The 144,179-nt window shown below is 37.0% G+C and overlaps 1 long non-coding RNA gene across 1 annotated transcript; it reads left to right on the forward strand.

The window, feature by feature from the left end:
* The first annotated feature begins 6,161 nt into the window (after positions 1 to 6,161).
* Positions 6,162 to 119,515, forward strand: LOC145528564 (uncharacterized). The gene is made up of 3 exons (XR_014070511.1): positions 6,162 to 7,569; positions 10,208 to 10,272; positions 118,522 to 119,515. It is a non-coding gene; the product is annotated as an uncharacterized LOC145528564 (long non-coding RNA).
* Positions 119,516 to 144,179: the final 24,664 nt, after the last annotated feature.

Raw genomic sequence — 144,179 nt, forward strand, 5'->3', positions numbered from 1 at the left:
TAATTACCTCCTTATTGCCCCCAGACCAGAAATGTTTCCAAAATAATGCCTCTAAATTCTGAATCCATGCCTTCAACAAACTGGCCATACCCAAGTATCAGTTCTAAATTCTAGCAACCACGTATCTTCCACTGGCTGAAAGAAAAGTATTTTCTCCCACAGAGAATATTTTCCATATTTTAATACTACGTGCAAATGTTCACACTGACCTCTCAACTCAGACTCTTTTCTTTACCCCTGCTGATGTGAAACTTTGAAGTCGGGGCTCAGCTGTCACTTATTCATATAAACTATCAATGATAAGTTCAATAGGGATAACTGCTACTGTGATTCTGTTTTATTTCATTATAAAATTTATTTTTACTAAATTTATTAAAGCATGACTAAACTCTGCCTTGAACTAAAATGATTTGCCCATAAGCCTCAAGTGAGTATAGAACATAAATAACACTGCATTCCTATTTCCCAAAGTCCTTACCATCAAGTGAGTTTATATTTGTTGAAGATTATTTTCCTTCATAATATTTTTATCTTTGTCATATACTTTCATTTTAAGCCCTTTAAAAAAGTCCTCTCCAGTCTTCTTATTCTAGAAAGATTCATTTTCAGGACTGCAAACATGAATGTGAGGATGCATCAAACACTTTCCAATGAAGCCCAGAAAACAAATTATGATGTGACTTTGAGAAATAACACCAGTCAAACATAATTCTAGAATTGGGCAAACAAGACAATTCTTGTTTCTTTGGGGAGATTCTCATTGCCAAGACTGAAAATGATGAAGTGTTGATTTCTGTGAAAAGAGGCTCATGCATCTTGAGTTTTTTAGGTGAAAACTGGCCATATGCATGCATCAACTTTGTCATAATTTTCTACTTACTACAGCACACAAAACTTACTGTGCCTTTTCCCTTTGATATTTTTTAATCTCAGAGAACAATATTTTCTTAACTATAACCACAGTCTAAGTCATAAATCAAAGCACACGTGCTATGTTATAAAAATTCAGTGGCATTACTAAAACTGAGATAATATTTACAAGAAAATGTAAAATTTTTGTCAAAGTAATAAACAGTGATTTCACTTTTGGTTGGTTTAATGTTAATTTAATAATAATAATATTAGTAATTAGATTTCTGCTAGAATTTTTTCTTAAGGTACTTGAATGTGATTTAACTTTATGAACAAATTAGCAATTTAGGCTGAAGAAACCTAGCCACTTGGTTCTGAATTGTACTAGAAACATGTCATATATAGAGTATAATACATTGTCAAAAGGAAATTGGTTTTTAAGTTAGGGTTATTTTGAAAATATATTTGAATTACCATATCTCTAAACTAAATTCATAAGAAAATGAAATTGAAATAGGCAAGTTAACATATAAGAGCAGAAAGAATATCACCCAATAATGCAATTATTTCACATATTTTTTAGAGTATGCATATATGTGCATCTGATTATTTATAGTACCTCTTTGGATAATCACTCAAATCATTAACATGGGTTAAAGTCTACTTGCTAAAATAAAAAATCAACATCATGGCATGCTGCTATAATTTTCTAGTGGTTTGTGGCTGATTCTATTTTTGTTTCCTGTTTACTTGTGAAAACTGTAGAATCAGCATCTCTAATTCATCCTAGTAGGTCTCCAATTTGTACAGTAGCAGAATGTACAAAATTTGCTGCAGTTTTTTTTTAAATTAGTTTATTTTCTATTTTTTAACTTTACAATATTGTATTTGTTTTGCCATACATTGACATGCATCCACCATGGGTGTACATGTTTTCCCATTCCCGAACCCCCCCTTCCAGCTCCCTCCCCATCCCATCCCTCCAGGTAAACCCGGTGCACCAGTCCCAAGCACCCTGTATCATGCATTGAAACTGGACTGGCGATTCGTTTCACATATGATAATTTACATGCTTCCATGCCATTCTCCCATATCATCCTGCCCTCGCCCTCTCCCATAGAGTCCATAATACTGTTCTATTTATCTGTGTCTCAGATTTATAGTATCATAATGATTTCTTTTTCCCTTTAACATGAAATTTTACTCTTAATGTAAACAAAACTTTTAAAATGAAAAAAAAAAAAAGCTCTCTTTCCCTTTCTGTCAGTGCTTAGAGTCTTAATGGGACATCAAGATGTTCTATTTGAAGTCACAGAGAAAGCAAACTTTCAACACCTCTGCTGCCTTAGACTACTAACATTTTAAACCAAATTTACTTAGACTTTATTTGGGAAAGGGATAACAACACTTTTGTAACGTCATGGACAGAGAATTCTTCAAGTATTTAATAAATCTCTATTCAAGTAAATCACAGTTAATTGGTATAGCATATAACAAAAAAAGTGTTTCTTGCACTCCAACCAAGAATATTTTTGCATATATACCTATTATATTTGTGGAAGATTTTAAAATATTTAATAGAAATACCTGAACAATTCAGATGAATTTCTATTTAAGATTTCATTCAAATGTTAACATAAGCATGCCCCAAAATATTTAATGCAAAAATCAGATTGCTACAGCATACATGATGCTACTCAGACTTTCTGAACTAAAAGCATTTGAGATGGCAATGCTTAGTCATTTGAACTTACATAAAATCAATTTTCAAAAATTAGAAAAACAGGCATTTCTACTTTCAGTTTAAAAATATAAAGATTTTGGAAGTAGTCACTCTGATTCTTCCAAGAAGAAAAAACCTGGACAAACCAAAAATTGGTGACCTTTCTTGGATCCATTAGCAATCTGAGATCTCAGCGCAAACTACCACTGTTAAATCTGGAGAGAAAGGTGAATCTAGAAAATCAGAGCCAAGGTCTGCTTACTGGGAGCAGAAGCTGCTAGTCATAAAAGTTACAGTGTTAGTAGCTGAGTTGTGTCTGACTCTTTGTAACCCCATGGACTATAGCCCACCAGGCTCCTCTGTCCATAGAATTCTCCAGGAAAGAATACTGGAGTGGGTTGTCATTCTATTATCCAGGGGATCTTCCCAAACCATGGATCAAAGCCAGATCACCTGCACTGCAGGCAGATTCTTAACTATCTGAGCCACCAGGGATATACAGAGCCATAAACTAGTTCAGTTCAGTTACTCATTTGTGTCCAACTCTTTGTGACCCCATAGACTGAAGCACGCTAGGCTTCCCTGTTCATCACCAACTCCCGGAGTTTACCCAAACTCATCTCCATCGCGTCGGTGATGCCATCCAACCATCTCAACCTCTGTCGTCCCCTTCTCCTCCTGCCCTCAATCTTTCCCAGCATCAGGCTCTCTTCAAAGGAGTCATTTCTTCGCATCAGGTAGCCAAAGTATTGGAGTTTCAGCTTCAGCATCAGTCCTTCGAATGAATATTCAGAACTGATTCCCTTTAGGATGGACTGGTTGGATCTCCTTGCAGTCCAAGGGGCTCTCAAGAGTCTTCTCCAACACCACAGTTCAACTCTTCAGCGCTGAGCTTTCTTTATAGTCCAACCCTCACATCCATACATGACCACTGGAAAAACCATAGCTTTGACTAGACAGACCTTTGTTGGTAAAGCAATGTCTCTGCTTTTTAATATGCTGTCTAGGTTGGTCATAATTTTCCTTCCAAGGAGTAAGCATCTTTTAATTTCATGGCCACAGCCACCAACTTCAGTGATTTTAGAGCCCCCCAAAATAAAGTCTGTCACTGTTTCCATTGTTTTCCCATCTATTTGCCATGAAGTGATGGGACTGGATGCCATGATCTTAGTTTTCTGAATATTGAGTTTTAAGCCACTTTTTCACTCTCCTCTTTCACTTTCATCAAGAGGCTTTTTAGTTCTTCTTCACCTTCTGCCATAAGTATGGTGTCATCTGCATATCTAAGGTTACTGATATTTCTCCCAGCAATATTGATTCCAGCTTGTGCTTCATCCAGCCCAGCGTTTCTCATGATGTACTCTGCATATAAGTTACATAAGCAGGGTGACAGTACACAGCCTTGACGTACTCCTTTCCCGATTTGAAACCAGTCTGTTGCTTCCAGACCTGTATAGAGATTTCTCAAGAGGCAGGTCAGGTGGTCTGGTGTTCCCATCTCTTTAAGAATTTTCCACAGTTTGTTGTGATCCACACAGTCAAAGGCTCTGGTGTAGTCAATAAAGCAAAGCTAGTTGTTCTTTTGGAACTGTCTTGCTCTTTTGATGATTCAGTAGATGTTGGCAATTTGGTCTCTGGTTCCTCGACTTTTTTAAATCCAGCTTGAACATAAAGTTCATGGTTCATGTACTGTTGAAGCCTGGCTTGGCAAGAATAGTGGAATGGGTTGCCATTTCCTTCTCCAGGGATCTTCCCCACCCAGAGATCAAACCCAGGTCTTCTGCACTGCAGGCAGACTCTTTACCATCGAGCCACCAGGTAAGCCCTTAAGGCACACAGTCTGTGGTATTTCGTTATAGTGGCCCAGGCAGACTAATGCAAAAATATAAGAAGCAACAAGATAAATTGGGAATGTTCTGACTACCTATGCTACATTTAAAGTGGTACGGTGTTTTTTTGAAAGTGAATTTAGATTAGTTAAAAACATATATCTTATAAAATCCAGGAACACCACTAAATAATAGTTTAAAAAATACAACTGATATTCTAAGCGAGGAAATGAAATCACATAACAGCTCAGTTAAAACACTAGCTAATAATCCAACTATAATAATGATCACTTTTCAAGTGGTCTGAAAAACATCAACTGAAAAAATGAAATTATCAGATTGATTTAAACAGGAAAAAGAAAACAAAATGTAGAAATATGTTGACTACAAGAAACCTACTTTATATATATAAACTACATTTAGGTATAAAGTAAAGGAAAGGAGAAAGATATACTAACAACCATCCAAAGAAACCTGGAGTAACTACATTAACTTCACATAAAGCTTATTCAGAAGAAGAAAGATTATCTGGGGAAGGGCATTGTATAATGACAAAAGGGTCAGTCTTCAAAAGACATAAAACTCCTAAAAGCAGATGTACCTAACAGAACATCAAAATATAGGTGGGGAAAAAAAAATTGCAAAACTGAAAAGAGAAACAGAAATATTCACTATTACAGTCAGAGATATCAATATCCCCTCTCAGTTGATGGATCAATTCAGCACAACTTTGCACAACCTGTACTGCAGTACACCTGATCTAACTTACATCTGTAGAATAATCAAGAGCAGCAGAATGCATGTATTTCTCAAGCTCATGTTGATTTCACCAAGATGAACCACGTTCTAGGCCATAAAACATACCTTAATTTTAAAAGAACAGGAATTATACAAAGTATATTCTCAATCAGCAATGGAATTAATTCAGAAAACAGTTATCAGAAAGACAGATGAAAATTCCTAATGATTTAAAACTCAAGCAGTGCCATTTCTAAATAAGGTGCAGGTCCTCGTGAGATAGGCTGGGGCCTGAGACCTTCTACCAGAGTGCTTGCACCTGGACAAATGTCTCCTTGTCCAACAGACTACAAAGAAACTATTAGGGACTGAAATTAACTGCACACTTAGGCAGTTACAAACAAAACGACGCAAAAATGCCACAAACCAACTTTGTCTTTCTTCGATGCCACAAGGAAAAGCAGGCTACTACTTTGTGATGCCTGCACCCAGGACCACCAAGGTGATGGGCAGACCACTCAAAGGATACCTCCTGCCCAAGCCAAAGACCCACCCCCACCTTGTTACCTCATTTAAGGAACCAACTGGCCAAGAACACCTGTTTCTTGTTTTTGCTCCCTCCAGCTGCACCACGAAACCTATTAAAGCTTTGTGGAAAATTTCCCTGCACCTGTTAATCAGTTTCTGTTGATTAAACAGTCCAAGGGCCCAGGAGGGTATCAAAAGAGAAACCAAAAAATATTTTAACTGAATAAAACTTAAAATACAACTTATTAAATTTACAAAATGCAACTAAAGTGTGGCTTAGAGGGAAAAGTTTAGGAATTTTGAAAATTCCTAGATCCTTTGAACTCTCCCCGAACACCAGAAGTCTTGAAAACCAAGTGGCATCTTCAGCACGAGTATCGGGCAGCCCCGAGCAAGCCGTGGAGGAAAACGTTAGTTTGTATCCCTTAGATAAGAACTTCCAATCCTGGACGGCTCTCTGGGGATGTCTTCCCAAGACAGAAGAGAGGACCACACAGAGCGGAAGGAGAAAGCTGGCGCAGTCTCTGCGCCTCCACCTCTTGGCCCCCGGCATGCCACAGCCACTGCAGAGTATGCGCCTCGTCCGGAAACACTGACCCGCCTGCCCTCTGAAGGCCGGAGGGGCCGTGTCCCCACGTCCTCAGAAGGAAGAGCCAATGCCCAAGTAGCTGACTCTTCCAGGAGTGGACTCCTAAGGCTAGAATTTGACGTCTCTGAGGACGCTGCCAACAAAGCCCCCCACGCCACGCCCCCCCCAACTTCCCTCACCAAGAAAACTGGGAAAAGGGGCCCAGTCTCAACCCTCCCTCCGGGAGACCCAGGCAGAAAAAGGCCCCAGAGCAGGCAGAGTGAGTGCCCCATTCCCCCTCTTCTGCTTACAGCGTGGACTGGGACGGCTGGGTGACCCAAACTTTAACCTGTTCCGAGGATGCATAGAGACCCAGCTCCCCACAAAGACCCTCAAACAGGCTGGCGGAGCCTGAGGCTGGACGGCTCAGAGAAGGGCCTTTGACGACCAAACTCACCTCGGTGGAGCAAGGTGCTTTCCGCCTCCGTTGGATGACACCCCTCCGCTGTAGGCCAGGGCAGGGACCGCCAGGAGCAGAAGGCAAGCCCGGGATTCTCTGGGTGTGCGGGCTCCCGTCAGCAGCGCGGTCGGTGAGCCCGGGGCTCACCCGCTCCTCATTGTGGCCAGAGCTGCCTTGGATGTGAATGAGGAGCACCTGCGAGCCCCAACTGAGCTTCCAGGTACCAGGCGGGGTGGGTGGACTCTCGAGCAGTTTGGGGCGTCCCTGGTTAAGGAATCAGCCTGGAGGAAACAGTCTTTATACCTCAAGTTCCACCGGCTCCTTTAAGAAAGGTCCGCTGAGACTGGGCCCGTGAGACTAGGCTGCACGCACCCCCACGCACGCCTCTGTCAGGAAGTCCGCCCGAGGCCAAGCTCACAGAACCTGGTTTTCTGCGAGCTCCGGATGTTCTCCTGCCTGGCTGGCTCCTCTGTGTCCTCCTTGGCGTGGGGATCTGCTGCTGCCTGTGGGGCGCATCACGGACATGCTGCCACCGCACAACAAGGATGCGTGTTGAGAATTGCAGAGTAAGAAAGGAAGGCCAGAGATACCTGGCACGGAAGGCCATGCAGGAGAGAAACTAAAGCTGGCAAAAGAGGAGCTTGCCCAGGTCCCAAATCAGGCCCAAGCAGAGGGCCTTCAGATAAGTGTGAGGAAAGAGGAGTTAGTGCGTCCACTCCCTGGAGAAGACCATGAACAGACGACAGAAGATAGCAATGACCAGAATCTGTGATGACCTCATTCTCCAAGATGGAGATCTGACATGGAAGTCCGGAAACGGGGAAAGCCGAGCTGAAGTCAATTTCATGCTATTATCTCTGCGTTTAGAAAGGTAAAATGTATAACTGTGTTCCTATTTATTGGTTCTTGACAGTTTATGACCTTTAAGATCAGATACATGCTCTCAGATCTAGATCCCATGGGCTTTGTTTTAGATTACTATGAAAACGTGTAAGGCAGAATTTTAGTAAGGATAAAAACATAAAATAATACACAAGCTTGCCGCTTAGGAATGATAGACCAAGATCTTACAATTTTCACAATATTCCCTGTACCAACTTTAAGATGAAAGAGTAAAAAAGCAGGATGATGCAAGCAAACATAGATATAATTAAAAACTTAAATTTCTCTAATAAAAGGAATACATTTGGAACTGAGAAAACAAGTTTGTTTTAGTATAAAATTTAAATTTGTTAAATGTGGAAATATATCTTTTGATTTTTAGAGGTCTTGGGGAATACAGCCTATTTATACTAATAACAATTAACAATTCAAAATGATCCCAGGTGAGGGGCTTACTCATTTGTCCATAAACATTTAAAAGAGAACCCCTCCTTTTTTATAAAATGAACCTGGAGAAAGTCAAGCTATCTGCCAAGATCCAAGTGTAATTAAAAAGATGATGAAATAAATGTACCTTTAGGTCGGGAGCTGCACTTTGACCTTCATAGTGGGCCATTGAGTAAAAAGGAATATTTTATGGCAGCAAAATCTGTACTTGAAACTTTTAGTCAGGATAAATTTAACATACTAAAATAGACACCATGATGAGATCAACCCCCATGTACCCATCCTAGTTTTAATAATTGTCAGTTCATGAGACTCATGAATTCATCCATTTCCCAACTCCATATCATTATGAAGCAAATCTGTCATCATGTCATGTCATCCATACATATTTCACTATCACTCAATGATAGTTTTAAAAGCCATAACCGTACTATTATAATAAGAAAAAGTTGGTTATTATCTTTAAATAAGTGAGTAAAATTTCTAATTCCTTCGTAAGTGTCTTTTCTTCTTGACAGTTTATTTAATCAGAATCCAAATAAAGCCCACACTTTGTGATTGGTTGACAAGCCTAATATTTCTTTAATCTTTTCTTCCTTGCCACTTTCTTTTGAGAAAACCAACTACTATAGAATCATTCTCCGTCTGAATTTTGCTGATTGCATCCTCAAAGTATAAACATCTTCCTCTATCTTTTAGATTTCCCATAAAATGTACATTCAATTTACATCAAACTCCAGTATGATTTGGACAAATGGACTGCTTCCTACGTGTTAGCTGATGATCAAGTACTTAGATTCAATAAATTGATTAGGCATTACAAAATGTTATTCTAGTCATTCTTATATTATTATCTGGAAACTTCCCATAAAGTTAGTCCCCCTCTCCTCTGTTTTGCTTGCTTAATTCTTTCACATTATTTTCCAAATATTTTCCTTATTTTCAAAATAAGGAATGGATTTACTTGTATCCTACAACATTGAAAATTAGTATTTTTATGTATTAGTATTTTCATTAAATGTTATCTCATTTCAGTATATGTGACATATATTAGGATTTTAAGTATCTGTTATTTTCAATCAAGGGTAGTTATTGTTATTGGTCAAATTGTTCTATATTTGGGCAACAGAATCCCCTTCATGTTCGCTCTTGAGTTCTTTTGACACAACTATTACGAACGTGGGTCCTTGGACTTTGTAATCAATAGAAACTTATTACAGGTCTGAAGATTTCAGCAAAGCTTTATTGATGCTCATGCTGCAGTGTGAGGGAGCACAAACAAGAAACAGGTGCCCTTGCTTGTTCCCTGAGTGGGAGAGTGAGCTAGTTTCTTAAATGGAGTAACAGCTGGAGTGGGTCACCAGGTTGGCCAGGAGGCATAGCTTCTGTGGTCTGCCCACTCCTTTGCTGGTACTGTGTGCAGGGATCATGCTCAGTAGTCTGCCTTTGCTACTCGCATCTGAGAAAGGCACAGCTAAGGCTAACAGAGATCAAGAGGGTGGCAACCATCCTCTATTTAGATCATTAATCACCACTGGAATTAACAGATTCAGGGGGACTGCAAGCAGGGACAGTACCTAACTGAGGTTGCTGATGGCTTATCGCTTATCCAGCATTCTCTTAAATGTCCCCCTTCAGATGTGATTCTGGAAATGTTGATGAATGAGTTTTGCACCATTGTCACCTGGTTACAGGGACCAGTGAAGTGATCAGAATCAATGGGTGGGGCATGCTTGTGGAGTATTTCCCTTAGACCCAGTGAGGATGAAGGGGCTGGTGGGGGTCGCTGCTGCTACTGCTAAGTCACTTCAGTCGTGTCCGACTCTGTGCGACCCCATAGACGGCAGCCCACCAGGCTCCGCCGTCCCTAGGATTCTCCAGGCAAGAATACTGGAGTGGGTTGCCGTTTCCTTCTCCAGTGCATGAAAGGGAAAAGTTAAAGTGAAGTCGCTCAGTCGTGTCCGACTCTTAGCGACCGCATGGACTGTAGCCTACCAGGCTCCTCTGTCCATGGGATTTTCCAGGCAAGAGTACTGGAGTGGGGTGCCATTGCCTTCTCAGGGGGGTCGCTGAGTAGACCAACAAAATGCAAACAGAAATACGCTAATGAGTGGCAAATAGGAATCCAACCCACCACATCAGTTGTTACTTATCTGTTGATTGTCTTGTCTTTTGCATAGGTATCTCCGATCTTCCACCGGCTCACAGGTGTATTCCTTTGTCGTGGCCTGCAGAGTTTTTGGAGGTAAGAGCTTTATTGTGGACAAATGTACCCAACTAGGTATCGTTTGCATTTTGATGGCCGTAGGAGGTGCTCAGATTACCCTTTCATTTTGGCAATTGTCGATATCAGGGGGATCCTTCCTTCCAAGTTTTAAGAAGAACCTGGTCTCCAGGGTTAATTTGTGAAGGGACTACCCCTTCCATTTTTTTTTTTTTTTTGCAGGACCTTGCAGTGGTTTGTTGGCATAGTCCAAGACTGCTGTTTGAATTTGTCTGAGATTAATAATAAACTGCTCAGTTTGGCTCATTTCCTCTTCAGATAGAATGTCAATAATAAGAAAATATTATAGGTCATTTCAAATGGGCTGAGATGCTGATTACTCCTGGGGGCTATACAGACCCTGAGGAGTACAATAGCAAACCGATTGGTCTAAGGTTCAAGAGTCTCTTGGCAAAACTTTGCTAAAGTTTTCTTTAAAGTGTGGTTCATTTTCTCTACCTTTCCTGAAGGTTGGGGCTAGCAGGAGGTGTGTAGGTTATAACCTGTTTCTAGAGCCTTTGAGAGCCCCTGTGTGATTTGGGCTGTAAGAGAGAGCTTGTTATCGCTCTGGAGTGATTTTGAAATTATTTCCTTTAAGAGGGACTTACAGACTTCAGTAGCCTTTTTGGTTGGAGTAGGGAAGGCTTCAGCCCATCACGTGACGGTGTCAGCAAATTCGAGAAGATATTTATATCTTAACTGCAGGGTCATTTGGGTGAAATAAACTCGTCTATTTTCCCTTGAGTGTTTCTGTTGGTGATGAACTAGCTTGAGAAATGAGCGGGGGATTGTATGGGGCTGTGGGTTATTATGAACACACAGATCACAGGTCAGTGTTACTTATTTTGCTGTTCTTTTAAGTGCCTTCCCTAAAAAGGTCTTTTGCATTAAATTGCATCATGTATCCCTCCCCTAGTTGGTGGCATCAGGTAAACTTGAAACATATTTCCACTGTTTAAGTCTCAGAGATAAATAAGCACCTTGTCATCCTTCATATACCAACCAGTGCTTCTTTTCTCATAACACTGTTTTTTCAGTTTTTCTTATTCCTGTTGGAAATACTGAGGAAGGCCAGGGAGTCCCAAGGGGGAGGGGGTCAATCACTAAGATCACAACCTGTTCAACCTCTTGCACTCAAGCTGCCTATTTTGTAGCTGGATCAGCTTTTCTGTACTCTTGGTTCACAAAAGATCCACCCTTCTACAGTAGATTATGGCCATCTGGGTCAGGAGCTGCTCCACCTCTAAAAGAGCCAGGATTGAATGTCCATGTTTTAGGGGAGAGTTTCCAGCAGTTAACATACCTCTGTCTTTCCAAATGGTGGCATGAGCTTGCAGCACATGGAACCCATACTTAGAGTCAGTATCAATAATTAGTCTCTTATCCTTCCCTAACTGCAGAGCTCTAACTAATACATTTATTTCAGCCTACTGGGCCGAAGTCTGGGGTGACAGAGGCTCAGCTTCTATGACTTCTGGACTATCGCATACTCTGCCTTTCAGGTTCCAATTTCTATAAAACAACTCCCATCAGCAAACCATTGGAACTCTGAGCTGTCAAGAGGTTCATCTAGAAGATCAGACCTGCTGGAATAATTTTGTTCTGAAGTTTTTGTACATTGATGCAGTAAGTCTCTCAACAGCTAGAAGCAGAGTTACTAGGTTCAAAGTTTGGCACATCTTTAAGGTAATGTTGAGGGTGTCCATTAGGAGAGGCTGGTATCTTTTTAACCTTCCCAGGCAACAAGTGATGCTCTTCTAGCATGGATTGTAACTGACGAGAAGTTAATATGTGTAAATATTGCTTTAGTTAACCAACAGGGTGGCTGCTCCACCCACAGGCAGCTTGACCATCCCAGGGCTACTGAGTCCAGTTGTTTTAAAAAGTAAGCTACTAGTCTTTGACCCCAGCCTTTGGGTCAGGACACCTAGAACTATTCTCATGAACATACAGGATAAAGGGTTTGTCTAAATTTTGAAGCCCTAGTGCTGGTTTTCTGCTCAATTCAGACTTTAGAGTCTTGAAGTCTTGCTGGTGGTCCTTGTTCGATTGAAGTGGTTCCCTTTCTTCCCCCATCAAGGTCTCATATAGAGTTTTGGCTATAAGTCTATAATTCATAATCCAGGTAAAACAGAACCCAGCCATCCCAGTTATGCCTTAGAGTTGTCTCTTTGTGGCTGAAGATAGTAATGCACTAATTGCTGTCTTCTGATCTATGGTCAGGGCTCTCACCTCTGTGTCAAAACAAATCCTAAATGTTGAATCTGCTATCTGAGCCTTGAGATCTAAGATATGAGACTTCATATCCCTTTTCTGCCAGAAAACTTAAAACCTTAACAGTATTCTCATCTGAATCTCATTTTGTCTCACAACTGATCAGTAAGTCATCAAGATTTTTTAACTGACTTCCATTCTCTTTCAACTACTCTGTTAAAGCATTTTCAAAGAGAGGAGGGCTGTCTCAAAAATCTTGTGGAGGCACTGTCCAAGTGCATCAAGTAGCTTCCAGGGTGTCAGGGTCCCACCATTCAAAGGCAAAAAGGTAATGAGTCCAGAGGCAAGGGGATACAGAAAAATGTACCCTGTAAGTCCAACACAGAACACTGAGCATTCCCTGGCATTTGGGTGAGGAGGCTGCATGGGTTTGACAACATTGGGTGAATAAGGATGACGCATTTACAGCTCTTATGTCTTGCACAAACCAGTAATCCCCACTAGGCTTTGGAACAGGGAGAATCAGGGTGTTGCAAGGGAATTGGCAGAGCCTAATGAGTTCGTGTTTTCAGAATTTGGTAAGCAATGGTTGGATCCACTTTAGGATCTAGGGCTTTAAAGGATACTGTTTCTTCCAGGGGTATTTTTTCTTAGATTTTAATCTTATTTTTTTTAATTTTTATTTAATAGCAGAGTATACTTGATTAACAATTTGGAACCAGTCCATTGTTCCATATCCAGTTCTAACTGTTGCTTCTTGACCTGCATACAGATCTCTCAAGAAGCAGATAAGGTGGTCTGGTATTTCCTCCTCTTGAAGAATTTTCCACAGTTTGTTGTAATCCACGCAGTCAAAGGCTTTCGTGTAGTCAATAAAGCAGAAGTACATGTTCTTCTGGAACTCTCTTGCTTTTTCAATGATCCAGTGGATGTTGGCAATTTGATCTCTGGTTCCTCTGCCTTTTCTAAATATGGAACATATGGAAGTTCTTCGTTCACATACTGTTGAAAGCTGGCTTGGAAAATTTTGAGCATTACTTTGCTAGCATGTGAAATGAGTACAATTGTGCGGTAGTTTGAACATTCTTTGGCATTGCCCTTCTTTGGGATTGAAATGAAAACATCTTTTCCAGTCCTGTGGCCACTTCTGTGTTATCCAAATTTGCTGGCATATTGAATGCATTACTTTAAGCATCATCTTTTAGGTTTTGAAATAATAGCTCAATTGGAATTCTATCACCTCTGCTAGCTTTGTTCATAGTGATGCTTCCTAAGGCCCACTTGATTTCACATTCCAGAATGTCTGGCTCTAGGTGAGTGACCACACCATTGTTTATTCCTTGGTATCTTATTCTTTTTATATTGGAAATTTTTTTAATTATATATGCTCCAAAGTATTCTACTTGGAAATTTTCACTAGAAATAAGAAAACAAAAAAATTAAGGAACAGTAGCACAAATACATAGATATATTTGTGATACTTTAATTATAGATATATTAAATATATATTAATGTAATACTTTCATAACATGATAGCTCATATTGCGTTAAAAAATAATACAAAGAGATGATACTAGAGAACTACATAATCCTGTACTCTGTAGCAGAAGGGATATCCTCATGGCAGACAAAAAAGGGCACCCTGGAAAGTGGAGAGAGAGAAGTTACATGTGATCTACAACTTGCGTATCAGCCAGCTGTGGGTTTTTAAAAAATGGTGTTAAAATGAATCTTAGAATGCCTTTAGAGATAATTCTCCCTTTAGAGAACATCAGAGAATTCCCCGTGGGACTGTAAAGGCAAGAATGGAAATTGTATTGTGGGGTTTTAGCCATGACTTGCACCTCACTATGCTGTATGTGAAGAAATAAGGGAAAGTGTTCAGTCATGATGTGCACCTTAATCAGCATCAAACAATTCATGTTAGCCAGAAACACTGTAAATGCCTCAAAGCAGACAAGCCTTTAACTACATCTCAAAGCCTAGTTAACATAGGAAAATTCGTACTGGAAAAGAACCATGCAATTTAAGGATTATGAAAAATGCTGTAACAGTTTAAATTTTAGTAACCATCAAAGAGCTCAAAATGGAGAGAAACTCCAAGTGTAATAAATTCTACAAGACTTTTAGGTTATTACTTACCCATTAGTAAACCCCACACTGGGGAGAAATCCTTTAAATGAGATCAAAATGAGAAGTTCCTAGGTAGTGATTCATTCATTTCAGCATCAAAACTTCCATAAGAAAGAGAAACTTTATGAATATACTGAATGTGTGTTGGAACATTTGATCATATTTAACAGAGGAGCAGCACAAATGCTGAAGTAGATAGGTGCTTTGAGGTGCCTCCCCAACCACCTTAAATAAAATACCATCCTTCTCGAGAGTCACACTAGCCCCATGCCTTGCTTTATTCTTGATGGCACTAACCACCCACCACACTACACATTTATTTATAAAAATGCATTAACTTACTCCATTGGAATGCAAACTCCAGTGTTTTACAAAGCTGTATTCTTAATACCTAGTATGAACCTAGCATGTAGCAAATACATAATAATTGTTGACGAGTGAATTATAGTACTTTCCTTAGGTGGAGTATTTTGTATCTTGAAGTTAATCCATTCTAAATGAAACAGAATTTACTTTAGCAGGCTTTTGTTCATTGTTTTGTAATACATCAGAGTAGAAAGCATTGTAACTCCCATGATCTACAAATTATTCTTCAATTGTGTGGGGGACGAAAACATTGTACAAAAAGCACCAGCACCCTCATTCGTGTACCGACCAGTGAGAGACCCGAGTGAAGTGCTTCACAAGGATCACGAAGACAGCATGGAGTTCCCAGCTTCTGAAGACAAAGTTCTCTTTTTTTTCTCTGATTCTAAATCTAAATAATACCTTACTCCTCTTAATTCTCTTGGCCTTGTCAACCACTGGTACAGAGGGCATGGCAGTTTGGTATCCGAGAGCAGTAACCCTTTTCTGGCAAAGTTCGGCACTTAGAAATCACATCTCGTATAATTCAAAAAGCAATACCAAGGGCCTACCATTCATTAAACACTATGTATAAGGGTAAATTTTTACAACATAGAGTTTGCCAACTCATAAGAATAATGACTGTAAAACAGTGTGATCAGTGTGAGAGATTCAGGGAGCAAAGGAACATGTAACTTTGACTGAAAAGGGCTGGCAGAAGCCTTCTGAATACAGTATCACTGGAGCTGAGGTCTAAAAGGTCAATAGGTATTCACTTGGCCACAAAGAAGGGCAGAGCATTCCAGTCAGAAGTCACAAGGATATCGGGGAAAAAACACACAGCACCCAAGGGAAGGAACTGGTACACTTGTGACTGATCATGATGCTCCAGAAAGGGTGGGATGAAGGTGGGCAATCTGTGATTTAAATATTCAGAAAGCACAAGGGTATTTTCATAGCAAAACCTGTTACAAGTTAAGGTAAATAAACATTTTCTTAGCTGTGTAATGGTAAGGAGACTAAACATCTTTTTAGCTGTATAATGATAAGCAAGGAGACAGAGATAGGGAGAGATTCTCCTTGTCCCAAGAGGGACTATCAGAATGTTTATCTAAAAGGGGCCTAAGGAGCACTGACCTAGAATATGATCACACAGAGAGATCTGCAGAGGTGAGGCTGGCAGTTCAGTTCAGTTCAGTCGCTCAGTCGTGTCTGACTCTTTGCGACCCAATGAACCACAGCATGCCAGGCCTCCCTGTCCATCACCAACTGCCAGAATCTACCCAAACCCATGTCCATTGAGTTGGTCGATGCCATCCAACCATCTCATTCTCTGTCGTCCCCTTCTCCTCTTGCCCTCAATCTTTCCCAGCATCAGAGTCTTTTCCAATGAGTCAGCTCTTCACATCAGGTGGCCAAAGTATTGGAGTTTCACCTTCAACATCAGTCCTTCCAATGAACACCCAGGACTGATCTCCTTTAGGATGGACTGGTTGGACCTCCTTGCAGTCCAAGGGACTCTCAAGTCCAAGGACTTCTCCAACACCACAGTTCAAAAGCATCAATTCTTTTGTGCTCAGCTTTCTTTATAGTCCAACTCTCACATCCATACATAACTACTGGAAAAACCATAGCCTTGACTAGACAGACGTTTGTTGACAAAGTAATGTCTCTGCTTTTTAATGGGATAAGTTTCACTTGGTCATGGTACATGATCCTTTAAGTGTATTGTTAAACTTGGTTTGCTAGTATTTTGTTGAGGATTTTTGTGTCTGTGTTCATGAGTGATAATATTGACCTGGTATTTTCTTTTTCTGTGGTATCTTTGTCAGATTTTGGTAAAAGTGATTGTGGCCTCATAGAATGAGTTTGGGAGTGTCCCTTCCTCTGCAATTTTTGGAATAGTTTCAGAAGGATAGGTACTAATTCTTCTCTAAATATTTGATAGAATTTGCCTGTGAAGCCATCTGGTCCTGGATGTTTGCAGTGTTATACCTGGTTCCTCTGCCTTTTCTAAATCCAGCTTAAACATCTGGAAATTCTTGGTTAACGTACTGCTGAGGCCTAGCTTGAAGGATTTTGAGAATTACCTCACTAGCATGTGAAATGAGCACAATTGTGAGAGGTCATTTGAACATTCTTTAGCATTGCCCTTCTTTAGGATTGGAATGAAAACTGACCTTTTCCAGTCCTGTGGCCACTGCTGAGTTTTCCAGATATGCTAGCATATCGAATGTAGCACTTTAACAGCATCATCCTTTAGGATTTGAAATAGCTCAAATGGAATTCCATCACCTCCCCTAGCTTTGTTTGTAGTAATGCTTCCTTAGGTCCACTTGACTTCACACTCCAGGAATACTGGCTTTAGGTGAGTGATCACACCATTGTGGTTATCTGGGTCATGAAGACCTTTTTTGTACAGTTCTTCTGTGTATTCTTGCCACCTCTTCTTAATATCTTCTACTTCTGTTAGGTCCATACCATTTCTGTCCTTTATTGTGCCTATCTTTGCATGAAATATTCCCTTGGTATCTCTAACTTTCTTGAAGAGATCTCTAGTCTTTCCCATTCTATTGGTTTCTTCTATTTCTTTTCATTGTTCACTTAAGGCTTTTTTATCTGTCCTTACTATTCTTTGGAACTCTGCATTCAGATGGGTATATCTTTCCTTTTCTCCTTTGCCTTTCACTTCTCCTCTTTTCTCAACTATTTGTAAGGCCTCCTTAGACAACCATTTTTCCTTGTTGTGTTTCTTTTTCTTGGGGAAGGACTTGGTCACTGCCTTACAAACCTCCATCCACAGTTCTTCAGGCTCTTATCTATCAGATCTAATCCCTTGAATCTATTTGTCACTTCCACTGCATGATCATAGGGGATTTGATTAGGTCATACCTGAATGGCCTAGTGGTTTTTCCTACTTCCAGTTTGTGGCTAAAGGGTTTGATATATTAAGACTTGTCTTTGGGTATAGGATTTTTTTTTTTTTTTATAGGCTTAACATTTTTTGCCAATGGTTTTTTAGCAGTTAGTTGTGGTTTTGTGTCTTTGTAAGAAGAGGTGAGCTTATGTCTTTCTACTTCACCATCTTCTCTCTGTCCCTCTAATCTTCTACCAGGAAAACACATTTCACCCTTCCTGGCACAGAAATATCTCAATCCCCCAAGTCTAATGACTGTTTAAGTCCTTGGGAAACACCTTAGGGATCAGCAGGGATCAGCTGTCTGAGGTCACCAATAGGTGTATTTCCTGCTCTGGTTTGTCATCTGTTGAATCTCACCTTGTTCTAAGAAAATACTGGCTCTCATTTTATTTAGTAAGTCTCTTCCTTTTGAGGAGGGGGACAGTCATTCTGACATATACAAAAATGAATAAGCAATAATTATAAGTAAAAGGAAATATTAATCACCTTAGCTTTGTCTGTCCATTAACTCTCATCACAGTACAACCATAGTTGGAGACGTGGCCAGCCAGCCAAGTCAGAACAGAACAGGCAGTTCCAGTGTCCATAAGGAATTCCATTCTCCTTCCTGCCACATCAAGAGTGACCCGAGGCTCTGCGGGAGTGATGGGGATGGATTGAGTAGGGTTAGGCAGGCACCTCAGGCCCATGCATCCATGTGTAGGAATCTGACAAATTTGGGAGGAACTGGACCCAGTTAGGACTGTCCTTCTGGCATCTCACAGGAGGGCACTTGGGACATTCCCTCTTCCTAGTGCTCCCCCGTTCGATAGAAGGTACACTGATTTTGGCCCAGGAGGCTTCTCCACTGTTTCGTTTTTTGTTTTTTTTTTGGTCTTCTTGGCCTCTAGGGTCCTCTCAAGGTGATGGGTGAATCAGAGCAACCAAAAGCTTCATTTTACAAATGTCCTATCCTGTTCTTATTGGCTTCCTCCGTTAAATCTCAGTTATCATAGACCTTGAGGATCTCTTTTACCAAGGTTGACATGCAGTTTGCGGCCCAGCTTCAAGCTTTTTAAATTTTCTCCTGATGTCAGGAGCAGACTGGGTGATAAGATGCATGGCAAGTGTCAGCCTCCCTTCTGCAGAATCAGGGTCTGTATCCGGGTACTTCCTGAATGCCCCTGTCACCTGGCTCATGTAGACTACCTGGTTTTCATCTCTTTCCTGTGTAACTTATCAGACCTTATCATAGTTTACAGGATTCACCATACAAGTTTCATTCTTTCTGATACACAAGTAATATAATGTCTCATACTAGCATTGTGCATGTGGTCTTCATAGTCCTATTGTGGATCATGATCTGGGATTGCGCCACCCCTGTTTGATAAATCTGGTGCTGCAGATTTGTTGCCAGTAGGCTATCTGCATGTTCTCTGCCCTTACTTGTATCCGTTCTTATCACCTGAAGTGCAACAGTGGGCCAGAGTAATTGTGATGTCCTGCCAGGTCAGGAAGAACCTTAATCCCAATCTGATAAACCCATCCCTAAATTTGCTGGGGTTCTCCCAAGAACCTGCCAAACCTATCCTTATAGATTACTTCTTCTCCCATTGAGAAGGGCATATGCTCTCTAGTACTTGCCCCATTTCTGTCAGCTATTTCTCAAGCAGATAAAGGCTCTGTGAAGCAAAAGTGGGAACTAATTTTAAATCTGATTGGGGACAGCACTGGGAGCTCTGACTTGGGAATTTCTGACTTGAAAGGGTAAGGAAGGGGTAGGTCTAAAGGCTAGAAGCCGTGTTAAAGGGGAGTAAACAGGCTTCTGAGGAGGAGACTTGCTGAGCTGATGGCTAGTTAGCCATTGGAAGCGGACATCTGTGAGAAGTTCTGCCTCCCAGTCTTTTGGAGAAATGGAAAGAGAGGCTACACAAACACACAGTAGGAGTTTCTTAGACTAGGGCTCTTGTTCTTGTTTCATAGCTTAAAGTCGTGTCTGACTCTTTTGCGACCCCATGGACTGTAACCTGCCAGGCTCCTCTTTGCAAGGGATTTCTCAGGCAAGATTACTGGCGTGGATTGCTTAGGCATTTTCCATGTTTACATATAAATCTGAGGGCTGACAGCTAGAGATCCTGGGGGGGATGGAGGGAGCCCTCGAGACTAGAGTAACAAAACCAAAGGGGGAGATGGCAAAGGAGATCACAGGATTCCCTTCCTCAGAGTTGGTGACAAAACAGAAAGATGTTAGGGGTCATGATGAGGGTGACCCAGTATGGAGTGTCCAAGATGCAAGGGACAGGAGTGTAGGTTTGAAGACCAAGGGAGAGTAAGAGGGAGAGTCAGAGAGAGAAAGAATGAGATTACCTTTAAACCGCCCCTCTGTGGGTACCTATGCAGGCACTTCCAATTTCCTGAAAGGCCAGGAACCAGTCATTTCACACAGAAAAGTCTAACTGCTTCAGCCTGTTTCTGATAGAACTACTCTTGGTGACAGAGGGGTGGAAAATGAGAATTTTGTGATGATTGGACTTCTAGCCACTACTTGATGTGAGCACTGAACCTCTATCACTCTTAAATCTCCCATCAGGGAGAAGCCGCTAGGCCAAGATCTGCACAGCATGAGCCGAGCCTCTCTCACCTCTGCTTGTCACCTGTCAGCGTGAGCTGTTGTCCGTCAAGGAAGTCTAGTGTCATAAGCTGAGAGGAATTAGGCTGTAGCTGCCCCACAGCCACTTTCTCGGAAGAAGACAGGAAAGGAAATGGAGATGAAGAGAAGGAAAAGGACCAAGGGGAAGGGACAAGTTGTGCCTGAATGAGAGTTCTGGGGCCTGACGGCAGGCTCACCAAATGCAGTGAAACTGAGGCCAAAGGTTTAGGTGGCCACTTGTCAGCGGAGAAAAAGCTGCATTTAGCAGTCCTCAAATGCCTAGGTCCTCCCAACGAGGAGCAAGATAAACAGAAGCTCTATGGGCATCCCTTAGTGGTCACTAAACATGTTACTGACCTAGGTCCTTGAACTTTTTAATAAATAGACATTGGTAAGAGGCCAGCAAGGATTTCAGGCAGGGCATTATTAGACCCGTGCTGCAGCATGGGAAAACAAACAAGAAGCTTTGTTCTTGCTCACTCCCCAAGAGGAGGCTAGCTAGTTCCTTAAAGAGAGTAATGCCAGGAGTGGATCAGTGGATTGGGTGGGAGGTATAGCTTGGGTGGTCTGTCCACCCCTTTGGTGGTTCTGTGTTCAGGGATCAGGCACAGAAGCCTGCTTTTGCTCCACACATCAAAAAATGATGGTTAGCATGTGGCCTTTTTGTTCAGAATTGCCCCAGCTGCACTTGTGTGCAGTTAATTTTAGTCCTTTATAGTTCATTTGTATTCCATTGCTCGAGGAGAGGTTTATCCAGTTTGACCCTCCTGTAGAGAGTCCAGGTCCCAGACCATCTCACAGTCTTGATAATTTTGTATAGTTTCCTATATTTCTTGCAGATAAAATACTTTAGCATCATCTTGTACATTTTCTATTCCAGATTTGACTCAGACAATTCTCAAAGAAATAGTGGTGCTGAGTTTGTTCTTTTTCTTCGTGTTTAAAGATCATAATCTGGGTTCAAGTGCCTACTTTTTCTTAGGTCTTTTACTGACAGAGCTACAGTGTTTTATTTTTAAGAGATGTAATGAGTTCATAAAAGCTTTAAATCTGTTAATACAAACTAGTAAACAATTACAATATGAAAATTGGAGCTAACATCCCCCAGAGTGGACCCAGTCTTGATTTTCCATCATGATAAGAAATTGAGACTCTTGAAAATTGACTCTTGATATTCTATAGGAAATTCTGACTTCATTTTTCTAACCCCTTACAATTTCACTAATTTGACTTAAAAGAGTGAAATATGGGGGGAAAATAAATATATATTGAACACATACACAAAGTATGCAACTTCACTAAAATATCCTGCATTTTTCAAACTCAGAAATGTTTTTCTAATTCCAGAAAATCTCTGCCAGTAGGAAATAAATTTATTTAACATCCATTGACTCAAGAAAAAAAATTATTTTCATACTAGAAGAGAGCATCTTACTGTGTGAATTTTATAGATAAGGAAACTTGCAAAAATGGATTAATTGATTTTTCTCAGTGAAAGTGATAGAGCTCACAGTTAAAGAGTGTGTCATATTACTTGTTCCTTTTGTTTCTTTATACCACACAGACTCATTTCTTTTACTTCTGTTCATGTGTAGTTGACTTACAATATCATGTTAGCTACACTTATAAAGCAAATTGATTCAGCTATACACACACACACACACACACGATACACATATATACACACTTTCTCAGATTCTTTTCTATTATAGGTTATTACAAGATATTGAGTATAGTTCAATGTGCCATGCAGTAAATTCCTTTTGTTTACCTGTTTTATATGTATAGTGGTCTGTATTTCCTAATCCCATGCCCCGAATTTATCCCAGCATTCCTTTCCTCTTTAGAAACCATGTTTATTTTCTATCTCTGAGTCTGTTTTGGATATAGATTCATTGTATTGCTTTTTAGATTCCACATATAACTGATATCATATAATATTTGCATGGTAATCTCTGCATCCATCCATGTTGCTGCAAATGGCAGTATTTCATACTTTTCTCAGGCTGATTAAAACTCCATTGTACACATATGTCACTTCTTTATGCATTCATCTGTCAATGGACACTTGCGTTGCTTCCATGTCTTGGCTGTTGTAAATAGCGCTGCAGTGAACATTGGGGTGTATGTATCTTTTCAAGTTAGAATTTTCACCTTTTCCAGATATATCCCAGGAGTGGGGATGCTGTATCATATATTAGCTTTATTTTTAGTTTTTTTTAAAGAAACCTCCACACTGTTCTCCATAGTGTCTATACCAGTTTACATTCCCACCCACAGTTTAGGAGGGTTCCCTTTTCTCCACACCATCTCCAGCGTTTATTATTTATAGACTTTTGATGATAGCCATTATAACCAGTATCAGGTGATACCTCATCATAGTTTTAAATTTGCATGTCTCTAATTAGTAGCAATGTTGAGCATCTTTTCATGTGTCTCTTGACCATTTGTATTTCTTCTTTGAAAAAGGGTCTGTCCAGGTCTTTGGCCCCCCCCCTTTTTTTTTTGATTGGGTTGTTTGTTTGCTTGTTTAATATTGAGCTATATGAGCTATGTGTATAATTTGGAAATTAACCCCTTGTAGTCATATTGTCTGCAAATATTTTCTCCCCGTCTGTAGATTGTCTTTTTGTTTAGGTTTCCTTTGCTGTGCAAAAGCTTATAAGTTTGATTTAAAGGCAGAGACATTACTTTGCCAACAAACGTCCGTCTAGTCAAGGCTATGGTTTTTCCAGTGGTCATGTATGGATGTGAGAGTTGGATGGTGAAGAAAGCTGAGCACCGCAGAATTGATGCTTTTGAACTGTGGTGTTGGAGAAGACTCTTGAGAGTCCCTTGGACTGCAAGAAGATCCAACCAGTCCATCCTAAAGGAGATCAGTCCTGGGTGTTCATTGGAAGGACTGATGTTGAAGCTGAAACTCCAATACTTTGGCCACCTGATGCGAAGAGTTGACTCATTGGAAAAGACCCTAATTCTGGGGAGGATTGGGGGTGAGAGGAGAAGGGGATGACAGAGAATGAGATGGTTGGATGGCATCCCCGACTTGATGGACATGAGTTTGAGTAAAGTCCGGGAGTTGGTGATGGACAGGGAGGCCTGGCGTTCTGCGATTCATGGGTTCACAAAGAGTTGGACACAACTGAGCAACTGAACTGAACTCCCACTTTCGTGTCATTTCTATTTGCAAGAAATATCTTTTTCCATCATCTCACTTTCAATTTCTGTGTGTCTTTCACCAGAAATCGAGTCTACTGTAGGCAGTGTGTTATAGGTACTTGCTTTGCTATTCAGTCTTCCACTCTCTGTCTTTTGATTGGAGCATTTTGTCCATTATATGCTTAACTTCCTTTCTTTTTGATATTTTTGATTCTATTTTATGCTTCTGATTTGTGGTGGTTGTTGTTCAGTCGCCCAGTCATGTCAGCTCTTTTCAACACTGTGAACTGCAGTACTCCAGGCCTCCCTGTCCCTCACCGTCTCCTGGAGTTTGCCCAAGTTTGTGTCCATTGTATTGGTGATGCCATCTAGCCATCTCATCCTCTGATGCCCTCTTCTCCTCCTGCCCTCAATCTTTCCCAGCATCAGGGACTTTTCTAATGAGTTGGCTCTTCACATCAGGTGACCAAAATACTGGAGCTTCAATTTCAGCATCAGTCCTTCCAATGAGTATTCAGGGTTGGTTTCCTTAAAGATTGACTATTTTGATCTCCTTGCTGTCCAAGGGGATCTTAAGAGTCTTCTCCAGCACCACAATTCAAAGGCATCAATTCTTGTATTCAGTCTTCTTAATGGTCCAGCTCTCAAAACTGTATATGACCACTTGGAACACCACAACCTTGACTATACAGACCATTGTTGGCAAAGTGATGTCTCTGCTTTTCAACACCATGTCTTGGCTTGCCATAGCTTTCCTACTAAGAAGCAATCATCTTCTGATTTCATGGCTGCAGTCACCATCCACAGTGATTTTAGGGCCCCAAAAGAGAAATCTGTCACTGCATCCACCTTTTCCCCTTCTATTTGCCATGAAGTAATGAGGCCTGATGCCATGATCTTAGTTTTTTTTCAATATTTAGTTTTAAGCTGGCTCTTTCTCTCTCCTCCTTCACTCTCATCAAGAGGTTCTTTAGTTCCTCTTCGCTTTCTGCCTTTAGAGTGGTATCATTCACATATCTGAGGTTGTCGCTGTTTCTCCCATCTATCTTGATTCCAGCTTGTAACTCATTCAGCCCTGCATTTCTCATGATATGCTTAGCATATAGGTTAAACAAACAGGGTGACAGCAGATGGCCCTGTCATACTCCTTTCTCAGTCTTGAGCCAATCAGTTGTTCCGTACCGAGTTCTAACTGTTGGATTTGTGGTTACCCATAGCTTTATCTACCAGCTTTAGATTGATAGTCATATAAGTTCAAATACATTCTATAAGATCTACAGTTTTTACTTTTCTCTCCCAATTTTTTAATTTTGATCTCCTGTTTTACATCTTTTTGCCATTAATTGTACTTGTCTCTTTTACACAATTCTGACTGTTTTATTAATCTGTACTGATTTAAGTGATCTTCAGTCCTTTATATATTTGCCTTTCACATTATGTTTTTCTTTTTCATGTAGATTCTTGCTTCTCTATTTAGAGAAGATCTTCAGGTTTTTGTTTTTTTTGTTTTTTTAGATTGGATTAAGTATGGTGTTCTTTTAGTTTATTCTTGTCTGAGAAATTCTTAGTTTCTGCTTCTATTCTGAATGATAATCTTACTGAGTACAGTATCCTAGATTTCAGATTTTTCCACTTTCAAGACTTTGAATATATCTTTCTTTTCTGTGAAGTTTCTAGAAAGAAGTCAACTGATAGCCTTATGGAGATTTTCTTGTAATTGACTCTTTATTTCTCTTTCTGCCTTTAGAATCCTCTGATTATCTTTAACTTTGCCATTTTAATTATGATATGTCTTGGTGTGAGTCTTTTTCATCTTTGGGACCCTCTGAGCTTCCTGTTCCTGGATATATGTTTCCTTCTTTAGGTTTGGGAAATTTTCAGTCATAAGTTCTTGAAATACATTTATGATCCCCTTTTCTTTTTCTTTTCCTTCTGGAATACCTATTTGGGTACATTACCATGCATTAAATTATTAAATATCTCATAGAATCTCATGTGTTGCTTTCATTTTTTATCTAACTGGATGATTTCCATTATTCAGTTTTCCAGATGATTATTCATTCTTCTTCATTATTTAGTGTACCATTTGTTGCCTTTAGCTTGTTTTTTATTTTGGCAGTTGAATTGTCTAATTTTAATTGGCTCCTCGTTATAGTTTCTAGGTCCTTGTTATAGATCATTCTTAATTACTTTAGCATCTTTATTACCTCCTGTTTGAACTCAGGCTCTGGTAGACTGGTGTGGTCTGTTTTCATTGTTTGTTCTTTCAGGGGATTTCTCTTGTTCTTTAAGCTGGTAGTAGTTTCTCTGCTTTTTCATTTTATTTAAATTTCTCTGACTCTGAATTTAGGAGAAACAGTTATCTACTGTGGTCTTTAAGGGCTGTGTTTATGTGGGAGCTTCCCTATGTAGACTGTGTGGAGTCCAATATGTTTGGTGCAGGGGCCCTTTTTGTTGTAGGTGCCTGCCATGTCTCTCATCAGAATGTCCTGGCCATTATCCCCTTGATATGGCATGTGTTTGGTACTGTGGTGATGAGAGCCTACATTGGATGTTGGTGGTGTCTCCACTTTGCTCTCTGGCTGTTCACAGCCCTGTTGATGTAGGGTCTGCTCCCTCTGAGGTAGGTAGAACTGAATCAGTACTTCTGTAAAAATAGCCACTGCCTTTTCCTTCTCAGGAGCTGTCACCAAGATGCTGCCTGCCACCCACTGTGTGCACCCACAAATTCCATTGCTGCCAGCTCCAAACCTCTCCCTGCTGTAGCATTGCTGACAATTGGCTGGGCCATCAGTCCCACTCCTGGCAAGTCTAGGATCTCCATTTCTGCAGCCACTGGAGCTGTATCTCATTGTGAGGCTGTTGCCAGAAGGGCTCCTATGGCAGATGCATCCCCCACCCTCTGGATGATAATAATGGGACTCCTGTGGTGGGTCCTCACTCCATCCCATGCAAGTCAACGATAGCTGCCTGTACACTCTAGGCCCTTCAGGCTGTCTGCATGTAGCCATAGCAAGTCCTCTCCCCAGTTCTGTGCACTGAAGCCTGAGTTTAAACACTCAGCTACCACACGCACCAGCAGGCATGCAGGTGAAGGAGTTTCCCAGAACAAGGGAACCTTCCCTCTTTCACAGCTCACTCCCAAGGGTGCAGGTCCCATTTGATTCCACTTTTTCCCTTTTGTTCTACCCAGTTACATGGGGATCTTTCCTGTAGCTTTGGTTATATAAGAAATCTTCTGTAGCTTTCAATTGGCTTTCTGTGAAAATTGTTCCACATGTAGATGTATTTTTGATATGTTTCTCAGGGGCAGTGAGCACCATGTCCATCCATTCTGCCACTTTGATCTTCTCCACTGTTTTTTTTTCCTTGCTTTTAAATTTTGAATCTCATGATATCCTTTATGCTATATGGATATAAAACAAAACACGAAAACATTTTTTTTTCAGGGAGTATAATTAATAATAGAGGGAAAATGTAATTGGCAGTTATTGGTGGATTAAGTGTTTGAAATAGGTGTGTTTGAGTCAGTTAATTTCCAAATGTTTAACCTTCAGATTTTTCAAATAAAACTTTAAATGATCCCTCAGACTTTAAAAGCAACTCTGAAAGACATTTTTGTCACTATTAACCTTTGGATATTAACTGGACAGAATTTTCTTCTCCAGTCATGTTAAAACCACTATAAAATTTTCCAGTATTATGACAACTCTTAAATGGAGAAACTCAACACTTGCTATGTTTTGTTTCTGAAACTTTAATTATAGTTAGTCTCCTATCCAGACAGAAGGAATACTTTTTGTCCATTAGTTTTAACTTTTTCAATGGCAGAAAATTGCTTCAAGACATGTTAATTCATATTGATGTGCCTACTCATTTTCTCCTGTCACCAGAAGATACCACTTGATCCCCTGTCAGCACTGTTAGCCTCTTTTGCATTCAACATGTAATTAGCTAGGAGATGGGTCAGAGAGATATAGATGCATGAAATTCTACAACACATGCATTTGAACTGATTTTTGAGAGAATGGATTTTTTTGCCCAGTAAATCAAACCTATAAAGCAATCTCTGTTCCATAATTAACATAATACTCTGGTTCCACTGTGTATCAGAAAATAAAAGGGCAAGTATTTGCTGTCAATAATTAGACCGTTTTCCAAGTTTACTTAAGTGCTTAACAACAGTACCTATGTAAGAGCAAGGTGCTGAGCCTCTGGAGAAGAGTACCATTATAGATAATGTTAAGTACTGAAAAGAACACGTTAGAACAGAAGTAATTTATTACATTTTGAAATTCAGCCCTTTTTCTACATTTGTAGTTTTTTGCATTTTAAAAAGAGAGTCTTTTTACATATTTATAATATGTATCTTTTCTCTAATTTCTAACATGTGCAGGATATAATTACAGGTTATCATAAAAAAATGCTATCAGTGTTTGAAATGGATTAATTAGATGCCACTGCTATAATTGTATTTTTAAAATATTTTTATGTACAGCAATTGAAATTGTGAATGTTTGATTTATTCTGTACTACTTTTTATCATTTTTGAAATATATTGTTATACAGTATCAGAACATGTAATCTTTTTTATGTTAAAGCATATTTTGTATTTTCCTGTTTTTATTGCAGATGTGAGTTAATGGCACTCACTAATAGGATAAAGTAGGTTTGAATGGTCAAAATTACAAAATATATTTTTTCTATATCCTGATTAATTTATAGTTTTTGAACAGATTTTCACTGAAAGAACATTTTTTTTCAAGATATCTACACAAAAATTGATATAATATGGACAATTTAAGTGTCTGCATCATTTTGAAGTTGACTCTACAAGGCAATGAAATAATTAACTCAAAAAACAAGGCAACTTTAAATAAGTAAATAATTAATAGGCTGGAAAACATTCCTGAAAAAATATACTATTTGTGAAAAATAATTTACAAAAACAATCTGTCAGCTTGCCCAATACGAGACACAGCTTGAAGTGGATCTGTACTGACACATAAAAGTATAAAAAAAACAATGATTTTGGTGGTCAGTTTCCAAAGTCTGTTCTTTGTAGTCAGTAAAACTCATCTAGGAAAAATATCTTCTTTTGACTATTTTTACTACATCAGCAATCTTGGACAAAACACTTTCAGCAAAGGTATTTGTATGTTCTTCCTTTGGAGAAATAATATTGTTCTATGTGTTTTACTCAGAGTCTATCCACTAATCTAAATATTAGTTTTACTGCATTAAACATTTTACTGGAGTATGCAGGGTAGCTGTGACAGTCCCTGTATTTTCCTTTACTCTTTCTGGAAGACACGTGCTCTTTCTGATCTTTCAGTAAATTTTATACAAATTTTAATATGCCTTCTAAATTTTATCAAACTCTAAAATCAAAGTTAATGTTTATCCTTCTGCTGAGCAGTTTAACTTCTATAATCCTCTTCCTCATTTAAATGCTGTTTTTTTGTGTGTATTTGAGTTCTATCGTAACCCACAGAAAAATTATCACTACTTTTTAGTCAATATTTGTGTAGATTTATAACTATATTTGACACTTTCTTTGTTCATTCATATCTCTTTATATATCTCGGGCCTTCCAGGAGGATCACTTTTCCTCTGGCTAAACAGTGAGATTCTCTTGGTAGTAAACTCTGTTCTGTTTTTCTTTTGTTTGGAAAAATGAAACTGCTTATTCAGTTCTAAGTGGATAGTTATCTTTTCTTAGATCATTTTAGTTCTTGCTGCCTGCTTTCCATTGTCACTTTTGAAAAGTTCAATTCAGTTCAGTCACTCAGTCATGTCCGACTCTTTGAGACCCCATGAACTGCAGCACGCCAGGCCTCCCTGTCCATCATCAACTCTCGGAGTCTACTCAAACTCATGTTCATTGAGTCCGTGATGCCATCCAACCATCTCATCCTCTGTCGTCCCCTTCTCCTCCTACTTTCAATCTTTCCCAGCATCAGGGTCTTTTCACATGAGTCAGCTCTTCGCATCAAGTGGCCAAAATATTGGAGTTTCAGCTTCAACATCAGTCCTTCCAATGAATATTCAGGACTAAATGTTGAAAAATTTGAAAAGTTAGCTACTGACTACTGCCATTCTTTGGAAGTAAACTGTCTTTTAGGCTGCTTCTGAGATTCCTCTTTGCCTTTGGTGTTTTGTAGTTTAATTTTCATACACACACACACACGCATATGAGAAGTTCATTAAATTCTTCCATCTTGAAAGTTAGTGGACTTTCTGGGAAGTAATGACTTTGTTGGTAAGCAGTTCTACACGGGTCTCCTACATTCCTGTACATCTCATGCAGAGATATTGGGAGCTTTGTTCCAGTTTATCTTTTTAAGGGTGTCTGCATAGAAAACAGCCTCAGAATATACAATTTCCCTCCAGATCAAAGAAGAAATTTGTTTCCTGATCAGAATAATAAAAACAATGTGTCCTTCTAGGTAAATCGGGCAGCACTGCTAAAATCACTTTTTGTTTGTTTGTTTTGTTTTGCCATATCGCACCACATGTGGGATCCTGGTTCTCCAACTAAGGATCAAATCTGTGCCCCCTTCATTGGAAGCAGAGTCTTAGCCACTGGACCACCACTTTAAAATTTTGTGTTCCCTAAACTCAGAATTCCCCAGCTGTCACACAATCTACTATGAATATTTCCTCCTAGACTTCCCTCTAGATCTCCCTTATCAGATTTGGAGATCAGGAACTACCTAAACAAACATGAAGTACAATATCCCTACTGGTCCATGAGTAATAAAATCCTTCCTCTGACCAAGGCATCTTGTGTCTTCTGCCAACTTCTATAAAACTGGCCAGATAACTTGAAAGTAGTATAAAATCTCAAACTCTTCAAAACTCTAGAGAGACGTTTGTTAGTTTTGCATAATTCTTGAAGCCATTATTTATTTGTATGTTCCCCTTGTCACATTCTTTTTCTCCTCTCTTTCTGGTACCCTACTGAAGTATTGTTAGTACCTTTTACTCTATTCCTCTTCTGTGATATTTCTCTCATGTATTTCATCTTTTTCTTTGCCACATTCCAATTAATGTCTTCAGATATACCTTTCAGTTCACTAAAAGTATAATCTACTGTATTGATCTGCTGCTGCTGCTGCTGCTAAGTCGCTTCAGTCATGTCCGACTCTGTGCGACCCCATAGACGGCAGCCCACCAGGCTCTGCCGTCCCTGGGATTCTCCAGGCAAGAATACTGGAGTGGGTTGCCATTTCCTTCTCCAGTGCATGAAAGGGAAAAGTGAAAGTGAAGTCGCTCAGTCGTGTCCGACTCTTAGCGAGCCTACCAGGCTTCTCCGTCCGTGGGATTTTCCAGGCAAGAGTACTGGAGTGGGGTGCCATTGCCTTCTCCGATTGATCTGCTAGGGCTGCCTTAGATAGAATACCACAAACTGGGTAGCTTAAACAACAGAAATTTATTATTCTCACCGTTCTGAAGTTGAAGATCAAACATCAGGGTTGGTTTCTGGTGAGACCTCTCTCCTTGGCTTACCGATTGTCACTTTCTCACTGTGTCTTCAAGTGACCTTTTCTCTGTGCACACGCATCCCTGATGTCTCTTCCTCTTCTTACAAGGACAACAGTCCTATTGGATTGGGACTTTACCTGGTAACCCCACTCAACCTTAATTACTATCTCCTTAAAGACACTATCTCCAAATGCAATTATATTAGAACTTCAGCATATGAATTTGGGGGTAGAAGTGACATAGTTTGGAGAAGGCAATGGCACCCCACTCCAATACTCTTTTGCCTGGAAAATCCCATGGACGGAGGAGCCTGGCAGGCTTCAGTCCATGGGGTCGCTAAGAGTCAGACACGACTGAGCGACTTCACTTTCACTTTCCACTTTCTTTTTGTTTTTTTCACTTTCCACTTTCATGCATTGGAGAAGGAAATGGCAACCCGCTCCAGTGTTCTTGCCTGGAGAATCCCAGGGACTTGGGAGCCTGATGGGCTGCCGTCTATGGGGTCACACAGAGTCGGACACGACTGAAGTGACTTAGCAGCAGCAGTGACATAGTTTAGTTTGTAGCATCTACTAATGGCCATTTTTCATTTGGGAGGATATAAGAGAAAGTATTTTATTTTCCAGAAGAATGCAAAAGAAACTCTTACATATAGCAGACACTATTGGAGAGAACAAGAGATTAGGAGAGAAGGAGGGAAACTTTTACTTTTCACTTTATTTTATGCATTTCATGTTATATATTTCTATGTGGCTTTAATTTTTACCATATGGCAGACTGACTCTAAGGTAAGGTAAATTAAGGCCTGTATCCTGGTACTTATGCCCTGTGCTTATATCATTCCTTCCCCTTGAGTGCTGATGAGGCCTGCGAGTTGCTTCTAACCAATCGAATAGGACAAAGGTGATGAAATGTCATTTCCATGACTCTAGACTGCGTCTCTCTCTCTCTTGACTGGCTTGATAAAGTGACTATGCTGGGAGGCCATGTGCCATGGAGTTGAGGTCAGCACATAGACAACAGCCAGCAAGAAGCCAGGGCCTTTAGTATTATACCTTTGAGGAAGTCATTCCTGCAACAACCTGAGTGAACTTGAAAGCAAATTTATTCCACATCAACCTACTCAATAAGAACCCAGTCCTAGCCACCACAATGATTGCAGCCTTGCAGTATCTGTGGCCAGGCTCCTGACCCACAGCAACTTTCAGAAAAGAAATGTGGGTTGTTTTTACACTGTTATGTTTGCAATAATTTGTTATGCAGCATGGACAACTAATACATATCATGCATATATAACTTTAAACTATGAATTATTTTTAATTAAAAATTACATCTTCATGTTTTGACAGACTCACAATAAAACATTTTAAGGTTTTCTTTTTTAAATTAAATATGCTTTTCATTTCTGGAATTTGTATTTTATTTTATTTATTTCATAAGCATTTCACCATGCTTAGTCATTTTCCTAATCTGTTTCTTTTTGCTCATATTTGTAATCCCTTCTTTCATTACTTTGAGAAGTTCTTATTTTAAACTATGTCTGACGTTGTGTTTCTGAATCTGCTTTGCATTGCTTCTGCTAAATCTTGCTCATGATACTTTTGTTTTTACAGGCATTTTCTGATTTCCTATGAGAAGCTCACATTTTCTGGAACATTAAGTATGCGAATTATTCAAGGTCTGGGTGGAAATGGGTTTCTCCGGAGAGTGTCTGCTTTTGCTTCTCCACTATCAACTCAGTCTCGTCAAACTGACCTCAGAGCTTGTGGGTTTTGGGACCGTCGGGTGGTAACATCTCATGTTATGGACGGCTTGAGGTTGTTGTCCCCCTTCCATTTTTTCACTCAAGTTTAAAGGCCACTCTGACCACCTACATTTTCAGTTTTCTGAACTGTTTCCTTTGCTTCAGCTCACCTTTACTCCCCAATTTATCGCAGTCAGTGTCTTTCTTTCCCCCAGATTCTCCTCAAACTACACTTCAGGGATACCAGTACATTTCATACTGAAAACCATTAGCTTCCTTGAATGTCTTCAGTTTACTGCTTATAACGCTGTACATCACTCTCCATGATTTTTTGTACTGTAATTTTTCTTGCTCCTTTTACAACCATCTGTTTCTCTCCACCCCAGTATCCTTCACATTCCTTATTCCTTTCCTTTCCTGACAAAATGTTTTCAATGCCCAATGTTTGGTCCTAACACTCTCCTTAATTTTTCATGTTTTTCCTCAAATTTCTCTTTAATTTCTTAACTTCAAATAGTAACTGCAACTTGATGTTACCCAAAACTATTCAGCCCAATAATTCTGACATACTCATAAGTCCAGATCCATGGTCATAATAGCCCTTAATACTTTAATATTTATTAGATTCTATGTAATAGTCAAAGTGACCAAATATAAATTCACTGTTTTTCAAAGTCTGTCTCTTCTGCTTATTTTCAATAATAATAAGTAGAAAAGCAACAACTAATACTTAATATAGAGGGTATTATATGTCAGATATTGCTCTCAGTGCTTTACATAAATTAAACTAATATAAAAAGAATCCTGTAACATAAAGATTATCATTATTTCCTTTTTACAGATGGTAGAACTGAGACACAGAGAGGTTAAATTGTTTTCTAAGGTGACACAGACACTTAGTGATTGATCTAGCACCCACTAGGGCTCCAGGGTCCTTTCTTGGTAGATACTCTCATATACAGCTAGTTAATACAGTAGGTCACCAGTTCCTTCTTCCCAGATATTTACATATGTATGTGAATTCTGTGTCTAAACTCTCCCAATAACCAAATTGTCACATATTATAATAATCAATAGAAATAAATTTTGTTGTAAATCCTAAGTCCTTCATTCTTACCACTAGACTAATTAATGTGCTAGATGTAATTAAATCAGCATAAATATCATAGTTGAATTTCATGAAAAAAGATCAGAAAATGTTATGCCCATTAATAGCTTCTGTAGCTATTCAAGCAAATATAATGCAGCAAGGATAATTAAATCTTGTGCTTCGGGGAGCAAGTAGGTTTGCTTAAAAGAACAGAAAGGAAAATATGCCTTTATTCTCTGCCCTAGGGAGAACAGTGGAATAACTGACTAGGTATATTAATGGAGTAGTAGAAAGGGTAACATCTGTTCTCTGAAATATCAGAGCTTTGGCTGAGGTAGAATTAACTGACTCATATTTGGTATGGAATTATAATAACTTTAATTTACCACATGGTGGAAACAGGCTCTATTTTAATTTCATTTTAGTTTTAATTTACTAACTACAAAAAACATGCTATCTCATAAATACAACAATACTACATTTTAGAAGGGCCTGGCAGGATATGCTTTTAATGATTTTCTGTTTCTGTTTTCAAAGTTGATTTCAATGGTATTGAGTTCTCAGAGCAAGAGTTTACTTTTTCTTTCTATGGTTCAGACACTGGCCTGAATCTGAATTATCAATAGGCTATTACAGGCAGCAGAAGTAAACAGGTAGGTATTAGCATGATGAGCCTGAAATGCCAAACCAGCTATAGAGCAAAAATTCTCAATTATAATTCATAGAATGATGTCTTATTTTTAATACTTTAAATATGTTCTAGTATTGGTAGCAATTATCTGAGTAGACTGTATAGAAGATTCAAATTTAATGCCCCCCAAAATGATAATTTCTAATTTTAAATGTATACCTGCTTGCACCATTACCAATCTACCTCCCTTAGTGGCCTCATATACTAATAGCAGTGAGCTTTAATAGGCTGAATAACTCTAATTCCAGTTCTCAATTTCAGATTGTGAGTGTACTTTTATTTTAATACCTTTCTAAAATTTAATTTTATTTCTATCTGCCCTCATTTTTTTTTTTTTCTTTTAAATGCCTGGGCCTCTGGGCTGTGCCAATTTGCATATTTGAATTAATGCACCAAATAATGTTTGAAAGTCTAATCTTATTAAATGCCTTTAAATCCAACAGTTCCCCTGACTGGTTAGACTTTATTAAATTAACCCATATGTTATCAAAACCTTACACTGGCTGTCTACTTGGTTGTCTCTGAGGGTCAAATGGACCAAATGGTTTCCTTTAAAAAAAAAAAAGAAAAACAGTATTGAGGCTGGAAAATTTACGTGAGGTTAGATTTCCAAAGTAGCTCACTTTTCCACTAACACAAAATGCCATGAATTATAGAATTTACAGTTGACTAATTGCTTAAGAGTTGACAGTTGTTGAGCTAAGGATTTTTCATCTCATTTTCCCACCCCTTAGTAAAGCTTTGTCACAAGTAATTTTAAAGAGGAGAGTGAAATGATTTATATGTTCCATACGCTACAACTGTACTAATGGTGAAAGAAATACTTCACTGGGTAGTAATAGATCTAAGGAAAGAAGTAAGAAAATAGCTGATAGTTAACTGTGATAACAAATCAAAATATGAATAACTCTCTGTTAAAGATTACAAATAAATTCCAGTGGCCTTATACAAGAGAAAGCAAAAAATGCCAAAAGTGTAGATATACTACAAACTATGTGGAATATACTTAAAGTATATGTATCTGTGATTTATGCTGTCAGTTATGAATAGGACATAATCCGTGATGACATTAAACAACAAACTATTTAAATGATATCAAAACAAGTCTCAGAAGATACTCTACTTCTAAGGATTAAATGTGAGGAACTCAAGAAGATTTCCATAGTTACCTCAGGCTGAGAAATAGCATTTGAGCCAATGGCTACAGTTGTCCTAGAGGAAAGGATTTCTTGCTATAGAAGAGAATTATAGATATGATCTTCTGAGTAAAAACAGCCATGTTAAGGCATAAGGCCACTCTCCCCAAGGGGCTAGCCAGATAACTATATTTATGGAATGTTATCCTTTACCATCCAATGCAAGTGTCCTTATGCATAAAGCTGCAAGAGAGGATCTGAAACAAGCCTAGTTGCTCACCTATTCCTTTTCCATTTTTTAAAAAATTTAATTATAGATGATTTACAATATTATGTTAATTTCAGGTATACATAAAATGATTCAGTTATTTGTGTGTGTGTGTGTATATATATATATATGTTGATTTTCATTATAAGTTATTACAAGATGTTGAATATAGTCCCTTTTGCTATACAGTAAATCCTTGTTGCATATCTATTTTATCTATAGTAGCTTATATCTAGGGCTTCCCTGATAGATCAGTTGGTAAAGAATCCACCTGCAATGCAGGAGATCCCAGCTCAATTCCTGGGTCGGGAAGATCCACTAGAGAAGGGATAGGCTACCCACTCCAGTATTCTTGGGCTTCCCTTGTGGCTCAGCTGGTAAAGAATTTGCCTGCACTGTGGGAGACCTGGGTTCGATTCCCTGGGTTCGGAAGATCCCCTGGAGAAGGGAAAGGCTACCCACTCGAGTATTCTGGCCTGGAGAATTCCATGGATTGTATTGTTCATGGGGTTGCAAAGAGTAGGACACGACTGAGTGACTTAAACTTTCAGCTTGTATCTGCTAATCTCATACTCCTATTTTATTTGTCCCCTCCCTGTCTTTCACCTTTCATAACTGTAAGTTTGCTTTCCATATCTGTGAGTCTATTTCTGTTTTGTATGTAGATTTATTTGTATTACTTTTTATATTACAATTACAGTGATATCATAGAATAATCATCTTTCTCTGACATTACTTCACTTAGTATGGATAGCATCTTGGTCCATCCATGTTGCTGCAGATGGCAATATTTCACTCTTTTTATGGCTGAGTAATATTCCATTGTATGAAGATCACATCTTAAACCAGTCATCTGTTGAAGGGCACTTGTTTTGTTTCTGTGCTTGGATATTTTAAGTAGTGCTGCTGTGAACATTGGGTACATGTATCTTTTTGAATTAGTGTTTTCATTTTTTTCTAGATACATAGTGTTGATAGGAACACTTGAAAATAGGAGTTACAAAGCCACATCACTTCTAAACCTGTGGACAAGATCTTGAGAGATAGTTCAGTGCAAAATTCTGTTTATCATAATTGTTTAGTAATATTAGCCTACTAAAATTCAGTTTAGCTTCTTTTAGAACCAGATGTAACCAATTTTTTAAATTTACCTCTAAAAGTAATAGTTTGTTGTCGTTTAGTCTCTCTCAAGTCCGATTCTTTGTGACCCCATGGACTGCAGCATGCCAGGCTTCCCTGTTATTATTATGAAGTAATAATAGCAACTTCATTTTACATACAATCAGGATTTATGACTTAGACTTTCTTCCCCAAAACTTGAGTGTGTTTGTGGCTGGCTGTTTGTGTATATGGCAGAAATAAGGAGCAGGTCCCTTTTAAAACTTGTAATTTGTTTCTGGAAACAATAGTAAAATTTTGGCTGAATATCTCTGTCATAATTATAATACAGTGACTCATAGCACACTACAAGTGCTGTTATAGCATTTTGTTGTACAAAAGAATGATTGAATGATGATTCTCAAAATTAAAAAATAGGAAACTAAAATGTAAATTGCAAAACTAACTACTGTATCCACTTGGCAAATGAAAATTCTTAACATAGGTATATTCAAAAATATTTCTAAGAGGAAAATCTGACCTAAAATTATTGTATGAAATATACCTTTTCTTAGCTATTAATATAGTCTCTTCCTATAAATAGTAATACAAAAGTTTAATAACCAGAATTTATAGTTGAAATTAACATATATCATTAGCATTGTTATACAAGTAGATCATTGTCATTAAAAATAGGACTTTTGAATAGCCTAAATATCTTTGTTAATGGTAGAATTATATGTAAGAACAAATTACAGTTGAAATATTTCATCAGCTTTCAAAGCCTTTGTGTGTCATCATGACTATATATTGCCTTATTGAAAATGTAGTCTTTTAATATGCCAAAAATGTATATAAAATGAATTAAAACTGGTAATTCAGCTGAGAACAGCATGGACCACAATATACAGAGGCATCATGGTATGTCAGATTTGCATATGGTGCATTAAATACTCATTACAATAAGATTAGGTATATATTATTAGTACCATTTTGAATATAAAGTACAAGAGTTAGTATTTAAAATTCTAGTTTAGCTACTCAGTATACTCCTAACCACTAGGCTTTGATTTCATTTTTAACTGTATAGTTAAGAGTTAAGATCATGTCTTGCTAAAAGTATCTGATTCTCGCTTTCATTATCACAGGACTTGTAAAAGTTTCACCCAGTCATGATATCAGGTACAAAGTCCATTATCTCTTGATCTGGTTGAGGTCTAGTTGCAGAGTCTCTTGATCTGAAGACTTATGAACTAAAGTCAAATTATCTGTCATATGATGATACAAGAGTCACAGGATAACAACAACAAACTCTCCCATTTAATTTTGGAAGGCGGGAAGGATTTAGTAATCACTGGTCCGTAACAATTTTGAAATTCCACTTGACAGTAACTGGGGCTTGAAAATATTCCTTGACTTATATCCTTTTAATAGGTCCATAGACTACTATTCTCAGCTGTGCCTTCTAGTAATTAATTTCTTTTTTTTATCACCTCCTTGGTCAGTTATGAAGAGAAGATTGGAAGACATCTTTTTGGCAATCTATTTAACTACGTGCAGAATTTTGGAGACCAAGAAGCAATTAATATCTCAAGAACTCTTAATCTCTTCTAGTCTAAGGTGGTGGTGCTTTTTGCTAACACAACTATACTTTACCCATAAATATATGTGTGGTTTTTTTAAATGTATTTTTCAGGTCCACTCTGCCAAAATTGGGCTTCCCTCATTGCTCAGTTGGTAAAGAATCCCCCCGCAATGCAGGTGATGCTGGTTTGATTCCTGGGTTGGGAATATCTGCTGAAGAAGGGATAGGCTACCCACTCTAGTATTCTTGGGCTTCCCTTGTGGCTCAGCTGGTAAAGAATCTGCCTGTAATGTGGGAGACCTGGGTTCGATTCCCTGGATTGGCAAGATCCCCCGGAGAAGGGAAAGGCTATCCACTCCAGTATTCCATCCTGGAGAATCCCATGGACTGTATAGTACATAGGGTCACAAAGAGTCGGATGTAACTGAGAGACTTTCACTTTCTGCCAAAATCTATTACTATGTCCATAATTCTTTCCCCAAACCTCTTTCTCTAGATCCAATTATATGTATTTTGGATGTATCATGTTTTAGTAAAAATACTACTTTATTCATCCAGCATCACTTTTATCTTGCTGAATGGCATTTTGTTCATTTTAGAGGCATAATTTTAAAGGATGTTAATTAATTTAGAAGTTTTAATATAAGACTAGATAACAGGCTTCACTGAATCTTTATCCTGAGATTATTTTTAGTGATACCTCTGAGTTAGGCATTTTCCATGTCTTATTAGCCACACCTTTAATTTGTCAAAAAATAATTTCATTTAGCAACTCTGCAATCTTGTATTATCTCTACTACTACTAAACACTGCTCGAAAACTGGCTGTTTCTTTTCAGATTTCATCATTTTTTGGTACCACTGTATGTTAATCCAGGCACATAATCTTCCAAATGCAGGCAATAACTTTAGTAAAAGTTTCAGCACTAAAATCCACAGATCAGATTTTTCTAGTATTTCATTAGAGTTTCCTCACTTTTTCTGGCCATTTATAGCAGTTTTCTTGTAGCCTACAGCCCTGATCAAAATCACATTTTGTTGAAATGGCACCTCATTTCCCAGTGTCAACTTCTGGTCAGCTATTGCCGTAGTAAGGCTGCAGACTATATCATCCCAAAACTCAGTGGCTTAAAATAACATTTATTCTTATTTCTGTGTCTGCAAGTCATGTGGGGGCACCTCTGTTGTTACCAGCTAGTCTTAAATAGGTTCAGTCCCAGCTACATGTTTGGTTTAGTCTATTCTGTATCTCTTTCATCCCTCTGAGACAGTTTTGAGTGTGGAAAAGAGGATGCCTACTCTTTCCCAGTTGGGCATCCCAGGTGCCTCAGTGGTAAAGAACCTGCCTGCCAGTGCAGGAGACACAGAAGATGTGGGTTTGATCCCTGGGTCAGGAAGATCCTCTGAAGGAGGGCATGGCAACCTACTCCAGTATTCTTGCCTAGAGAATACCATGGACAGAGAAACCTGACAGGCTACAGTCTACAGGGTCACAAAGAATCAGACACGACTGAAGCAACTTAGCATGCATGCTCTTTCCCAGTAGCTAATCCAAATTGTGTGTGTATGTGTTTAGATATTGTTCAGATCAATGTATTAGAGGTACATGGATACCACAACTTGTTGGTTTTGAAGTGTTGAGCCTTGTGTAAAACCTACTGCAAAAGATGGTTCTGGCCAGCATATTCTTGACATAAAATCCTTCTAGTCTAGTTGGTATCAAGCAAAGGTAAGAAATATAGCAGATCTGCTAATATCATTCATCATATGTATCATTATGCCTGATCAGAAAGATATTTTAAAGGAATCACTTAGTGCCAAAGCCTGGAACTGTGGAGTAGAATAGGTTTTTTTCCACTTAATCTGACAATGACAGCTGTCAAAATTGCAGTGTCATTTATCTAGTGATCATATATTTAGCTTCTTGATTTTCAGGCAGAAACCAAAATAAAGAGACTTCTCCCCTTTCCCTCCACTGTATCTGCTCTTATAGATGTAGCTCATTTTGCAAGCACAGCTGGGGAAGACATTGTTGCCTTGGCAGTGATCTCCGAATCTCATACAGTCTGGAGGCACGAGATCATTTGCCAAGGGACAGGGGAAAGTAGCAGTGAATAGCAGTAGAGGAAGAGAGTAATGGTGGTAATAGAGTGACATGAAACCTTAAGACACTTTGTTGGATCTTTGGATGTACATCTATACATATTGCTAATGTAACTCTAAGCTCTCAATGGTAGAATTGGGCAGAATGTCAAGTAAGTAACTATAATTGTGTAATTTATACATGGCCAAGAGTGATTAAGGGACTTCGCAGGTGACTCAGTGGTAAAGAATCCGCCTGTCCATTGCAAGAGACATGGGTTCAATCCCTGGGTGGGGAAGATACCCTGGAGTAGGAAATGGCAACCCACTCCAATATTCTTGCCTGGAAAATTCCATGGACAAGAAGAACATGGCAGGCTCTAAGTCCATGGGGTCACAAAAAGTTGGACACAACTGGGCACACACACAAGAGTGATTAAAAGCTGAGTTATCTTCATTGGAAAATCTAACTATGGAGCACACGCTCTGAAGGAGCATCAGATTCCCTAAAGGGCTGTACCATATGCAAAATTTGTGACCTGATACACTCACTTCAGGAATACAGATTATTCACAGACTGGTTAAAGAGAACTGAATTAGATGCTTCTAGGCAAGGAGATCCAACCAGTCCATCCTAAAGGTGATCAGTCCTAGGTGTTCATTGGAAGGACTGATGTTGAAGCTGAAACTCCAATACTTTGGCCACCTGATGCGAAGAGCTGACTCATTTGAAAAGACTCTGATGCTGGGAAAGATTGAGGGCAGGAGGAGAAGGGGATAACAGAGGATGAGATGACTGGATGGCTTCACCGACTCAATGGACATGGGTTTGGGTAGACTCCGGCAGTTGATGATGGACAGGGAGGCTTGGCGTGCTGCAATTCATGGGGTCGCAAAGAGTAGGGCATGACTGAGCGACTGAACTGAACTGAACTGAGGCCCATTTCCAGGTGGCATTAGTGGTAAAAAAAAAAAAAAAAAACCCTCCTGCCAAATGCAGGAGACATAAGAGATACAGGTTCGATACCTGGGTTGGGAAGATTCCTCTAGAGGAAGGCGTGGTAACCCACTCCAGTCCATGGACAGAAGAGCCTGATGGGCTACAGTCCACGGGGTCACAAAGAGTCAGACACAACTAAAGTGACTTAGCATGCACACAGGCCTATTTCAAATAGGAAATGTCTTAGAATGTTTTTTTTTTTTTCTTAATTGTAGTATTTTTTGGGGAAAAAAATCTCGGTAAAACTTCAGACTTTAGAGCTTCCCAGGCAGTAGTACATTAAATCCTAGAAAGTCAGCAGTAGAATGAACTGAAGATCTGTGGGAGAAGAAAATCATTGCCTTGTTTCACCCTCTGCCACATTTAGGCCTTAGGTAATAAAGAACGGTCTAAGAAAATACTGTTTATGTGTTACTAAGGTGCACTGGTTTCTGAGACAGGTACAGTGAATTGAGCCCCTTTTCTATTACTGCCCCTATTCTATTTCTATAACTAAAATGGTTATGATAGTACCTATTGCATAATGTTGTTGAAAAGATGAAATGACTTTATATATATGACGTTACTGTAGTATATGATAAAAAGAAAATACAGAAAAAAATAGTACCACTCTGCTCCCTCTCTTTCCTCTTATTTATGTTTTTTCTTCTACCCACTCCAGTCTTCCTCCTCTCCTCTGTATTTCCCCTACCCCCTTTTATCCATAAGAATCTAGATGTTTTCATAGACATTAGATAGAATAATTATTTGATGAGTGCACAAAATTGAATCCTAGAGAAAAAATAATGAAAGCAAAACTCATCGGACATTTAGACCCAAATACTCAGGGATTTAAATATAAGGCCGTCCAAGTTTTAACCACAGTACAAAACGATTGTTTCCTATGAACATATAAACAGCATAAGAGTCAAACATTAGCAAATAATGTTGTACAACATCATGGTATTAATAGCTTAGCACTGAATAGATGTTCTATTATACATTCATATACTTAGAATACAGGTTTCAAAGAAATGAATGACTTTAATTTCTCATCTTTGACTTATTGACCACCCTTATTCTAAATCTATTATTAAAGCAACTGAAGACATGTCTTATAAAAAATAGTGTACTGTGTATCTAATTCCCAAAGTAAAAATCATAGTCAGTCTGTTTCAAGCCATTTTACTAGAGAAGTAAACAAATATGTTTTGTAGACAGCTCCATAAAATGCAGATTTGAGGGTCCTTTGAGGAAAAGAGAATATTGTGTGGTGCTCACTACTCATAATAATGCAGATTTGAAACTGGGATTTATCTATAAGGAAAAGGGATCATTGTATAGTACTTCAGACAACTCAGAGCTTTATTTTCCATGTTATAAAATGTCAGAAAGCAGGCAGGTGCTGGCATTGTTATCAACTGCTCTTGATGGTCAGGGCCAAGGACTGAGATTGTCTTGGCTTTACCTTCATAATGTGAAGATAGTGAAGTTAGAAGTTTTTGAGGTCTTCAACAAATCAGAGTTTGATTAGTACATAAGGCTATTGGTTATGTAAGCAACAAAGAGTCTCTCCTGCAATTCACACCTTGGCCCCCTAACATTCATACACAACATTCATATACACGTCTTCCCACCTCCTTAAAACAAGTATTGCAAAGCCCCATCTTTTTGGGCATCCATGTCAAAATAAAAGATCTCTGGGTAATGTTTAATCCTTCTCATCTGACTATAACTCCTTGTGGTTTAATGATATATGAACTGAATTATAAGTTACCTGCTCATGATATATTTGGACAGTGATCCAAGAGAACAAGGAAAATTAAAAAAACTACCATAAAAAGTGGAAAATAATGAGAAATGCACAGCCCTCACTGGTCTCTAGCAATTGTGAAATCCTACTAGGAAGAGTATCAAGCATTACCTGCCTTGTGAATGGAGTTTTCTTCATCAACCTGTCAATTCCATGTTCTGTGTATTAAGAATATCTGCTTTAAATACTGTACTCAAAGGCTACAATTGAAGAGGACACTGGTATTATAGGGGCTAATTAGAAGCCTATCATCTGTTAGTGCCGTTACAGAGACCCAGAATATATTCTGGATTTAAAAATCACTGGTTCTGTGGTCTCAACAGAGAAATTTGTATCAGACTAACACTCCCAATGAATCCAAGTCTAAAACATGGATTTAAAAAAACAAGCTTTAGGATTACCAACAAAGACGGGAGGACAGTGTTTACTTCATTCAGATATCTGCAAATTTCCTATGCTATGAAGAAAGGGCAAGTGTGTAGGTGGACAGGTGCTTGGGAGACTTTCATTGGACTGTGGAGGCAAAGACTGGAGTTCAGAAATGCCAGAGGGCAGGGAATTGAGGGGTCATGATACTAGCAAGAGAATCATAGATGTGAGCCTGAAATTCTCCATTAACTTCTCCCTAAGTATTTGCCAACTGGAGAAGGCAATGGCACCCCACTCCAGTACTCTTGCCTGGAAAATCCCATGGACGGAGGAGCCTGGTAGGCTACAGTCCATGGGGTCGCTAAGAGTCGGACGACTGAGCGACTTCACTTTCACTTTTCCCTTTCATGCATGGGAAAAGGAAATGGCAACCCACTCCAGTATTCTTGCCTGGAGAATCCCAGGGACGGCGGAGCCTGGTGAGCTGCCGTCTATGGGGTTGCACAGAGTCGGACACGACTGAAGTGACTTAGCAGCAAGCCTCTAATGCAGTGAACAAAATGCTGGAAAATACAAACAAGCCGAAAAGAGCCCTTGTAGACTAACAATTTAAGCAGGGATACTGACATTCTTATGGAGCTCATGCAGACTAATCTGCATGTAATCTCTGTTAGAAAGAAATCCAATTCTTTCACTGTGCAGAAGTAAACATCATTCAAGGCCTCTACAGTTTTCCCATACAGTATTAGGAATTCTATGAAAAAATATCAGATATGCCAGTAAAAATTAGTTTCAAGGAGTTCCATGAACTTTACATGAATCTGGTATTAGTCTGTGTTTTGAATCTTCATTTTCAGTTATTTGATTTTAAAATTACAGATTCATGTGAGGGTTATTAGATCCCTTGAATGTTCCTCTTTTATGTTTTATTAGTTTTATAAATGTCCTAACCAATGTACTACTTTTGTCCTAAGTTTATGTATGCTAAATTCTAGTCCTTTTTTGATCATATCTAATACATCACATAATCTTTCTACATTTCCATTTATTTTTTTCTATTCTTTAATCTTCTTATTCAATAATACTCTCTCCTCTTATACAAACTTATGAATTAGGTACTATTATCATTACTACCTTGTGAACAATCTGAGAATCAAAGATTAACCACTAACCAGCCTGATATCACAGTACTGTGAATCAAACCTGGCCAATGTGGATTAATAATCCATTTCCCTTACATTTATTCTATACTCTCTCACACAAAGTAAAGTGATTGAATTCTCATTATATAGAACAGAAATAGGAGGGAAATCTTTCCAAGTATTGACATTGATTATGTGTGGGTTTTGTGTATGTGTGTAAAATTATTGATGCTTTATCCTCACTTTTGTTTTCATTAAAGTTTTAAAAAATTTGTACAAACACTTTTTATATTTGAATATATTTTCAAGGAAAAACTTGAAGCGTGGTATAAAATTATTCTGTCCTACTAGCAATAACTATAAACAGTGTTTTCTAGTTATAATGACTGTAAATATCAACAGTTATTTTAGGGTCAAGCAAGTACTTCCTTTGTGGTTCATTCTATCAAATGCAAAAGTAATTTTACATCCTACAAATTTTAGGTAAATATGAATTGGTTTTTGAAAGATTTGTAAGTATATACTATAGCTGTCTATTCAGCAGAAAATAGTTCTTTTTAAGCTTTATCAACCATTTCAAGACACTACATTGTTATAAATTTTACTGGAATTAGCAATTTTCTCACTGCACTTTAATGCCCTTATCGAATAGTTCTAGTGCATAAACAATGTACTTCCGTCACACTGTTAGAACTGAATTAAATATGAGTGTAGAATACTTCCTCTCAAATTCAATTTCAACAAGTTTTAACTGCAACATATGTAGTATATCATTGTAATAAATAACAGCAATAGTACTAAACATTTGGTTAGATAAACAATGCTTGGTGACTTAAACCACAGCTAAGCTGAAAGTAGATAAAAAATGAACTTTTTTTAAAAAGCAAAATGTATCAGCTTGTATAGCAGAAAAAGAAATTGCCTGAGCATGAAATCACACAATGGTATGAACAGTAACTGTACCACAGGAGAGAAGTCATTGGAGATAAAAAGCTGTGAATAGATAGATCACTTAAGCAGTTCTTGTGTCTGTGGCTGCACAGCTTTTCTACATGGTTTCTGCCATAACTCAGTCACACTGATGAGATACACCTCTTCTACCTGAGCCTAAACTGTGCAGAAACTCATAAGTCATTCTGATAGTGACAGAAAAAGAAAAGCTTTTGTCCAGAGAACTCCTGATTAATAACCCTAGTAATCACTGATTTTTAGATGAATTTTTCATTAATGTTACAAATACTAATTCAGCCCACCTGAACATTGTTGCAATTTATAATTATTAACCCAACCAAAACCAAATCAAAACAATAAGTAATCCAATAAGTTACAGTGTGAAGTATATATCTGGCACAATAGAATATAGAATATATGTATCTATTCTATATTCTATATATGTGACTTTTAAGTTCAAATGTTTGTATATATGTTGAATATGTGTATGTATATTTTATTTTTATAGCTAGGCTGTAGCTCAAGCTTTGGAGTTAGAAATCATTATCTCTGGGCTTATTTTATAGATGACTTATTTTCTTCATTGAGTTATTCTATTCAAACATCTTTACACAATGGATATATATAATTAGAAAAATATTTGAAATCATACTGCAACATAAGTCATTCTCCTAGCAAATATTAGATTTTTTAATTTAAAATTTATAAATATAGATTGGCATTACTTCTTATTTTATTTTCCAATTTTATTGAGATATAATTGACATAACATTGTGTAAGTTTAAGATGTACAGCTCAATGATTTGAGGCATGTATGTGTTGCAAAATTATTACCAAAAAAGGGTAGTTAACACATCCATAGCCTCACTTGCTTACCATTTCTTGTTGTTATTGTTGTGGGGAGAACATATAAGATTTACTCTCTTTAGCAACTTTGAAGTGTACAATATTGTGTTGTTAACTATGGTCACTATGCTTTACATTTGAGCTCCAGAACTTACTCATTTTATAACTAGAATTTTGTACCCTTTGACCAAAATCTTATTTCCCCCATCCCCAGCCCCTGGCAATCACCATTAAACACTCTGTTTCTATAAGTTCATCTCTTTTAGATTCCACACAAAGGTGAGTTTTTGTCTTTCTCTCTGATTTATCCCTTAGCATAATAACCTCACATTCCATTATTAATGTTTCAAGTTTCCTTTTTTTAAATGCCTGAATAATATTCGACCATATGTGAATGTGTGTGGCTATCACATTTTCAGCATCGGTTTGTCTTTTGATGTAAACTTAGGTTGTTCCCATATCTTAGCTATTGTAAATGATACTATTAATACAATGGAAATGACAGTGCAAATATCTCTTTGAGTTTCTGATTTCATTTCCTTCAGATATATACTCAGACGTGAGATTGCTGCATTGTATGGTAACTCTATTTTAAATATTCAGAGGAATCTCCATACTGTTTTCTATATTAATTGTAACATTTTACATTCTCAATAACTGTGTAAAAGTTTTCCCTTTTTTCCACATCCTCACCAATACTTATCTCTTGTCTTTGTGATAATAGCCTTTCTAACAGAAATGTTGTGATATCTCATTGTGATTTTGATTTGCATTTCCCTGATGATCAGTGACAGTGACGTTGAGCATCTTTCCATGTGTCTTTTGGCCATTTGTATGTTTTCTTTGGAAAAATGTTCACCTTCTTTGCCCATTTTTTAACCAGAGTTTTTTTGGCTATTGAGTTTTATGAGTTCCTTATGTAGCTATCAATCCATTATCAGATGTATGATCTGAAAATATTTTCTCTCATCTTTTGGCTGCCTTTTAATTTTGTTGATTATTTCTTTTACTGTGTAGATGCTTCTTAGTTAGATATAGTTCTGTTTGTTTATTTTTACTTCTATTGATAATGCTTTTGGTGTCATCCAAAAATCGTTGTCAAGACTAATGTCAAGGAGCTTTCTATGTCTTCTTCTAGAACTTTTATGATTTCATGTCTTACATTTAAGTCCTTAGTAAATTTAGGGTTAGTTTTTGAGCAACATAAGATAGGGATCCAATTTCACATTTTTTCAAGTAAATATTCAAAACCATTGAGTCTCCTTGGCTCCATTGTCAAAACTAGTTGACCTTCTATGTGGGAGTTTATTTCCAGATTCTCGATTCTTTTCCATCGATCTATATGTCTGTTTTTATGCCAGTACCATAGTACTGTTTTGTTTACTCTAGCTTTGTAATATAGTTTGAAATCAAAATGTATGATTTGGCAAGATTTGTTCTTTCTCAAGATTGCTTTGACTATCTGGGGTCTTTAGGAGTTTCATATGAATTTTAGAAGATTTTTTTTTTTTTACATCTGTGAAAGATAACATGGGAATTTTGAAAAAAACATTGCATTGAATCTGTAGCACATTTACATTGTGACTGCAGGGGCTTGCCATCATTGTGTTCTCAATAGTGGGTGTCAGTGATGAAAGTTGAGGCCAGCACTGAGCAAGTGTGCTGCTATAGGAGCTGACTGCCAGCACAGGTAGCAGCGCAGACCATTGACAGAAGTCAGGGCAGATCTGGGCACTTGAAAAGCTGCAAGGGCCAGGGTTTCAGCCTGAACTCATGTGGCGTCAGGGGCTAGCAATGGACATGTGTGTGGCAGTGAAGGCTGGAGATAAGAGTTGGGGTTAGTGGTGTACAGAGGCTGGCCATGGGCACATATGCAGTGGTAGAAGTGAATGACAAGCATTGGGGCTGGGAGTATTCAGGATCTAGATGTGAGCATAGACTGCGCTGCATCCCAGTGACGAGTTGAGGCCAGGTCCTGGCCTAAGAGTAGCTGTGGAGGCCTTGACTGTCAGTGTGCCCTCCTTTGGCTGTAGGGGCTCACATGGGCACACACATTGCAATGGAGATGGGTGACAGGAGCTTGGGGTGGCTGTATTCAAGGATGCAGCTGCAGGAGCTGTCTGGACACACACCTAGATGTGTAGGCCAGTAACGGGAGCCAGAGCCAGATGAGGCCCACAAGCATATAGCTGCTTCTTAAACCTGGATGTATCTCCTTCTTTATGTAAGGTCAAATTGGCTTGGAAAGTTGCTAAAATAATATTTTACAAAACTTTAATGAGGAAGAAAAATACAACATTCACAGCAGTCAGTTTTAACTGGAGAATGGCACCACAAAGAAATAATGCAATTGTACAGAAATGAAAAAATGCATAACTAGAAGAAATAGAATTTTTGAGAATAAATAGTCCACACTGTCTAAATTTTACTCTGCCTAATGACATTACATTACTTTTGGCTTTCCTTTTAGGACATAAGGCACTATGCTGAAATAGGCTGGATATCTAGAAAAGTTTGTTTTTTAACAGGTAAAGCCATCTGGTCATTAATTTGCCTTGAAATTTCTGTGAGACGCTGAGGGCAAAGCAGCAGATGTCATCAATGAACTGTGTAGAAACAATAATCAAATCATCTCCTCCTACTTTAACATATGAAACAAGAAAGAAAAGGGCCTAAACACAGGGAAGAGAAATTTAAATGTCCTCATTATTTTAATCCAAAAGAAAAAAAGAGTATTCAATTAAGCTTCAGATATGCATTTATTTCTATAAGATGCACTAAAATTGGGAAATGTCTACTGAATGGAAACAAATGTATTATGTTGATTTCTATTAGGATATAGACTCTTATATGTATTCACATCCATAGTTATCCAAGTGTGGGCATTACTGTTCATATGTCGTATATTAATGATGACAAATAATGGAATATTTTCTTTAAAGGCAGTGGTTTTCAACTGAGGATGACTTTTCTGCCCAGGGGACATTTGCCAAAAGGGAGACGTTTTTGGTTGTCACAGTTGAGGGATGTTACTGTCATCTAGTGGGTGGTATGCTACTAAACATCTGACAATGCACAGGACATCCCCTACAGTAAAGAATTTTCTGGCCCAAAATGTCTGGCGCCAAGATTGAGAAATCCTGTTTCAACAAAAATATTGCATTTTAATTATTTTTAATCTAATGTGGCTACTAACAAATCCAGAATTTTTAAGTTATAAGAATTAGCAAATTTGATCATTTTAAAAAATATTTTTGCATAATTCCTTCTATAGAAACCAGAAGGTTACAAAAATGGGGAAAGATCCTATACACAGTGATACTTTAGACACATGACATTTTAATGCTTTCAAGCCTTTAAAAATATTTTTTCCAAAAATTCGTATATATGTGTGTACATATATACATAGATATATACATATATGTACATATACATGTATGTAGATATATATATGATTTAGTGGTGAAGAGAAATCATTCCTCTTAAGAGAAATTAGACCCTCAGAGAGCCTAAAAGAGGCAAAAGAGTTTTTTAGGTCTTATAAAACCCACTGATGGGAAGGACTGAGGCTGAAGCTCCAATACTTTAGCCACTTGATGTGAAGAGGTGACTCATTGGAAAAGACTCTAATGCTGGGAAAGACTGAAGGCAAAAGGAGAAGGGGAGGCAGAGGATGAGATAGTAAGAGAGCATCACCGACTCAATGGACATGACTTTGAGCAAACTCTGGGAGATAGTGGAGGACAGAGGAGCCTGGCATGCTGCAGCCCATGGGGTCACAGAGTTGGACATGAATTAGCAACTAAATAACAGCAAATAATGCCCACAGCTACAGATACATAAATGTCCAAGAAATGAGGATAAGGCATTTGTCCACCTTAGGGAGAGTTGAAGATTAACCTTCAAAAGTTAACAACATGAAAAATTCTGGGGCAGGGGATTTAGGCTATGGGTTAACAGATTTCAATCTGTCAATAACCTATGTATATTGAATTATAAATATTCATTGAAAACTAAAATAATTACAAAAATATTATTTTTATCTTCTACATGATTATTAATTTCTGGATATTTGGAATCACAAAGACTAAAGGATTGATTTTAGAGTTGGCTGGTTCCATGTTTCTACTATTTTTGCTTCCTTGACTTTTACTATACTTCTCTGATTGCTATCAGTCCTCTTTTGTGAAGAATCAGAGAACATCCTGAAGAATTAGTTATTATTTCCTTACAAAATTACTTCCTTGTGACAGAGAAACTATATTTGAAAGTCCTGTAAATATGTCAGCAGGGGCAATATGTATATTGGCTGCAGTGTATCAGTCATCTGAAATGCTGCTGCTGCTGCTAAGTCACTTCAGTCGTGTCCGACTCTGTGTGACCCCATAGATGGCAGCCCACCAGGCTCCCCCGTCCCTGGGATTCTCCAGGCAAGAGTACTGGAGTGGGTTGCCGTTTCCTTCTCCAATGCATGAAAGGGAAAAGTGAAAGTGAAGTCGCTCAGTCGTGTCCCACTCCTAGCGACCCCACGGACTGCAGCCTACCAGGCTCCTCCGTCCATAGGATTTTCCAGGCAAGAGTACTGGAGTAGGTTGCCATTGCCTTCTCCTGAAATGCTACTATGAAATAGTTTGCCTATCTATAAATTTTCAGAAGTTTTTCAAAACAGGAAACATCACCTTCTTAAAAGCCTGGTTGCATTAATTATACAGATGCCAATAAAACACCATATGAGCCATTTGTCTTTTATTATACATAATGCTAAGACAGAAATATTCAGTGCTGTTCACACTTGATTGATTAAAATAATTTTCAATTAAAACCATATTGTTTTACAACAGTAAGAAGCTTTTGTGGTATCAGTTTTTTTAAATGTTAAGAACATTTATCACAGGAGAGAAGTTTCTGAACACAGTCTGGATCAAGCAAGAGCAAATGCAAGAGTTTGCTTTTGGTTATTAGGAAATAAAAGCTAGCAGAATCGCCATATGGTAGTCTTTTATAGATCGGTTTTATTACTTTGCACCTTTAAATGTTTTTCTGTGTTTTTGTCATTAAATGCTCTAAATATTTTTGAGAACCTTTTATATTTTCAAGGAGTGAGTTCGGTTGTGGAATCTGAAAATTACAGCAAGTTGTCATATTGGAGAAGAACAGAGAATTTGAGTTGAAATGTAGAATATTATAATGGAAATGTTTCCAATTTAAATGTATGTGCATTTTTGCCTGTGATTCAATAAATCACTCAAAAGTGCTAAGGCTTTGTGTACCCTTAGCTATCAAACAGGCTGTAGTATTTCTTGAGCACTGGAAAATAATAGAGTGGTGGAAGACAGAGTAATGTTTAAGCCCACAAATTAAAAACTTCTGGGAGTGAAAGGAAGGTTCCCTGTGCTCCAGTTTTCCCCAGAATAAGCAGCCTTCTTTTTCCATCTGCGGGGACTGGGAGCTACTCATCCCTTCTATCCTCTCCAGCCCTTCTGTGTCTGTAGAGTTCACTGACATTGAAGGGATTCCAGCTCCTCTCAAAATACTCCTGTGTTATCCTGTACAGCAAAGAAATCAATGCATGTAACCCGAGTGCAGATAACAGACACCTGAGAATGTGGATCAGGAAATATATACTGAAAAACACAGGAGATAAGGAAGGTGAGTGCTTTGGTGAGGAAATCTGAGTAAGAGATATAGAGTGAGATGATCTGAAAGAGCTGTAAGGCAGCCGGATACTTGGAGAGGCGAAGGCAAGAGGACTCGCAGCTCATGCTGTGAGCTATAAATTAGCCTTAAGTGGGCTTGGGGAGATGAAACTACATATTTTATTTCTAGATTGTATACACTATGTCTCTGAATTCAATACTGCAATAAGATTAAAACATAAGGAGCTCCAGAATTAATTAAAGTACATTTACATCTATTTAATTATTTAAATTCTAAAAAGCAAATAGGTCCTTGCATTCCAATTGCCATTTTAACCAGAAGTCTATTGCTTCTATATTTTAAAGTAACATAAAAAGTCTGTATTTCCCAAATTTATTAGAAAAAATATTTGGGGCTCTAAATCATCTAAGTAGTTGCCTGATTATCTCATTTTATTGCATGTATAGCAATACCCTATTTTGTGCTGATAAATAAAGCACATGGTTCTTATTTACTGTTAAAAATCCAAATAAATATAATGATATGATATTAAATTCCCAGGAAATATGGATGGTTGTGGTAAAAATATGTTATTGATTTCATTTTTTCCTCTGAATTTAGAATGTAAGTTTTTCTTTGTTTTGTCTGTAGGCTTAACTATCAATCAGGAGGTTCCTATAAGCTAGGTTTCAGTTTCATGAAGAAGAGTTGTCCTGAAGAAATCTGTAACGTGATGTGCAAAAAAAGGTGATTTACAATATGTTCCCAAAGACACTTATACTTCTATGCTGAATCAGAATATTAATGTCCTCCTTTGAGCAATACCCAGAATGTCTAAGGGCATGGTTTCAGTGTTCTCTTTTTCCAGTCCAAGAGCTGCTATTTATAGATGCAAGTAAGTGTTATTGACAAACAAAATTAGCAACTGGAAAGTGCTATGGACTGAACTGTGTTCCCACAAAATCCATATTTTGAAGCCCATTGTGGCTGTATTTGGAGATGGGGGGCATTTTTTGGTGGTAATTAAGGTTAAAGGAAGCATAAGAGTAGATCCCTGATTCAATATGATTAATACTTTTATAAGAAGAAGGCATCTCTCTCCACATGCTCACACTGAGAAAAAATGATGTGAGAGCACAGAAACTGGGCACATGCGAGGCAGGAAGGGAGCTCTCAATAGAAACCAAACGGGCTGGCACCTTGATCTTGGATTTTTCAGCCTCCAGAACTATAAGAAAATAAATATCTGTTGTTTAAGCTACCAGTCTGTGGTATTTTGTTAAAGCAACATGAGCAAACAAAATACAAATTTTAGTATGAAGAAATGGGTACTACTGTAACAAATATCTAAAAATGTTGAAACAGTTTTGAAACTAGGTGATGGGCAGAGGCTGGAAGAGTCTTGAGGTGAATGCCAGCAATGTGAATGTTAAAGGCAAGTCTGGTGAGAGGAAAAAAGAAGAGCTGGAGAGAAAGCTTTCGTCTTCTTAGGGAATATGTGAATAATTATGAACAGAATGTTGGTAGAAATGTGGATGTTAAGGCCCATTCTGTTGAAATCTCAGACACAAATACACCATGTTATTAGAAACCAGAGGAAAGGTGAACTTTGTTATAAAGTGACAGGGGATTTGCCTGAATTGTGCTGTAGTATTATTGTGGAAATCAGTCCTGAATATCCATTGGAAGGACTGATCCTGAAGCTGAAACTCCAATACTTTGGCTACCTGATGCAAAGAACTGACTCATTGGAAAAGACTCTGATGTTGGGAAAGATTGAAGGCAGGAGGAGAAGAGGATGACAGAGGATGAGGTAGTTGGATGGCATCACTGACTCAATGGACATGAGTTTGAGCAAGCTCCGGGAGTTGGTGATGGACAGGGAAGCCTGGCGTGCTGCAGTCCATGGGGTTGCAAAGAGTTGGACATGACTGAGCAACTGAACTGAACTGATTAATGTGGAAGGTAGAATTTGCAAGCAATGATATTGTATGATTAGCTCAGGAGATTTCCAAGTAAAGTGTTGAAGGCACAGCTTGTTTCCTTCTAACTACTAACAGTAAAATGTGAGAAAAGAGAAATGAATCGAAAAAAATGTTAGTCAAAAAAGAAACACAGCTTGCAAATTTGAAAAATTCTCAGCCATTCCCCAGGTGGTGCTACTGGTAAAGAACCTGACTGCCCTTGCAGGAGAAGTAAGAGACTTGGAGTTGATCCCTGAGTCAGGAAAATCCCCTGGAGGAGGGCATGGCAAACCACTCCAGTGTTCTTGCCTAGAGAATCCCATGGACAGAGGAGCCTGTATGACTACAGTCCATAGAGTTTCAGAGAGTCAGACATGACTGAAGCAACTTAGCAAATATGCATCCTAAAGTGAGAATGCTTGTTCTGAAGGGGGTACTAAGGGTGTAGCTATATAATCACTTGATGAAGAGATAGTAGATGTGACTCAGGAACTGAATCAGCTATCTCAGCAGAAGTCAGGAATAGAGATGGAATTATACCAGAATATAAACTGACATTTTGAACAAAATGGGGAGGTGGGAGGTGGGCAGGGCAGTTGTAAATGAAAAAAGACTGTTCAACTTCTTAAGATACTACAGGAATAGACCATAAAGCAATTCAGGGGCAGACATGCACTATTCTTCTTTAAAAATGGAAAGATTAACTCTGAAGGTGACTCAGAGACCATCTGAGCTGCTTCATTGGTTTTAAAGTGTGGAGCCATTTCCTTTGTTTCAATAGGTCAGAAGGTCTCTGGATGGATGTCAGGGTCATCCTGTGGAGCCTCAGGAATGGGGACCCACTTGGCAAAGCTCGGGGGGCACAGTTCCCCACACAGTGGAGCCACGGAGGTGGGACTGCCATTCCATTAGGTCTAGAAAGTGAAACCACCACCCCAGTGGGTCTGGAAGATGGGACATAGAGCCAAACAAGGTTATTCTGGAATCTTAAAATCTTGTGTTATTTATCTTACTTGATTTTAGGCACTAGCACTCTTTTTTTCTTTCTGATTTCTCCCTTTTGGAATGGGAATATCCATCCTATGCCTTTCCCATCTTTGTATCTTAGAAGCACATCGATTGTCTCGTTTCACAGGTTCACAACTAGACAAGAATTTTTCCTTCAGATGAATCATATCTTGAGTCTCATATCTGATTTAAATATTTTGATGAAACTTTGGACCTAAGATATGATACTGAAATGAGTCAAGAGTTTGGGGCTATAGGGATGAAATGAACATGTTTTGCATGTGAGAAGGACATGAATTCGGGGGAGGGGCAAAATGCCATGGCTTATATTGTGTTCCACCAAAATTCATATATTGAAGCCCTGCATTTCAATGTGACTGTATTTGGAGATAGGTCTTTTAGGAGACATTTAAGGTAGATGAGATCATAAGGGTAAAATCTTGATCCAACAGGATTTAGTTGAGTTGCTCAATCACGTCCAACTCTTTACAACTCCATGGACTGCAGCACGCCAGGCTTCCCTGTCCATCACCTACTCCTGGAGCTTGCTCAAACTCATGTTCATCAAGTTGGTGATGCCGTCCAACCATCTCATCCTCTGTCGTCCCCTTCTCCTCTTGCCTTCAATCTTTCGCAGCATCAGGGTCTTTTCCAATGAGTCAGTTCTTTGAATCAGGTGACCAAAGTATTGGAACTTCAGCTTCAGCATCAGTCCTTCCAATGAGTATTCAGGATTGATTTCCTTTAGGGTTGACTGGTTGGATCTCCTTGCAGTCCGTGGGACTCTCAAGAGTCTTCCCCAACACCACAGTTCAAAAGCATCAATTCTTCGGCGCTCAGCTTTCTTTATAGTCTTAACTCTCACATCAATATATGACTACTGGAAAAACCATAGCTTTGACTAGACAGATATTTGTCGGCAAAGTAATGTCTCTGGTTTTTAATATGATTTCTAGGTTGGTGATAGCTTTTCTGCCAAGGAGCAAGCATCTTTTAATTTCATGGCTGCAGTCACTATCTGCAGTGATTTTGGAGCCCAAAAAAGAAAGCCTGGCACTATTTCTATTGTTTCCCCATCTATTTGCCATTAAGTGATGGGACCAGATGCCGTGATCTTCATTTTTTGAATGTTGAGTTTTAAGCCAACTTTTTCACTCTCCTCTTTCACTTTCATCAAGATGCTCTTTAGTTCTTCACTTTCTGCCTTAAGAATGGTGTCATCTGCACATCTCAGGTTATTGATATTTCTTCAGGCAATCTTGATTCCAGCTTGTGCTTCATCCAGCCCAGCATTTCTCATGATGTGCTCTGCAAATAAGTTAAATAAGCAGGGTGACAGTATACAGCCTTCAAGTACAGTATACGTACTCCTTCCCCAATTTGGAACCAGTCTGTTGTTCCATGTCCGGTTCTAACTGTTGCTTCTTGACCTGTGTTATGCGAATACCATGCTGTTTTGATTACAGTTTTTAGTGTAGCTGAAGGAACTGATTTCTCCAGTTCCATTTTTCTTTCTCAAGATTGCTTTGAGTATTTGGGGTCTTTGGTGTTTCCATACAAATTTTACAGTTTTTTGTTCTAGTTCTGTGAAAAAATTACATTGGTAATTGAATAGTGGTAACATTGAATCTGTAGATTGCCTTAGGCAGTATAGTCACTTTGATAGTATTGATACTTCCAGTCCAAGAACATGTTATATCTTTCCATCTGTTTGTGTCACCTTTGAATACTTTCATCAGTGTCTTACAGTTATTAGAGTACATGTTTTTGTCTCCTTAGGTAGCTTTATTCCCAAGTATTTTATTCTTTTTGATGTAGTGGTAAATGGCATTGTTTCTTTAATTTCTCTTTCTGATCTTTTATTGTTAGTGTATAGGAATGCAAGAGATTTTTGTGTACTAATTTTGTTATCCTGAAACTTTACCAAATTCATTGATGAACCCTAGTATTTTTCTATTATAGTAATGCCTTTAGGATTTTCTATGCATTGTATCATGTCATCTGCAAACAGTGACAGTTTTACTTCTTGTCCAATTTGGATTCCTTTTATTTCTTTAATTCTTTGATTGTGTGAGATAGGACTTCCAAAACTATGTTGAATAACGGTGATGAGGATGGACATCCTTATCATGTTTCTGATCGTGAAGGAAATGCTTTCAGCTTTTCACCATTGATTATGATGCTAGCTGTGGGTTTGTTTTATATGGCCTTTATTATATTGAAGTAGGTTCCCTCCATGCCCACTTTCTAGAGAGTCTGTTTATCATAAATAGATTTTGAATTTTATCAAAAGCTTTATCTGCACCTGTTGAGATGAGACTATGTTTTTTATTCTACAGTTTGTTAATGTGTATCATAGGGATTGATTTGTGGATATTGAAAAAGCCTTGCTTTGCTGGAATAAATACTATTTGATCATGATGCATGAACCTTTTAATGTGTTGTTGGATTCAGATTGCTAGTATTTCTTGAGAATTTTGCATCAATGTTCATCTTATATTGCCCTTTAATTTTCTTTTTTGTGGTATTTTTGTCTGATTTTGATACCAGGGTGATGATTACCTCACATAATAAGCTTGAAAGTGTCCCTTCCTCTGCAGTTTTTTGGAATAGTTTCAATAGGATAGATGTTCATTCCTCTCTAAATATTTGTAGAAATTTGCCTATGAAACCATCTGGTCCTGAACTTTGGTTATTTAATTTTTTAATCACAACGTCAGTGTCCTTCTGTTCATATTTTCTGTTTTTTCCTAGTTCAGCTTTGGGAGATTGTATCTTCTTAATAATTTGTCCTCTTTTTCTCAGTTTCCCAGTATATTGACATACAGTTGTGTTTAATTGTCTGTAGTGGTTTCTTGTGGTCTTTTTATTTCTGTGATGTTGGTTGTAACTTCTCCTTTTTCATCTCTAATTTTATTGATCTGGGGCCCTTTCCCTTTTTTTCTTGATGAGTCTTGCTAAATGATTATCAAATTTATCTGTTCAAAGAACCAACTTTTAAGTTTAATTGGTCTTTTCTATTGTTTCTTAGTTATATTTCATTTATTTCTGTTCTGATCTATATTGTTTATTTCCTTTTATTAAGTTTCAGTTTTGTTTGTTCTTTTTTTCTCTGTTTGCATTAGGTGTAAGGTTAGGTTGTCTATTTGAGATTTTTCTTTTTTCCTGAGGTAAGATTTTATTGTTACTTCCCATTTAGAATTTCTTTTGCTTCATCCTATTGGTTTTAGATCATCATGTCTTCATTTTGATTTGTCTCTAGATTATTTTTTTTAATTTGCTCTTTGATTTGTTCACTGATCCGTGCATTGTCTTGTAGCATATTATTTGGCCTCCACTTTGTGTTTTTTTACAGTTTTTTTCCTTATACTTAATATCTAATCTCAAAGTGTTGTGGTCAGAAAAGATATTTGATATGATTTCAATTTTCTTAAATTTACCAAGGCTTGCCTTGTGATCCAGCATGTTATCTATTCAGAAGAATGGTTCCTGTGCATTTGAAAAGAATGTGCATTCTGCAGCTTTTGGATGGAATGCTTTATAAATATCAGTTAAGTACATCAGGTATAATGTTTCATTTAAAGCCTTATTGTTTTTCTGTTTGGATGATCTGTCCATTGATGAAAGTGGGTGTTATCCCCCACTATTATTATGTTACTCTCAATTTCTCCTTTTATGGCTATTAACATTTCCCTTATATATTGATTTGTTCCTATGTTGGGTACAAATATAATTATAATTGTTATATCTCCTTCTCAGGTTGATCCCCTGATCATTATGTGGTTTCCCTCTTTTTGTAACAGTATTTATTTCAAAGTCTATTTTATCTGATATGAATATTGCTACTCCAGCTTTCTTTTGATTTTCATTTGCATAGAATACTCTTTTTTCTATCCCCTCACTTTCAGTTTGTATGTGTCCCTTGATCTGAAGTGGGTCTTCTGTAGAGAGTGTATTTGTGAGTCTAGTCTTTTATCAGTTCAGCCAGTCTGTGTCTTTTGTTGGAGCACTTAATCTGTTGACATCTAAGGTAATTATTGATACGTATGTTCTCATTGCCATTTTGTTAGATGCTTTGGATTTTTTGGTAGGTCTTTTTTCTTCCCTTTCTCTTTTTTCTCTTGTGATTTGATGACTGACTTTAGTGTTGTGTTTCAATTCCTTTTTCTTTTCTGTGTATATATTTAACGTAGATTTTCAGTTTTCTGATTTTACAGAAAAAAAGTCTACAATTTCTAATGTAGAATTTCAGATTTCAGTAGTTACCATGAGGTTTTGATGTAGCAGTCTATATAAATACATGATTGATCTGTACTGATCAACACTGATCTCTTAGTTTCAAATGCATTTTAAATATTTTGCATTGGTATACTATTACTCAGAAAATTACTGTTTTTTATATTATATACATCTGTGGATGATTTCCTCCCTTTACTTGTGTGTTTGTCTTTACCACTGACTTTCCCCATTTTGTAATTTTCTTCTAGTTGTGGCCTTTTCTTTTCCACCTGGAGAAGTTCCTTTAGCATTTGTTGTAAAGCTGGCTTGGTGGTCCTGAATTCTTTTAGCTTTTACTTGTCTGTAAAGATTTTTATTTCTCTGTCAAATCTTAATGAGAGCCTTCACTGGGTATAGTTTTGTTGGTTGTATGTTCTTTTTCCTTTAATCAGTTTAAACATACCATGCCACTGCCTCTGGCCTTCAGAGTTTCTGCTAAAACATCAACAGAAAATCATATGGGGATTCTTTTGTATGCAATTTATTGCTTTTCTCTTGCTGCTTTTAATATTTTTTCTTTGAAATGAATTTTGTTCCCATTTGATTAATGTGTGTCTTAGTCGTTCCTCCCTTTTAAATCATGTATGGGACTTTCTGCACTTCCTGGGCTTGGCTAACTGTTTCCTTTTCCATGAATTTTTCAGCTATTACCTCTTCAAATATTTTGTCAGGCCTTTCATCTCTCTCTCTACCTGGGACCCCTATGTTGCAAATGTTGATGCATTTACTGGTGTCCCAGAGGTCTCTCAGACTGCCTTCATTTCTTTTCATTCTTTTTTCTTTATTCTGTTCCATGGCAGTGATTTCCCCCATTCTTTCTTCCAGCTCAATTACCCATTCTTATGCTTCATTTATTTTATTAATTCCTTCTAGTGTATCTTTTATTTCAGTTATTGTATTCTTCAACTCTGTTTGCTTGTTATTTATATTTTCTTACTTTATGTTTTCTAATTCTTCTTTAAAAATTCTTGTAATTTCTCACACACTACATCCATTCTTTTTTTTGAAATATTGGGTAATCTTCATGATCATTTCTCTGAAGTCTTTCTCTGGTAGATTGCCTGTCTCCACTTGACTTAGTTGTTCTCCTGAGCTTTTATCTTATTCCTTCATCTGGAACACATTCCTCTGCTGCCTCATTTTGTCTAAATTTCTGTATTTGCAGACTTAGTTCCACAGGCTACCGGATTGTATTAATAGTATTCTTGCTTCTGGTGTCTGCCCTCTGATGTGTGAGGCTGATCTAGAGGCTTGTGCAGGCTTCCTGGGGGGAAGGATGGTGCCTGTCCACGGGTGGGTGGAACTGGGTCTCAGCCCTCTCTGGGCAGGATTCTGTCAAGGGGTGTGTCTGCAGGTGCCTTTGGGCTCAGAATGTCATTATGCAGCCTGTCTGCTGATGGGTGGGACTGTGTTCCTGCCTTCTTTGTTGTTTGACCTGAGATAGCCCAGTACTGGAGCCTACAGGCTTTTGGGTCTGGCCAGGTCTTGGTGCTGCTGGCCCAAGCAATATCTCTGCTTCCTGGAGAGTTCATATAGCTGAACACTCCCCCAAAACTCCACCACTAATATCCACATTCCCTGGGAGAACCACAACCACACCACACTTCTCCATGTGACCCTCCAAGAGTCACAGGTCAGGCCAGCCCAGGTTTTTATGCAGTCATTGCTTTTACTCTGGGTCCTGGTACAACTGAGACCTTCTGTGTGCCCTCCAAGAGTGGATTCTTTGCTTCCCCTAGTCCTGTAGAACTCCTGCAGTCAAGACCTGCTGGCCGTTGAAGCCAAATGCTTTTGAGGGATTCTCCCAGGGTCAGACCCTGAGGCTGGGAGCCTAACATGGGGCTCAGAACTCTCACTTCTGTGGGAGATCTTCTGAGATATAATTATTCTCCATTTTGTAGATTTCCCACTTAGGGGATATGGGATTAGATTATATTACAAGTACATTCTTCCTATCATCTTGATGTTGTTTCTTTATATCCTTGTATGTATACTATCACTTTTGACAGATTTTACTCTTTTTTATCAATAGCCAATCAGAAGTTAGTTGTGTTTTTTTGTGTGTTTATGAAAGAAGATAAGCCCGAGGATCTTCTACTTCATCATCTTTTTCACCCACCAAATGATTATTGTTCTAAATGACATATCTTGATGTTCATCAGCCAGGTCTGGGAATGTGGTAATTTCATTTCTGCTTTTTGTCTGATCCTCTTAATAGACATCATTACTCCCCTTCTTTATGGCTCTCAAAGGTATCTGCATGTCAAATTCAGAAATACAATTTACATATTCCACTGAAGATTAAGTAGCCTGACACACATCTTTATTTCTTTGATATTATTTTATTTTTTGAAGTGATTTTCAAAGGGATTTTTTCTTTTTTTACTTTCTGATATTTCACTGGTAGTGTAAAGAAATGCAACTGATTTCTCCATGTTAGTCTTATAATCTGCTACTTCATTGAATTCATTTATTAGTTCAAGTAGTACTTTACAGAGCCTCTACAGTTTTCCATATAGAGTATCATGTCATCTGCATACAACGACAAGTTTAACTCTTCCCTTTACAATTTGGATACTTTAAATTTGTCTTGTCTGATATTGATATGGTTAGGAATTCCAATACTCTGTTGAACAGAAGTGGTAAGAATGGGCTTCCTCATCTTATTGAAAAATTAGTGAGGAAATTTTCAGCTTTTCATCACTGAGTATAATATTGGCTGTGAGTTTGTCATAAATAACTTTTATTATGTTGAGATATGTTGCTGCTATACTCACTGGGTTTTTATCATGAATGAATGTTGAATTTTAGCAAATGCTTTTTCTGTATCTATTGAGATGATCATGTAGTTTTTGTCTTTTTTACATGAGATGTCTTTTTTTTTTTGATTAATCACCACATGGATTTTGCAGATGCTGAGCCATCCTTGTGACCCTAGAATCAAATGCTCAAAATTTTCTCATAGTCAGGAATGTACACAATAAAATATCATTAGCTATGAGCAGCCATATATACACACCAAAATAATGAAAGTTATATAGAAAGGATAATGCCCCTGTTGTTGGCTTGGCTATAGTAGACTTCACATAATGAGTGAAAATATGCATTATTTTCCAAATCAGGAAAGGAGTACATCAAGGTTGTATATTGTCACCAGCTTATTTAACTTATATGCAGAGTACATCATGAAAAATGCTGGACTGGATGAAGCACAAGCTGGAATCAGATTGCCAGGAGAAATATCAATAACCTCAGACATGCAGATGACACCACCCTTACGGCAGAAAGAGAGGAACTAAAGAGCCTCTTGATGAAAGTGAAAGAGGAGAGTGACAAAGTTACTTTAAAACTCAAGATTCAGAAAACTAAGATCATGGTATCTGGTCCCATCACTTCATGGCAAACAGACGGAGAAACAATGGAAACAGTGACAGACTTTATTTTGAGGGGCTCCAAAATCACTGCAGATGGAGACTGTAGCCATGAAATTAAAAGATGCTCACTCCTTGGAAGAAAAATTATGACCAACCTAGACAGCTTATTAAAAAGCAGAGACATTATTTTGCTAACAAATATCTGTCTAGTCAAAGCTATGGTTTTTCCAGTAGTCACGTATGCATGTGAGAGTTAGACTATAAAGAAAGCTGAGTGCCGAAGAATTGATGCTTTTGAACTGTGGTGTTGGAGAAGACACTTGAGGGTCCCTTGGACTGCAGGGAGATCCAACCAGTCCATCCTAAAGGCAATCAGTGCTGAATCTTCATCGGAAGGACTGATGCTGAAGCTGAAACTCCCAATACTGTGGCCACCTGATGTGAAGAATTAACTAATTTGAAAAGACCCTGATACTGGGAAAGATTGAAGGTAGGGGGAGAAGAGGATGACAGAGGATGACAGAGGATGAGCTGGTCGGATGGCATCACCGATTCAATGGACATGAGTTTGAGTAAACTCTGGGAGTTGGTGACGGACAGGGAAGCCTGGCATGCTGCAGTCCATGGGGTCACAAAAAGTCGGACACAACTGAGTAACTGAACTGATACATTAATACTGTTGAAAAATAAATCTAGCAACATCTATTTAAAGTACTTCATAGATAATTAGCAGTCACTATTTTAGTATTCTCTATCATAGAAATGCATCAGTATATAAAAATATACACACAAGAATATTTATCACAGAATTGTTTGTAGTTGTAAATACATAGAAGCAAAGTGATTGAACTTCACTTAAGAGAATGATTAAATGAATTAGATTCACACTGTGTAATATGATTCTATTAAAAATGTATGTTTGCAAGAGTACTTTCCACAAGGAGTGCTTTCTACAAGGTATTGTTGAGTAAGATGTGTCTAGTGGAATATTTGTTCCTTTCTGTCAAGGATCTGGAGACTCTATGAAGGTCACAGCTGAAAAACCAACAACAGGATAACTCAGATGTACATCATTCCATAGTTCTGCTTCTAGATATAAAGAAACGAAGAATTTTATCTCTGTGGTAACACCAAGAAAAATCTAGAAAACATAAAAACCATATTCATCTGTAGGAATATCTAAGAGTAGTAGTGGATTCAAGAAAGCTTTGATAAACTGATCTCCATAGAGAGTTCCTTGAGCAATCAGGAGCTTCCTTCAGGAACTTCTGGGGAGACACTAGGTCTGGGTTTAGAAAGATCTGCTAATGATCCAGACACTCTATTCATGGGGGAATAGTTTGGCAAGATATTGGCAACTGTTGAGCAGGGAGAAATGACTAGATTCTGAGAAATCCCAAATGCTGCAAAAATTTTATTGGTATAACAACCTTCCTGATCCCACTCCTTCCCAATTTCACTGAGATAAAGGAAGTGAAGTTGAGAGTGAAAAGAGAAATAACTTACATTTATAGAAATAACTTATTACTTATTTGAAAATTTCTAACAGCCATTTTCTCCTTAATGGGTCACAGCCTTGTCATGGCAAACCACTCCGGTATACTTGTCATGAGAACCCAATGAACAGTATGAAAAGACAAGAAGTTATGACACTGGAAGATGAACCAGGTCAGAAGATGTCCAATATGCTCTGGGGAAGAGTGGAGGGCAATTACTAGAGCTCCAGAAAGAGAGAAGCGACTGGGCCAAAGTGAAAAAAACACTCAGTTGTGGATGTGTCTGGTGGTCAAAGTAAAGTCTGATGCTGTAAAGAATATTGCAAAAACAACCTGGAATTTTAGGTCCATGAAGGTCAAGAAGGAGATGACAACACTGAACATAGATTTCTTAGGAATCAATGAACTTAAATAGATGGGAATGGGTAAATTTAATTCCAATGACTAATATATCTACTACTGTGGGCAAGAATCTTTTAGAAGAAATGGAGTAGCCCTCATTGTCAACAAGAGTCCAAAATGCTGTACTTGGGTACAACCTCAAAAATGATAGAATGATCTCAGTTTGTTTCCAAGGCAAACAATTTAGCATCACTTTAATTCAAGTCTATGCCCCAACCACTGATGCTGAAGAAGCTGAGGTTGACCAGTTATGTGAAGACACACAAGACCTTCTAAAACTAACACCAAAAAATAAAAGATGTCCTTTTCATTATAGAGGATTGGAATGCAAATATTGGAAGTCAAGAGATATCCAGAATAACAGACAAGTTTTTCTTTGAAGTTCAAAATGAAAAAGTCAAAGGCTAACTGAGTCTTGTCAAGCGAACACACTTGTCATAGCAAATACACTTTTCCAACAACCCAAGAGATGACTCTACATGTGGACATCACCACATGTCAATACCAAAAATCAGATGATTATGTTCTTCGCAGCCAAAGATAGAGAAGCTCTCTGTACAGTTAGCAAAAACAAGACCTGGGGCTGAATTTGGCTCAGATCATCAACTCCTTATTATAAAATTCAGACTTAAATTGAAGCAAGTAGGGGAAACCACTAGGCAATTCAGGTATGACCTAAATCAAATCCCTTATGATTATACAGTATAGGTGACAAATAAATACAAGGGATTAAATCTGATAGAGTACCTGAAGAACTGTGGACAGAGGTTCATAATATCATATAGAAGGTGGTGACCAAAACCATCCCAAAGAAAAATAAATGCAACAAGGCAAAGTGGTTGTCTGAGGAGGCTTTACAAATAGCTGAGGAAAGAAGAGAAGTGGAAGGCAAAGGAAAAAGGGAAAGATATACCCAACTGGATGCAGAGTTCCAGAGAATAGCAAGGAGAGATAAGAAAGCCTTAAGTGAACAATGCAAAGAAATAGAGAAAAACAAGAGAAGAGGAAAGACTAAAAATTTCTTCAAGAAAATTGGAGATATTAAGGCAACATTTCATGGAAGGATGGACATGATAAAGGATGGAAACTTTACCTAACAGAAGCATAAGAAATTAAGAAGTGGCAAGAATACACTCTATTAGTACATAATAATCCACTTTGTGCATCCATTATATTTTTGGGAAGGAGTCTTAGTCCAAGGAAAAAGGGAGGGAGAGAGAAGGAGGGAGGAAGGAAAAAAGTAACCTTTTCTTTTCATACACAATAAAATATATTCTAGGTGTAACAGGTGAATTCAGCAAGGTCTTGGGATTAGAGATCAATATAAAAATCAATTATATTCTACACAGTGGCAGCAAACATTTACAAAATAAAATTTAAAAATCAGTACCATTTACAATATCATAAAAGATAAAACACCTAGGGATATATATGATGAAAGCTGAGCAAGACCTCTACTCTGAAAATTACAAAACTTTGAGAAAAATTTTAGAGGACCTACATGAATATTGTAAAGATATCATTTCCTCTAATTTAATCAAAGGTAATCAATTACAATCAATATCCTGTCAGGCTTTTCTGTGATTACTGACAAACTAGGACTAAAAAAAATGTATATGGAACTGCAAAGGATCTAGATAGAAGAGTCAAATATTATTGAAAAAGAAAAGGAAAATTTGAGGATTTATATTTCTTGACTTCAAGATTTACCATAAAGCTACTGAAACCAAGTCTGTGGTGTGGGCATAATAAAATGAACAAACAGATTAGTGGAATAAAAGATATTCCAAAAATAGCTCTGCATAATTGCAATCAAGATTTTTGACAGATAACAAAGTAATTCACCAGGGATAGAAAAATCTTTTCATCAAGTGGTGTATTTAAGCAATGGAATAAAGAATAGGGAACAAAATAAATATCCACCCCTTCACACATCAGGCATAAAAACTGATTTGAGGTGGATCAAAAATCTGAACATGGAATCTGCGATTATAAAACATCTAAAAGAAATCAAAAGACTATTATAGTTGAGCAAGATCATGAATTATCAGTAAGAGTTTATCAGCTATAGGGAGGAAACAAAGATTCAATTAGAGAAAAATAACCCATGCAAAGATATGAAAAATGAATATTCATTGCTTGTTCTAGGAATGGTGAATAATCTGGTGTGCTTTCATTATTAAGCCTTGTCCTGTTCTAATTGTTTTGCTAAGTGCAAATGATAAAATATACTACGCAGTCCCTTTTTATCAGGAACTCCCATTACAAAGGGAGGAAAAGATATGAGGGAAATTATACATAATGTTATGAAATATTCTATTAAATTTTTGAAAAATTCTTGGAAAATTTTAAATTCTTGAAAAATTTTATTAAAGCTAACTACAATTTTTATGAAAACAATGAGAAAACACAGCAATTAATATGTATCAATTTCTTGCAAGTTTGTGAAGATTTTGTTAGGTGAACAGGTTGAGTTTGTTGACAGGGAGGATCACTCTATTCAGAAGAAATTACAGTTGACCCTTGAACAAAATGTGTTTGTACTGCATTGGTCCAATTATGCATGATCTTCTTTCAATAAGTATACAGTTGTACTTCAATATCTGCTGATGCCAAACTGGCAGACATGGAGGGTGTCAACTTAAAAAATAGTCACAATCTCAAAGTTGAGTTATGTTTTATTCAGTGGGAACTTTTAGGACTTCAAGTCCGGCAGAGACCATTACAAGTAACCCTGAGAAAACTGCTCATAGGAGACAATGGGAGAAACCAGGTTGTATACAAGTTTTGCAACAAAGGACAGGTAGTCTGAACATCAAAAGATTATTGTTAATTGGAGAAAACCAGATATCTCAAGTTAAGATATCTCAAGTTTAGCACTTTTCTGTATAAAGAATATGGGCTCCTTGAATTCCCTCCTTTCATATGTGTATCAGCTATCCTGGGCCAGTATCCTGTGTTTTTTCACATCCTGAGCTCCCTTGAGGCTCACTGTAGGGGGTGGCCGCAGTCTGATGGCTGCCAAATTGCAGGTATTCTTCTTTCTGAGTATCCTCAGGGATCATATTGGAGGGCTGTCATCTCTGATGACTGTGACATCCTTATTTACTGATATGGCAGAAAATATTTCATTTCACAATGGTCAACTGTATTCATTGCACTGTAGCTAATTTATACAACGGACTGAGCATACATGGATTTTGGTATACAATGTGGCTCCTAGAACCAATCCCCTGTAGATACGGAAGGACACCTGTGTAGGTGAAAAGTAAATGCCTGAACAAGTGTGTGGGTATATTCATGAAACTACTGGTATCGGCAAGGCTGCAAGAGGTAGGCTTGGGGAAGAGCAGTAGTAATTGAGAGTGAAAGTGAAAGTGGGACCAGATTGTCAGTTTCCTGTTACAGAGTTCTTTAATGGGTGTTTCGTGCTTTACATGCACTTCCAAAGTGGTTCAGATGGTAAAGAATCTGCCTGCAATGCAGGAGACTCAGGTTCGATCCCTGGGATCTTCCCTGGAGAAGGGCATGTCAGCTCATTCCACTATTCTTGCCTAGAGAATGTCCATGGACAGAGGAGCCTGGCTGGCTACAATCCATGGGTTTGCAAAGAATTGGACACAACTGAGCAACTAACAGTCATTTTCCTGCTTTATATATTCAGGACCAGGCTTGGGGAATTTTGATGTGAACTGTTACGGATTGTTATGTCTTCTTTGAGAATTAACTCTTACCATTATGAACTGCCCTTCTTTATTCCTAATACATTTCCTATTCTGAAGTGTGTTTTGTCTGAAAGGAACATAGCTTCTCCAACTCTGTTTCACATTAATATATCACCCTCCCATCTCTTTACTTTAAACCTGAGTCTTTATAAAGTGAGTTTCTTGTAGACAACATATTTGTTGTTATTTTTTCCACTATGACAATCTAATATATTTTCTAATATATTTTTCTGATATATTTTCTAATATAGTTTGAAATTTTACATTTTACCAACCTGGGTTCAGTGGCAGTAAACTCCCTGTTGTTTTTGTCTCAGAAAGTCTTTAATATCCTGCAGTTTTGAAGAATCATGTCACTAGATTAGACTCCTGAATTGCCGAGATTTTTTTCCTTTAATATTTTAAATATTATATTCCTTTCTCTTCTTTCTCACATTGTTTCTGTTGAGAAACTTGCTGTTATTCTTAATCTTACTTCTCCATAGTTAAGATGATCTTTTTTTCTGCTGAGTTTTTTTCATGATGTTGTTTTAAGCTGATTCATAGCTCTTGAATGTTCTGGGAGGGTTTTCTCTTTGTGTTTCAGTTTACTGACTTCTTATGGATCTGTCTTCAGGCTTATTGATTCTTTCCACATTTGTGTCCAGTGTACTGATAAAATTATCAAAGATATTTTTAATTTTAATTACTGTATTTTTTATTTCTAGCATTTAAAAATTCATGCTTAGAATTTCTATTTCTCTGTTCACATTACTCAGCTTTTTAGTTGTTTACATTTTCCATGGAAACTTTTAATATACTAATCATAGTTATTTTAAATTTTTTGCCATCTAATAATTCCAATATTTTTGACATATCTGATCCTGGTTCTGATCATTGCTTTGTCCCTGCAGATCATGTGTTTTCTTGCCTTCTTGCATGACTTGTAACTTTTTGTTGAATGACGGACATGATGTATTGGATAATAGGAACAGAGGTAAATAGGCCTTTAGTTTGAGGATTTCTGTTAACTTAGCTAGGAGTTGGGCTATGTTTAGGCACTGTAGATGCCATAGGCTTGAAATTCCTCTAGTTTCCTTGTTTTTGTTTCTCCTATCACCTTTAGGTCCTTGTTAAGAACTTGTCTTTAGATAGTCTCTATTCTGAAGTTTTTTAAGCTGTAATTCAAGATATTATTAGCTGGAGCCATGCTAATGCAGTGGTAAGATGTGGAAGAAGGAAAGCTTCCTATGTTCTTGTCAACTAAAATACCTAGTCACAACCTGAAAATACAGTTATTTTATTTGGTAGGACTGTTTAGTACTATGAGCCCAGGAGACAGCATCTCGGTAACTCTGAGAAAACTGCTCCAAGGAGGCAGGAGGGAAAGTCAGGCTATATACAAGTTTGCAACAAAGGGAGAGGCAGTCTGAACATCAAAGATAAGTTATCAAGTTACAGAATTTAGCTCTATGTATGGCAAGATGCAAGCCTCTGGGCTCAAGGAGTTCATTCTTCTCATATGCCCCTCTGCTGTCTGGGGCCAATCCTGTTTCCTTGTTCACCTTGCTTCTTGCATGTTCGCAGCTCCTCAGCAATCACCTTGGAAGGTGGCAGCATCCCCTGGATCAGTTTTGGGAGCCCTCATTCATATTTGGAGGCCAAAATTCGCTGATGGCTGTGATACTTGTTGTCTATTAATATGTCAGGAGATATTTTCATTTCACAGTCTTTTAATTAAAATCAGTCTTTCAGGGGACCTACATCTCTGGACTGTGTCTTTCACAAGAGTTGCTTAACTTCTCCCCACCTTGGTGAGACAGGAAGACTAGAGAGGGATGGAATCAGGAAAATACCTGCCCCTTTCCTTGTGACTCAGCTGGTAAAGAATCTGCCTGCAATGCAGGAGACCTGGGTTCGATCCCTGGGTTGGGAAGACCCTCTGGAGAAGGGAAAGGCTACCCACTCCAGTATTCTGGCCTGGAGAATTCCATGACCTGTATAGCCCATGGGGTCACAGAGCGTCAGACACAACACTCACACAAGTGAGCTACTTCACTTCACTTCCTTAGGGTGAAACAAGGGTCTGGTAGCCCTGACAGTAAGCTTTTGTTATGGAGAATGCTCTAGGATGTTGTTCAGTATCTCAATCTTATCTCTTTGCAACCCCATGGACTGCAGCATGCCCGGTTTCCCTGTCCTTCACTATCTCCCAGAGTTTGCTCAAATTCATGTCCATTTAGTCGATGATACCATCCAAGTATCTCATCCTCTGTTGCCTCCTTCTCCTAGGCCTAGTTCCATTGGTTACTTTCCCCTTCCCTCTGCCAGAGTCATCAGGGGATCTTAATCAGTGAGAGCCCGGTAGGGTTGTTGGAGTTAAAACACACAAAAGTATGGACTCTAAGGCTGTGGTCCTTACGTGTTTCTTACTCCCATGCTAGTCCACACTCAGCCTCTGGCAGTTTGTCTCAGTTACCATTTAAGTGCCACTCTCAGTTTATTTCTGCAGAAGCCTGTGCTCCATCCAGGGAAGCATATCTCAACCATGGCCTTCTGGATTTGACTGTCCTTCCATATTTCCTGGTGATGGCTTGCTTTGTGATCTCAGTTTTGTGAGGGGTCCAAGGAAAGTAGTTAACTTTTGGCTAATTCAGCTATTTTCTTATTGTAATAAGCTCTTTACATTTTGTAGTTGAAACCAGAAGTCTCCGGTGTTGGGAGTTAAATACCCACAAAGTTAACATTAAATTCATTATATTTTTCTCCAAAACCAAGATATGAATCATTACTATAGACGTCTCAAGATTTTTGACTGTGACAATCATGATGACTTATTTTTTGATTATTCTGGTAACAGAGCATGGACTAGACTGACATATTTGAAAAAAATAAGTGATAGGAAGCTATTGGAAAAACTTATGCAGTAGGCTTGAATTGAGACACTGGAAATTAAAAAAGGGAGTTTAGTACAGAAAAATATAAACTAAAAGTAATAGAATTATTTGGTTACAGCTAAGGAGAAAGGAGGAATCAAAGCTAAGTATGAACATTCTCATTTATTTGGACATGATGGTTACTTGAAGATTCTCCAAAACAGAGTAATACCATATTCTTATATAACATTACAGTTGTTCCAAAAGTATCTTCTTAGGACAGATAAGTGGTACTGATAACTATTAAAGGTCTTGAACTCATCATGCAGTTTCTCTATCAGTTATTCTTTCCTGAATTTCCTTAAATATGTCTTAGGCAGAGATTCTAAAATTAATTTAGTGAGCTCAGCAGCCTTGGGAACCTCATCAGAGTATCTTGACACAAGCCAACTTTCATTGCAAGTGGGGTATTTATTACAGGAATCAGACAATAGCCTTTTTATTTAAGTATATTTTATGCTTAGAATCCAAAGAGATCTATTCAAATGCTTGGTATTGAGAGTGTTAATAGCCTCAGGAGGGAGGCCGGAGGTCCCCAAGTGGCAGGAGGAAATAAAACTGCAAGTGACAGACTTTGTTTTTGTTTTTCTTTTCTTTTCTAATCCTGTGTTGTCATGGTGACACCTGGTCCCACCTGAACTTAACCTTTCTCAAACTTTGAGCTAACCAATGTGTTTTTCTTATGGAAATATCTTCCTTAAGCTATGTTAATGAACTGTGTATTTGCTTGAAAATCTGCCTTTCTTCAAGATTCACGTCAATTATTTTATGGCCAGGATGACTCACCTTGTGCCAATGCTATCTCAGAATGCATGGTGTGGGGGAGGGGCCTGGTGCAACTCCCTCAGTTTTGAGGTGTTTCCATTCTCTAATTAACGACTTGCTAATAGGTATATAACTCCTTTTTAAAAACTAGCAAGGGGGCATTCTTTCTGTCCCCTTCTGATGTCTATGTCAGAAGATTTCCCTATCTCTTTTACACTTGAGTAAAACTTTATTTCACAAAAAGCTCTGAGCGATCAAGCCTTGTCTCTGGCCCTGGATTAATTCCTCTCCTCCAGAGGCCACGAATCCTGGTGTCACACACAGCTCATAGCAGCAAAGTTTCAGTATTAAAACTATCCCAAGCAGACCTTGGGAACTGCTCTTATTCACCCACTACTATTCTGAAGAAAAATAAGTTTCTCAAACCTACTCTTATCACTAGAAAATACATTGTTTCTCGTAGTGGAGCAATAAACCTTGTAGAACCCCAGCAAGAAACATAACCAAAAAAAAAAAAATCTCTGGCCACCACTTTCAGACTCACTGTATTAGGCTTTAAAGCTTGGGGAAAGCACAATCATTATGCATGTGCATGCATAATATCGTCTTTCTTTAGTTCTGGCTGGAAAGCTTATTTTAAAAATATATCCTCTTGAAACCTTTAAATAATTTTAAAAAGGCCACCGTCAAAAAACTTCCTTTTCTCCTTACAGAAGTATCTAACACATTGTTTTGTTTATGATATTTTGGCTTTGCCAAAAATTGGATGAATTTTGACCACACACGCACACATCCTCACCACTGATTCAGAAAGGTTCTGCACGTCACTAGTCCCATATCTGGGATTGTCATCAACCACAAGATTTCCAGGTAAATTTTGATATGATGTTATAGCTCTATAACTATCACTGTGTATGAATAACTTAACATATTGAGACTTAGAAAATATGTAATGTAAAATTTAAATTTGAAGGTCAGTTTTGATCTTATAAATAATATAGGAGAAAATTTTTCTTTGAAAACTAAGAACTACGAGATCTGTCATTTTACAAATTATAACCTTTTAAAAACACCATTATCTTTTGAGAATTCAAAACCAATGATAAAAATTGAGTAAAACTTATTCTACTTTTTTAAAAAAATAAAATAAAAATAAAGTGCAATGTTTAAAAAATAAATGAATGAATAAAATAAAAATAAAAACACCATTATTACCTTTAAGAAATGAGTTAAACTAAAGACCAAAGTATACAATCTTTCACTGAAGTTTAAAAAAACTATAAACGTAATAAAAGACAGTTTGCTCTTTTCAGTGAAGCAGGAGGTTCTGGTTTATTAAAAGTGCAATTATTCTATGCTTAGAGTGTCTCTAACTAATTTCAAACTGACTCTAGACAAGCAAAAATAAGCCAGGGCAGATGTCAAACAGACTTCTCCTTATTAGAAACTAATTGCCTGTTTGGTTGCCTTCATCATTTGAAACACATGGAAATGAATGTTACTGATGTGCATGAGCACTATAGTATCTAAAATCACTTTTCCAGTAGCTATTCTGGAAATCATCCAAAACCAATTGAAGACCAAAAGATCATTGCAAAATTTGATTCTGAAGGAAATTCTTTGATAAAGCTTATGATTTTGCATAATCAAGTAACATTAATGAAAGATAGGCAATCTGCAGCACCAAAAACTTTCATCTTTCTTTAACCTACCAAATACTAGATATTATTATGTATGTTTTAAAAGATGCTTGCTCCTTGGATACTGTGACAAACCTAGACAGCATTACTAAAAACCAAAGACATCACCTTGCTGACAAAGGTTTTTCCAGTAGTCATGTACATATGTGAGAGTTGGACCATAAAGAAGGCTTAGTGCCAAAAAATTGATGCTTTCCAATTGTCCCGGAGAAGATTCTTGAGAGTCCCTTGGACTGCAAGGAGGTCAAACCAGTCAGTTCTAAAGGAAATCAACCCTGAATATTCATTGAAAGGTCTGATGATGAAGCTGAAGCTCCAATACTTTGGCCACCTGATGTGAAAAGCTGACTCATTGGAAATGACCCTGTTGCTGGGAATGACTGAAGGCAAAAGGAGAAGAGGGCGACAGAGGATGAGATGGTTAGACAGCATCACCAACTCAATGGACATGAATTTGAGCAAACTCCACGAGATAGCGAAGGACAGGGAAGCCAGTTCACTGTGCTTCAGTTCATGGGGTTGCAAAGAGTCAGACATGACTTAGCAACTGAACAACAACAATATATGTTTTAATTATTTATATATCTGAATATTTAGATATCTGTTGTTAAGTATTTTTTTAAAAAATGAAAACAGGTTCACATGCATTAAATTCAATTTGGAATTTTCAGTAATGACAACATGAAAAATTTATTTTAATCTAAATTATTAAAAATATTGAAAATATGCTTGCCATCTATCTCTGAAGAATGTTATTTGTCTGGTAACCATTTATTTTAGTGGAACTCAATTATAATGAATTGATGACAGTGTCTATTTTATAGGACATCAGAGAGGAAATCTCTGGTCTCCCTTAGTTACTTTTTCCAAAATATTTCAATGTTGATTGAATATACTCTAGCATTTTTATTTAGTTAGATAACATTTATGATCTAAATTGTTTTTTAATAGTCTTTTTATCTGCATTTACATGTGTTTTTTTCCTAAATGGTACCCTCTGTGAGAGCAGTGATCACATCTTCATTTATTAATTGATTGATTCAATCATTCCTTTATATATGTAAGTATTGGATAAGCACAGAGTCTGTCCTATGCATGGAGCTAGAAATTATACTAACAGAATGAACAAGAGAAAGAATGCCTTATAGATGGGATGGTTTATCTTTCACCTATTTGTACCCACTAATCGAACAAAACTAGGAGAAATTTTAAATGTTTAGTTTTAAATCAAGTCCCACATGCTTTAACATATTTTTTTCTGAGATTAGTATAAGAGAATTCCTCTATAAATATTAATATGTTAAATAAATGGACAAAATTAGTTTAAAACAATTAGTATGAACTCTTAAAATTGTCAAGAAGACTAAAGTCTTTTTTGAACTTTATGCAAATATTTTTTCTGTCCTTCATGTAAAAGAAATTAATTTTGAATTTAAGTAGAAGAGATTTGGAGTGCTGAGCAAGCCATTTAATATGTCTAAAATTCAGATCTTATCTATTCCATTTTTGTTGTTGTGTTATTAATTATTTAATCATTAGAACTACCATCCTTTTCAAATTAGGAACCTATCTAATGAAAAAGGAAAATACTGACTTTTTAAACAAAATTTTGGGAAAGGATTCTTCCCTGTTATATATGACCTGGGATAAGGTAAAAGGAACTGATTGAATAATGAGAACAAGACTGAGTTATTTTAAGAGCAACTTAGAATCACTAGTACTTAGTTGATTGATAACTGTGTTTAACCGGATAAAATTCTTATGAAGAACTCTATACAGACCTAAAAACTTTGCTATAACCTAAAACATATTAATGAGCATTCATTCATTGATTCTTTTCAGTGGGATCAAGAACTTTTCTTTGGTTATGACTCCCCAGAGTGGGATTCCACATTGCCTTTTTTGTACAAAAAACACTTATGCTAATTCTTCTATGAGTTATTTAATATTGATTACAAAGCAATTTGAATGAAGAATACTTATGGGATATCATGAATTTTTTTTCCAAAACTGTTATAATTTCCTAACCACACGCTGGTGTGTGTGTGTGTGTGTGTGTGTGATATTTATTTCTTTGGAATGATTTCAAAGGATTTGACTTAGTTTCCACAGATGTAACAGCTTCTTTGCATAATCAAATTTCATCAGTTTACACAATAGTTAACTAAATTTCATGATTACAGCTAGTTGATGTTTCAGTGTTTTTACTTATTGCCAGTTTTTATAGTAACTTCTCTTTATACTGTTCTAAGAGGTTTATTTATATTTACACAACCAATCCTCACAAGAACCCAGTGACATAGTTACTATTATTATCCTCATTTAGTAAATGAGGAAGTACTGCAAAATAGAAGTAGCTTTCCCAAGACCATGCAGCTAGCACATAGCAGGTCAGGACTTAAACACGTCTGACTCCAGAATAGGTGCTTTAACCAGTGTATCATGCAGGCTGCTAACTGACATACACAGGTTTAGAAACAGGTATGAAAAGTGAAAATGTCAGTCATTCAGTTATGTCTGACTCTTTGCAACCCCATGGACGATGGCCCGCCAGGCTCCTCTGTCCATGGAATTCTCCAGGGAAGAATACTGGAGTGGTAGCCATTCCCTTCTCCAGGGGATCTTCCCAACCCAGGGATCAAACCTGGGTATCCCCCATTGCAGGCAGATTCTTTACCTTTTGAGCTGCCAGACTCCAGAAACAGGTATAAGTGATTCTTACAAAAGAATGCAGCCCAAATGGTGTGTGCAATAAACCATAGTTATCATGCCTACAGAGAAAACAGAATGTCCATTAATTCAACAAGCCAATTAAGTGGATGTTAGTTATACTAGAGCGTCACTGTAGTCACATTGTGAGAATATTCTCCAAAAAAAAAATCATTTGAGTAAAGTTTCTAGGAAATCTTGGGTATACAGTATAACTTAAAATTACTAGAGAACAATTCAGTCCTAGTCACTTGCAGAGTAGCTAGCTGAAGAACTTTATTTTTCTGTTTAATGTTAGATAAGCAAGAACTATGGCAAAAAAAAAAAAGAAAGCTCAAGAGTAAATGTTTTTCTACCTATCTCCAAAATTAAGTACATGACTATTTTAAAGATCTGTCCTGGGGAAGTTTCCTTGATGAGAAGGACGCAGGGTGGTTCTTGCAGATGATTAATCTCAGCAAATAGAATGAACTTTTGTTCAGTTCCACGAAAGAAACAACACAAAGTCTCGAGTGCACTCCCAGATATGCCAGTTAGAGTACAGGCTTGTTGTTGTTCAGTTGCTCAGTCGTGTCCAACTTTTGCAACCCCACGGACTGCAGCACGCCAGGCTTCTCTGTCCTTCATCATCTCCCAGAGCTTGCTCAAACTTATGTCCATTGAGTTCATCCAACGTTCTCATCCTCTGTCATCCCCTTCTCCTCCTGCCTTCAATCTTGCCCAGCATCAGGGTCTTTTCCAATGAGTCAGTTCTTTGCATCAGGTGGCCAAGGTGTTGGAGCTTCAGCTTCATCATCAATTCTGCCAGTGAATATTCAGGATCGATTTCCTTTAGGATTGACTGGTTTGATCTCCTTGCAGTCCAAGGGACTCTCAAGAGTCTTCTCCAACACCACAGTTCAAAAGCATCAATTCTTCAGCACTCAACCTTCTTTATGGTCCAACTCTCACATCCATACTTGACTAATGGAAAAACCATAGCTTTGGCTATACAGAATTTTGTTGGCAGAGTAATGTCTCTGCTTCTTAATATGTTGTCTAGATTTGTCATAGCTTTACTTCCAAGGAGGAAGTGTCTTTTAATTTCATGGCTGTAGTCACCATCTGCAGTGATTTTGTAGCCCAAAAAAATAAAGTCTGTCACTGTTTCCCCATCTATTTGCCATGAAGTAATGGGACCAGATGCCATGATCTTAGTTTTCTGAATGTTGAGCTTTAAGCCAACTTTTTCACTCTCCTCTCTCACTTTCATCAAGAAGATTTTTAATTCCTCTTCACTTTCTGCCATAAGGGTGGTGTCACCTGCATATCTGAGGTTATTGATATTTCTCCCTGCAATCTTGATTCCAGCTTATGCTTCCTCCAGTCCAGTGTTTCTCATGATGTACTCTGCATATAAGTTAAATACGCAGGGTGACAATATACAGCCTTGATGTACTCCTTTTCCTATTTGGAACCAGTCTATTTAAAATGTTAGTACATTTGAAATGCTGAAAAACACATATTTCTTCCTTACATCCAAAGCTATGTAAAACGGTCAAGAGAGTATGGGGAATTAGTCCATAAAGTTTTCCAAAGTTCTTGATACCTGTTCTACCTTTTCTAGAGTGATGCTCTTTTCTGAAAGTTAAATCTGGCTTGCCACCCCATAACTGCTGTCTAGCCTGCAGCAAGGAGAAAGAGGAAGTGATGAGTTTCCATTTTTAGAAATTTAATTTCACACTATAATTGTCCCTAACATTTCCACCCACTGCTCATTGTCTGGAATGTTTTCATGGGCCCATACCTAGGTAAAAAGAGGACTGAGAATATCACCTGGACTCAGATGGCCAAGGGCATGGCTTAACAATGAGAAAAATGTAGGAGGGAAATAGATATCAGGACCAGAAGCCAATTTACTCAAAAATATTTCTTGTTAATTACTGCATGTTAGCCAAAGAACCAGGCATAGAGAATATAGAGATGCAAGGCATAATTCCTGCTCTGTGGAGTTCACAAACTAGTGAAGGAGAAAAACAAGTACAGGCAATAAAATATAGATGCTACTATGGTGAAATACAGAAAATCCATGGGCAGAGGAGCCTGGTAGGCTACAGTCTGTGGGGTTGCGAAGAGTCAGACATCATTAGGCAGCTGAGCACACACAACACAAGAAGACCATTTGGAAATGGACAAAAGTAAACTTTCTGAAGGAGAAGATATGGAAATGAAAAAGAGGGGAAGGATGGGAAGCTGGAAAGCCTTGGATATCCTACAAAATAGTTTGGATTTTATCCTGCAAGTCACTATTATTGAAGAGTTTTTAAGTTAGGAAATGAGATTATTAAATATGTTTTCAGAGAGATATCACTTTGGTGATCTCCTCTTCATAGGGAGAACGGTTTTAAGGATGTGACATTAGAAATAGGAAAAGTTTTTTTTCTTAATTTTTATTTGGAGGATAATTGCTTTATAATGTTGTGTTGGTTTCTGGCTTACATCAACATGAATCAGCCATAGGTATACATATGTACCCTCCCTCTTGAACCTTCCTCCCACCCTCACCACCCCTCCACCCCATCCCACTCCTCCAGGTTGTCACAGAGCACTGGATTGAGCTCCCTGTGACATACAGAAAGTCCCCACTGGCTCTCTGTTTTACATTTGGTAATGTGCATGTTTCAATGCTACTTTCTCAGTTTGTCTCACCCTCTCCTTCCCCTGCTGTGTCCACAAGTCTGTCCTCTATATCTGTATCTCTGTTCCTGCCCTGCAAATAGCCTCATCAGTATCATTTTTCTATATTCCTTATACATGTATTAATATACAATATTTTTCTTTCTCATTTTTACTTACTTCACTCTGTATAATAGGCTCCAGGTTCATCCATCTCACTGGAACTGACTCAAATTTCTTCTTTTTTATGACTAAGTAATATTCCATTATATAAATGTACCATAGCTTTATCCATTCCTCTGTACATGGACATTTAGGTTGCTTCCATGAACTAGCTATTGTGAATAGTGATGCAATGAACATTGGGGTACATGTGTCATTTACAATTGTGGTTTTCTCATGGTATACTCCCAGTAGTGGGATTGCTGGGTCATATGGTAGTTTTATTCCTAGTTTTTTTTTTAAGAAATCTCCACACTGTTCTCCACAGTGGCTATATCAATTTGCTTCCCACCAACAGTGCAAGAGGGTTCCCTTTTTGCCACATCCTTTTCAGCATTTATTGTTTATAGATTTTTTTTGATGATGGCCATTCTAACCAGTGTGAGGTGATACCTCATTGTAGTTTTGATTTGAATTTCTCTAATAATAAGCAGTGTTGAATATTTTTTCATGTGTTTATATGCCATCTGTATGTCATGTTTGGAGAAATGTCTGTTTAGGTCATCTGCCCCTTTTTAATTTTTTTTTTTTTTCTGGTATTGAGCTACATGAGCTGCTTATATATTTTGAAGATTAATCCTTTGTCAGTTACTTCATTTGCAGTTACTTCCTCCCATTCTGAGCGTTGCCTTTTCATCTTGTTTATAGTTTCCTTTGCTGTGCAAAAGCTTTTAAATTTAATTAGGTCCCATTAGCATAATTTTGTTCTTATTTCCATTATTCTAAGATGTGGGTCCAAGAGGATCTTGCTGTGATTTATGTCAAAGAATTTTCTGCCTGTTTTCCTCTAAGAGTTTTATAGTTTCTGGTCTTACATTTAGGTCTGTAATCCACTTTGAGTTTATTTTTGTATATAGTATTAGCAAGTGTTCTAATTTCATTTTTTTTTGCATATAGCTGTCCAGTTTTCCCAGCACTACTTATTGAAGAGACTGTCTTTTATCCATTGTATATTCTTGCATCCTTTGTCAAATATAAGGTGCCAGTAAGTGCATGGGTTTATCTCTAGGCTTTCCATCCTGTTCCATTGACCTATATATCTGTCTTTGTGTCAGTACCATACTGTCTTGATTACTGTAGCATTGTAAAATAGTCTGAAGTCAGGAAGCTTGATTCTTCCAGCTCCATTTTTCTTTCTCAAGATCACTTTGGCTGTTCGGAATCTTTTGTGTTTCCATACAAATTGTAAATTTTCTTTTGTGCTAGTTCTGTAAAAAAATGCCATTGGTAATTTGATAGGGTTTATATTGAATGTATAGATAAATTTAGGTATTATAGTCATTTCACAATATTGATCCTTCTAGCCCAAGAGCATGATATATCTTTCCTTCTGTTTGTGTCATCTATGATTTCTTTCATCATTGTCTTATAGATTTCTGTATACAAGTCTTTTGTCTTCTTGGGTAGATTTATTCCTAGATATTTTATTCTTTTTGTTGCAGCGGTGAATGGGATTGTTTGCTTAATTTCTCTTTCTGATTTTTAGTTTGGAAACAAGAAAATTTAACATTTAAAAGCAGGTTGGAGAGGCCGCTGCCCCGGCAGCCAGCCCCTCCTCCTCTTGGCTACACTCATGTTGCTCAGACTGTATTTCAAATAAAAGAAAACCTTCTTACCATGCAAAAAAAAAAAAAAAAAAAAAAAAGCAGGTTGTCTAATAATCACTTGATGTCAAGAAGCCTACACCTTTAATGTTTCCTAATATGAACCAAGTGTACATCCCTTCCTTTACAGAATGAGCTTCTTCAAGTATATGTAAGGAGAGTAGATTGGGAGATCTCAAGTTCACACAGTCACCTGCTCCCCAAATGAAGCATGACTTCAACCCAAAATGGTATTGCTGGCTCCATACAGCCTGGCATCGAGTTTAATGCCTTGCTAAAAGTAGTTTCTGAATATTTCCTAACACCATATATTTTTTAAACTAGAAATTGAAGAATACTTCAAAATACAGAGAAGAAAAAGTATTTCTGCAGCTACATTATAAATAAGATATCGACAATCACCAAGGAAAATTTTAGAATAATGTCAAACCCTTTGTAGGCCCTCTCCAGTTCCTGGAATGATTTCCTCTGATGAGTTCAGCTTTCCTTTTTTTATCCTCAGTTTTGTACCCACCCACCCCCTCCCCTGTTTCAGTCCTTCATTTCCCTTGTTAGTTATACCAATTAGTTATACCAACTAACATGCTTTTCCTAAAGTGACTTCCTCCCAACCTGACTATGCATAGTATGTGAATATATTAATGGAACAATACATCAGTCAGATTCCTAGCTATCTCTCTAGAAGAATATCACCTGAAGGTGCTTTAGCATATCAGCTTAGTATGGACCGTGGGTACTTTTCCAGATCTTCTTGTAAATATGAGAAAAAAATAAGATTCCTCCCTGTTTCTACCATGTTTTGATCTCTACTAAGTAACCTTAGCATAACACACACACACACATACACATACACACACACACATATATACACATGAAGTTTTTCTGAAATAAAAGAAAATAAAATCATAATAAGAAAAGTGAATTTCTTTCTAAAGGCAACATAAAACATAATCTGGAAGGGTTACACTGGCTCATGGTATAGATAGTCTTTTATAACATTTTCATTGAGCAGTTTAGCTTCCTACACTAGGCACTAACATTTACATCCTTTAAGCAGAAGAAATCATTAAGTTTGTATTTCAACAAGAGACTCATCTACTCACAGTCTCTGTTCTTCACTAAATACATTCAAAAGCCTTGAAATTTTCTTTTTAAAATAATTTCTTTTAGATAGTATTCTCAATTATGTTCTCTATTAAAAGGGAAAAAACAGAATATCATATATGCCCTCTTGTTGATGGTTCAAAGCTAGACTGTGGATCAAGTTAGATTCTTCTTTTATCAAATACTTGTGTGTGATGCTGTGTGTGTGTGCTCAATTGTGCTCTTTGTGACCCTATGCATTGTAGCCCGCCAGGCTCCTCTATCCATGGAATTTTCCAGGCAAGAATACTAGAATAGATTGCCATTTCCTTCTCCAAGGGATCTTCCCTAGCATCTCCTGCATTGGCAGGCAGATTCTTTACCTCTGCACCACCTGGGTAGCCCCATCAAATACTTACGTGTTGCAAAATATTTGTTATTTTTGCATTTATTTTAGTTATTTTAACAGCATACTATGAGGTTTTTCTACAGTACTCTAAAGAATTATATTTTTATGTAGAGAGTAAGAATAAAGCCCACTTTACTATAAGTAAATATCCCTGGTATTTCATATAGCAAAAAAAAAAATGTAGTTGTTTATAAGATGCATGTATTTGTTTATTTATAAGAGCAGTAAGAATCACAGATATTTCAAAAGTCAACAGTTGATACTTTGGCAGACTCAAGTTACAATGAAGTACTCTTTGCAAAATGAGGTGTTGAAACAACTATTCATTTCCAAAAGAATATAGTTGGACCCATACTTCATACCATACAAAAAAGTTTAGCTTATTCCTTTTTGTGGCTGAATAATATTCCACTGTATATAGGTATGCATATAAACATATTCTTGATCCATTCATCTGTTGATGGACATCTAGGTTGCTTCCATGTCCTGGTTACTTTGAATGTGCTGCAAAAAACATTGGGGTACAAAAGACTTAGAATGAAGGTTTTCTAAGGGTTTATGACCAGTAGTCGGACTGCTGGGCATATGTTAGATTTACTCCTAGTTTGTTAAGGAATCTTCATACTGTTCTCCATCAGGGCTATATTAATTTACATTCCTACCAATAGTGCAAGAGAGTTCCCTTTTATCCACATCCTCCACATGTATTGTTTGTAGATTTTTTGATGATGGTCATCCTGAATGGAGTAAAGTGGTACCTCATAGTAATGTTTATTTGCATTTCTCCAATAATTAGTGATGTTGGGCATCTTTTCATGTGTATATTGGCCATCTGAATGTCTTCTGTTTAGGTCTTCTGCCCATTTTTTGCTTGGGTTGTTTGTTTTTCTGATATTGAGTTGTATGAGCTGCTTATATATTTTAGAGATTAATCCTTTGTAAGTTTCTTCATTTGAAATTATTTTCTCCTGTTCTGAGGGTTATCTTTTAATCTTGTTTATTGTTTCATTTCCTGCACAAAAGCTTTTAAGTTTAATTAGGTCCCATTTATTTATTTGTTTTATTTCTATTACTCTAGAAGGTGGGTCAGAGAGAATCTTGCTTTGATTTATGTCACAGAGTGTACTGCCTGTGTTTCATTCTAAGAGCTTTATAATTTCTGGTCTTACATTTAAGTGTTTAATCCATTTTGAGTTTAGTTTTGTGTCTAATGTTAAGAAGTGTTCTAATTCAGTTCTTTTATACATAATTTTCCAGTGTTTCTGAGCACCATTTACTGAAGAGACTGTCTTTTCTCCATCGTATATTCTTACCTTCTTTGTCAAAGATAAAGTGCCCGTGTGTGGGGGGTTTATCTTTAGGCTTTCTATGTTATTCCATTGATATATATTTCTGTTTTTATGCCAGTGACATAATGTCTTGACTACTGTAGCAGTGTAGTATAGTCTGAAATCAAGAAGGTTTGTTCTTCTTCCAGTTCCATTTTTCTTTCTCAAGATTGCTTTGGCTATTTCGGGTCTTTTGTGTTCCCATACATGTGAAATTTTTTGTTCAGTTCTGTGGAAAATACCATGTGTAGTTTGATAGGGATTGTGTGGAATCTGTAGGTCGCTTTGGTAAGTATAGTTATTTTCACAATATTGATTCTTCTAATCCAAGAACATCGTATATCTCTCCATCTGGTTGTCGGTGATTTCTTTCATCAGTTTTTTGTAAATAGGTCTTTTACCTATTTAGGTAGATTTATTCCTGGGTATTTCATTCTTTTTGTTGCAATGCTGAATAGGATTGTTTCCTTAATTTCTCTTTCCAATTTTCCATTGTTTGTGTATAGGAATGCAAGGGATTCTGTATATTAATTTTATATCCTATGCCTTTACTAAATTCATGGATTAGTTCTAGTAATTTTCTGGTGGCCTCTTTTGATTTTCTATGTATAATATCATGTCATCTGTAAACAGTGAGACTTTTACTTCTTGTTTTCCTATCTGGATTCCTTTTATTCCTTTTGCTTCTCTGATCGCTGTGGATAGTACTTCCAAAATTATACTGAATAATAGTGGTGAGTTGTTGTCTCTCACAGTCTCTCAGTCATGTCCATCTCTTTGCAACCCCATGGATTGCAGCATGCCAGGTTTCCCTGTCCTCCACCATGTCCTAGAATTTGCTCAAACTCATGCCCATTGAGTTGGTGATGCCATCCAACCATCTTGTGCTCCGTCACCCCCTTCTCCTCATGCCCTCAGTCTTTCCGAGCATCAGGTTCTTTTCCAATGGGTCATCTCTTTTTATTAGATGGCCAAAGTATTGAAGCTTCAGCTTTAGCATCAGTCCTTCTAATGAATATTTAGGGTTGATTTCCTTTAGGATTGACTGGTTTGATCTTGCAGTCCAAGGAATTCTTAAGAGTTTTCTCCAACACCATCGTTGGAAAGCATCAATTCTTTGGCACTCAGCCTTCTTTATGGTCCAACTCTCAGATCCATACATGACTATTGAGAAAAAACTTAACTTTGACTAGATGAACTTTGGTCAGCAAAAAAATGTCTCTGCTTTTTAATATACTGTCTAGGTTGGTCATAGTTTTTATTCCAAGGAATAAGCATCTTAATTGTATGGCTCCAGTCACAATCTGCCATGATTTTTAAGCTCAAGAAAATAAAGTCTGACACTGTTTCCACTGTTTCCCCATCTATTTGCCATGATGTGATGGGACCAGATGCCATGATCATAGTTTTCTGAATGTTGAGCTTTAAGCCAACTTTTTCACTCTCGTCTTTCACCTTCATCAGGAGGCTCTTTAGTTCCACTTCATTTTCTGCTGTAAGGGTGGTATCATTTGCATAAATGCAGTTATTGATATTTCTTCTGGCAGTCTTGATTCCTGATTCATCTAGCCCAGCATTTCACATGATGTACTCTACATATAAGTTGAATAAGGAGGGTGATCATACACAGCCCTGAGGAACTCTTTTCCCAAATTTGAACCAGTCTGTTGTTCCATGTAAATTCTGTTTCTGTTTGACCTGCATACATGTTTCTCAGGAGCCATGTAAGGTGGTCTGGTATCCCACCTCTTTAAGAATATCCCAGTTTGTTGTGATCCACACAGTCAAGGCTTTAGCATAGTCAATGAAGCAGAAGTAGATATTCTTCTGGAATTCTCTTTCTTTCCCTGTGATCCAAAAGATGTTGACAGTTTGATCTCTTGTTCCTCTGCCTCTTCTAAATCCAACTTGTACATCTGGAAGTTCTCAGTTCATGTACTGTTGAAGTCTAGCTTAAAGGATTTTGAGTGTGACCTTGTTAGCATGTGAAATGAGAGCAACTGTGTGGTAGCTTGAACATTCTTTGACATTTCCCTTCTTTGGGATTGGAATGAAAACTGGCCTTTTCCTGTCCTTTTCCACTGCTGCATATTCCAAATTTGCTGGCATATTGAGTGCAGCACTTTCACAGCATCATCTTTTGGAATTTGAAATAGCTCAATTGGAATTCCATTACCTCCACTATATTTGTTCGTAGTGATGCTTCCCAAGGCCCACTTCACTTTGCACTCTAAGGTGTCTGGCTTTAGGTGAGTGATCATACCATCATGGTTATCCAGGTCATTAAGATCTTTTTTTGTATAGTTCTGTGTATTCTTGCCACCTCTTCTCAATATCTTCTGATTCTGTTAAGTGCATACTGTTTTTGTCCTTTATTGTGCCCATCTTTGCATGAAGTGTTCCTTGGTGTCTCTTATTTTCTTGAAGAGATCTCTAGTCTTTCCTGTTGTATTGTTTTCCTCATTTCTTTGCATTTTTCACTTAGGAAGGCTCTCTTATCTCTGCTTGCTATTCTTTGGAACTCTGCATTCAGATGGGTATATATTTCCCTTTCTCCTTTGCCTTTTGCCTCTCTTTTTTCCTCAGCTATTTGTAAGCCTTCCTCAGACAACCATTTTGCCTTTTTTAATTTCTTTTCCTTGGGGATGGTTTTGATCACTGCCTCCTGTACAGTATTATAAACCTCCATCAATAGTTCTTCAGGCACTCTGTCAGATCTAATCCCTTGAATCTATTTGTCACTTCCACTGTATAATTATCAGGGATTTGATATAGGTCTTACCTAAATGGTCTAGTGGTTTTCCATGCTTTTTTTTCATTTAAGTCTGAATTTTGCAATATGGAGTTCATTATCTGAACCAGTCAGCTCCAAGTCTTATTTTTGTTGACTGTATAGAGGTTCTCCATCTTTGGCTGCAAAGAATATGATTAATCTGATTCAGTATTGACCATCTGGTGATGACCTTGTGTAGAGTCATCTCATGTTGTTGGAAGAAGGTGTTTGCTAAGACCAGTGTGTTCTCTGGGCTAAACTCGGTTAGCCTTTTCCTTGCTTCATTTTGTACTCCAAGGCCGAAGTTGCCGGTTACTCCAGATATCTCTTGACTTCCTATATTTGAATTCCAGTCTCCATGATGAAAAGAACATCTTTTGGGGGGTTTTAGTTCTAGAAGATCTTGTAGGTCATCATAGAACTGTTCAACTTTAGCTTCTTTGGTATTAGTGGTTGGGGCATAGGCTTGGATTACTGTGATACTGATGGGTTTGCCTTGGAAATGAACAGAGATCATTCTGTCATTTTTGAGATTGCACCCAAGTACTGCATTTTGAACTCTTTTTTTTGACTATGAAAAAGCTGGCTTGGACTCAACATTAAAAAAAAAAATTTTCATGAGGTTCTCAAGGCAAGAATGCTGAAGTGGTTTGCTATTCCCCTCTCCAGTGGACCAGTTTTTGTTAGAAGACTCCACCCTAACCCCCATCTTGGGTGGCCCTACCCGGCATGGCTCATAGTTTCATTGAGTTCGACAAGGCTGTGATGCATGTGATCAGTTTGGTTAGTTTCCATGATTTTAGTTTTTATTCTTCCCTCTGATGGATTAGTGGTGAGTGTGGACACCTTTGTCTTCCTTATCTTGGAGGAAATGCTTTCAGTTTTTCACTTTTGAGAATGATGTTTGCTATATGTTTGTCTTATATGGCCTTTATTTTGTTGAGGTAGTTCCTTCTGTGCTTACTCTGCATAGAGTTTTTATGATGAATGGGTGTTGAATTTTGTTGAAAACTTTCTCTGCATCTATTGAAATGAGCATATGGTTTTAATCTTTCAATTTGTTAATACGGTGTATCACATTGATTTATATATATTGATGAATCTTATAATCCCTGGGATAAACCCCAGTTGATCATGGTGTCTTATTCTTTTAATGTGTTGTTCCGTACTGTTCACTAGAATATTGTTGAGGTTTTGCATCTATGTTCATCAGTGATACCGACCTATAATTTTTTTTTTTTTTGGCTTTAGTATCAGGGTGATAGTGGCCTTGTAGAATGAGTTTGGGAGTTTTTTCCATCCTCTGCTATTTCGTGGAAGAATTTGAGCAGGAAAGGTGTTAGCTCTTCTCTGAATGTGTGATAGAATTCACCCATGAAGCCATTTGGCCTTCTGTTTGTTGGAAGATTTTGATTACAGTTTCAATTTCATTGCTTATGATTGGCCTATTCATATTTTCTGTTTCTTCCTGGTTCAATCTTGAAAGGTTATACTTTTCTAAGGATTTGTCCATTTCTTACAGGTATAGTTGCTCGCAGTGTCTCTTATGATCCTTTGTATTTCTTTGTTATCTGTTGTAAGTTCTTGATCATTTTTAATTTTATTGATTTGAGTCTTCTCCCTTTTTTCTTCCTGAGTCTGGCTAATGCTTTGTCTTTTTTGTTTACCTTCTCAAAGAACCAGCTGTTAGTCTTTTTGATCTTTGCTATTGTTTCCTTCATTTCATTCCCATTTATTTCTGCTCTGTCCTTTATGATTTCTTCTACAAACTTTGTTTTTTTTTTTTTTTTTTCTAGTATTTTTAGGTGTAAGTTTGGTTGTTTATTTGATATTTTTCTTATTTATTGAGGTAGGCTTGTATTGCCATAAACTTCCCTCAGCGCTGCTTTTACTGCATCCCATAGGTTGTGAGTTGGTTTGTTTTCATTGTCATTTGTTTCTAGGTAATTTATTTCCTGATTGATTTCTTCAATGACCTCTTGGTTATTCAGAAGTATATTATTTAGTCTCCATGTATTTGTATTTTTTACAGTTTTTTTTTTTTTTTCCCCCAGTACTTGATGTCTAATTGTAGAGTGTTTTGGTCAGAAAAAATACTTGCTAGAAGTGCAATTTTTTAAAGATTTACCAAGGCTTAACTTGTGACACAAGATGTGATCTATCCTAGAGAATGTTCCATGTGAACTTGAGAAAAAAGTGAATTCAGCTGTTTTTTGGATGAAATGTCTACAGATATCAATTAGGTCAATCTGGACCAATGTGTCCTCTCATGTTTTTGTTTCCTTATTGATTTTCTGTCTGGATGATCTGTCCATTGGTTTGAGTGGGTGGTTAAAGTCCCCCATTATTATCTTGTTACTGTTGATTTCCTCTTTTATAGTTCTTAGCATTTGCCTTATGTGTTGAGGTACTCCTATGTTGAGTGTTTATGTATTTGTAGTTGTTATATTTTCTTCTTGGATTGATCCCTTGATCATTATGTAGTGTCCTTCATTGTCTGTTGCAATGGCTTATTTTTAATGATCTGTTTTATCTGAATATTGCTGCTCCCAGTTTCTTTTGGTTTCCATTTGCATGGAATATCTTTTTCCAGCCCTTCACTTGCAGTCTGTATGTGTCCCTAGGTCTGAAGTGGGTGTCTAGCAGACAGCATATACAGGGGTATTGTTTTTGTAACTATTCAGCCAGTTTTTGTCTTTTGGTTGGAGCATTTAATTTATGTACATGTAAGGTAATCATTAATATGTATGATCCTATTACCATTTACTTTATTGTTTTGGGCTTGCTTTTGTAGATCTTTTCTTTCTCTTGTGTTTCCTGTCTAAAGAAGTTCCATTACTATTTATTGTAAACCTGGATTGGTGGTGCTGAATTCTCTTAACTTTGCTTATCTGTAGAGCTTTTGATTTCCCTGTCAAATCTGAATGATATTATTGCTGGGTTGAGTTATCTTGGTTGTAGTTTTTTTCTTTCATCACTTTAAATATATCCTGCCACTCCCTTCTAGCCTCCAGAGTTTCTCTTGTTGGCCTTGTGGAGAATCCCTGGTATGTTAATTGTTGCTTTTCCCTTGCTGCTCTTAATAGATTTTCTTTGTGTTTCATTTTTGCTAGTTTGATTAATATGTGTCCTGGCATATTTCTCTTTGTGTTCATCCTATATGGGACTTTCTGGGCTTCCTGGATTTGGGTGTCTATTTCCTTTCCCAAGTTAGGGAAGTTTTCAATTATAATTTCCTCAAATATTTTCTCATACCCTTTCTTTTTCACTTCTTCTTCTGGAACCCCTATAATTCAAATGGTGATGTACTTAATGTTGTCCCAGAAGTCTCTGAGACTTTTCTCATTTCATTCTTTTTTCCTTCCATCATTCTTTCAGCTCTCTTATCCATTCTCTGCCTCAATATTCTGCTATTGGTTGCCTTCAGTTATTATACTGTTCATTGTTGATTGTCTAGTCTTTATTTCTTCTAGATCCTTCTGAAACATTTCTTATATCTTTTCAATCTGTACTGCCATTCTATTTGTGCATCTATCTATTTTGCATTTATTTCTGAGGATCATTGTTACTATCATTACTCTAAATTCTTTTTCAGATAGACTGCCTATTTCCTCCTCATTTCTTTGGTCTTGTGGGTTTTTGTCACATTTCTTCATCTGCTGCGTCTTTCTCTGTCTTTTCATCTTGTTTAATTTACTGTGAGTGGGGCCTCCTTTCTGCAGGCTTCAAGGCCATTGTTCCTCTTATTTGTGGAGTCTGCCCCCCATGGGTGGGATTGGACTAGTGTCTTGTAAAGCTTTCCTGATTGGGGGACTGGTGCTTCTGTTTTTGTCTCTCTGAAGAGCAGGTGTCATGCCCAGTGGGGTGTTTGGGAGTGTCTGTGAGCTTGGTGTGACTTTGGGCAGCCTGTTTGCTAATGGGTAAGGTTGTGTTCCTATTTTGCTGGTTTTTGGTGTGAAATTACTGGCAATGGAACTTGCTGACCTTTGGGTAAGGTCAGGTCTTAATGGTGAGATGGAGGCCTTCCAGAGAGTTCTCACTGATTAATATTCCATGGGGTCAGGAGTTTTCTGGTGGTTCAACATCCTGGGCTCAGGTCTCCTACCTTGGAGGTTCAGGCCTGACCCCTGGCTGGAGCACCATGATTCCATAAGCCACACATCATAGAAGAGAAAAAGGAAGAAACAAATAGAAAAAAAAAATCAAACAAACATACAAACAAAAAAAGAATGGACAGAAAAAACCCCATGACAAATGGTAGAAGCAACACTAAACAGATAAGAACACCCAAAGAAACTCATACACTCACAGAAACCAAGAAACAGAGAAAAAAGGGATTAAAACAGAAACCAAAATAGAAAAGAGCAATCAAACCAGGAAACAAACACTATGCAAAACAAAAAAAATGGGAAAAATGTAATATAACAAGAAAATACAGTAAAAATTGAAAAAAAAATAAGATCAATTTATTTTAAAATAACATCAGTTTTAAAAGGGAAAAGTAAGTAAAAATAAAAAAGCAATAAATTTAAAAAGAACAATAGAACAATATGAGAAAGAAAACAGACAAAATAGAAAGTGATAAGACGAAGCTCCTTCTGTGCCCTCTGTTGCCCTCATCACACAGTGAACCTCAGCCAATCTGCCTACTGGGGAAGGCCTGTAATATTTCTTGGAAGGTCTCTGACTTTCTGTGGGCAGTGTGGGGTCAGATCATACTCAGAACTAGCCTTGCTCCAGATTGTACTTGCTTCCAAAGCCCATGATTGCCCCCAAAAGTCCACAGTCTCAGGCTAATTAGGGAGATCCAATCTGCTGTACCTATGTTTGCACGAGTGAATTCCCTTCCCCTGGTGCTCAGCTTTGGTTTTGGCCCTTCCTCTGCTGTCTGCTCCCTGCCCAGACAAGAGGGGGTGACAGTAGGGAATGATTAGGGCTCACTTGCTCAGTCAGGCTGGGGAGACAGAGGGTGCAGCAGACACAGTTGGCATGTGTGGGGAGTGCTTGCAGCGGCTGAGGCCTGAGGGAAGCTGCTACAATCTGAGGTGGATCGTGTACTCCCCCAGGGCAATTGGCTCTCAGTCTCAGGTCCCTTGGCTGAGGGAAGCTGCATATGCTCCCGGGAAGGTATGGGCAGTGGCCTGCACCTGTCACAGCTTGGTGGCAGCTGAAACCTCAAGGGTCACTGCAGTGGACTCTTGTCCCTCACCTCTGGCACTTACACAGGCTTTTGCAGTGGCCAACCAGCTAGCATTCCCCCTGGGATCATAAACTGCAGTCATGGCTAGTCCCACTTCCGCCACGCATGCCTTCCTTGGTGGCCTACCAGCATGGACCCCTCTGTGGTCACAGACTGCAGTTTTGTTTTGCCCTCTGCCTCTGGCACTCATGAAGACAGTGCCCTGCAGTCTGTGAGCACACAAGGGTTTCCATGACAATGATCTCTTGTCAGCCCAGGCATTTTCCTGGACTCAGCTGTGTCATAGTAGCTTCCTCAGAGTATCTTCACATCAGTCAACCCCAGTCCTCTGGTGTAACCCCTGAAGCCTGAGCCTAGGACCCAACCTCCACTTGCCTCAGCTGGTATGCAAACAAGTGTTTCAGGCTGGGAAGTGCTGGTTGGCACTCATCTCTGTGGTGAATTCTGTCTGTTTTGCCTTCCAAGCACCTGTCGCTACGTTCCCTTCTGAGGTTCCAAAGTTGTCCCCTGTCCCCATCCATGAGGCGTTTTCCGAGTGTGTGAAAACTTTTTCTCCTTCAGGGCTCCTTCCTTGAGGCATAGGTCCCCAATTCCTTTGTCTCTTTCTTTCTTCTATCTTTTACCCTACTTTATTCTGTGGAGACTAGCTTGCCTTTTTGGAAGTCTGTGGTCGTCTGCCAGTGTTCAGAAGGTGTTCTGTAAGAGCTGTTCCTAATGCAGATGTAGTTTTGATGTTTTTTTTTGGGGAGGAAGGTGATCTCCACACCTTACTCCTCAACCATCTTGAAAGTCTCCCCCAAGAAATCCCAACAGGATTTCTAAGGAATATGAGATTTCTTTTGAGGGTGATAAAAATGCATAAGATTTATAATCTGATGAAGGTTGCCAACTCTAAAAATACACTAACAAACATTAAATTGTACACTCAAACTGGTGAATTTATGACGTGTAAACTGTATCTCAAGAATGCTAATTAAAAAATAAAATACTGCTAGTCCTATCTTGATACCTTATTAAATTACTATCCTCCCCTCCTTATATGTATGTGTCCTTGACTCCTTGCTTTTCTTAGTACATCTTTGTTCCCACTAAATGACAATACAGGTAGAAATATCAATTTCAATTTATTTTAATAGACTTTTGGCACTGGTATTCTGAAAAAGTGTCATATGGGCCAAAATCACCACAAATGAAAAGTATAGGAGATAATGCCAAGGTAACTACATAATAGAATTCCCTTCTTTCCAAAAGAGATTGGTTTGTTCTAGTCCTCCGTACTGCCATCACATTACCACCAGCACCACCACCAGCATGCATGCAAATACCAGTGATGTTCAAGGACTAATGCTTATTTGTTATTCAATGCTTACCTAAAATATTTTCTATCCATCTCTTAAAAATGGAGGAAAAAAACCTGAGATTGTACAAAGCTAATGGACTTAGGAGAGCACATGAAATTGAACTACAGTGCTCTCTCCTGAGGCAATAATCCAGTACCCTCAAACTGAAAGGCAAGGGGTAACATGTGCAATGTAAAAATTGAAATTTTTCTTACTCCAGTTAAAATTCAAATTTATACTCTCCCCCAAGCCTCCAGCAAGCATCTCATTTTTAATTCTTATAATTCTGTTACAGTTCACCTGATGGAATATGTTTATAGTTTATAGAAGAAATGAAAGAAACCCCCATAGGCTTTCTTTTATTTTTAAGTTTTGTTTTGGCTCATTAATGCTTTCCATCTCATTTCTTACTTTCTACTGGAAAATTTTGCCCAAAGCAATTTTTGACAAATAAATAAAGTTGAACAGAGCTCATTTGCTTACATCATTTTTTAATGAAATTAAAACAGACATTTGTAGGAATCACAAATGTAGAAAATTCTTATGATGACACAGTTGTGATTTACTAAATTAACATACTTCATCCACAGCCATATTTATGAGACAGAGTATTCAGTAAATTACTATTGTTATTATCACTTCCATGAAGAATATAATTTACAGAATTTCTAAGAATAATATTTTCACAATTCTTTTAACAGCTAATATCAGCTTAATTAGCAAGTAATTGAATTTTAAACTCAGGTGTCATAATCTCTCAATCTTTGAATATAGAACTGTCATGAATCTAGAACAGTAAAAGGAAACACTGATGTCTCAATTCCTTTTTAATAAGGATCTGAATGCTGTCTTCACATCTTATCTAACAAAAGGTCTTCCTGAATCTTCGTTTTCTTTTCTTCATTTCCTACATTATTATCAAAATACTTCATCTTTGCTACAGTTTTAAAAACTGATATTGATTAATTTTTCCTAAGTTAATTTTATGTGGCCTTATACTGTCTCCTCAATAAGACTTCAGAAATTCAAAGAATCTATAATTCTCCATAGTCATCCACTGCCTCCAAAGAAATAGCAAAGCAATGCCTAGCACATACGTGTTCAGTAAATAAGCTTTTATCAAATTATTATGTTACTTACTAAATATTTGAGATGTGACATATTTCAGATTTTGTCTAGCATTTCAATTAATCTTTTAAACAATACTTAAAATATTATCATCAGTATTACATGAGTTATTTGAAGTTTAGAGAATTTAACCACTTAGCTCAAAGGATGTGGCTTATAAGTCATATGACTTTTGTACATTTTATTATGCCTCATTGCTTCCCCACATTGATCCCAAAACTATTACATACACTGTTAACTTAATCACATCCCCAGTACTTGGATTCCCTTGTAACTCACTCGATACAGAATCTGCCTGCAGTGCAGGAGACACAGGTTCAATTCCTGGGTGGGAAAGATCACCTGGAGAAGGAAATGGCAACCAACTCCAGTATTCTTGCCTGGAGAATCCCACGGACACAGGAGCCCGGCAGGCTACAGCCTATGGTGTCACAAGAGTCAGACACTACTTAGCAACTAAACCATAAACCATACCCCAGTACTATCTGAAAATTCTGTATCCTATTCAGAACAGAGATATATTCATTGGAAATAATATCAAATTTTAAACATTATTTATATATATTTATCTTAGATAATTTAAATTTACTAATAACTACATTTTATTATATTAAATTATGCTTTGTATGCAACAATTCTGAATGGTAATTTTCATGACAGAATGGTAAAGCACATACTTGAAGGAGCCTTCCTGATAGAATACAATTATATCTGTGGTGCAATAAATAAATATATCTTATTGCATTCACTAGAAAATAATTGAGCATGGATCACTAAGATGGGTTGGCTTTAAAGGTAAGTGTCAATATTAGCACTGCAGTGATCAGGGTTCTAAGCTCTGGAACTTCTCAGATTGAAAAATTGATCTGAGAATACACATCAAGCCAAGATCGTGAATTAGGATAAAAGGGTTCATAGACTCTAGTGACCCCTAGCTTCTGATGAAATTTAACTCACAAATTCTCTGTGGAGAAAGTTAAAATCTCCTCAAGATTTCCAGGGATACAGTTTTGAATAATGTAAGCTTAAAATAAGAAAACTACTAAACAACTAGTAAAATCATGAGTAAGTCAATGAAAAGAACAAATACACACCTTTATATATAATTTATATATAAGTTAGTATAACATGCTTTTAAAAAATACAACACTAAATAAACATTGATTTCACAGTAAGAGTCTGTCAAAAACATGAGACAGAACTTTCTGAAATTAAATATAATAGTGTTGAAATAAAATACTGAATGGATGGTTTACAGAACTGATTAGCGAAAATAAAGATAATTTAAGGGATTATCTAGAATGCAATATATTGAACAAGGAAATGAAAACTGTGCAGAAATTAAAAAACTCAGAGAATGAAATGTGAAAGTATTATTGTTCATTCTCTAAGCCATGTCCAGCTCCTTGTGACCCCATGGACTGCAGCACGCCAGGCCCCTCTGCCCTCCACTATCTCCTGGAGTTTACTCAAACTCACGTCCATTGAGTTGAGGATGCCATCCAACCATCTCATCCTGTGTTGCCCCCTTCTCCTCCTATCTTCAATCTTTCCCAGCATCAGGGTCTTTTCCAGTGAGTCGGCTTTTCACATCAGGTGGCCAAAGTATGGAGCTTCAGCTTCAACATCAGTCTTTCCAACGAACATTCAAAGTTGATTTCCTTTAGGATTGACTGGTTTGGTCGCCTTGCATTCCAAGGGACTCTCAAGAGTCTTCTCCAGTACCATGGTTCAAAAACATCAATTCTTCGACTTCCAGCCTTCTTTATGGTCCAACTTTCACATCTGTACATGACTACTGAAAAAACCATAGCTTTGACTGTATGGGCCTTGGTCGGCAAAGTGATGTCTCTGATTTTTAAATACACTGCCTAGATTTGTCATAGCTTTCCTTCCAAGGAGCAGGCATCTTTTAATTTCATGGCTACAGTCACCATCTGCATGCATCTAATTGGCACTGAGAATAGACATCAATTTAGTATATAGAGTATGTGTCTAGAATAAAGAAACAAGGGCTGGAAATTGCCCAGGGCTAATGAAATTGCAAATCCAAAGATACATAAAGTACAAACAGGATAAATTAAAAAGAAATACATTCCCATATACTCCACTGGCTACAGAGCACAAAAGCAACTAAAAGACCTTAAAAGAAACCCTAGAGAAAAGACTTTCAAAAGAATAACCATTAGACATCTCAATAATGAAATTCAGATAACACTGAAAATTTTCTTAGAAATGGTGAGATAACAATATGGATTGGATTTCCCAGAAAAATCTCACTTTTATGAATGGCTGCAAAATTTGAGCTATTAACAAAAACTTCAAAGTTCACAAAACAACAAAAATTTTTCTAAAAGAAATTCTAATTGCTGTATTTGAGAAATAAATATAATTATGCTGAAGTATGATTTGAGATGGAATAAAAATAAGATTTCATTAAAGATGCATGTAAATATAAACAAATATTTCATTAAAAATAATGCTAGACTAAGTGCTAAAATGTTAAGTTCTTTACCCCTCTCTGTATCTGTGTCCTTTGCAGTGTGATTTTCAAGTTACCTTTGTCCAATGATGGAGACTATTTTTCAACTCTGTGAATCAGATCTTTGTGGTAGCTTTAGTGAATAAAATGTAGCAGAAGTGATGTGCAGTTCCAAGCCTAGGCCACAGAAGATCTTGTATGTTTTGTTCTCTCTTAAAACTCACCAACTCCATGTGAACAGGTGAAGTCTGGCCTGCTGCAAGGCAAGAGGCCATGTCAAGGAGTGCCCATCGCCAGCCAACCTCAGGTATAGAGATCCCTCACTGAATCCACTGATTGTGAACACTCGATGTCCAGCTGAGACTAGCATCACTTTCTGAACCATGAACTGAGAAATAAATGTTTGCTTTTAGCCACTAGGTTTTAGGGTGATTAGTCATTTGTAGTAGCTAATGAATCAGTTCAGTTCAGTTCAGTCACTCAGTTGTGTCCGACTCTTTGCGACCCCATGGACTGCAGCACGCCAGGGCTCCCTGTCCATCACCAACTCCCGGAGTTTACTCAAACTCATGTCCATTGAGTCAGTAATGACATCCAACCATCTCATCCTCTGTCGTCCCCTTCTCCTCCTGCCTTCAATCTTTCCCAGCATCAGGGTCTTTTCAAATGAGTCAGGTCTTCACATCAGGTGGCCAAAGTATTGAAATTTCAGCTTCAACACCAGTCCTTCCAATGAATATTCAGGACTGATTTCCTTTAGGATGGACTGGTTGGATCTCCTTGCAGTCCAAGGGACTCTCGAGAGTCTTCTCCAACACCATAGTTCAAAAGCATCAATTCTTCAGCGCTCAGCTTTCTTTATAGTCCAACTCTCACATTCATATATGACTACCGGAGAAACCATAGCCTTGACTAGAGGGAACTTTGTTGGCAAAGTAACATCTTCTGCTTTTTTAACATGCTATCTAGGTTGGTCATAACTTTTCTTCCAAGGAGTAAGCGTCTTTTAATTTCATGGCTACAGTCACCATCTGCAGTGATTTTGGAGCCCAAAATGAATAAATTCATGTTAAAATATGACAGAAATAAAACACTAAATAGCGTGGAAATCATGAGAGGCTCCTACATATTAAAGTGCTCTAAGCTGCAAGGTTATATTGTACAACACAGGGAATATAGCCAATTGTTGTATTGTTGTTGTTCAGATGCCAAGTTGTAGTTTGACTCTCTGTGACCCCATGGACTTCAGCATGTCAGGATTTCCTGTGCTTCACTGTCTCCCAGAGTTTGCTCAGATACATGTCTGCTGAGTTGGTGGTGCTATCTAACCATCTCATTCTCTGCTGCCCTCTTCCCCTTTTGCATCAATCTTTCCCAGCATCAGAGTCTTTTCCAGCGAGTCAGCTCTTTGCATCAGGTGGCCAGAGTACTAAAGCTTCAGCATCAGTCCTTCCAATGAATATTCAGGGTTGATTTCCTTTAGGATGGACTGGTTTCATCTCCTTGCTGTCCAAGGGACTCTCAAGAGTCTTCTCCACACCACAATTTGAAAGGATCAATTTTCGGTGCTTAGCCTTCATTATGGTCCAACTCTCACACCCACACATGAATACTGGAAAAGCCATACCTTAGATTATACAGATCTTTGTTGGCAAAGTGGTGTTTGCTTTTTAATACTTTATCTAGATTTGGCATAGCTTTTCTTCCAAGGATCATTGATTTCGTGGCTGCAGTCACCATCCCCAGTGGTTTTGCAGCCCAAGAAAATAAAATCTGCCACTGCTATGAAATGATGGGATTGGATGCCCTGATCTTAGTTTTTTGAACATTTAGTTTCATGTCAGCCTTTTCACTCTCTTCTTTCACCTTCATCAAGTGGCTCTTTAGTTCTTCTTCACTTTCTGCCATTACAGTGTTATCATCTGCATAGCTGAGGTTTTTGATATTTCTCCTGGCAGTCTTGATTCCAGCTTATGATTAATCCAGCTTGGCATTTTGCATGATGTATTCTGTGTATAAGTTACAAAAGCAGGGTGACAATATACAGCCTTGACATACTCCTTTCCAATTTAGAAGCAGTCCATTGTTCCATGTCCAGTTCTGTTAATTCTTGACTTGCATAGAGGTTTATTAGGAGACAGGTAAGGTGGTCTAGTATGTTGTGATCCACACAAAGGCTTTAGCATAGTCAATGAATCAGAAATAGATGTTTTTCTGGAATTCCCTTGCTTCCTCTGTGATCCAGCAAATGCTGGCAATTTGATCTCTGGTTCCTCTGCCTTTTCGAAATCCAACTTATACATCTGGAATTTTTTGGTTCACAAACTGATGAATTCTAGCTTGAAGGATTTTGAGCATAAGGTTACTAGCATGAGGAATAACTGTGAAAAATCGTGAATCATTATATAATATTGTACATCAACTATACTTCAATTTAAAAATGAGAATATAAAACAATATTTTTATTTTGTATTGGTGTATAGTTGATTGATAATGCTGTGATAGTTTCAGGTGAATAGCAAAAGGATTCAGACATATATGCACATGTATCCATTCTCCCCCAAACACCCCTAACATCCAGGCTGGCACATAACATTGAGCAAAGTTCCATCTGCTGTACAGTAGGTCCTTGTTGGTTATCCATTTAGAATATAGCAATGTGTACATGCCCATTCCAAGCTCCCTAACTATCCCTTCCCCCCAGCAACCATAAGTTCATTCTCCAGGAGTCTCTTTGTTTTGTAAGTAAGTTCATTTGTATCATTGCTTTTTAGATTCTATATATAAGGGATGTTATAAAATATTTCTCCTTCTCTGTCTGACTTATTAATCACTCAGTATGATAATCTCTAGGTCCATTCATGTTGATGCAAATAGCATTATTTCATTCTTTTTAATGGCTGAGTAATATTCCACTGTATATATATGTACCACATCTTCTTTATCTATTCCTCTGTCAATGGACATTTAGGTTGCTTCCATGTCTTGGCTGCTGTAAACAGTGCTGAAATGAACATCAGTGGTCAGGTATGGATGGAAGAGCTGGACTATGTAGAAAGCTGAGCACCAAAGAATTGATGTTTTTGAACTGTGGTGTTGGAGAAGACTCTTGAGAGTCCCTTGGACTGCAAGGAGATCCAACTGGTCCACCCTAAAGGAAACCAGTCCTGAATATTCATTGGAAGGACTGATGTTGAAGCTGAAACTCCAATACTTTGGCCATCTGATGTAAAGAGCTGACTCATTTGAAAAGACCCTGATGCTGGGAAAGGTTGAAGGCGGGAGGAGAAGGGGATGACAGAGGATGAGCTGGTTGGATGGCATCACCAACTCAATGGACATAAGATTGAGTAAGCTCTGGGAGTTGGTGATAGACAGGGAGGCCTGGTATGTTGCAGTCCATGGGGACACAAAGAGTCAGACACGACTGAGCGACGGAACTGAACTGAAGAATTTTCCACCGTTTGTTGTGATCCACAAAGTCAAAGGCTTTAGCATAGTCAATGAATCAGATGTTTTTCTGAGATTCCTTGCCTTTTCTATGAACCAAAGGATGTTGGCAATTTGATCTCCAGTTCCTCTGCCTTTTCTAAATACAGCTTGTACCTCTGGAAGCTCTCGGTTCATGTACTGTTGAAGCCTACTTTAAAGGATTTTGAGCATTACCTTGCTAGCATGTGAAATGAGTGCAATTGTGTGGTATTTTGAACATTTTTTGGCATTGCCCTTCTTTGGGATTGGAATGTAAAGTGACTCTTGGTCAACGAACACCATCCTGTGGCCACTGCTGTGTTTCCAAATTTGCTGGCATATTGAACGCAACACTTTAACATTATCATTTTTTAATATTTGAAATAGCTCAGTTAGAATTCCATGACCTCCACTAGCTTTGTTTATAGTAATAATATTTCCTAAGGCCCACTTGATTTACACTTCAGAATGTCTGATTCTGTGTAAGTGACCACACCATTGTGGTTGTCCAGGTCATTAAAACCTTTCTTGTATAGTTCTTCTCTGTATTCTTGCCAGCTCTTCTAAATATCTTCGCTTCTGTTAGCTCCATATCATCTCTCCTTTAGTGTGCCCATCTTTGCATGAAATGTTCCCTTGCTATCTCTAATTTTCTTGAAGAGATCTCTAGTCTTTCCCATTCTATTTTTTTTCCTTCATTTCTTTGCATTGTTCACTTAAAAATGCTTTATCTCTCCTTGCTATTTGAATTCTGTTATCAGTTGGATATATCTTTCCCTTTCTCCTCCACATTTTGCTTCTCTTCTCAGCTATATGTAAGGCCTTTTCTGACAACCATGTTTGCCTTCTTGCATTTCTTTTTCTTGGGCATGCTTTTGATCACTGCCTCCTGTCCAATGTTACAAATCTCCATCCATGGTTCTTCAGGCACTTTGTCTATCAGATCTAATCCCCTGAATCTATTTGTCACTTCCACTGTATAATCATAAGGAATTTGATTTATGTCATATCTGAGTGGTCAAGTGGTTTTCCCTACTGTTTTTTTAAGTCTGAATTTTGTAATAAGGAGTTCATGACCCGAGTCACAGTCTGTTCCAATCTTGTTTTTGCTGACTCTATAGAGGTTCTCCATCTTTGGCTGCAAAGAATATAATCAATATGATTTCAGTATTGACCATCTGGTGATGTCCATGTGTAGAGTCATCTTTTGTGTTGTTGGAAGAGGGTGTTTGCTATGACCTGTGAGTTCTCTTAGCAAAACTCTGGTAGCCTTTGCCCTGCTTCATTTTGTACTCCAAGGCCAAACATGCCTGTTATTCTGTGTATCTCTTGATTTCCTACTATTGCTTTCCTGTCCCTTATGATGAAAAGGACATCTTTTTTTGGTGTTAGTTCTAGAAGGTCTTGTAGAACTTCATAAAACCATTTAGCTTCAGCTTCTTCTTCATTTGTGTTTGGAGCATAAAGTTGGATTACTGAACAAACCAAGATCATGCTGTTGTTTTTGAGATTGCACCAAGTACTGTATTTCAGGCTGTTTTGTTGACTCTGAAGGCTACTCCATTTCTTCTAACAGATTCTTGCTCATCTTAGTAGATATAATGGTCATGTGAATTAAATTCACCCATTGCCATCAATTTTAGTTCACTGATTCCTAAAGTGTCGATGTTCACTCTTGCCATCTCCTGTTTGACCACTTCCGATTTGCCTTGATTCAGGGACCTAACGTTCCAGGATCCTGTTCGGTATTCTTCCTTACAGCATTGGACTTTACTTCCACCATCAGACACATCCACACCTGGGCATTGTTTTCGCTTTGACTCCGTCTCTTCATTCTTTCTGGAGTTATTTCTTCACTCTTCTCCAGCAGCATACTGGGCACCTACTGACCTGGAGAGTTCATCTTTCGGTGTCATATCTTTTTGCCTTTTCATACAGATCATGAGGTTCTCAAGGCAAGAATGCTGAAGTGGTTTGCCATTCCCTTCTCCATTGGACCACATTTTGTCAGAACTCTCCCCCATGACCCATCCATTTATTAGAGATTTTTTCTTATTTCTTGAGGTAAAACTGTATTTCTGTAAACTTCCCTCATAGAAGTACATTTTCTGTATCCTGTAAGTTTTGGGCCATTTTGCTTTCATTTTTGTCTTTAGATATTTGTTTGATTTCCTCTTTGATTTCTTCAGTGATCCATAGCCAACACATATTTATGTTTTATTTTTTTTCTTGTAATTGATTTCTAGTATTGTGATCAGCAAAGATTCTTGATATGATTTTATTTTATTTTTTGAATTTACCAAGGCTCTACTTGTGGCCTAGCATGTGGTCAATCCTGGAGAATGTTCCATGTGCACATGAGAAGAATGTATAGTCTGTTGCTTTTGGATGGAATTCTCTATAAATATCAACTTAGTCCATCTTGTCTAAAGTGTCATTTAAGGCCCATATTTCCTTATGAATTTTCTGTCTGGATGATTAGTCCATTGATGACAGTAGGGTGTTAAAGGCCCTCAACTGTTATTATGTTACTGTTGATTTTTCCCTTTAAGGTTGTTAGTATTTGCCTTACATATTGAGGTGCTCCTATGTTAGTTGCATACATATTTTTAATTGCTATATCTTCTTGGATTGAGCCCTTGATCATTGTTTAGTGTCTTTCTTTGTCACTTATAGTAGGCTTTGTTTTAAAGTCTATTTTGTCTGATATGGATGTGCTACTCCAGCTTTGTTTTTATTTCCATTTGTGTAGGATACCTTTTCTCATCCCCTTACTTTCAGTCTGTAAGTGTCCCTGGGTCTGAGGTATGTTTCTTATAGAGAGCATATTTATTAGTCTTATTTTTGTATCCACCCTGCAAGTCTGTCTTTTTGTTGGTGCATTTAATCCATTTACATTTGAGGTAATCATTGATATGTATGATCCTATTACTATTTTCTTAATTTGAGGTGTTTATTTTTTGTATGTCTTTTCTTTCTCTTTTGATTCCTGCCTAAAGAAGTTCCTTTAGCATTTGTTGTAGAGCTGGTTTGGTGGTGCTGAATTCGCTTAACTTTTGCTTTCTCTAAAGCTTTTGATTTCTCCATCCAATCTGAATGAGTCTTGTTGGGTAGACTCACTGGGTATACTTTTGTTGGATGTTATTGTTTGTAAGTACTTCCCTTTCATCGCTTTAAATATATGGTGCCATTCCCTTATGACTTGTAGAGTTTCTATTGAGAAATCAGGTAATAACCTTATGGGAGTTCCCTTATATGTTATTTGTCATTTTTCCCCTATTGATTTTAATATTTTATCTTTGCCTTTAATTTTCATCGGTTGGATTACTATGTGTCTTGAGTGTTCCTCCTAGGGTTTATGCTGCCTGGATCTCTGTGCTTCTTGGACTTGGTGGACTATTTCCTTTTCCATGTTAGTGAAGTTTTCAGCTATTATCTCTTCAAATATTTTCCGCTATAGTACAAATGTTGGTGTATTTAATGTTGTTCCAGTGGTCTCTTAGGCTGTCTTCATTTTTTTCATTCTTTTTTCTATATTCTGTTTTGTGGCAGTGATTTCTACCATTTTGTCTTCCAGGTCATTTATCATTCCTCTGCCTTAGTTATTCTGCTATTGATTCCTTCTAGTGTATTGTTCACCTCTGTATGTTCTTTAGTTTTTCTGGGTCTTAGTGAAGTTTTCTTGCATCCTCTCCATTCTTTTTCCAAAATCCAGGATCATCTTCACTATCATTATTCTGGATTCTTTTTCTGGATGGTTACCTATCTCCACTAAGTTGTTTTTCTGGGATTTTATCTTATTCCTTCATCTGGGTTATAATCCTCTTCCTTTTAATCATGAATAAATTTCTGTGAATGTGGTTTTTCTTCTGAGGCTGTGGGATTCTTACTTCTTCTATCAACCCTCTGGTGGATGAGGCTAAGAGGCTTGTGCAAGCTTCCTGATGGGACTGGAAATGAGAGAAACTAGATCTTGCCCCAGTGGGCAGGGCTGTGCTCAGTAAAATTTTAACCCTAGAGCGCTCACACCAAGGAGTACCTCCCACGACTACTGCCGCAAGTGCCCCCATCCCTGTGGCAAGCCACAGCCATTCCCTTCTCCAGAGGATCTTTCCAACCCAGGGATTGAACCTGGGTCTTCTGCATTGTAGGTGGATTCTTTACCATCTGAGCCACCAGGGAAGTCTGATGAGGTTATTAGGCTGGGCCCTAATCCAGTAGGCCTAGTATCCTTATTAAAGATTGGGATACAGATTTGCCCAAGGGAAAGATTACTTAAAGACATATGGACAAGATAGCCATCTACAAGCCACAGAAAGAGGCCTTCAGATGAAACCTATCCTGCTGACACCTTGTTCTGGAATGCTAGCCTCCAGAACTGTAAGAAAATAAATGGTGGTTGTATAAGCCACCCTGTCTATGGTCCTCTGTTATGGACACCTAACAGACTAATACAGATGCAACCTTACAACACTATATATATATATATATATATAACCAAGTGAGTGGTTTGTTATTTTACCACAAAAAAAAAAAGACAAAATGAAGCAAGCATTCAACTTTCAAACTAATATTACACATTTAATTCATTTCTTGTCAAGTGATTGTTAAATCTGTAAGTCAAACAAAAGGCTTTTTTACAAACTTGTTAAAAAGCAGATCCTTTTACTGTGAAGGCCTTTCCTGATGGCTTAGTTGGTAAAGAATCCGCCTGCAATGCAGGGGACCCCAGTTTGATTCCTGGCATGGGAAGGTCCACTGGAGAAGGGATAGGCTACCCACTCCAGTATTCTTGGGCTTCCCTTGTGGCTCAGCTGGTAAAGAATCCACCTGCAATGCAGGAGACCTGGGTTCAATCCCTGGGTTGGGAAGATCCCCTGGAGAAGGGAAAAGCTACCCACTCCAGTATGCTGGCCTGGAGAATTCCATGGACTATATAGTCCATGCGGTCACAAAAAGTTGGACAAGACTGAGCAATTTTCACTTTTACTGTAAACTTTTATTTTACTTAAATTCACAGATAAATTTCTCAATCTCTTTGACTGGCAGTTTAGTTGGTAAATTGCAGTAATAATGCCTGCCAGACAAGGTTTTTGTGAGAAAATTATTAATGAAATAGAATGGCAAATAATATACAGGGAGTAATCTTCCTAAAGATACTAGAATGGCAAATAATATACCGGGAGTAATCTTCCTAAAGATACTATCTCCTAAAGAGATAATAGTACTTCAAATGGACAATAAAGGGTTAGTGGTATTTCAAATAAAGTTACAATTTACTAGGTTAACTGATATTTGGGTTGTTATTGTTTTTGGTTTTTGTGGGTTTTTTTTATAAATTTTAGGCTTGAGATATGTGAAATAAAGTATAAGTTTAACATAAGAACAATTAAATTGTATTAACATTTTTAAATAATTTATTCAGGTAGGATACCTAATATGGGCTTCCCTGATAGCTCAGTTGGTAAAGAATCTGCCCGCAATGCAGGAGACCCTGGTTTGATTCCTGGGTCAGGAAAATCTGCTAGAGAAGGGATAGGCTACCCACTCCAGTATTCTTGGGTTTCCCTTGTGGCTCAGCTGGTAAAGAATATACCTGCAGTGTGGGAGATCTGAGTTCTAATCCCTGAGTTTGGAAGATACCTTATAAGGTAATAAATATGTAGATATTTAAAATGTAACATATTGGAGTAGCGTGCCAATATTTGAGATTAAATTCATTTGTTTGCATATTAATTCAATAAATGTTAATATGTGAAGATGAAATAGATTTGATTTAGATGATGTTTTGGGTTCACCCAATTTGATCCATTTTCTAACGCACTGTCTGAATATCAGGTTCTTTTAAGAGCTGAACACAAATATCGGATTTTATTGGTAGACTATTTTGCTTGGTGCTAAAGTACACAAAGTGTACTTTTGCTGGAGGCATGATTTTTATTTTTCATAAAGCTCTGGTGTGGAATGTACTTTCACTGATATAAAAATAAAAACAGCAAATAGGAAAGCACAAGTCAACAATAGCAATATTATTTTTCAGTCTTCCCTGAGCTGTAACTAATCTAGTTGGTTCAGCCTAGAAGGATCATTTTATTGTATGCAATATTCATCTCAAAAAAATATTTAAGTAGCTCAAATTCAAATCATAAAACAGAAGGACAAAGAATATGAAAATGGGCAGTTTCCTATCACCTGAATACAGCCCAGTGTTTAAATTGATTGTATGCAAAGCCCAAATGTCAAATTATATAAACCAATTGTAATAACTATTTTAGTTATGAGACTTGTAAATATGTATAGTTTGGAAATCTTCTTTATATTTTTCCTCTTATAAAAATATTTACTAAAATATTATAAAATTATATGTAATAAGTTCACCTTCTATCCAGTTTTAACCAACTTTTTAAGACAGGAGATCTTTTTGACTTAGATATCCAATTTTATCCACAATAACTTATTGCACTAATTCTTTTCCTAGTTGCTTGCTACAGTAAAATAAAATTTTTTTCAATTTTGAAAAGTATAAACTCTCACTATGAAATACTTAAAAATGGAAGAAAAATCTTCCTTCGAAAGTATATCTCAGAAACTATGTAATGATTCTATACATAATAAATTGTGATATTCTTTTAATATTAAAGTACAATTAAAGCACACTATTTATAATGGCAATGATTCAATCTTTCACGTGTTCAACACTATTCTGGAAACATTTGCTTGCTGGTTGGCAGGCAAAAATTTAGACCTGAGCAAGTATGGATTATATCAGTAAGCTATTTAAAATCACGGGAGAAAAGAAACAAGATGCCAAGTTTACATCATCTCATCGCAAAATACTGTATCCCCCTGTATTTCTATATTAGGTTCATGTATTTAGAACCCAATAATGACAGCTGATACTGCGTACTTAGAGAAGCAGCAAGATGGTTTTTTATCATTTCTTGAAATCAGTATTAAAATGAGATGTAATCTGCTAGGAATATTTTAAATTATATTGAAAAAGGCCAAATATAAATGGTAAATAAAATGAATCTTTGTGATAGAAAACTTCCATACATATCATGTATATATTAAATCTTCAGATATCCTGACAAGTACTTAAAGAATAAAATAGTTTCTCACAGAAATAATCCAGATAAAATGAAGACTGTGACCTATTACCAAGAAGCAGTTCTTTACAGTGTTTAACTCTCTTCAAAAGTCTGTTGGTAAAACAAATCAGTCCTAGATCCAAATATGGGATGTTTTTAAATGTCCTAGGTTTACTGACCTTAATTTTAAATGTAATACTTGCAAAACATATAAATTGAATTAACATAATCAGTTATTAAATAGAAATATGTAATCTCAAATTCCAAAGAGTTAAAGATTACTAATAATGTTTCTATGCAGTAGCTTTGCATATATCTCAATTGCCACCATTTTTGTGATTTTAGAATACCTTTTCTGTAGTTATTATTTCTAAAGAGTGTATATTAATCACTAAAAATTAATCTGGGGGTTTTATGACCTTTCTAAAAAAAGTAATGCTGTATGATACCTTCAGAAAAAAATTCACTTGACATATTTACCTTCTCTAAATTATTGAAGATCATTGTTCATTGAGGTTTTTTTGCATTCTTTATATCCCATTGTGTGCATTCTACTGTCAAAATAATGAGTCATTTCCTATCTTTTATAACAAAGTTATTATCAGTTGTGAACATTTTTGCTTGTATCCCCTGGTACACCTATGCAAAAATGTATTTGTATAATGATTCTAGAAGTGAAATTGCCCTAACAGATGACCATATTCAGCTTCACAAGATAATTCCCAGTAGATTTCTAGTGTAGCTGTACCAATTATATTCCAACATCATTACATTAGTTTTCTTTCATTCACATGTTTCAAAAGCTCTTGTTAATTTTTGTCATCCTAGATTGTAAAAATCGCTATGTCATTTTTGACTATAATTAGCATTTTCATAAAACTAATGAAGTAATATTAAGTAATACTAATGAAGTAAAAAATACTAATACAATATGAATACTAATGAAATAAATACAATACTAATGAAATAAAATATTTATTTCTTAGGTTTATTTATCATTCTTATTTTTTATATACTGCTTATTGTGTTTTGCTCATTTTTCCACTGGCTTACTTTATAATTGATTTGTAGTTTTCAAATTTCTCTTCCTGAGAATTTGTTGTTAATATATAGAGATGAAATAAAGTTATTCATATTAATTTGGTATCCTAGTACTTTACCAGAGAAGGTAATGGCAACCCACTCCAGTACTCTTGCCTGGAAAATCCCATGGATGGAGGAGCCTGGTAGACTGCAGTCCATGGGGTCACAAAGAATCGGACACGACTGAGCGACTTCACTTTCATGCATTGGAGAAGGAAATGGCAACCCACTCCAGTGTTCTTGCCTAGAGAATCCCAGGGACGGGGGAGCCTGGTGGGCTGCCGTCTATGGGGTTGCAGAGCGTCAGACACGACTGAAGCAACTTAGCAGCAGTGGTACTTTACTGAATTTGTTGATAAGTTATAATAGTTTTTTGGTCACATCTTTAGTTAGCATTTTCTATGTATAGGATCTTGTCATCTGCAAACAGTGACAGTTTTACTTCTTTCTTTCCAATTTGGATTACTTTTATTTCTTATCTATTTGCTGTGGTTAGGACTTCCAATACTATGTTGAATAAAAGTGGTGAGAATGGGAATCATGTCTTGCTCCTGAACTTAGAGGAAGTGCTTTCAGATTTTCACTGTTGAGTATGAATCATCTGTGGGCTTGTAGATGGCCTTTATTATATTGACATATATTCCCTTGATATACTCTTTACTCAGATGGTAAAGAGTCTGCCTGCAGTGCAGGAGACCCAGGTCAATCCCTGGGTCAGGAAGATCCCTTGGAGAAGGAAATGGCAACCCACTCCAGTATTCTTGCCTGGAGAATCCCCTGGACAGAGGAGCCTGGAGGGCTAGCCCATGGGGTCGCAAAGAGTCGAACACGACTGAGTGACTAACACTTTCACTTTCACATATTTGCTCTATAACCACACAGTAGAGAATTTTTATCATAAATGGATCTTGAATTTTATCTAAAGCTTTTTTTGATATGATCATATGGTTTTTATTCTTCAGTTTGCTAATGCAGTGTTTAATATTGATGACTTGCAAATATAGAACCATCCTTGTATCCTGGGTTTAACCCCACTTGATTGTTGGTGTATGATCCTTCTAGTGTATTGTTGAATTCATTATGCTATTATTTTGTTGGGGATTTTTGCATCTATGTTCATCTATGACATTGGCCTGTAATTTTCTTCTTTTGTGATAACTTTTTCTGGTTTTGGTATCAGAGAGATTCTGGCCTTGTAGAATGAGTTCAGAAGCATTCCTTCCAAGAAGGTCAGGTGTTAACTTCTATAAATGTTTGGTAGAATTCACCTGTGATGCCATCTGGTCCTGGAGTTTTGTTTTAGGGGAATTTATTACTAATTCAATTTCATTACTGGTAATTTGTCTGCTTATAATTTGTTTCTTCCTGGCTCAGTCTGGGGAGATAGTACATTTCTGTGAATTTGTCCATTTCTTCTAGATTGTCCACTTTATTGATGATTGTAGTAATATGATCCTTTGTATTTCTGTGGTGTGAGTTGTAACTCTTCTTCTTCATTTCTGATTTTATTGACTGGGCCCTATGTTTTTCATGATGAGTGTGGCTAAACATTTACCAATTTTATTTACATGTTCAAAGAACCAACTCTTACCTTCCTTGATCTTTTTTATTGTTTTGTCTCTAATTTATTTCTGCTCTGCTCTTTATGATTTCTTCTACTAACTTTGAGTTTTGCTTTTTAATTTTTTTTCTAGTTCCTTTAGGTGTAAGTTTAGGTTGTTTATTTGGGATTGTTCTTGTTCCCTGAGATAGGCTTTTCTGGCCATAAACTTTCCTCTTAGAATTGCTTTTGCTGCTTCCCATACACATTGGAATATTGTATTTTCATTCTCATTAGTCTCCAGGTATATTTTGATTTCCTTTTTGATTTCTTCAGTGACTCACTGATTTCTAAATAGCACAGTTTTTAGCCTCCATCTCTGTGTTTTAGAGTTTCTTTTCTTATAGTTGATTTCTAGGCTCATAGCATTATGTTCAGAAAAATTGCTTGATAAGATTTTAGTCTTAAATTTACTAAGACTTGTTTTGTGGTCTAGCACATAATCTATCAATTAGAATATTCCATGTGCACTTGAAAAGAATGTATTCTGTTGTTTCTCTTTGATGAAATCTTCAATACAATATAGATCTATTAACTTCATTTAATCTAATGTGTCACTGAGGACCAGTATTTCCTTACTGATTTTCTGTCTGGATGGTCTGTCCATTGATATAAGTGGGGTATTAAAGTCCCCTACTATTATTGTGTTACTATCAATTTCTTCCTGTTAATATTTGCTTTCTGTATCAAGCTCCTATGTTGGATGCATATAAATTTACAATTGCTATAACTCCTTCCTGGTTTGATCCTTTGATAATGTCCTTCTTTGTCTCTTTTTACAGTGTTCATTTTAAAGTCTATTCTGTCTGATATGTTTTGATTCCTCAGCTTTGTTTTCATTTCCCTTTGTGTGGAGTATCTTTCTCTACTACCTCACTTTGGGACTGTGTGTCCCCAAATCTGAAGTAAGTCTTTTGTAGGCAATATGTATATGGGGCCTGTTTTTGTTCTATTCAGCTACACTGTATCTTTTGATTGGAGCATTGAGTTCATTTACATTTAAAGTAATTATTTATAGATATATACTTAGGGCTATTGTATTTGTTTTCTGGTTGTTTTTGTAGTTCTTTTACATTCCTTTTCTTCTTCTATTGATTTTGTGATTTGATAACTACATTTCAGTGTGTGTGTGTGTGTACATATAATGATATTTATGGTTGTTCAGTCACTAAGAGGTGTCTGACTCATTGTGACCCCATGGACTGTAGCACCCAAGGCTTCCCTGTCCTTCAGCATCTCAGGAAGATTGCTCAAACTCATGTCCATTGAGTAGCTGATGCCATCCAACCATTTCATCTTCTGTCACCCCCTTCTCCTGCCCTCAGTCTTTCCCAGCCATGGACTGTAGCACCCAAGGCTTCCCTGTCCTTCAGCATCTCAGGAAGATTGCTCAAACTCATGTCCATTGAGTAGCTGATGCCATCCAACCATTTCATCTTCTGTCACCCCCTTCTCCTGCCCTCAGTCTTTCCCAGCTTCAGGGTATTTTCCAGTGAATCAGCTCTTCACATCAGGTGGCCAAAGTATTGGAGCTTGGCTCCAATACTTGGAGTATTGGCCAAAGTATTCAGCTTCAGCATCAGTCCTTCCAATGAATATTCAGGGTCAATTTTCTTTAGGATCCAATGGTTTCATCTCCTTGCTGTCCAAGGGACTCTCAACAATCTTCTCCAGCACCACAATTTGAAAGTATCAATTCTTCAGCACTCAGCCTTCTTTATGGTCCAACTGTCACATCCATACATGACTACTGGAAAAAGCATAGTTTAACTATATGAACCTTTTCTGGCTAAGTGATGTCTCTGCTTTAGAATACACTGTCTAGGTTTGTTACAGCTTTAATTCCAAGCCACAAGCCTCTTTTAATTTCATGGCTGCAGTCACCATCTGCAGTGATTTTGGAGCCCAAGAAAATGAAATCTGTCACTGCTTCCACTTTTTCCCCATGTATTTGCCATGAAGTGATGGGACCAGATGCCATGATCTTAGCTTTTTTACTTTGAGTTTTAAGCCAACTTTTCCACTCCCTTTTTTCACTCTCATCAAGAGGCTCTTTAGTTACTCTTCACTTTCAGCTGTTCGAGTGGCATCATCTGCATATCTGAAGTTGTTTATATTTCTCCCAGCAGTCTTGATTCCAACTTGTGAGTCATCCACCCCAGCATTTCACATGGTGTACTCTGCATATAAGTTAAATAAGCAGGGTGACAAGATACAGCCTTGACATACTCCTTTCCCAATTTGGAACCACTCTGTTGTTCCATATCTGGTTCTAATTGTTGCTTCTTGACCTGCATAAAGGCTTCACAGGAGGCAAGTAAGGTGGTCTGATATTCCCATCTCTTGAAGAATTTTCTACAGTTTGTTGTTATCCACACAGTCAAAGACTTTAGCATATTCAGTGAAGCAGAAATAGATGTTTTGCTAAAATTCCCTTGCTTTTTCTGTGATCTCTATATAGGATTATTTAAGTTGCTGATCTCTTAAATTTGAAAGCATTTTAACAACTATGCATTTTCACTCCTTTCTCCACATGTTTACTGTTTTTCACATCATATTTTACATCCTTTTGTGCATCCGTTAAGTACTTATTGTGCAGATAGATGATCTTACTGCTTTTGTCTTTAACCTTCCTACTAGCTTAAGAAGTGGCTGATCTTCTACTTTTACTGGATTTTTGTCTTTACCAATGAGGTTTTTCATTTAATAATTTTTATATTTTTCTTATTTTTTATTGAAGGATAATTGCGTTACAGAATTTTGCTGTTTTCTGTCAAACCTCAACATGAATCAACCATAGGTATACATATATCCCCTTCTTTTTTAACCTCCCTCCCATCTCCCTCCCCATTCCACCTCTCTAGGTGATACAGAGACCCTGTTTGAGTTTCCTGAGCCATACAGCAAATTCCCATTGGCTATCTATTTTACATATGGTAATGTAAGTTTCCATGTTACTATTTCCATACATCTCACCCTGCTCCCCTCTCCCCATGTCCATAAGTCTATTCTCTATGTATATTTCTTATTGGGGTCTTTTGCTTTCCACTTAGAGAAGTCCCTTTGACATTTTCTATAAAATTGGTTTGGTGGTGCTGAACTCTTTTAGCTTTTGCTTGTCTGTAAAATTTTGATCTCTCCTTCAAATCTGAATGAAAGCCTTGCCAGTCAGAATATTGTTCATTTGAGATTTTCCCCTTTCATCACTTTAAATATAGTGTGTCACTCTTCTAGCAAGCAGAGTTTTAGCTGAAAAGTCAGTGGTGGTCTCATGGGCATTTCCTTGTATGTTACTTGTTGCTTTTCCCTTGCTGCTTTTCATATTGTCTCTTTAATTTTTGCCATTTTATATACAGTATGTCTTGATGTGGTCATGTTTGGGATGATCTTGTCTGGGAATCTCTGTGCTTCATGGATCTGGATGCTTGCTTCCTTTCCTAGTATAGGGAAGTTTTCTGTTACTTTGTTTACAAATACATTCTCTGCCCCTTTTCAATCTCTTGTCTTCTTCTGGTTCCCTATAATGTGAATGTAATTATGCTTGATGTCTCATAAACTATCCTCATTTTTTAAATTCTTTTTTCCTTTCTCTGTTCAGCATGAGTGATTTCTACTATTTCAGTTGGCTGATTCTGTGCTGTGTATCATCTAATCAATTGCTGATTCCTTCTTGTGTATTTCATATTTTAGTTATTGACTATATTTGTGTGACTCAAATCACTTGAGACCCTATCATTTTAACATTTCAACTATCATATTTGTCAAAATTTTAAATATTGGACAAAAATGAAATTAGAGACAAAATACATCTTGCAGTCTGATTAATAAACAGCTCAAGAAATTTTCTATACTAGACACACATGCCCAGATGGTTATAAAAAGTAAAGAAGCTGGTAATATCACACTAGGGCTTTCCAGGTGACTCAGTGGTAAAAAAAAAATATATATATATATATGTCTGCCAATGCAGGAGACACGGGTTCAATCCCTGGAGTAGGAAATGGCAACTCACTCCAGTATTCTTGCCTGGAAAATTCCATGAACAGAGAAGCCTGGTGGGTTACAGTCCATGGAGTCTCAAAGAGTCAGACACAACTGAGTACACACACACACACTCAATCAGTATCACACTATTAACTCTTCAACTTATCAAGTATTTAAATCATGAAAAGAATGAATAGTGATTCTCACATACACTGTAAATTTACATGTAAATAGGTACAGTGTATTGAAAACACATTTAGATTATCTTCCATATTATTTGATCCTGTTAACTATGCTTTGAAAAATCACAATAAAGTGGTAGTCCTCCGTTTATTAGATATAAAAACTGTCCCAAAGGTTTTCATCTGGTATTATATACCATAGTTAAAGAAAGTGAAAATCTTAGTCATTCAGTCATGTCCAACTCTTTGCGACCCCATGGACTGTAGCCCGCCAGGCTCCTCTGTCCATGGAATTCTTCAGGCAAGAATACTGGATTGGGTAACCATTTCCTTCTTCAGGAGATCTTCCCCATCCAGGTATCAAACCTGGGTCTCCTGAATTGCAGGCACATTCTTTGCTGTCTGAGCCACCAGGGATAGTTAATACTGAGAAACAATTTGAATACTCAACAAGAGGTAAATAGCTATGTTACCTATGCAAATTATTCAGTGTTTCATTTTGCAATCATTTTATTGATTTGAATAATACTATAATATAGAAAGAATAAAATATAAATTACATGCATACAGTGATGTGATTTTAACTATGTAAAAAGAGATTGTTTAAAGGAGACTAAACATAATATACAAAAGCTATCTGTGATTGTGTTTGAGTAGTTTGATTGTGAATGAACATTTTCCATCTTTATCTTAAACAAGTTATTTTTATACATGGCTTAAGGAAGAAAAAGCATGCATTTTTTCCCTTCTATTTTAAGTCATGCTTAACGTGCTTATTTAATACTTTTTCAACACTAAGTAGAAATGGTAGCATTTGAGTAACTTTCTCCATGCAAACCAAAGGACTGTCACAGTAGAGGTATTTTTCTTTGTCTTATTTTGGTCATTAATTCACTTGACAAGGTTCATTAAGGTACTTTACCTGCAGGCAAGAGTGATTTCAATGAGATACTTGAACTGAAATCAATGTCATTCCACAGAGAAACTTTATAACAAATGTTGCCTAATTTGTTTACAGGACATTTTATTTTTCTATCCTGCCTCTTCTAGGGTATCTCAGTATCTTGTGATACAGGCAGAAACTGGTAAATGAACACTACAAGTTACTAAACGTCTAAATGTGCGGGTTAACATTAATTGATCCTAGTGCCTCTCTGTGGACTTTTAAGTTCCTTTATCTTTATAGCTAATAATTTTACAAATTGAAAACTCTTAGCTTGTTCCTAGAGATTCCCATAACTTAGAAATAAACTAACTCTAGTCATAGGTAATCAAAGGAATTTGAGCAGTATCTCAGTTTCAAGTACACCTGCTTTTGTAGCAATCTGATATAATTTCCCACTTCTAATCATAGAGATTTCCCTGTAAGATTAGGTTTACTCCTTGTGTAATAAGTGATGCAGGGAGAATTTCTCTTATAACCATGTAGTGACTGTTTTTACATTTCTAAGGTAAAAGAACAGTGGCATTTATCATCAGGATGTCTCTTAGTAAAAGTAACAGAAAATCTCAACTCAACTCTGAAGTATCCCAATAGTAAGGCTATGTATCATCTCACATAACCATAGATGGTGGTTAGCCAGCTATATGATTAATTAATTTGTGGTAGTCCAATGACATTATCAAGGATCTAGCTTCTTTCCTTATTATTATTATTTTGGCATTTTTTCAGTGTCAGCTTTTTCTTTAACAACTGTTGTGGTTTAAGGTTGTTTTAAGCAACTCTGAGACTCAAATTTAGTATTCAGAAAAGAAAATACCTTGTGGATGAAAAGTGCTGGTTTTTTTTAATTACATATACTTAAGAGGTAGGAAACTAGTCCAAAGATGCTTTAACATAGTCGCTCTCATATCTCACTGATTAAAACTGGTAACTGCTACTTCTCAACCAGAATGAACCAATCAATAGGTCAGTGTAGCACCTGAGAATCTTTCATGGGGGATAGAAGGTCAAACCTCTTTTTATTAGGATACTAAGACATTATAGCCTTTTTCACTATATTAAATGATGGAGCAAGTAATGGTGTGTTAAAACTGCCAGCACCTTAGCACAAATAAGGCAGTACCACAACTATACTAGTAGTTATCATGTTCTTCAGTACCATAGACTTACTGATTAAAAAAAACAGAGTTTCACTTGACTGTTCTTGTTGAAATAGAAAAAAAAAAAACAACAGAGTTTCACTTGACTGTTCTTGTTGAAATAGAAAAAAAAAAACTTTTATTAGAGTTTCACTGTTCAGTATATAATTTTTTAACATTCTGTGTAAGCAGGAAGCAGGCACATAAAACAGTTCTACGTAATAAAGTACAATGATTGTCTCAAGGAAAAGGCTTGTCGATTCCATCATAAGCTGAAATAGTACATTTTCCATGGAACTCCATTTTTACTGGAAGAATGGCAGAAGAGACATAAGAATTCAGATTTGGATATTTGGTGGATATTTTAAAAAAACGAACAAACTTAGCCTATCACTTCAAAGAAAAACAACAGTATTTGTTGCTAAAGAAAAAATTTGAAGTTTTAAGTGAGAATTAGAATTTTGGAAATTTTGTGTCTGCTTGCATGAACTTGACAACTTCCCGTACTTAAATATTCTCCTGATGATATTGATGGTGATATTTATAAATTATATTAATATGTGTAATATTTTAAAATATATAATGAAGTATGCTAATATTTTTCAACTTCTGTGAACTCAGTGAATCAGTATTTTTCCAATGAATAATGTTATATAATTGATGTTATGTAGTTATTTAAAGAAGACTAATGGATTTCAGTGCACTAGAATATGAAATATTTGTTGATAGGGATTCAGAGTCCACATTCCAACTAATCTTTAAGAAAATACCACTTGATGAATCAACATCAACAAACTGCCACAATTTCTATGCAAATTATTAAAATACTTCTACTTCCAACTATACATTTCTATGAGGCAGGATTTTCTTCATGTACATAAATTAAAACAACATACAACAGACTGAGTACAGTAGTAGTTATGAGAATCTCTATTAAAGATAAATATTAAGATATTTACAAAACTATAAAAATATCACTCTTCTCAGAAAATTTGATTTTTTGTTAACATGTACACCATGTTAACACAAATAACATTTTATTTCTAATTTTTAAATTTCATGTTTTAATTTATAAATTTGGTAAATGTTGATTTATTTAACCCACATAAACAAAAACAGAACAAAAAGTTTGATAACCATGCATCAGACTAATGGAAATGACTATCCCTATGTGCTTAGTGACAATTTTATTTAGATACACCAAGAACTGTATACACATTTCTTGAAAATAAACTCCAAAAAAGGGAAAGCTTATTTACCAAATGTCTTACTTAAACCTTTTCTTGGAGATCATATCTTTTCTTTCTGTTCTTCTTTTACAAATTAAAGAAAAATGTGGCAATTGGGGCAGGGAACTATATTCAATATCCTGTAATAAATTATAATATTCATATTCTTTTCTAATTATATATGTATATATACATATTATATATATAACTATGTATATAACTATAACTCTTGCTGTACACCAGAAACTTACACAACATAGTAAGTCAACTATACTTCAATTTAAAAAATAATTTTTTTAAAAAATGTGGAGCTAAATGTCAGCGTTCAACATTCCTTAAATGAAAAAATTGAGGTGTAATTTCATGTTAAAAAGAGTTGCATGTTTCTCAGCATCACTTATGGAAAAAAAAACAGTTGCTTGTTCCCTTGATAATTTGCCTCTAGAATGTGGGCAGCCACCTCGTAGTCTCTTTCTAGGCCAACGAGCCACACAGGTTGGGGTTTAGGATAAACCATCTTGGAAGAATTTTACCTTCAACAGTGGGTACAATGTGTTGATTATATTTGAGCTCTGCCTAGAGCTGTATTTGAAAGGGGACTTGAAGACATTATGGCTTTTCTTTTTTCTAGGCAGCCTGAACCTCCAGTTTAATTGTAGTGGAAGAAACATTGTTGGGATCTGATTGGGAAAGGTAAGCGGATCTGTGTGGGGCAGGCCCAGTACTGTGTTCATTGTTCTTTCTACAGTGTCTGACATAGTACGAAGCACACAGGAGAGAATTAATACATTTATATTGAATTGACTCATTGTCTCTTAATTCCCTTTCTGCAGAAACAGAGCTCTAATTTCCAAATCCTTTTTCTCAGTCCTCTGTATAGCTAGGGTCATGCACCAGGGGTCAACTACTTCTGCCTAGAAGCCAGTCAAGAGACTATTAATTTAATAGGTCAACCTGTATTCTCATATTTCTCTCTCAAACGACAACCAAATTCACTTTTAACCAAGATTTGAACCTGACAGGAACTCTAAATGCAACCCATTTTGTTGACCCCCCAAAACAACATGGGTTGCAACTACACAGGTCCACTTATATATGAATTTGTTTCATTGAATATATACTACAGATTACATGGCTTCCCTGGTGGCTCAGACAGTTAAGAATCTGCCTGCAATTCAAGAGACCTGGGTTTGATCCCTGGGATGGGAAGATATAATACATATCAAATTCATATTTCATAAAATACATACTATATGATCCTCAGTTAATTGAATCCATGAATATAGGATGACTTATAAAGAGGCCCAAATGTAAACTTACAGGCAGATTTTTGACTTCACAAACAGTTGGTGTCCCTGTCTGTTGTTCAAGGGTCAACTGTAATTTAGTATATATAATAAAATAAATGTAACCATATTTACCAAAGATATCAATAGTACAATAATACCCTGCAACTTTCCATTTAATGCAATATTTTTGAGATATGTAATTACATTAATAACTCCATATTATCCCATTTATATCTGCATGATTATTTTATGAACTATTCAAAATTTCATTTTATTTATAAAGTCACATTTTCCTGCTTCTAAAACCATCATGACTATTTTTACACATATAAAGTACTGTCTTTGTTGTTGTGGAATTTCTACTAATGAGATTGTTGCGTTGAAGATTAGGTGTATTTTAAATTATACATATACAGTTAATAAATCAGGCATTCTATGGGGCTGGTACAGGCAATGCAGGCAGGCAGGCAGGGAGAGCAAACCAGTATCCACAGTACCCACTGGCAAAAGGTGTCATTTGCAATTGAGTGGTCAATTTAAGGTATGGTGACATCAACAGAACAAGTCATACTATCTCCTTTGTTACTGAGATTTTCCTCTGCCATAGATGTACTCTAGGAAGCATTCATGAGAAACCTTTCCAGTAATCCATCAAGAATAGATTGCCTCTTTTCTTGCTCCAGTTTTCTAATTTTGCTCCTTTCAGGCTCCTTATCAATAAGCTAAGCTGTTCATCTCTGCCCAGTAGCCTATGCATACCCATGCCATTTATCCCTCCATAAAAAGTAAATAAATGTTTTACTCACAGATATGCCTGCAGGGAGAATTTCCTTTTGTCCTTGCCTTTCAGGGCCAGCTATAGGTTTGCCTGTAAGTACAGCTATAGTTTATTCTGTTGAGCACTAACAGATTGAGCTGACTTTGGGAGAGGAAACTATGAAGGTATCTTGTTGGTATCAGTCAGGCTACCTCTTAGTCTAGACTCCCTTGCTGAAAATCAGAACCTGAGAACATGGATTGCAAGAAAGTAGTTTATTTTTGGATGTGATTCTAATGAATCAGATTGAAAAAAGTAAAACAGGAAAAGAGAAAAATCCAATTCCAGTATGTGTTATCAAATTGATTACCATTGTGGAAAAGTATAGTTCAATACAGCCAAGACCTTCTAATAATGATGTAGAATGGTTTTCTCAATGGGGTGAAATTTTATCTGCCAGCTCCCATGTACCATTAGTGAAGGGATGCCCCATCGGGAATAACTTTTTCATTCCGTGTCAAGGCAGAATGGATTTCTTCAGGCATCTTCCCATGGGGGCTTTAGAGGAATCGGCAGCAGGAAGCTAGAAGTACAGAGTGCCAGGCTTGTTACTCCAGCAATGGCTGAGGTTAAAGATAAGCTGAGAGTATGAGACATGGTGCACAATAGGTACCCAATACAGGATAAACTGTAAAAATGAGCATCCTCAGGCCTCCCAGTATGAAATGACCTGCTTATTTCCTGATCCTTCAGTCTGCTATTGTAATCTAATGGACGATTTTAGTATCAGTTTGAGCGAAAGTCCAGTTGAATGTGGAAAATATGTTCTTGTCTCTGAGTCTCAAACTTTAAATTACAATGTAAATCACTTCAGTTCTCTCTCTGATAAAGGAAAGCCTCATTTCCCTAAGAGTTAAAGTGTTCTCAATTGCTATTAGCTTTTATGTTGGGCAGTGAAATTTGGAGAACCCATCTTAACCAACTGTAGAAGAATTCAGAAAATAATTCCTCAAGTAAATATGGTTCTTCAAAGAACTTTCTTCATCATAAAAATTGTGAGTTAAAATCCCCTTGTGGATAATATAGATCTATGCTTTGTGATCAGTATTATGGAAACCTAAACTTGCTACGGGCTTCCCTAGTGGCTCAGACAGTAAAGAATCTGCCTGCAATGTAGGACACCTGGGTTCAATCCCTGTGTCGGGAAGATCCCCTGGAGAAGGAAATGGTGACCCAGTCCAGTATTCTTGCCTGGAGAATTCCATGGACAGAGGAGCCTGGCGGCTATAGTCCATGGTGTTTCAAAGAGTCGGACATGACTAAGTGACTAACACTTTCACTTTCAAACTTGCTAAACTGACAGGTATATCTCCTAACAAACTTAACCAGGTCTGGGGTGTTTTATTTTCCCTTTATTTCCTTCCTTCATTTCTGCCCTTTCATTCTTTCTTTTCTTTCATAATGTCTCAACATAAATGTCCGTTTCTCAGTAAGTACTCTCCATTTCTCTATATTAAATTATGTCCTTTGTAACACACTCTCATAGCTTCTTCCACATGTTCACTTATAATTATAATCATAGGTTATTTATATAATTAATTATTGGGAATGTTTCCATGCTAGACCTCAAGTTTATTAGGGCAAGATTCAAGTATGGTTTGTTCACTGCTATATAATTCAGCACTTAACATTAGATCTTTGGTAAATTTGTACTGAGTAAATATCGAATGAAATTGTGCCTCTCTTTACAGAGTTGTATCAAAGCAAAGTACATCATTGATATGATGCAGAAGAAAAAAGCATAGTAGCCTAGGAAAATGTATTGAAGCTATAGATGGATTGGATTGGCTGGATTTTCAAAGTGTTTCAGGATAATAATAAGGGGCTTCCCAGCTGGAGTTAGTGGCAAAGAACCTGCCTGCCAATGCAGGAGACAAACGAGACAAGAGTTCAATCGCTGGGACGGGAAGATCCCCTGGAGGAGGGCATGGCAACCCACTCCAGTATTTTTTGCCTTTAGAATCCCATGGACAGAGGAGCCTAGAAGGCTACAGTCCATAGTGTCACAAAGAGTCAGACATGATTGAAGCAACTTAGCATGCATGCAAGGATAATATGAAAGCTTAGGATCATCATTTTAAAAAACTTCATTTGTTTGACAATCAGGTAACATTTTATATTAATCCTATAGTCATAAACCTAGAAGTAAGACGAATTACACATTATCTCTACATGTCTCCCCTCCCCAAAATAAAGCAATACAATTAGAATGTATCTTTTTACATTTCCAATCAGTATACCTGTGTTTTAAGATATAATTTAGAAAACTTTAATCAGTAAAGACATGCAAAATTTGTACCACAGTTGTGACAATTTAGGGATGGTAAGTGTTTTTCATAACAGAAAGTATGGTGCCACATTAGTTAGGATATGCTAACTTCTTTTTTTAAAACTAACCTAGAATCTCAGTGTACTGAGACAGTTAAAGTGTACGCCTCATTCATGCTAACTATAGGATAGATATGAGTTCTAACTACATTTCCTACTAGCAGTAGTTCACCAATCAAGGGTCCTTACATTTTATGTTGCTGTAATACCCAAGGGATATAGAGTCCTCTGCTGAATCTTCTACGTGGGACAAAAGAGGGGAAAGAGTGTAGAAACTCTCCTGAGAGATCTAGGACTGCAGATGGTGTTCATCACCTCTGCTAATATTCTATTGGCCATAATCAGTCATAGTCTCCCCCTGCAACTGCAAGGAAGGCTGGGAGGAGAAAATGACTATGATGACCACATGGCCAATGTTTGTCACAAAGAGATTGTAAATTTTGGACTAGACAAAGGATTATTTCAAAAAGCTAATAAAAATTGTAATGGGGAAAGAATACATGGTTTATAAAGGGCACAGATAAACTAATAAGCATGGCTGTGAGCTAACTCTTAGTATTTCTACTTTGAAGTTTTCTATCCAAACATTTCCTTAAAGCATAGCATTATTTTTCCAGACGCTTTTATAGTTTTTGATTCAACAAATAATAGCCTCTTATTATATAATTTAAATCTGTATTCAACTGGAAAAAAGCAGCAGAGTAACAATGTTATTTTCTAAATATGCAGGTTACCAACAAATTAAAGTGGATTCATTTTAGGATCAAAATACTTTGATCCCCAAAGGTTATGTAAACATAATTGCCAAGCACCCTGAGACACTGAATCCATTACAGGTTTTGGGTCACCAACACATACACCAAGGTCAGAGCCATCACTTCCAATTTCCATGGTAATGAAATAATGTAACCATTTTGAATTATTAGTGCTTCAAGGATTGTTGAGCAAGAGATCAATGATGACATGACTTTGCCTTAAAGTTCATCTTAGGAATTCTCTCGCTGTGTGAAAATCATCCAGTAAATGCAGCATGTTAACAAAGAGAGAACATTCCTAGGAAGTATTTATTCTAGACTTTGTGGGTATGTGGAAAAAGTAATTCATTTTCAATTATTTAACAGAAGCAAATTTTAAAAATAAATTTGGCAATTAGAGTTACAGAAGTTATAGCAAAATATAATTCCATGTTATTAGTTTAAGGAGAAAATAGAGACTTACATCAAAAAAATACAGCATGGGCTTAAAAGTTTATATGACATACAAAAGTTAATAAGTGATTAAACTATGGCCAAGTCATTTCATAATAATGAAAATCTGATTTTCAGCCTGTCCTTTACTGTATTTTACTGACATTTCAAAAGAATGAGAAAAAATGACAGACGTTTGATGTTCCTTACAACAGATAATCTATAAAAATAATATATCTTTTCTGATTAAGCATTATAAAAAGTTATGGTATAAAATTATAAATTTGAAAATAGATCATTTATTCTTTGAAAGAAAAAGTACTATTGCTATATCAATTACACAAGTATAACGGAAGAATTCACAAGACTCTATGAGAGTTCCTTGGACTGCAAGGGGATCAAACCAGTCAATCCTAAAGGAAATCAACCCTGAATATTCATTGGAAGGACTGAAGCTTAAGTTCCAATACTTCAGCCACCTGATATGAAAAGCTGACTCATCAGAAAAGACCCTGATGTTGGGAAAGATTGAAAGCAAAAGGAGAAGAGGGCAGCAGAGGGTGAGATGCTTGCGTAGCACCACCGACTCAAGGCATACGAATTTGAGCAAATTCAGGGAAATAATAGAGGAGGGGAGCCTAGTGTGCTACAGTCCATGGGGTCATAGAGAGTCGGACATGACTTAGTGATTGAACATCAACATAGATTACATGCATACATTATGCCCTTAATAAAGGTAAGAGGTCTAGCCCATTAACAGAAAGAAAGCACAGCTAAGATTGGGAGCACACGAAACTAAAAAATGATCCCTAGGGTTGTTTCTTATCAGCTCAGGATGTGCTGTTATGTTATGTTATGATTGTGAGTCACCAAGATATGTGTGAGGACTCTTGTTTTCAGGAGAGCTTGGGCATATTTACAGCAGGATCTTCTAGCAAAGCCAGGGCATATGACCTATTAAGCCTGGTTGTATGGCATTCCTCGGTATATCCCTAAGAAAATGTAAACAGACTAGCCCTAGATATCTCCAGTAGCATTCCAAAATTCAAATATCATCTTATAAATCCATAGCTACCTGCCTCATCCTTATCTTAGACAAGGGTCAGTATTAGTCAACCTTTCCTGGAGATAGACACAGAGCCATCTGCCTTAGCTGAGCTGAAAGAGAACTCGATCTTACACAAACTCAAAGCAGATGCTTACACAACACACTGACTTCTTGATTCTCCACACTTAGATTATGAAGTAAATACTTTTGAGAAACATATAAAGTAAAATCCAGCATTACAAATGTTTGGTAATGTAGTAAACTCTTCTAAGCAATAAAGAGGTTTAAAAATAAAAATTCTTTAGAATACTAACTTGTATATATATATGTATATATAAAATCACAAGTAGTCTGCATTTGTCAGTGAACAATGAGGTGTTTGATGCATCCCTTGTTCTTACTCATCCAAATTTTGTAAGCTTTTCTTATTTCACTGGACTTCCTAGACAAAGATAGGCGAGTACTGTGGTTGAAGGGAAGGAGAAGAGAGACTCCCTTTCAACCCTTTATTCTTATTTATTCATTCATTTGACACATACATATTATTTACACTTAACCAAGTTCTTGAGATATATTAGTAAAAATATGTAAATATCTGTCCCCTTATGGCAGATACATTCCAGCAGGGAGACTGAAAATAAAATAATTAAAACAATAAGTCAACTCTCTAGTATATTACAGTGCTTAGGTACTATAAATAATATCAAACAATAGCAAAGAGAATTAAGAATTATACCCACATAAAAAGCACACCTGCAGGATTAAATCAGAGAAGACAATGGCAACCCACTCCAGTGTTCTTGCCTGGAGAACCCCAGGGACGGGGGAGCCCGGTGTGCTGCTGTCTATGGGGTCACACAGAGTCGGACACGACTGAAGCGACTTAGCAGCAGCAGCAGCAGCATTAAACAGGGTAAGAGAGAACTTGGCCTCATTGTGGAGGTGAAATCAGAGCAGGCACTTGAAATCTGTCAGGGAGTGAGCCATGTGGCTATGTGGAGAAGACAGACTGCAGTACAAAATCCATACAATTCAGCAAGGAGACCAATGTGACTAAAGTGTAAACAAACAAAAAAAGAGACGAAAACCAATAGGGGAGGGGATTGAAACAAGTCTTGGCTAGATAGGGGAAAGCAGAGAGAAGAATTAAGGAGTCATAGATAATTTTAAGGACTTTGAATAAAATGATAATGATTTGAGTAGAGAGGTAAAATGATCTGACTTATATTTTTCAGTGACCAAGGGCAGAAACAGGACTACCCGTTTGGAGGCTCTTGTAGAAATTCCAGCAAGAGATGATGAGAGATTGCACCAAGGGGATGAGATGACAAGCAGTCAAGATCTAGATATGTTTTAAAGGCAGGAGCAGTAAGATTTGATATAGGGTAGGGCTTCCCAGGTGGTGCTAGTGGTAAAGAACCTGCCTGCCAGTGTAGGAGACTTAAGAGACACGGGTTCAATCCCTAAGTCAGGAAGATCCCCTGGAGGAGGGCATGGCAATCCACCCTAGTATTCTTGCCTAGAGAATCCCATGGACAGAAGTCTGGCTACAGTCCATAGAGTTGCAGAGTTGGACACAAATGAAGCAACTTAGCAGGCACACATGTGAGAGAAAGAGGAGTCAAGGATAATACCAAGTTACCCTGAGCAATTAGAGGGATAGAGACTAACTAAAATTGAAGGAGAGGCTATTGGCTGAGCATATTTGCAGAGGGAAGATTCAGATATTGATGTATAAGTATTTTGAGCTGGCAATGTCAGGAGAGTATTGGTATATTATTATTCTAGACTTCGGGATATAGGTTTGTGCAAGAATGCATATTTAAGAGTCATTGGCCTATGATGGAAGTCATTGGAAGAAATAAGCTCATCAAGAAAGTGAGGACACCAAGAGAAAAGGACCAGTGATGAAGCCCTGGCACTTACCAATATTTAAAAGCCAGGGAGAAAGAAGATAACTATAAAATGGGACCAAAGAGATGGCAGATGTGTGTGGAGTACTTGAAGCCAAGTAAAGAAAGGATATCTAAGAGGGGAGAAAGTAACCGTAGAACTATCCAAAATACTAATTGTTCAAGTAATATAAAAGTTAAGAATTAATAATTGTATTTAGAGACATGGATGGGGGGTGATTTGTAACTTTGAGAAGAACAAGTTCAGAGGCATGGTGAGGCAAAAACCTGAGACTGGGAAAAAAGAATTTAGAGATAAAAAGTAGAGCTTACCCTTCAGGAATGTGGCCAGAAAGGAGACTTTTAAAATGGGGCAGTTGCTAGAGGAGAAAGCAGAGTTTAGAGGAGAGAGCAGAGTTAAGAAGTTTACTTTTTAAGTGATAGAGAAAATAATCATGTTTGTGCATTAACGGAAAAAATCTAATAGAGAATGAAATTTGATGATGCAGAAGAGATATATTAATTAAAGTCATTATCATGCTAACAATCAGCAAAGCCCTCTTATAAATCACCTACAAAAATAACTTATTTATTCTGCACAGCACTATGATGTAAGTATTATTAATATCCTTATTCTTAAAAGATGTGAAAATTGGGACAAGACACAAAGGAGGTAACTAAGTTACTCCAGGTCAAACAAATAGTCGCAGGGCTGGAGTTTCAATCCATGCAATCCAGCTCTAGGGTCCATGGTTAGACCAGCTGCTCTCTTCTATCCCTTGAGGGGAGACTTGCTGGAATCATGACTTTGAATGGGCTAGAAAGAATGTATTCTAGCGCACAAAAAGGGTATTAGTGTTAAACTGAAACATAGATAATATGCTGGAGGGTGTTAGTGTCAATGTTAGAACAGGGTTAGGTGTGATGTGATGGTGGGGGTTTTGGAGGTTCTCTCTGTCTCTTTGAAACACAATCTTGAAATGTTAAACTGAAACATAGATAATATGCTGGAGGGTGTTAGTGTCAATGTTAGAACAGGGTTAGGTGTGATGTGATGGTAGGGGTTTTGGAGGTTCTCTCTCTCTCTTTGAAACACAATCTTGAAACTATTACTAACTTTCAATGCCTTCCTTCTAGCTAATAAATTGGGTTTACTCCTCATTGCTATGAAGAAAAATGTACACCATGGGGGATATGTGGGATCTTAGTAGGAAAGTGTTAGAAACTACTTATTGTAGGGTTTGAGTTTTAGTTGAGTGATTTGGGAGACAGTCAAGAAAGCAGCTGTGCTTATCACTCAGTCGTGTCCCACTCTTTGTGACCCTATGGACTGTAGCCCACTGGGCTCCTCTGTCCATGGCATTCTCCAGGAAAGGAAAATGGGGTGGGTAGTCATGCCCTCTGCCAGGGGATCTTCCCAACCCAGGGATCAAATCCAGGTCTCTCACATTGCAGGCAGATTCTTACCATATGACCCACCAGGGAAGCCCCAAGAAAGCAGAGATTTGCCCATTTTTATTGGGTTATTTGTCTTAATGAGTTGTAAGAATTCTTTATATATTCTAGACACAAGTCCTTTCTCAGATATGTTTTACAAATATTTATGCACAGTCTGTAGATTCCCTTTTTAAAAATGGTGTCTTTTGAGACCAGAAAATTTTAATTTGATGAAGTCCAATTTAATGATTTTTCTTTTATACCTCATGAGTTTTTGTCGTATTTAGGAAATTTTTTAAAAATCCAAGATTACAAAGATCTATAATTTTTCTTAAAGTTTCAGTTTCAGTTTTCATATGTAAGTCAATGATCCATGTTAAGTTAAAGATGTAATATAATATTAGGGAAAGAGATCTTCCTTCCTTCCTTTGAATCACTGGCTGGCTGGGTAGCCAGCAAGCTTACTAGTTTATGGCTTTGCAATAGTTTCAAGACTGTATGTTGAAAATATTGATATTGCTAACCCATCAAATTGCCTTAGCATCTAGGTAGGCTGCCTATCCAGGTCCTAATCCCTGAAACGTATGAATGTTACTTTATATGGAAAATATACTTTGCAGGTTAAAGAATTTTTAGAAGGGGAGATCATACCAGATTATCCAGATGGATTCTAAGTGTCATCAGAAAAGTTCTTATAAGAAGGGAGAGTGAGATTTTGCTACAGAAAGAAAAAAGTGGCCATGTGATGGGGGAACAAAATAGAGTCAGAGAGAGAAGATGCTATGCCACTGGCTTTGAAGGTAGAGGAAAGGGCCACAGACCAAGCAAGACAGACAGCCACTGAAAACAGGACAAGAAAATTGATTGTCCTCTAGAGCCCTGGAGGGAGCGCAGCCCTGAAAACACCCCAATTTTGGCCTAGTGAAACCCAATTTGGACTTCTGGCCTCCAGAACTGTAACAGAATATATTGTACTTTTTTTTTTTTAAGCCACAAAGGTTGTGATAAATTGTTATACAAATTATGTGATAATTTGTTACAATAGCTTAGGAAACTATGATAGCACCTTTATTGAAAAGAGATTTACTATATAACCATGAGTTTATATCTGGACTCTATTTTTATACCAGTATTACACTCTCTTGATTACTTTAGCTTTAAAATAACTCTTGAAATTAAGGAGTAGCACGCAGAAGTTAAAGACTGGACTAAAAAACAAAGCCAAGAGACAACACCCTCAGATAGTAAAAATACCCCTACAGAAGAACAGAGTTGTAATACATGGACTTTAATCTATAACTTACATGTCGATGAATTAGATACCATGTGAGAAAATTTTAGCCCATTAAAGGAATAAAATGGAAGGATTTTCGAGCTGAAAACACAATGATTGAAATAAGACACTCAATGAACTGGTATACACAATTGAAGAGAGAGTAATGAGCTGAAAGTTTTTTAGGATAAAATATATAGGCTAAATCATAAGAACACAGAAAAGATGGAATATTCAGAAAAGAATGACATAGAAAGACTGGAAGATAAAATAAACACTGAGAATTTTTCCAAACTGAGTAAATATATCAAGCCATATATTAAATAAATTTTATAAATACCATGTCATGAAGTGAGTGAAAGTCGCTCAGTCGTGTCTGACTCTTTGCGACCCCATGGACTACACAGTACATGGAATTCTCCAGGCCAGAATACTGGAGTGGGTAGCCTTTCCCTTCTTCAGGGGATTTCCCCAACCCAGGGATTGAACCCAGGTCTCCTGCATTGCAGGCATAGTCTTTACCAGCTGAGCCCCAAGGGAAGCCCAAGAATACTGGAGTGGTAGCCTATCCCTTTGGATAAACAGAAATAACACACATACACATTTAAGAATAAATGCTGCTGGAAAAAACAATGCAAGAGAAGAAATCTTAGAAAACTGCAAGGAAAAAAGTCATTACATCTAAAGGAGTAACAGACAAACCAACAAAAGAAACATGAAATGTCAAAATAAATTGTAGTAAAAACTCTAAATGAGAGGGGAAAACTCAACAAAATTATCTATTAACAAAATATTCCTTAAAAAATGAAAATGAAGACAACCTCAAGGGATATTCAGACAAACAAAAAGTGAGAGAGCTCATTACCAGCAGATCTGTACTGAAGAAAATGCTAATAAGTGCTTCCAGGCACAAGAAAAATGACCCAGACAGAAGCTAAGACGGGCAAAAAGGAATAAAGGCCAATAAATGGGGAGAAGTGTGGGTAAATCTATGAAGAACAAAACATTATAGAGGAAAACCGATTACATTTCTTCTGTAAAAGTAATAAAATCAAATATTTCTATAGCATGGCCAGGCAACTTTCCCAAGAAATTTACAAATACAATCTTACTATTGTATAAAATTACCATGCTAAGCCTGTGGTGTTTAAAATGAATACATATTTAAATAGATAAGAAAAATAGGACATAACTCAAAAGAAGAAATTAAGATGTTGCGAGTCCTTATATTGTTTAACAAGCTGTAACATTTCAAACTTAAAATGCCAAAAATTCATATTTTAATTTCTAGGATCAGAAATAAAATAGTAGTAAAATATGGTATATCTATCAATACAGGGTGGAAGTGGAATAGCTCTTAACATGGAACACGTAATATTAAAAGGATAAGGGAAAATAAAATATGGATTATGTTCAATTTAACCTATATATTTCAGTATTTTTAAAAATATAAGTGGACTAAAATTTCAAATTGAATAAAAACAATCAAATAAAAGAGACACACTGTATGCTACTTATGAGGCAAATCTTCAATATAAGGACATAATAAGGTAAAAAATACAAAGAAATATGCAAAATAAGAATAATTTCTAAAGCTTGATGTAGCTAAATAAAATAGACTTTAAGACAAGAGTCCTAACATGAGATAAAGAAGGTGTACATGAAATAGCTAACTCAGCAGGACTAGGTTACTCAAACCCAGCACATTCCAAAGAAATTTCTTTTGGAAACATGTTTCTGAATAAAAGTTAGTCTCTAGGACTGGCTCTTGGACAGCCCTGGAGAGAGATCCTCTGAGCTGTTGGAATATTCTGCCTGAAAATGTGTTTTTGTGTGCCTGAGGCCTTGGGCCATCCCAAGACTAAGATAACCAGATAAGTTTATTCTAACAAAGTGATTTTTTCGTGAAAACCTGTTTTTGCTCTTGGGGACTGGATGCTCCATACCTACATGACTGACCCCTAATAAAAAACCTGGACACCTGAGCTCAGGGGAGCACCTTCGCTGGTCGGCAACACTCTGCACTTCCTGTCACGCATGACTGATGTAAGTAATCCTATCCCTCTGCAACTCCATTGGGAATGAAAAACACTTGAAAGCTTGTGTCTGGTTTCTTTTGGACTTTGCCCGACATGTCCTTTCCTATTGCAGATTTTAATCTATATCCTTTCACTGTAGTAAACCATGATTGAGTATAACCGCTTTTTCTGAGTCCTGTGAGTCCTTCTAGTGAATTATCAAGCCTGAGGGTGGTCTTGGGTGCTCTAACACAGACCCCATCCAGAATTTAAGGATTCCATCTTTCCTAATCAATGCCTAACAGTATCAAGTGGACCCTGTAAATTTGGGGATTCAATTCGCATTGTAAATTAGCCACACAGAGGATTAGTCGCTGTGTTTGTTTTCATAAATCTCTTATGAGTTTCTAGCACAAACATAATTTTCTTTGAAAGAAAAATATATTTGTGTCACCAGTGAATTGTATCACACATTTAAGAAAGAATTAGTACCAATTTTAATCAAGCTTTGAGAACATGGAAAAGGTGGTTTTTCAACCCATGTTATAAGGCCAAAATAGCCTAGATACCTAAGCATACCTAAGCAAGATAAGGACATGACTAAAAGGAAGAAATAAGAATACGACATATCTCCTAAACACTAAATTGAGAGATAGCTGAGGACAATTTAGCACTACTATCTTGTCTTTATAGTACAGTTATAATTATTTTCATGTGAAAATCAAATTATGGAATTCACCACATTAAAAAAATAAATTTGTATTTAGAAAATTCAAGCTTCTCAATAGATATAGAAAAGGCATGTGACAGAATTTGATATCTCCATTCCCATTCATAAACAAGCTAGCTAGAAGGCTAGAAAGAGGGAAAAGTTACTAAAAGTAGTTGAACTACAATGTTTGAAATGTGGGAATTTTATGGTATGGAAAATATTTCAATAAAATTACATATTTAAAAGGAAAAAATATAAGCCTAGAAATAGAGATTTTCTAATATGATAAATGGCTTCTTTAAAAACTCACAACAATCATATTTAATGATGAAATATCAAGAGTTGGTATTGCCATAATAATGATTCATAATACTCCTCTCCCCAGCATACTGGCTTAAAATAATTATTTATTTGTATTTGAACAGCTGCAGATCACCACCAAATGAGCTTGGCTTCAATCTGGAGTAGTGTTTAGGTCTATTCAACATGACTCATATCCTTCAAGGCCCAGAATGCTGCCTCAGTCATGTTTTTCTCATGATGATGGTAGAAGTACAAGTATACAAGTTTCACTGAGAAAGTTGTTTTAAAGTTTGCTTGTGTCACATCTACTAGCATTGCATTTGTCAAAATAGTTCCTAGTACCAACCTCAGCATTAACAGAGCAAGAAAATATAATCAATCCACAGTGGGAGGAGAGTAAATATTTACTTCACTTTAAAAAACCCAAGCTTACACTCATGTTCATAGCAGTATTATTCACAGTAGCCAAAAGGTGGAAACAACCCAAGGATCCAAAAACAGATAAGTGGATAAACAAATGTGGTATTAATATATAAATATAATGGAATATCTTTCCCCCTTTAAAAAGAAGCAAATTGTGACACATACTAAAACATGCATGAACACTGAAACATATACTAAGTGAAATAAATCACAAAAAATCAAATATTATATGATTCCACTTATATGAGGAGGGCTTCCTTGGTGGCTCAGATGGTAAAGAATCCACCTGCAATGCAGGAGACCTGGGTTTGATCCCTGGATTGGGAAGATCCTCCGGAGGAGAAAATAGCAACCCACTCCAATATTCTTGCCTGGAAAATCCCCATGGACAGAGGAACCTAGCAGGCTACAGTCCATGGAGTTGCAATGAGTCAGACACAACTGAGCAACTAAGCACTTATGAGGAACCCAGAGTTTCTTCTGTTCTGTAAGTAGGTCAAATTCATAAGAGACAGAAAGTAGGATGGTGATTGCCGAGGGCTGAAGGGAGGGAACAATGGCGAGTTATTGCTTAACGGGTATGGAGTTTCAGTTTTGCAAGAGGAAAATAGTTCTGAAGATTGGTGGTAATGACTGCACAATAACTTGAATGTACTTAGCACTAATGAACTGTACACTTAAAAATTCCTAATATGGTAAATTTATATTATGCATATTTCACTACAATTTTTAAAAAATAAACTATCACAACCCATCTTTGCTATTTCTATTCAGGTATTACAGGTCTTTGCCAATGCAAATAGACAAGAAAACAGATTAAAGCCAAACAGATAAGAAAAGAATTAACAAAAACATGATTCTAAGTAGGTCATATGATTTTTTCATATGGAAAGTTCAAAAGAATCTACAGATATGCATTAGAAGGGATTTTGGAAGATTGTTGAATCAAAGCTCAACATCTAAAAATAAAATGAAGTTCTATATACTAGCCTTAGAAGAAGATAAAATCATAAGAGTATCAATAAATACCAAATATGTAGGAATATACCTAATGAAAATTATGTAAGACTTCTATACAGAAAATTATTAAGTGAGAAAAAAGTATAAAAGACCTAAAGAAATTAATGGGTAAACTTTTTATGGATTGTAAAGATGTCAATTCTCCCCAAGATAATTTGTAAATTCAGTGCTACCTCCTGACAAATGCTAATAGTATTTGTAGGCATATTTGTATGTATACATGTGTATGGAAATGGATAATCTGATTCTAAAATTCATATAGAAATGCAGAGCACTGCAAAGAGAAAAATACTCTTGGATAAGGACAAGGTTAAGAGATCTGCAGTCTCACACATGAACATTTACTACAAAAGAACAATGATTCAGACTGCAGTAAAGCCACGGATAGAAATGAATGAACAGAACAGAAAAGAGCATTTAGAAACAGACCCAAATCCATATGTTCTCTTCAACTGTAATAAAAGGGGCAGTATAGAGAAAGTGGGAAAAGTGCAGCTTTTTCACTAAGTGGCAATGGATCAATTTGAGTTCCACACAGGAAAAATGAAACCTTACTGCTACTTTATTTCACACAAAAATAAATTCCAGGTGGATTGCAAATCCAAATGTAAACGGTAAAATGTATAGGCTTTAGAAGTTAACACTAGAGAATATCTCCATAACCTTAGAGTAGTAATTTCTTAGAACACAAGCACTAAACAAAATGAAAAAATATTAATAAACTATATTAAAATTTTGAACTTGTGACTGAAGTCTTTATTAAGAGAATGAAAAGTCAAGGAGAAGTTTTTTAGAATAAATATAACTGCTAAAGGACTTACCAAAAATGTACAGCAAACTTTTTCAAATCAATATGAAAAAGGTGACAACCCAATAGAAAAAAAAATGGACCAAAAACGTGAAAAGAAGCTTTCTAAAACAGTATGAGCAAGTGGCCACAAATTGTTCATGTAAGTATGGCTCATGTAATCACAAACTATTTTATTCATAAGTTACATAATCCACTCTGATAAACAGTAGCTATGAATGGACAAATTCGTGAGATACAGTAGGTTTTACTCAGAACCCAAACCTCAAAAAAGAATACAGGACAACGTGTGCAGTAACTACATACTGGAGTCTTACAACTCCCAGGTATGATTTTTAAGGTCCAACTCCCCACTTGGGGTGCATGGAGTCAGTGGAGAAAAACAACTGGGCCTGGAGCACCTGTAAAGCTAACATTTCTAGACACATTGGTATCCCTTTAGCTCCTTTAGGAGTATATGACTAGCTGCCATTTTCCAGTTTGTCTGTACCTCATCAATTACATGTCACTCATCAGTAATCTATTATTCAGTGAACAGCCTCAACAATGAGCTACAGGTGATTGGGTTGGTATATAACATTTGTATACTATACAGTCCTGTAAACTCACTGAGTTCATGTTGCAGGGAGGATTCAATGAATAGTCAGAATCTCAGGTTATCCTTGAAATGAGAGGAAAGGCTGTTAACATCATGTTCTACAAGCCATTAAAAAATGTAATTTAACTTACAATGAGATACTGTTAGATATCCTTCAGAAGAGGTAGTTAAAAAGTGTTGGAGGATAAATAATAGGGTCCTACTGTATCAACCTCAGGAACTGTAGCCCGCCAGGCTCCTCCATCCATGGGATTCTCCAGGCAAGAATACTGGAATGGGTTGCGGTTTCCTTCTCCAGGGTATCTTCCCAACCCAGGGATCTAACCCATGTCTCCTGCATTGCAGGCAGATTCTTTACTGTCTGAGCTATAAGAGAACATCCCCACTGAATAGCACAGGGAACTATATTCAATTGAAAAGAATATATAAGTGTATGAATCACTTTTCTATAGAGCAGAAATTAACAAACATGATAAATCAACTACACTTCAATAAAAACTTTTAAGACGTGTTGGAGAAGATATGGAACAACTGGAACTCTCATAAACGACCAGTGGGATTTTAAATTTGTACAAGCATTTTGGCATACTATTTGACAGTGTTCACTGAAGTTCAGCACACACACTATGAGAACTTATTTCCACTTCTGAAATATGTTATCCAACCAAAACATATATCTTAGTGGATGATTATGTGTGGGAAATGGTACAGGTCTGGCATAACTGGGACAGAGGGGCTAAAAACAGATCCTGGCAGTCTGACTACAGAGGTATCCTTTTACTTACATATCCATGGTTAAATAACCAGCATATTCTGGAGAATCCTTAAACAACTGAAATTTGTTTCTTTGGTTATCATTTCAGTGTCTAAAGACAGAAAACCATAACTAATCTCTTTACCTACTGCCAGATCATCAGCGTCTTACTGAAAGAGAGGAAAATAAAGTACGCTGTTTTAATTGTACTTTTTCCTTCTTCATTGCTCTTCTTTCTTATATATACTTCCTGTTTTAACATTTATTAGGAGAAACCAGTTCATAATTTTTTTTTCTTGTATACAAGTAAATAGTGTGTAAATAATCACATATATGTATGCATGTATATATATGTGTGTGTGTGTGTTGTGTGTTTGAGTTATTTACTGACATAAACCAACAATATCAGAGGCACAACTCAGGACAGGTTTCTTCTGGGGAGAAGATAAGAACTTATAATTGGGAAGAGATACATGGGGAGCATATGAGTGATAGTAATATTGTTTTCTTTTTTTGACCAGAGTAAAGATTATAAGTGTGCCCATGTGGTGATAAATTATGGAATCGTATATACTCTATTTGTTATCATTAAAAATTATTAGGAAACACAAAATGTTTTAAAAGGTCAAAAACTTTGTGGATATATTCATCCAGACATTATAGAATTTTAAAAAATTCAAGAAGTGTTTCTCTTTTGAAAATGTGTTCTTTACATTATTTCCTTCTCTTACTAGAGAAAACTGCTTCCTTCCCTAGGAAGAAGTCAGATTTTGGCATGCCTAATTATAATATTAAAGGGCAACATTGACTATCAAAGGGATACATTTAAAAATGTGTTATTAAAAACAACTGGAATCTTGATAGAAATAATAATGCTTTCAGATGAATGTCAAATAATTGGATTTACAGACAGAGAAATAAAGAAAGAAACATTTTCCTACACTTGAAGATTATTCAAGTTCCAAGAACAAAATTCATGCAATGTTAATAATGGTCTGTTTACCCCTTCTATACTTTAGACACACATTTATCTGATACAAAGGAAATATCCATGTTCTGCATGCCTAGTTTGATTGGTTTTCATTACAAGTCCTTCACTTGTATAGAAACTTTGATTCCACAATAATATGTCTCAGTGGTGTGATAAAATGCTGTTACAACACTATAAGGGTTATATCACGATTTCATAGGTTACACCTCAACTGAAAAAAATTATTAGCAAGCACACTTAATAAAGTATGATATATGTTACTGGTAGTTATTGTCAACTAATGCCTTTCTTACTAACTTAACATATATATATCCATGCTCTCTACCTGAGAAGATTTTTAAATTTTTTCATATATTAATGTTTGGCAGCTAATGATGTATTCAATAAATATCCCTAGCAGAGTTTACAGCACTGAGGAATCATATATTAAAAGAAAACAATATCTTTAAAATTCTGAAGTAAAATGATAGGATATCTCAGACATAAATATATACTTTTTCATGTTATGCTTTTCAGAAAAAATATGCATGGAAGTAATGCATAGATTTTTGTTTTTTCACAACACATTTTCCAGAAAACTTTTTACTCTTTAGAAGAGTGGTTTTTCCACTTCCATGCACACCTCCACTCCATGGGGACAGAAGGTCCTGTGCTTGGGACCCTCCTAGTCCTCACCCTATGTATCTATTCATCTGACTGTCCTTCTGTATTCTTTTATCTCCTTTATTCTATAATACATTGGTAAACACAAGTGTTTCTGTGAGTCCATGAGTCATTGTAGCAAATAATCAAATCTCAGGGTGAGGAGGTCATAGAAATTTCTGATTTGTAGCCAAGTTCAACAAAGGCTGTGGACAACCTGGAGATCTGCTATGTGTAATTGGCATATATAATGGGGGGCAGTCTTGGGAGCCTGAGCCCTTATCATGTGGGGTAGACAGAATTTAGTTAAATGGCGGGACACTCATCTGGTGTCGGGAAGAACTGTTTATGTGGGAAAAATAAACCTAGGCATTTGGTGTCAGAAATGTTATGAGGGTGGCACCAGTATGAGAATAGAGAGACACAGAAGAAGTGAGGTTTTCCTACTCAACAACCTACATAAATATGCTATAGATACAAGACATACATTATTTGCAAGACAAACATCATTATTTGCAGCCTCTCAGCCTCTGCAAGTCTTTATATAACAAATCCACTGCAGATAAAGCTTTTAACATTATAGTAAGTAGCTACAAAATCAATTTTGAAATTGTACTATAGTTTTAGTCTACAGGAGAAAAGTATAGTCATATTAAAAGCAGTAAGAAATGCTTGTAAGAAAATAAAGGTTTGATTTCCATAAAGCCTCTTTTAGATGCCCCTTTTATTCAGATTGTTTCCTGGCTTGGCAGCCTCCAAAGTGAAAATACACCACCAAGAATAAACCCAGGTACGTGTGTCAATTTATAAATCATTTACACGTGCTGTGCTTAGTCGCTCAGTCAGGCACTGTAGCCCGCCAGGCTCCTTTGTCCATGGGGATTCTCCAGGCAAGCATACTGGAGTGTGTTGCCTTTCCCTCCTCCAGGGGATTTTCCCAACCCAGGGATCAAACCCATGTCTCCTGTATTGCAGGCGGATTCTTTACTGTCTGAACCACCAGGGAAGCCCCTCACTTCTGCATTGATATATCCAGCTTATTTTAAAACACTCAGATATGTTAATGATATATTACAGACAGTTCTAATACCCCTCCAGCACAATATTCATCAGCACAAACAAGAGCCGTACCACTGTGATGACCACTGTTGTCTGTACTATAAAGCTTCCTACTGAACTTCCCATGTTTTTCTTTCTTGATATCCTGTCCTAATCTAACTATGGAGATATCTTCTTGAAGCTCAAACCTTTACAAATTATTCCCATACTTTAATGTTTTCTACACTAGATGGTTCATGATAATCTCTACATATTTGGAAACGTAAAATATTTCATAAATTTTAACATGCATTTATGGATCCTTCTCCAGTAATATTTAGGGCATATGATTTTCTGATTTAAGAGCTGTTTCTTTTAAATTATAAATCTTACACCTCATTACTTTGAGAATATTTTTAAAGATTGAGTTCTGGAAACTATCACTGAATCAAGGAAAGACATGAAAAATAAGACATATAAATGATGCTGAAAGAATGGCAATACCCTTCCTTTGGAAAAATAAAGAGAAGAATACAAATAAACCCACTTAATATAGGGACCAATATAAACATACAAATGGAACAAGGAAAAATGATACAGCATCATATATATCCCATCCAGTAGAATCCCATCTTACACAGGGTAAATGTTCTAAAATCAATCCTTAATTCCTAAAAGAAGGAATTGCATGTGATCAAATTATATACAAAGAAACTAATTCCTTTGACCATCCCATAAAATTTTTGTAAGGAGATCATAACTCAATAGTGCTACCAAACGTAGCTTTTCCTCCAACAATGGATCAGACAGATGTTTTGTCAGCTGGCAACAGATGGAAGTTTTGACTGGCACTTGGAGTTATTAGTGTCTCAATTATGAGTCCTCAAATACTAAAAGTACATTCAGGCTACAAGATACTTAAACAATGAGAGACCTTCTGAAACTGATATTAAGTAGTCACTCATCCCAGCCCTTGTCCCCAACAACTGAAATCTCACTTTCTTTTTTAGATTCACCTCGGGCCATAAGTACAAAAGCAGATTGAATTTCTTTCATTATTTTTCTCCACAACCTCTTTCCCTCCAAGAACATACTGTTCATCCTGAAATTCAAAAAACATAAATACATGCATGATGTAATTCATACCTTCCATTGTGATTACTCAGAGTGAGGAAGGCAAAAGACAAGTGTTCCAAGAAAAATTTGGAATGGAAACTATAGAAATGATGAAATACAGGAAAGTATTCAATAATTAGAACTTGTTGGGCATTCTGCTTATATTTTTTGAGTGCATGATCAGTGGTGTCTGACTGCGAACCTATGGCTCCTCTGTCTATGGGACTATTCAGGCAAAAATGCTAGAGTGGTATGCCATTTTCTTTTCCAGGGGATCTTCCCAACCCAAGGATGGAACCTGCGTCTCCACTGTCTTCGGCATTAGCAGGCAGATTCTTTACCACTGAGCCACCTAGGAAGCCTCATATATATATATATATATATATATATATATATATATATATAAATAAATATCTTCAGTTCAGTTCAGTTCAGTCACTCAGTTGTGTCCGACTCTTTGCTACCCCATGAACCGCAGCACACCAGGCCTCCCTGTCCATCACCAACTCCCTGAGTCCACCCAAACCCACGTCCATTGAGTCGATGATGCCATCCAACCATCTCATCCTCTGTTGTCCCCTTCTCCTCCTGCCCTCAATCTTTCCCAGCATCAGGGTCTTTTCCAATGAGTCAGCTCTTCGCATCAGGTGGCCAAAGTATTGGAGTTTCAGCTTCAACATCAGTCCTTCCAACGAACACCCAGGACTGATCTCCTTTAGGATGGAGTGACTGGATCTCCTTGCAGTCCAAGGGACTCTCAAGAGTCTTCTCCAACACCACAGTTCAAAAGCATCAATTCTTCAGTGCTCAGCTTTCTTTATAGTCCAACTCTCACATCCATACATGATCACTGGAAAAACCATAGCCTTGACTAGACGGACCTTTGTTGGCAAAGTAATGTCTCTGCTTTTTAATATGCTATCTAGGTTGGTCATAACTTTCCTTCCAAGGAGTAAGCGTCTTTTAATTTCATGGCTGCAGTCACCATCTGCAGTGATTTTGGAGCCCAGAAAAATAAACTCAGCCACTGTTTCCCCATCTATCTGCCATGAAGTGATTGGGAGCAGATGCCGTGATCTTAGTTTTCTGAATGTTGAGCTTTAAGCCAACTTTTTCACTCTCCTCTTTCACTTTCATCAAGAGGCTCTTTAGTTCTTCTTCATTTTCTGCCATAAGGGTGGTGTCATCTGCATATCTGAGGTTATTGATATTTCTCCTGTCAATCTTGATTCCAGCTTGTGCTTCATCCAGCCCAGCGTTTCTCATGATGTACTCTGCATATAAGTTAAATAAGTAGGGTGACAATATACAGCCTTGACATACTCCTTTTCCTATTTGCAACCAGTCTGTTCCATGTCCAGTTCTAACTGTTGCTTCCTGATCTGCATACAGGTTTCTCAAGAGGCAAGTCAGGTGGTCTGGTATTTCCATCTCTTTCAGGATTTTCCACAATTTATTGTGATCTACACAGTCAAAGGCTTTGGCATAGTCAATATGTATCTTAGAGATACCTAAATATAGGTATATTTTTAAATATCTAAACATTTAAATCTTCCTTTAAAGAAATAGTTACTAATGCTAAATAGTTAATAGTTATTAATGCTAAAATCTTCACAGTAATGTACACAAACCTGATTTTTTTTTCAGTCATTTTCCTCCATCTACTAAACTTTAGTCCCCGTAGCTTTTCATTTGTATCATGTGTATAATTAAGATATCAAGTTAGAATGTTCACAGTTCAAGCACAATGCCCCAGTTTCTAACTAAAACGCACCCTTTTTAGATGTTAACTTAGTAAAGGAAAAAGATTACATCTTGTTAGTTGCAATTTTAGGAGTTCAGGGTGAGTCACAACTATAATGACGAGTAATTTTGTATACCTGTTGTCACTAAAAGAATTCAAACAGATGTTCAAGGGAAAATAATTGTATCACAGAATGTGGGGACTTTTATGGTTCTTTTGCTGTTTTGTTTACGGTTCAAATTTTAATTGTTTCCATGTAAATGGAAACAAAAAATTGTTTATGTGTATGATTTTCATCTTCTGCTCAGGTTATTAACTTGCCTTACACGTTTGTGTAGGAGGGATGGGAGAGTATGGAGCACGACAAGAGAGCAGAGTGAGAGATAAAACAGGAAAAATGTTTTGATCTTTTTATCTTACTTTAATGAATGAAGAAAATGCAAGTTTTTGATTAGTTACATAGACTCCTGCCCCCTTATTTGCTAATTAGTATCTTAGAAGTTATTTTTGAAGGCAGACCTCTATTAAATTAAAATTTTCTCTGTATTAGGAATACTAAATATCAATGTAAATTTGTTATTCATATTTGTCTTTATGCAAGGCATGTTTTCCCTCAATTCTGCCATAGACAAAATTCTCTTATTTTAAAATGGGTTCAGAGGAATCTAGCAATCTTCTTTGTATCAGTTTGGTTTCATCATTTACAGAACTTTGGCACTTAGTAAATGCTAATTTCTCAACCTTTCAAACCAAAAATAAATGAAGGACTAGGATTAACGTGCTTCCAAAAAGTTTATTTCACTGTATTCCTATGTAGAAAAAATTATTTTCGTACTGTATTTGATCCCAATGTGAACTAGAATTAGGTACTTTTAAAGCCCATAAAATAAGACATTACTTTAGTAAATGTGGCAGAAACCTGAAAATTGTCTGTCTAACCTCTTATTTCCAGGCCCATATCTAGACTAAATTTCCCAAACTCCTTTATAGTCAGCTGCGTTCAGGCCAACTATACAACAAAGCAATAGCTAACAAAATGTGAGAACAAATAATGTATACCACTGCCTAAATTAAAATCCATTAAAATCGCCATCTATGCTGTATGACCTTGACCTCCTGGCTTGCTTGATGAAGATGAGCAGAGTAATTTCAGAATCTTCATGTTGATTAACAGATCCACAGGAGGGCGGACCCTGGATCCTTAAATTACTGCATGGACTTTCCACAAATTAGAAATAAACTTTGGGAAGTAATAGACAAATAACAATTGTATTTATTTAGAGTATACAACATGATATGTTATAATATACATTGTGGAATGATTGCCAAGACCAAGATAATTAATGTATTCATCACCACATAGAAAAATGGGAAAATGTCTATTCAAGTCCTTTGCCCATTTTTAACTGAATTATTTTTTTCCCATTGATTAGTAATGGAAATAAAGGATTAGTTTTTCTACTTTCAAGACCAATGTCAAGGGGTTTTGTCTATTTTATCTTTAAAAATACAACTCCTAATTTCATTCATTATTTCCATTGTCATTCTAGCCTCTGTTCTTTTTCTTCTTCCTTGAGGTATAATGTTAGATTGTTTGAGTTCTTTCTTTTTTATAATCATCAAGCCCTTAGAACTGTTTGTGTTCCATGGTTGGTTTCAATTTCAGTTTGTCTAAAAATATTTTTTATTTCTTCTTTGACTGTTTGTTCGTAAGTATACTGTTTAATTTCTACATAGTTGTGAATTTTCCAGCCTTCCTCCTGTTTTGATTTCTAGTTTCATACCATGTATTTGAAAAAGATACTTAATAAAATTTTAATAATTTTAAATTTGTTAAAACTTATTTTGTGAACTAACATATGATTTACCCTGGGAAACATTTTTGTGCACATGAGAAAAATGTGTGTTGTGTTGCAGTTGGCTGGATGGAATGTTCTGGTATAGCTTAACTTCATTATTTACTTATTGATTCTATCTGAATGATCTTTCCATTTTTAGTGTGGAATAGTGAAAGTCCCCTACTGTTTTGCATTGTTATTTCTACCTTCAGATCTTTTAATAATTGTTTATTATTAATATAGTTTGGATATATATTTATAACTTTGTATCTTCTTGATGAATTGACTCTCTACCATGATATAATGATCTTTCTTATTACCCTTCTTTTGACTTAAAGTCTATTTTGTCTGACTTAAGTATAGTTAGCCCTGCCTCTACTGGCTTCCATTTGCATGGAATATCTTTTCCCTTCCCTTCAGTTTCAGCCTATGAGTATCTTTTTAAATCTTAAGTGAGTCTCTTGTATGTAGTATATAGCTGAGTCTTTTTTTTTAATCCATTTACACTATATGCCTTTTAATTGGATAATTTAAGTTCAATTTACATTTAGAGTATTTATAAATGTGTAAAAGCTTACTGTCATCATTTTAATAACTGTTTTCTGATTGTTTTCTAGTTCCTTTGTTGCTTTCTTCCTCTCTTGCAATCTTTATTTCTAAACTCATGATTTTTGTAGTAGTATGCTTTGCTTTTTTCTCTTTATCATCTGTGTATCTATTCTAGGAGTTTGCATTGTGATTACAATGAGACTTTCATAACATGTCCTATATTTATAACAGTCTATTTTAAGCTGATGACAACTATAGTTGCACAGAAATGTTCTGTGTACTTTAACTTACCCCCCACACATATATTTTATGTTGCTAACGTCACGATTTATATATTTTTACATTGTAAATCTATTAATAAAATATTTAAGTATAGTTATTTTTAACACTTTTATCAATATCCAAACACATATGCCTAGACAGCATATTAAAAAGTAGAGACATTACTTTACCAACAAAGGTCT

The sequence above is a fragment of the Giraffa tippelskirchi genome, chromosome 12 (genome assembly GCF_054371585.1).
Source record: "Giraffa tippelskirchi isolate mGirTip1 chromosome 12, T2T-mGirTip1v1.2.pri, whole genome shotgun sequence".
NCBI lineage: Eukaryota > Metazoa > Chordata > Mammalia > Artiodactyla > Giraffidae > Giraffa > Giraffa tippelskirchi.